Source organism: Varroa destructor, unplaced genomic scaffold, assembly GCF_002443255.2.
Source record: "Varroa destructor unplaced genomic scaffold, Vdes_3.0 BEIS01000003.1, whole genome shotgun sequence".
Classification (NCBI taxonomy): domain Eukaryota; kingdom Metazoa; phylum Arthropoda; class Arachnida; order Mesostigmata; family Varroidae; genus Varroa; species Varroa destructor.
In genome coordinates this window covers 20,925,013-21,047,445 of record NW_019211456.1, presented here as the reverse complement: position 1 = coordinate 21,047,445, position 122,433 = coordinate 20,925,013, and the positions used below count along the sequence as shown (strand labels likewise).

The following is a 122,433-nucleotide window of genomic DNA, read 5'->3' as shown; positions in this document are numbered from 1 at the left end:
AACTTCCCATGTATAGCACCTGCGACCGTCTCATTATTCAAATTTTTTCTTGTGTTTTCCGATCAATCAAGCGTGCCTTAAAATGTAATTGTGACTGTAATTGCTATTATTCTATACAGGCTCTATCTAATGAAAGCCTGTGTGCTGAATAGTTGAGAGCTACGTTCTACTTTTGACCGCAGTCACTGGTCGATGAAAGTGATAAATTGAGCCTACCAGCTGTTTTGTGATGTGTTTTAGGGCCGTCGTCAAGTGAAACCGTCATAGACAAATTAGGTTGTCTATGAATAAATGGGCAAGCTTTGATAATACCGAAAAGCGTTACGTAATAATTGTATAGCCCAATTCTTGTAAGGAATTCTTGATAAGGAAATTATTGGGATCGAGAGATTCATTTAAAGTTAATTTTCAGCTGAACTGTTGGGCATCGTCAATACTTCGTAAGAGTGTACTTGACCGATAAACTATGTTAGTTTGCCTGGCATACGTAATTGTTGCTGATTGCGCGAGTGATTGGCGTCAATCTTGACGTAACATAAATTGTTCACGGGTTGCTGTACGGTGTATATATCTTGCACGCAGTAGAGGTCGTCATCGTAGACTGCCGTCAGATAAAAAGGCGTCAACACACGTGCCCTTTGCGAAGTCGAAACGTACGCGGTATAGTCAAATATACGGTCTTTCGCCAACTGCATCCCTTTGCCAAACCGCACGCATGCGCCTTTCTCATGCTGCATGTTTCCCAAATGTACCTATAATGTGTGTGTTAAGCCAGTTAACGCGAAATTCTCACCCAGCCAACAGCGAACTTGAAGCTGTTTTTTCTAGCGACATTTTTTTGCCTGTTGTACTTCTGCATTCGTAAACGACTGATCAATAACGGGGTGTTAAAGGAGCCTATGTGTACTGACCTTGAAGACTCTTTTAAAACAATTTGTAAATTCAAACAATCATTCCACTGTCCTTCGTTCAGGATGGCTGGACATTAAGTCACTTTATGGAATCACCCCATAACATTTCCGGTTGTTCGATATTCATCTCCTCTAATTCTATATAGCGATATCTATTGCAACTGAGTAATTACATCTTTCGTTCGTTTGAACCCCACAGACATGTCACCCAATCTGGGTTGATTACAAGAAACGTTACGTGGACAACCAAAACTCACAGAACCTCTAGTACTTCTTTCAGTCAAAATCAGCGACGCCAGCGTGTAACTCGACAACGCCTTTTTGACCGGACTGTGAATATTAAGTTCCGTAATTAAGTAACTCTGTAACTTGGGACGAATGATGTTCAGTTAAGCGGGATTTCAATGGTTTTTATGATGATATTTCGGCATTGTGATACGTGAACCGTTGTAGAAACGTACTGTATTACTAAAATTCTATTTGTAGTTTGCAGCGTTGAGAATTGCGAACGTAAGCTGGATGTTAGGATGTAAGATGGACAGGCAATTGTGTGGTAATGCACTCGATATAGGATGAAGCCAATAGAGTCCTCGGCGCGTGCCACATGCGACATAGGACAATTGATGCAGCTGTAGCTTACGGTTGTGCATCAGTTTAAGGGACCCATTTTTTATTGTTCCCAAAAATTCAGCGCGACATTTGTTTTTTAGCATCGTATCAATTATATATGCCAATTGTTTCCGTTGGTCGAGAGCAATAATGCTGATTGCATAGCAAATACCGTATAGTCTTCAGTCGGTTCATTGATGAGAAACCACTTGTTACTTTTTTTTTTTTTGCTCCCGTCTAGTTTAGTCGTTTAAGTCATAAGGCTTCATAACAATCACGTTTAGCTCGTTTACTTCTCCCAAGCTAACTCGCAATTCTATTATCTATGCTCAGTCACTATAGAACAATGAGCATTTTTCAGCTGTTTGTTTACAGCGGTATGACTTCCTGTTTGACGTTCCCAATTATCATCAGCTAGGGATCTCGCGTGCCTTCGTAAACCCACCATAAGAAGTAAAACATTAGAATAGTGCAACCTTAACGATAGCTGATTGGCATAGCTCTAAATACGGATTTTCATTGAGTGACATTATTCATCACTTGTGTCAGTTTATTCAATAGTAAATTCCACGTTTTGATCATACACACTAACCGGGAACCCTAAAAAATCTAGGAATAGTATAGATGCTACTAAGGAGCGTTTCAGATCGAATGCCCAACGCTGGCATTAAATTAAATAATAGGATTTCGCAGAAGCGATAGACAGGAAGGCTGCATTGGAAGGACCACCTATGCTGGCACATGACTGAACTACCTTAGTGGCATATATACATCCATAAAACAACATAAACAGGATCATGAAAAAGACGTGATCTGCAAAAAGTGCTATCACAACTTTCGGGTTGGCCTACAAAAAGTTACCAACAAAATTTAGGCGGGATTATTAAGGGGGTTCAGCTGTTTTATTAATCGTCCCTTCCTGCGCACTTGCCTACCTTAAGTGAACAATATTCGTTATTAGGTAGAGACTGCTAGATAAAGTGTTCCTATTTGGGTATCTAGCAGTAAAGAGCGTTACGTTTAAAGCATTAAAAATTGCTGCGTATTTCGTATGCAATGCCCTCCAAAAGCCACATAAGACCTGTCCCATGATAGTGACTGAAATCTGATTTGGGTAGAATCTAGATAATCGTTCCGAATTTAGTTAGTATAGATTTTAATATTTTGCACCTAATTCGTAACCCGTGCTTCAGAAGAAGCCTAATGCTAGACGGTTCTAGACGGATCGTTTCACCGAACACCAATTTACGGTAATGCAAATCTCAAGCACCGTACGTTTCCATCTTTATGGTCAGTCCGCGGCAGACATCAACAGTTGCTGGCTGAACTGGCCCAGCATGAGATCGGCAAACATAACCCTTCTATATATAAACGCGATTCCTATTGCCTTGCAGTACAGAAGCATACATAAGTGGACCCTGTGTCGCCGGATAAATTTTGCTATTGTAAGATGGTGGTGTTCAGTTTTTTACCCCCTCCTTGGAGCCATTAGCCAAATGCACCGCTGAGATTTTTGCTCGCTCTGCATAAAAAATATCGCGTCAAACAAAGATTTTCACGCGTATCACCCCCCCGTCAACGGCGCTATCAAGTGTTCATCACACTGGCAGATCGTCGTGTACTAAGGCACGCACATGCACTTAGACAATGTCAGGGTACGACACGGAGATCATATCCGCGCGGAGTTTCCCACTTCTCATTTTGACACCGTCATCGAAGACGGCAACTCAGTCAATCGGTCAGGTCCACTCGTAATCGACGAGTGCCTCAGTCTGTTGGCTGATTCGCGCGTCTTGCGTGTGAATATGCGGTTTGCAATTAAAAATTCGTTTTCATCTTCTTCCACTTCCTCACCGCCTTCGCCTCTGCGTTCCCTTCGTTTTTTACAATCTCCCACTCGTGATCAAATTAAATTGCTAATTTCTCTCATCCTGGAGAGTCGATTGAATCTGAAAGGAGTTAGTTGTCCTCTGGTAAAGACATCACTCACAACAATACCAATAGCTGGTGATGGGCATCGGTTCGACCGGGGTCAGGCAGCTCGAACTGACCAAACATCTCGTCATGCAATAGGAGAAAAATTACATCGAGAGCGGTAAGGTGATTGAAGGAGAGAAAAAGACTAGATTCTCACACATCGAGTTCTTACTTCGTCGCGAACGGCTAGCTACTCTAGTCCAACCCTCGTTGCTGTGAATTTTTGGATCAGAAAGTGAAGAGTTGGCGTCTTATGCGCGTCTTCAGTCATTGAAGTCGACCTGAAGCTGGCTCGAGTATAATGTGGCTTCTCTTGGTATGAGCATTAATACGATGAAGAGGTCCGTCGTGGCGCCTTTCATGCTCACTTTGCTTTATCTACAATACGGTCGTGTCCTGCTAACCGGCCAGTGCCGTTCTCAATAAGGATCGAATTTGCATATTAAAAAAAGGACCACCGAGTTCACCACTTCAGCTGTACTGGTGAATTCAGTGCCGCAATACCAAAGGGGGTAGGATACTGCCTGACCTGAAGAAATCAACGGTAACAAGTCTGCACTGGACCCCAGCGAGTCGCGCTTTTACAACGAGTATTACCGGTCCAGTCTGACTTCGCGTGGTTGTTTGTGAGTCACCCCATCAGCGGCGTGATAGTACAGATGTTTAGTCTCTGAAATAGTATCGCCAGCGTACACAGGTCTCGTAGGGAACACGTTTATTTATTAATGGCTCGCGGCACCTTTTTGAAGGGGAAGCTGTTTGTGTTCCACTGTGAAATGTCAACTTATCTTTAATTTCAATGTTGAAAAAGGACATCTCAATCAGGTAAACACATAGGATATAATCAGTGAGACGAGTAATCGAATAATGCAAAGTTATATAACGATGCGTTTATTTTAGAGTAGTGAGAATTGCATAGAATACTAAAAAACGTTCTGCTGACTAGTCTTCGTCCTGGTAATTCCAGTCTTCATTACCAAGTTACAAATCGCAAATTGACCCCAGCGAAATCTTCATCTATTTCACATGTAAGGTGGACGGTGGCATTAAAGCACAAGTGCTGCCAACACAACCATAAACGTTCAACATAGAACCCTAAAGCGCTTTTGCAACCACACGTACCAGGAACTCCCTTCGAGTACCTCCATGAAGTGTAGAAAATGATTCGTAGCAGCAGCAGCGGCGGCGGCGGCGGCATTCGTCTTTGAACTCTGAAGTGCCCAAGCCGCCATTGACAACCGGCTAGCGATATGCGTGGCGTCGTGTTGTGATCGGTCCATACTTCTTATCTCGCATCACAGCTTTCTGTTCGATTTTTCTGTAGAGTTCACACTTCGTAGCACTGTCTTTGCTCTGTAAATAGGTAGACTACTTTTTGGTCGATTACGATGTCCTGTATAGGGCAGCATCTGATTGATATATATGTGTGGCACTGAGAGTGACACCCAACATTTGCTCTGTCACTAGACAGAGGTTTAGTACTATAGAATTCAACCAGACGACCCACGGCAAAGCTCGACTATCGCTATTGCGGGTTACGTCGCCTAGTGCGGTAAGCAGAGTTTCCTAAAAGGGAAAATTCATGCCCGCGCAAGTCTATTTGACTGACGTGGATCAGACACAGTGGTATGAATGCGCAATTGTGAACACCTTGAAGCTTGTGAATAGAACTGAAGCGTGAGGCCTGTGCTTCGTAAGCTATGCATAGGCTCACGGGAGCTCTTAGGCGTCGTTTTCGAGCCGCAGTCGAAGTGGAAGAGTCGCGTGCAAATACTTCTCGTTTGCTGCTATACTGCAGACGACTTTGTTGCTTCCTGCTTCGACGAGTACGGCCAGGGTCCAAAAGCAAAACGACTCTGAGCAACTAGATAGACATGCTTTGATGCTAACAAGGACCGGCACACCTTACTTATAATGGGAACTAAACATTCCGCAAAAATATTATAGTATATTGACGGTCGTCAAAATGATAAAGGGCTCAAACTTGGTCACAAATTAACTTTCGACAAAAATATTCACGAAATCGATCAACGAAACCTGAACGGCAAGCTGATAGACATTTTGAAAATGATGTATGGTAAGCTTCTAGATTTGACGCAGCCACGTAAAACAATACGTCGCTACAGCTATACGATTAGAGGACTCGAATGGGCAAAGCCCCTCAATGCCTAGCAGCATTACTTATAGGTAACGAAGATACTTCAAAAGCACCGAAGTTCTGCCACTATGTTCTCAAACTTGGGATGAAGAATAGGTTCCCGCAAAGTTTCCGCAATGATATCTGATGTTCTGTTCCGCTCGCCCTCGTCATAAACCCCCTGGCAGCGTACTTGTGAGGACGGTTTCCTAATTGAGTCGTCCTATGGTCGCTTTCAACTCCCTCCCTCCCCACTTCCTGGTGAGGGTGCATCGTTCAAGTGGATTGTTCTCACGGCGTATGGTTATTGTTCTAGGATGGAGGATGTCGGATCTACTGAGGCGGTTTGTGGTGATAGTTGACGCTTCGAATGATCTTACTGATGGTAACGGCGGACGAGGAGGCGCCGACACCTCCCATTTCAAATAACGAACAAAGAAGGCCGAACGTCGCACGGCACAAGCCTTATAATTGACAAAAGGATAATATATTACTATAGAATAGTGGGACAAGGGGCAACAAATGAGGGAGGAGAAGAAAATGAGAAAATAGAATAGAAAAACGAGCCAAGGAAAGTCAAAAAAGCGGGAGCCAAGGAGCGTAACATTGTGGAAACTTGAAAAGTATCGTGTATGCCGCCACTGATTATAATTACAGTAATAAGGGACATTTCCAAAGGTATTTTAAATAGAAGAAATGTATACGTATTACACATTAAATAATGTTGGGAATGAAAAGTGAAACCTTTGATTGATTGAATGTATTGTTAAGGTTAAGTATCGGTCGACTTGAGCAGGAGTCACAGCACAAGGATGTAAGAATCTAACATTACTGTCTATCACAAGTCTAACTCAGGTTTAAAAACAAAAATCGTCGGAAGAAAAAAAATGTTAGCGTACTCGCTCATATAGGAAGCAATATGTTTCAAGCCTTGGTTGTGGGTCGGAAGCAACTTGCACATATTCATTCATAAGCATGCTTTATATCCTTAAAAAAAGTTTGAAGCTGCAAAATAGCCAGCGTTCAATCTTACGTAGTTAAAATTCACCGTAGGGACTTCCGCTTGCAAATGAATTTAACACTTTCCCATCGACAATTGGCATTACTTTTCACATATTTGCTTCGTCGTTGCAGTTTAGTACGATCGGTGAGGCCACCCCTATAATGGCCTGGGTTCCATCTTGTCTGCGTATCTCCATAAGATCTTCATTTGTTTCTCACCCCCCTTGAATCCGATTATTATTTTAACTATTATTACTAATACAAACTGTATAGGCAACATTCGCATGAGTGCACAGCGTCGAGCGCGTGCTCTTCTAACGAAGCCAACAGGGTTCGTTCATGATGTGAACTTTGTTTGGGGTTAAAAGAGTAGGTTCAGCTACTAGTTCAACCAAATGAACTCAACAAACTTATTCAATGTGGGCTGGCATATACCTGGTCGCGGTGCCAGTGGACGTGCCACCTTTTGAAAGGTGTGAGTAAAGGGGATGCAGAATGCAAACTGGGCGCCGCATGAAGTAATTTGCTTTGGTCCATCGTCTATTCTCAACCCAGCGACCGCCCCTCGTATTGTTGGGTTTTCTGTCCGTACCACATTACTTTCGTCTGCAGCCAATAACTATTACATGTGCTCACGTTGTTGTTCACACCCTAGAAGTTAAACTAGAGGTAAGTAGTCGTCAAGGGGTATTGTGATAAACGGACCACTCTTCTACCTCCAATTGTGCTCCAGCATAGCACGTTGTGCTTGCTAAACAACGAGTGCACATCGACAGATCATGGTTGTACATGTGATCAACAGTAGCTAGATGCCCCAAGGTCACCACTTATCCTACATAAATACTTGGGTGGTTTAAAGAAACCACAGGTTGAGTCTTCGCGGCTGTTTAGCCCGGTGCAAAGACCATGTCAAACTGTGCACGGACTATATTTCCTGCGGAGCATTTAGGCGGTCGACGCGACCGTGGGAGAAGGATGAAAGCGGCGTTCCATTGACTAGTGAGTTAAGTTTTGTGGAGTTTCGTATTGAGAACGCGGAGGCGGGAAACCTTTTCAAATATTCTTGCGCTCTCATCCGCTTCGGACCAAGTGTGGTGCCAAATGGGCGTGACGGGAAATTCGAACGGAACTGTCTAGTAGTTATGAAACGCGTGACAACTCGCAATACTTTTGAAGCTGCTAGCCATACTGGCAAGCATCCGAGTGCTTACAACTCGTTGGTTAGCCATTTGATGACAGGGTTTTACGGTTAAGTGGAAACCACTACTGGCAAAACAATCAAAAAGAGGACATTTTCCTGTTATTGCATTTGCTAGCTCGACCACGTTTGACTTGAAAGTTAACCTAGTGTTGCTTATGTAGATAGTAGACAATGAGATACATACATGTAAAATCCTTGACCCCTAAGTAAAGATGTGTATGTACGATCAGTAAAGAAGCTACGACTGTGACGACGAAGGTTAGTCAGTAGAATAATATCCATCGGCACATTGACTCTAGCTCTTATTCAAACCTGCGTTGATAGATGTCAGCATATTGCAGCTTTTATTGGATGTGATCGACACCCACGTACCCCATGGAAAGCATCCATCTTGGATTTAACAATAACTTTACAGACAGTTTCCTAGTTAGATTGAATCTACAATGCAGCTTACATTCTGCAAACTATTGCGCATACACATTGAAATGGTTCTCATTACGCAACCCAACTATAAATCCTATGATAGTTTTATCTTTGTCCAGAAAATAAACTAAATCTATCTAGGCTGTACGCAAACTGTGGGCAAAATATTCTGTAGAAAATCAATTTTGTTAGAGGTACGGTGACAAGAGAGATGGCGTATTGCTCTAAAGTATAAATTACTTAATTAATAAATTCAATTCATGCCGTGCGTATCTAGTGAGCAGGATTTGTTCGGAGCACATGGTCATTCCGCTAGAACCTAATCTACCTCATTGAGGACCATGCCAACAAACGACAGCGATGCAAAAGACAGTCTGTGTATGGTATTGGCCATACCGTTTCTCTGGCTACTGACCATATGTGCAGGTTCGCAGCCTAGTTCGATGGGACGCTTCGAAGAACTGATCTCGTTTGGATTCGAGTCACAAATGTTTGAAAAAAACTAGGCCAGCGCCTGCTTTGACTAAACTGTCTATGGCAAGCTACCCTAACCCTTACTCCGATAGCAGCTTTTTCGTTACTTTGGTATTTTGTGACGACGAAATGTGGCCGTAGTACACTTCGTTGGATGACAAGAGGATATACCGACTGGCTTAATCAAGCAGAACACTAAGGAGGTTAGAGGACGCTCGCTAGTAGTCCAAGGTTGGACTCTAACCGAGTGTGAAATTTTCCCGTTCTCAATCTGAGAGTGATCAGCAACCACAGCGTCCTGTCTAAGGCTAGAGACTCTAATTGCACAGCCCAACGGGCTCGCTGTCGCTTGTCGGTTCTCGGGCACTCGCTGTTGCCAATGGCGGCGGCGAAGAAACCACGCAAGATTGCTACTAAGCGTTTCGCGGAAATTTCCCCAGCCCTGTAATCAGGGAAAACAGACAGTTTCGACAGAAGCCGTCCACTGTGCGCTTATCCTGCGAAAGCGGGCCAACCCAGAAGTGGGCCATCTTAACTGTGCCGTGAGGTGGGACTATGTTGCGACGAAGAACGCTACGACGTGGGCACATTTGAAAACCAGTGTTTTTTATGGCATTAGCTGAACGATCGAGCAGACGGTCGATTTTGTAGGGCTTAAAGAGAACAAGTTGTTGAACGAAAGTTATTGCTCGAAGTAATAGCCATTTTGCTTCTGGAGATCTAATGAAGCTGACGTGGCCTTTTAGACAGATCCAATGGTTATTTAGGGATATGAAGATGGTCGTCTAGTATATATTATGCAGTACAACAGAACGGTAAATCACTTGCAGAAGTTTTAATTATACGGTGAGTGGTGTAACCAACGATATCTTGTCTCAAATATTTTGTCGAAAAATACGCCTCCGCCATTGCCCTGAGAATAAATTTATGTATAATATATATTCATGAGGAGCTTTCTGAGAAAAAGCAATAGAAACATATTAAAACAATGTCGTAATCCAAAATTCAATATACGACACGTTAAAATTGAGTACGAAGACTGCACACGTGCAACAGGCCTTATTTAATGAGCTACTTCAGAAATTCATACCGACTACACTCGAACTACTTACGTTTCTTACCGCATTGAAACATCTTTTTTCGGGTCAATATAAAGCTTCGACCCGATCGGTAATTTTGTTATGACACTCTGATTACCTTGCATCTTGTCTCATGCATACTCCCCGACACTCGATGTCAGACATGTATTTTTGCATAGCGAAACGGGCTTCGAACTAGTTCAGCTTTATATAGATGCTCCAAATATCCATGACCTTCATGTCACGTTGACGATTACCCTTACAAGGTAGGATTAGGTTGTCAGCCTGTGCGGCAAGCGCTTTACACCGAAAGAGTTATTGAACTTTGTGCTACACTTCTCTACAGTAGGGCGTCGACTATCTAAGGCTTTTGTTTCTGTCCTGTGTTAAAGAACTATGAACAGTGGCTAGAAATAGTACGGCGGACCTGATAAAGGGTAGTCAAATTTGATTGCAGTAGCATGAACGTGAATTAATAAATTTTGTGTCCTTAAGACACGAGTCGGTCCGTTCTATAGAGACTAAATAGTTGCAACACCGATCTATTTATTTTTTATTAATTATTATTTCTGAGAAGCTAATTCTGATTATAAATGGTTTACTAGAACAAACTCACATTATCTGCCAAGCCAAGGTTACGTAATTTACTTGCAACTCACAATTACTTTTTGCTCTTAGCTGAGCTTTTAATATCCTAACCGTCACAATTTTCTTCAGCCTGACGCCTTCCTTTTTGTATGATTGTCTCCTGGATCTTCTGTTTGAGAAAGTTAGATAAACAGGTACTTTCAGAAGCCCCTAGAAGACCAGCATGTGCCATATTTGTTATATAGCTAATATAGATTGGCGATAAGGAATTAGTCATCCACAAATGTTTCAATTAATTATCTTGCCGTGATAGACAAACCACGATTTCATATAAAGGCCTATAAAACTTTTTTTTTCTCAGTTTAAGATGGTTTTATAAATCAAATTGTTATCTTGGTATATGCAAACTATATTTGAACGCATATTATTTTACTTCAAAATATCCCTCTTTGCAGACTCTCACTTTGCACCAATTTCAAACAAGTGCCCCTTAATCCTAGATACGCAAGTTCTACCTCACGGGCTTTGCTGTGACACGGCTGAATGTATAATACGTAACCTCATAGAAACAGTGTTCTGCTATTACACAACGCTTTCTAGAAGGCGACATTTACTTGCTACAAGGTCTGGATAAATCCAGCACTTTATAACCGGTAACAAACCTACATTCGTTTAGCGTGTCGGAGTCTGCAATACCTCCTCACAGTGAGCCAAATGACGCTTGATCTAACTTTGGGTTTAAGGGACGCGTCGTAGAGCTAAAAGTTTTGTCACCGTTCGATGTTAAGGCATCCGTCTAGTCGGGGGTGGTCTGTTGTTGTATCGTAAGTCTCCGATCTGATTTGTGTCGCGCTTGGTCGAGTGCTGTGGTGTGGGTGGAGTGAGAGATCAACTCAATTCGACCGACCGCATATTGGAGGAAGCCTTCAGGCCTTCCATTGAGACGAGTCCTATGTCCCAGTCGTCTACATGAATGACGGTGAGGTTGCGCTTTTTGAAAAGTATCAGCTAATGACAGACAGTCGGCTGATGTTCTGATCTCCTCGACTGTCACTGAAAATGGGTGAGCTTCCCGGTCATGGTTCAAGCGGTCGATGGAGCTCGTGCCTGTCTCTATCGTGTCTGCGGTTCGCTCTGCGGTGTCCATCCAACGCTTGATCTGAGAACCCTGATGTCAGCAGTTGAGATGTTGAATACGGCGTCAGCTCCTGCTGCGATGACAACCGGTCGGATCAAAGTCTAAAATGTAGGTTAAAATATAGAGCAAAGCTTGCACGCACGGAGACCAATGGCTCTTGTTTAAATCGGGAACATAATTAAACTTTCACTAAATATGCTACTTACACATTACCTAGGGAACCGTACACATAGTTTTATTTGGCTATGCCTTATAAGAGAACTTCCCCTAATCTTTAACACGCAACGTTAAATAGGTAGGATTGAATACTCTAAACGTTCGAAATATTGCCAATTGTACCTCTAGTAAGACGAATTTTCATTTTTCGTTAACACGGTACATTTTTCACTTGTACTAACTCTTCATGTACGACCCTTACATTCTCTGTGATAGATCTGTACCCACGAACGCGTTGTTCATGGCTTCGCGAACGCATGCACCGCTTCACCTGCTATAAAGTAGCCAAGAATTACTCCCGTCCCTTGGTCTTCGTAGCCTACCTTAAGGCCAACCTTTTCTACCTAGGAAATCGGTGCAATTAGAACATAAGTTAGCCTAGCAGAGTAGCTTCACGCACGGAGACAGCATCCTTACTTTTTCTACGCTCTTTAGTTATGTAAGGCGCTTCCATGTCTTCGCTGCTTTGCGTTTTCCCTTAGCAGCCGGCTCCCACTTAGCCTAACTTCACTCGTTTTCATCGCGATGCCAGAACGTCTGTAACTAGCTATCCCGTGGGACGCTTTAGATGTTCAAGCTTTTTTGTTAGCGGTACGGCAATTTTGCCTAACCCAGGCAGCATCTAATTGTTAGTGCGGTGTATAGCAGCTAAAAACAGGCACACGTTATAGGTGGGTATTCTTGCGTACAGGGCAAGCTTTTCTATTTAACTAACCCGAGTAAATTCTGTGAACGGGTTTATTGGACAAATGGCTGGCGGTCACGATAGCATCAGTTACTACATCTTAATTCGTTCGGGTAGCTTTTACCTCCTCAGTGCAGCCCTGTCTCCCGCTCTTTACCTATAGCAGACTCATTGCTCTCTCAACTTCTCTACCAGTAACAGAAGTGGCCTCAAATCTAGCAGCCACTAGTACAGCTTTCAGAGATTCCTGTGTTTTCTATGGTTTGGGGGCTTCCGTGAGAAAAGGATATCACTTTGCTGTCGTTTCAGTTTAGCTTTTTCCTCTCTGGGGTACTGCTTGTTATAGGGGATGTCAGCCAAAGAAAAAAATCGAGATAACCTCGTTTCACCCTATATGTGGCACTTTACGAATGGGAGAAAAATACAGCCGTACTCATTTGAGTTCCATTAAAGAGGCAGCGTAGTATGTCCGAGATTTATCTGGTGCAATAGCTGCTAAGCTCAAAAAAGTACGAGTTCAATTAAACATGCTGCACGCGCGTCACGCTGAACTGAAGGTACGCTAAGGCATTTCTGTTTATTCGTATGACATACTGCTGGTGTTCTATACAACACCGACTATTCCTCCCCTATATGCTCGTGCTTATCGTACACAGCTCACTCTCGGTAGCCATGCCTTTACTGGTGGCCGGTTGTGCCCCCGGATACTATCGGCTGTCAGCCGTTATTGCCGATGCTAGTACAATACTTTTTTTCGTGTGTTAATAATGAGTAAATTTAACTCCGATGACACCTGTAAGTTCTAGTTTCGGTTTGTTTAGATTAGCTAGGATCAATTATTCCTTCTCTAGAGTATTGTTTAAACTAAGCCTTATGTTTTAAGTTCACTGATAATTTCCAGTAAATTTATAGGCTTATTATAGGCTTTGTTGACTAAGTAGTTCATTCGACGTTTTGTAAATTACTGCTCCTTTCTGCGCGTTTGCTATTACGGTCTTCTTTTTGTTCTACTTGTGTTGAGGGGCGCACATACAGCAAGGCTCGCCATTAAATTGCAGTAATATTTAACAGCCTATGCTCAAAGTGACGTCGATACCAAAATAGAGCCAAAATCTCCGTCGACGTTTAAATGATTGTGAGTCCATTTCGCTGTGCAAAAAATCTGCATTTTCGGTGCTATTAGTGTTCAATGGGTCGACTAGCTTAATGCTGCCATTTTAGAGGATCAGCAGGAGCTGGAAAGGATTGCGGCGGGTAATTCAAATGTTCACTCAATTTGCTGTGAAAATTGGTCTGCCCTCAGATAAATTTCAGGCTACGAGTTTACTTAAGAATGTCAAGCCGGCACTAAGCCTATTGGCACAAAATTGATGATAATGCCAATGTCTCACTGACTGGATGGGCCAAGCAAGTAGAAAGAGGTGACTCTTTCTCCACGTATACGGTTTTCGCGCTCATGATTGTTTTAGTTTCCGTAGCAGTTATACAACGGACATTGTGTAGACAGAGGGCGCTAAAAATACAGTAATGTTACGTATCGTCTTTTTCCATTTCTGCTACACGAGGCCCGTTTCCTTGTGCAAACTATCGCAGGTAATACTTAGGCTTTTTTCGTCACTTATATCCATAGAACAGCCTCCATTGAAAGTGCACAGATGCCAATCGTAAGCGTCATTCGTCAAGCTGAAGATCCATAAATGTACATATGCGTTAGCCTGCTGTGCTCAACGCCATATCTAATGACTCGAACTGAAAAGCAAGGTCTTTATAAGAGTCACGCACAGACAGCTTCTGGCGAACGGTTTTCGAATAAGGTGAACTGGTCTAATGAACCACAAATATATAGCTGCATCATCAATGACTCCACTCCGTCCGTTACTGTCTACTGGGGACCAACATATCGGCTAGATGGGCTAATTATAATATAATTCCTAATGTGTATTTGTGCCCAGCTCAGTAATTGCTTCGAACCCCCTATTGCTGCTAAACTCCGTAATCACTTGGCAGATAGAGATCGCATTTTTAGTATTTTTCCTTTTGAGGAACATTGTTTTTGCTCTTAATAATTGAGGCTGTCGACCTGTAAATTATAAACGAGTCATGGATTTTATGTTGCAGTGGTTATTTACCAAGCAGTTTATTACAGTTCCATCGATTAAACTCAACTAGAAAATCCTGTTCGGACAAATTAAAACCGACAAAAATCCAGTCCGCTTAACAAAGTGCTTATCTAAATTTCCCACTAGGCCGAAAGTTCCCCCGTAAGATGTCACTACTTTAAACCAAATGCGAATTTGTTAAATTTTGCTTTTTCTTTCTATATAGAGAAGTTCTCTTGATTATCTGAATCAGTAATTCATATGGTCAATACTTAATTTATCAGTATTCATACATTATTTCTACAGATTCTTGCTGTGATTGTAATAATAGCCTCAAAGTATAATTACGGGCTGGTCCTGTTGGATTTTGCCTAAAAATAGGACTTTGCCTCGAAATCTGTTGCATTGCTTCCGCTCGTTCGGAAGTCACGCAAGGACAAAATTCAACAGGCGGCAGCAACAGCGATGATCGAAAGCAACAGTTCTGATCGCCCTTTGGGGCACTCTGTGACCGAACTGAAACTTATATTCATAAATAACGCTAGCTAGGGTTGATTGGCTTATAGCTGATTTGTATCAGATCAGATTTTCTTGTCTGCAAACGCACACGAAAGGCCGATTATGAAACCGGTCAACGGATACATTTTGGCGGTATAGATGATGATACCTGTAGCAACAATAGCGAAATCAGCGGTTTTTTCATCGTTTTCCGACACATAGTTTTGAAACCCATATTTCTACATCGACTTTGGTAATTAGCAATGATCAGACATAGGTCAATAAAAAAAAAAAAGACGCGAGTGTAACGGACACCATTCTAGCGTACGATATATCGAAACTAACGTAATTTTACTACATCTCGTGAATATACATTTGTTGCAAAATTAATCTGAAGCCCTTATCATGTACCAGTTATTACATATAGTCGATTACGAAGATATTTCCTTAGTAAATTTACAAATAGTTTCTTACATAGCGCATAGGTAAATGCGCATATAATTAACGCCACAGTGAACTTGTGTGTATGTATAATTCAAAATGCAGTTCCTCACTCTTGACTTATTTTTAAGTTACAAAACGCAATTTTCTAACACCTGTACACCTGATGATAACGGCATTCAGGTCAACTGATAGCATATGTTAGATTGCTATGATTTAATAGGCGTGTCAAAGAACGATGTTTTGTGTTGAAATATCAGCCACCTAAAAGATATAAGATTCTTACTGAAATGTATCTTCAAGTTATGAACGATTATATAAACTATGAGACACAAACTATAAATTTTTGTCAATGAATATGGCAGCACGACATAATCATTACTCCAGTGATAATATTTAGTGTAGAATGTCACAACTAGGTAGGTTGCAGTGGACTGTTATATTATAGACAGTTCAGTCAGACCAAACAAGTTGCCACAACAACTGGGCTCTGCCAGTAAAATGGGTCAGTAAAGTTACCCGCCACTCTTCGCCTGCACTGTTATTGTATTTAGTATCGCTCACACGCTTCTATCTGCTCGTCGTACCATGCTGCTCTATACTGTCGCCATTCTTTGTCGCGGTCAACAAGCTACTAGTCAGCAGCCCCTATCATCAGGGAACACATTAATACCCTCTCAGCCTTCTTGGCTGTTAAGGCGAGTCTCGTACTTAGCCACCCTGTACTCACCAGAGTCCCCCTATCGACTGCAGAGACTTGGGAAAGTTGTGAGTGGAAGCGGCGGGTTATTAGTAAACATATTTAGCATTCATTCATCTAAAAGTTTACATGGCTCGTATTCGACACGGTACAGAGTTTCGTTGAAGGTGCTAAGCAGATATTCTCCAGCCACCCTCGCTGGTCAGTAGGTTGATCTCTGCACGACGCGTGCCGCCTATGTACGTACTCGACATGCCCAGAGCCCCAACTACAGCCTACAATACCTTTATATTTTACACTGCTGGCTACGCCTATGAATGTTGTTGACGAGGTTGTATACAAAACTGGTACTAGTCCCTTTATTGAGTAGGTAGCCGTTACTACTAGTATACACGATAATGCTCATGATAGTTAGCGGTCGATATGATCCTGTTTAGGATCATCTCGATAGTCCTGCAACAACACAGCCCCATCGTTAAGAAGTCTGACATCAGAAGGAGCGGTAACACTGAGACTATTGGAAATGGAGCTAGGAGATCCGACTCAACGAACATATTCATACCGTTAGGAGAGAGGCGGGACACCGCCAAACACCTCATTGATTTTGCCAATTGATTCGGCGATGGATGGCACTATCGCGGAAGAGTCGTATCGGCTACGAGAGCGACTGACTTTGAGGAGCCCAAGAGGATAAAGAGAGCAAAGATAGGACAACAAGGAAAAGGCGGAAGACATTGCTAAGGGATACGGAGAGAAATGAAGAAAATCCTTAGAGGACGAAGGTCGACTCCCAGGATCTTGAGCGACTATGAATTGGGCTAGTGAACTCGATTGTGAACGAATGGCTGCACATTAAAGTTGGTCCAAAAGCGTGGGACCCGCATTGAACCGGAAGAGAGACAACGACGTTTGGACATCCATGTTGGCCACCATTCACTGATTGAGTGGTGTCACTATGAAACTGTACAATTGCAGCATGACAAACCGATATTGATACGGACATCAATGTAGTGGTCAACACAACGGGAAATTGGCACGTACCGATATAGTATGAACTGATTGCTTCTGAAGTTCTTCGCTACTGGCGACCTAATAATCGGCAGCCAGTCGTACCGCATGTGGTGATACGCGCATTATTCACGCCTCTCTAATCAGACTAATAAAAATGAAAAGAATCAATCATTGAATTTTCCTTTTGCCACAGTCTGAAAACGAAACCTGCAAGTACAGCGTATTTAGCGTCAGCAACGAGATATATATCCGCAACGTCATATATATCCGAGATTATAGTACTCGGATCGGCAGACAGTTTCATTTGTATATCTAAGTATATGTATTCATTGATAACTAAATCTGATCGTATTTACGATTGTGAAGTATAATTTACGTTCGGTATTCAACGCTGCTATTTAAACCATACAATGTCTGTCGTTAACCTAATACGACTCAGACATTTCCACTGAGAAACACATGAACTGTCACCTCCTATCTCTTAATTTCTAGATCTACATTTCACTTCTGATTTAAAATTAAGAGTCATACTAAACATTTGCCTTTTCGGGCTAGTATACGCCTGTCAAAACAAATTTGCCACATCACCACATTATGATAGTTGACAAATTTACCCTTTCATCCGTGACTTCTCTTGGGAGTTCTTCTCTAATCGGTATTTACCCAGCTTCTCCGCCGAACTCGTTGTCGTCAGTGCAGCATTTTCGCCATGTTGTGCGTCTCATCGGCTGAATTATAGTATGCTTGTTTCTCTAATGGGGCGATCATATGAAGGGGACCGAGAAACGGCTCGCAGGACAGCTTTTCCTATCTAAAACCTTTCCTTCTTGATCTTTTGCTCCGTATAGAGTGAGCAGTTGTGGCGCTATTCAGATCAGGTATTGAGTCGTCCGTCTGTTGATCTTCCCCGTTAACAGCTAAATTAATGATCTCACTTGAGGCCTTATCAGAAACATATGCCTTGCTCGTACTTAAATGAACACTGAAGCTCCAGCCGATTTTCCCTATTATACTAATAAAATATCACCAGCCTATTGCCCCGCTGCTTATCCTTGTCAGCAACCATGCTAGGCTGAATTGTTTGAAGACCATCTCTAACTTACATTAGTTTTATTAAAAATTCTACTACAATACAAACTTAAGCAGCCTGAACGAAAATCGGTTTCAGAGTTCGAATATCTATCATGAAGGGAGAGACTAAGTATAATAGCGTTGTCGCAATAAAAGCCAAGGCAGGCCACCATCGTAGCGAAAGTGAACGCAATAACCTATTGGTGAATTCTGGCAACCCACAGATACGTTCTACGAAAGGTCTACAAACCTTTCATCACACACGCATCTTCGCCTTCGCCACTGTGAGTCTAAGCTGGGGTTATTAGAGGGAAGTTTTCCTGCTGTGAGTTACCTTTGAACCTTGACGACTTAAAAGCCACAAGAAAGTTCTTATTACATAGATGAATCGTACTTCCTTTACACTCCTTCGGCGAGTTAAACGCCGTAAATGTACAGTCGACTCTTGTCAAGGACACAGTAAGTCACGATTAAGCTATAACCGATAGTCTGAATTTCAGTCCTATCTAATAAAACGCAGGATGCGTTCATCATTGTCATTTAATCAGAGTTAACACTAAAGATTACCGTAAGCAAGTACAAGCACTGTTATTGTTTAAAGATATAACGCTATTTCTAAGCTGCGTAATTCCTTAGATCGGATAAAACAGCTCTTTTCGAAACCGAGATGGAACCTGAGAATTAGTTCACGTGCTCACAGGATCTTTTCGAAACGTACGCGCGCTTAAACCCCCCGGCGAGTTAAGAAATCAGCTAACCTCACTTTTCTCAGGACGTGGCTACGTCGTACCAAAGCGCAGCACAAATTGTAGAAGACGACCTAATTGTTTATATGACTTATGCTTGGCCTAATATAGTAGCAAAATACACCGTAGGTTACAAGTCAACTTGGTAACGTTCCATGACTCACTGGATAGCGAAATATTACAGGTAAAAAAGTTTGCAATACTCGTTTGGTTGAGGTACTGGCATGGAACGAATATAGTGAAAATATTTGTTTGCCTCTCCCATATCAGCAAACCAGTGATGCTCATCAATGCGATGTCGAGACTGTATATTCGAACTAATCTTCAGGGACATTTGTGTCTGCACTAAAACTCTTGCTATTTATTAGTAATATGGCGAAGCAAGAGTAAAAAATCTTAATTTTTAAAAAGGTACCGAAAATGTTTAGCATCTCAACCGATCGCTTGAGCATGGTTTTTGAATAACCCATTCAGGAAAATGCCACTTTCACCAACTAAGCGATTACATTGGGACATCATTCTTTCATTGATAGCTAATTAATGCCGATCAATATAACTTATACCCCCTACGTACCTCAACAGAGAAGTGTTCAAGTAATCCCTGGTGAACACTGCCATATTGTAAAGCGTACTGGTGCCAACTATCGGGCCCAATTTGAAGCCATTATTTTTGGGAATAGAGTTAGCGTGCCTGGTTCCCTTCGCACTTCCGAGGAAACGTGTGCCTTGGTCAAGGGGATCTGTCTGGCAATACAGCTCAATATGAAAAAGTGCCATCTATGAAATCTAAGGATAGGTAGCAGCGTCTTAATGACGCTACAGAGTTCTATAGCAGACGCCCATGTAGTGACTACGTAATTTAGGGGTTTGTTTCCGCTAAATCCGGAACGAAGAGCTTATTCGGTTCGGTAAAAACGTTCCCTCCGTGTCTGCTGTACGCCGACCTCCTTATAGCCTCTGGACTACAAATATATCAGCCGTTGTCAATTATCGATGCTGCTCCATTCGTTCTTGCTGGTACATATTCAAACATCGAGCTACATTGAATATGCCCTTCAGATGTGTGTCCAATTGCGCATATCTCACCACTCAATGTTCATCGTTCACCCCCCTCGCTACTCGAGTTGCAGTGAGGCAACAAATATCTGGACCAAATAAACTCTTCGCCACTACAACAGAGTCGGATATCCCGCCAAGAACAAGACAAACTCACTATTCCAATGGGTCCTTCTACATACGACAGAGAAAGAAAGTCTCATCTAAATCGTCCTCTTTTTTTTGGCCTTTTTTACCATGCACCTACCGCACTCGCCTATTCCACTTTCATACGCTCGATTTTAAAGGGGGCCGCAAACTCAGGAAGTAGATGCGTCGATGACGAGAAGGTGAGAGCACGAGACCGAAGAATGCATTTGAAGTGTGTTTTTGGGGGGTTTGATGCAATTCGCGGGTTTTTTGCAAGCTATAGCTGGTGAAGTTCCATCTTGTAGGTGTTGTGTCATAAACATGCGGCTCATAATGGAGAAGCAGAAAAGAGGAGACGACGGGGTGGGACACATAACGAGGGGTTTACCATGGCGAATAAGGACAGCTTCATATGCGGATGAGGCATATTGTAAAGTGGTCGTATCTTTTGAAGGTTTACCCTATTTGGCTTGTTTATGTGTATTAGTTTAGTTCTGTATTGTTTGAAATCGAATATGTATTGCAGATGATATCAGCTGCCTTTCGAATGCTCTGCGAATTCGAGCGTGGGCAACTTGGTTAATTGTGGGACTTGTGCCTTACATTAAAAGGCTACGTAGCATTGTCGAAGATCATCAAGTATGATAAGAACTTCATCAGACTGAACTAGTCCCTGTCAACCCTGAAACTACGTCACTTTTAGCGCTGGGCCTTTTAAGATGCCGGAAAAATTTATTATCGAACTAACAGATATGTCAGTTGTATTATTTAGAGATGTTGCCTAACCCAATATTTATATACATAACATCCTATAAGGTCCGATCAGAGCGATGACAACGTGTCATCCAGTGGGATTGAGTACTCGGACCCCACACTTTGGGCAGCGTTGTCCAGAGCAACAGTTTGCTCGCGGGAGATTTTTGCATAATTTTCCTTGTTATCGTAGATTTCAGTAGCCCGTGTCTCACCTCGAACGGTGTCAGCCCATCTTTTGCCTTGAGATTTCTCATTACAATCACAAACCGGTTAGTGCATTTAGTCGTTCAATGCACAGAATCTCCAGAGCCGTGAATCAGATATCTCATTTGAGCTTCTCGCACAGCCGTGCTCAAATATACGCACCTGCAATAGACTACCATCCCATAACTCTTCAGGTTCGACTGCTGGGCCGTCTTACTATAACTTTCTGACGGGCTCACCCAGATAATATAGGGCTATTGGCCACTCGACTATAACCATATCTCGTAAAGTTGGCCAAAATCTCTAGTTACCCGCACTCTCTGCTGCACGCCCTGTCTGTTCCCCATTGGATGCGTTGTCCATTCTTCTTGGATGTCACCCTTACGAAGCTTTCCATTTAATGTCACCTAGTCGAAGCAGTAAATGATACTTAACCTGTTTGTGACAGAGAAGATTTTTATTTACGCCAGATGGACGTGCGTACAACATGTTTGCCTGATGCGTCAACCCTCCCACTAGTGTATGTATTTACTCTGCGTGAACCTCCAGTTTGACGATCCGTTCAGCTATCAAGTCCAGCGTCGTGGTTTGCGACCGGTGTACGAAAAAAAAGGCTCTTAGGAAACAATGTAGAAACCGTTAGGAAAAGCCTGCTACTGCAGCTTCGTGAAGCACAAAACTAGTGCGATTTGACAATCCAGGCAGTGGAAACCGATGGGTACCGGCTGTAACTATTGCAGCATGGAAACGGTAAAAGGCACATTGGACAACGGAAATACTAAGGACTTGTTCCGCCCGATAAGTGTCGTATGTAGTAGGGCTACGCAGAACGTTGGCTATAAGCGTTAAACAACTTGAAGTTGTGACATCCTAGTAAAGTTTCTGAGGTCCTTTATCCCTTAGGTAAAGGAAATCTATAGGGAGAAACAATACGCCTAAAGTGTCAGGGGGGGGGGGGGGCTGACAAGAAACCAGTGGCTTTGAATCGCTTAAAACACTTATGATGATGATGATGATGGTGCCTTTTAGATATTATTGTATTATGTGCATTACGAAACCTCCAGTCTGTGGATGCTGATATCGACCTCGCCAGCCTTGAGCAGTTTCAAACAGAATATTCGGCCCTTTTTTTATGTAGCACTACGCTGAAAACATTGCGCTTTGAGATTATACAGCCTAAAATTGCACTATCCGTTATTACAATGAATACATATATAGCAGCTTGACGTTGCTAAGTGTTACTTTAAACGGTTGGGCCCAGCATAGGACGACATCACATGTCTGTGATGTCGGTAGGCAAACACGTTACCACTGTAACATTAGCAGGAGATTCTACTCGAAATATGTGAAACACTTATTGTTGTCCTATACCTGAATTTTGCAGCGTCTAAACACCTCATAGCAAATACGTGAAAAGGTGAAGCGTTCAGACATATAAGCAATTTTCTCAAATCAGATTGGGGATTCAGCGAGGACTTAACATGTCCAGGATGTCGAGTGTCAAGGGCGATTGCAAATTGCTCTTGTCCAGCGTTTGCTGCTATCTACTAATTCTACTGTGTCTGTCCAATACATGATATCCCCTGTGGATTTTCCGACTGACCCATCACCTCATCATGACCCTATCCTAGCCACTTCTTGACAATCTCTAGCCAATCATACCAGGCACCCCTGTTCTTTCTTCAGAGAACAGTTTCCTCTGTGGTCACACTTGTCTACCAGACGGCTCCACACTTCTGGACTCAAAACACTCGAATCCGATTGAGACGAAATCGCTTGAGGTGGTGTCGCGCTATATCATTTTGCAAAGTTGCTTTGCCAATTTGGTTGTAAGCATCTATATTCCTGAAAACAAATCTAAAAATCAATGGATAAGCTGGTATTTTGGTTGGAAGATTACCCGTGTACTCGGAAAGCTTGCGGTGCTTGTTCAGAACTGAGAAGCGTATAGATTTCGCAAGAGATCTTTATTAGACTAGCATAATGAGGAATACTACAAGCGAGAAACTTGTCGCGTTTCAAAGGATTGGTGGTTTTCTCCAAGTCAGCGGCGAACGTTTACTCATTAATGACGTTCATAGCTGCGTAAATGCATATGCATTCAATATTTAGGGTAAGGTCGAAGAATCTAAGTAAGACGGTAACCCTGTTGCCACTTTATCAGTTGAAAATATCCTAGGTTTGTAGAGTTTGTGGCAGATCTTATCATCATGTCAGCTGTGCTTATAGGCTACGCATTACTTTCAGGCTGTGCCGTTACTAAACATCAGCGAAGCTTTTTCAGAGGCAAATCCTAATTCACGCGTATACAATTTACACAGATTCCTTAGGCCTAGATTTGGCTGGAGTAATCTTCACTGAATTGCCGAATCCGTTACAGCGTCGTGGTCATCTCGTGCTCCCTGATGATCCGCCTCGACTCTTATTTAAGGATCTTCCACCATTTCTGCCGCCAGTAGCGACAGGCCATCTGCAACCTATCACACATCTCCAGCAGATCCTCTCGTAAAGTACTACCCAACGTGTGCGTCCTTACAGAGCCTCAGATGGCGATCCTAGAGTCGCATCTTTATTTACTCGATTTGTTCAACCTTGATCGTCGTCAGTTCTTTGTGCGCTATTCGTAACAAATCTGGTAAATAACAACCACCTTACGCTGATAGGTATGCTATGGACGGTTTCTTATACCGAACGGACCTGGTAAACACATTCCACGAAGCTTGGTTCTATCTCTTCAATTTTCGCCGTGATCCCCAAATAGAAGCTCACTCCCGTCTAGCTGCTTCCTCAGCGGCACTTTTTCCCTCGGTGGACAATCAGATAGTGAACCTGTTGGTTACTTTATGTACATTACTATGACCGCCACCGCTGAAGGGTCGCAAGCGGGCTGTCTGTTTCAGTATTCGCTGACTTGGATCGAAAGTAGCGAGTGATGCTTACATTCAGCAGTCTCTATTTCTAATACAGGGTAAGCGAGAAATTAAATAGGCAACGTGTGTGCTATAAACAACTGGACCACGTACTAACTAAGTTCTTGGCGGGATCAAATGTTTGGTTAAATAGGAACTCTCTTAGCTGCCTCCTTGTCATTTCGGCTAAGGAAGGTACGTCAATGAAAAAAGAATATGCACAATAGAGCATTGGGTGTTTAGCATCAGAAGCATGCTTTGGTTGTCGGTAGTAAACTCTGTTGCTGTCCTTAATATGGAAATTAGATTAACGGGGGGGGGGGGGGTGTCGTCGAGAGGACATGGTATTCCAGTAGCTTGTTGGGCAATCGCTTGACGCTGGCTTAAGCCGTCAACTGGATGCTCTATAACAAAAGATATTGTTTTCTGAATTAAATACACGATCGGAGATCCTGTCAGGATTGACCGACTTCAGTGACATCTTTATATGCAAGAGTTAGAGGTCTTGTCAGCTTAAAAGTTCAAGGTTCGAGGTTGCATCGAAACATATATAGAATCAAGTATCATTGTTCAGACATAGTCTCAAAATAATCAGACACTTGGCTTAATTAACGGGCCGACAAGTAAGAGGTTCATAGACTGAATCGATTTTAACGCCGATTGACCTCTGCTCCCACAGTAGGCGGAAAACCTGTACAAGAGGGGATGAACCTCGTTGAATCTCTACGTTAGAGCTAAGCAACGCGTCGACAATTTAGACTTGTTTGAACAAAGGCAAAAATATACTAAAATGGTATCGGGATACTTTTCGGAGAAGAAATTCGTCACTTCTTTTAATTAATGAATCAGGTGATGCTTTCTATCTTGCTTTAACAGCACATAATTTCTGTGATGTATGTATGTATATATATATATATATATATATATATATATATATATATACATGGATTTGAAAATACACCAACAAATCGTACCGCACATGCAAACGCTTGTGACATGCCCGTTTTCTGAACAAGTAGTTCGCTATTACGGTTTCTTTTGACCACATCGCATCTGTGATTTTTTGTGTCCAGAGCAAAAAGTTGACTGATAGTTGGGCGTATGTCTTTGACTGTCGATAGCTGTGCTCTAGTCACCCTTTTGCCGTAACAATTACGACTCTCATAAATCCATCGCAGGTGGCTGGCTGTTCGTTTTAGCACTTTTTGCTCATTTCGCTTCTGATCATTCCTTTTCGCGCTAAGACAGTCGCCGTCGTTAAAAGGTGAGGGTGATTTCATAGCCTGAACATCCATCGTCTTACTATGTGCATGTAGTAATATTGACTGACGGTAAATCTAAACCTTTGTCGCGTTTCTGCCTGTTGAAAACAGTTAATGGCTAAACTTGATACTAGCTGCATTCTAAAATGATATCCGATAGGGAAGCAGGCTAGATGTATCTCCCTTCTCGTCAGCTTTCGTCAGGATTTAATTTTGATAAAACCATCGCCCCAAAGAGGCGACTCTGGCAGCAGCGGCTGCATGGTGTAGTAGTCCAAGAGCTCTATGCGTACCTTAGGCCGACCCGGCGCTCAAAAAAGCAATCCTGGGGATAGAGACTGTATGCGCATACGGCATTGATATCCAGGCTGACGCTTAACAGACTTTGGCCGATGCGTTTCTGCTTCTACTTTTACGAGCCTCGTTAAGCCTTTTCTCTGCCGTGCTCTACTGATGCCGTGTTCTTGAAACCCATCGGTACCAATACCATTGCAAACTTTGACGTGCACAACATTCTCCATTAAGCCTATACCTTGCACGCGCATAACTTCATTATTCTCGTAGTGTAGATATAATAAAGATACCTTATTATAAGTCCTTGCGACTACTATTCGAGCTTTTAAACAGAATCGAAAGTTGTGCTAGTCTACATGCGGAGTCCACGAATAATCGACTTCATGTTAATTGACGTTCAACATGTGTGTACAAATACTTTCCTTGTGCGCGGTTTCCTTCAACGTATTCAGAGGTAGAGGCAAAACCTTCTTTTACTATGGGAATGGAAACAAGGACTAGATGGTTTCTCAATTCCCTCTGTTATTGGGGTGCACACGTTGTTCAAGAACGCGTGGAAGGCGTCCGAATGGCAATAAAAGTAAGCGCGAAAATTCTAATTGAACAGCGGCAGACGAATCGCAGTAGTCAGCCACACCGGTGACGCATAAAATTTTGATAACCTTCTTGGCCGTGGTAGTTCTTGTCTTTTCTTGGTTCGCCGTGCTCCAGAGTTCTCGTCGTCTTCCTTTTTTTCGCCCGATCCGTACGCCCGTTTTGTTGCACCCCATCCGATTTTGAATATTGGCCTGAAGATCGTCTGCGCAGTGCAGTCCAGCGACGGCGTAAAGTCGTTTTATTCGCTTATAGAAATCCGTCTCGAAGAAGTAATGTGTAACTGGTACTTTATATGTGCAACATAAAATGCCCTACGAACATTTCACTTGATGACGCTGACCCAGGCACGTCACAACACGTCGTGGGTTCGCCGGTTACAAACACGAGTCCGAGAACTGCTTTGCCATATAGCCTCGCGTATAAGTTTCCCTGTTAATATCTAGACTATGCACTACCGTCCTAAGCTTCTTGCTGTCAGTCCCTGAGTCCGAATACAGTAAAGAGCAACTCATGTTGAGGGTAAAGGGAAAATTAAGGTTGGCATTTACCCTGACAAGCTTTTATGCAACGTCACCAACCCGTTAAGGTTGGCTTCTAGTGTGGGTTCTTCGTGGGCAGGAGCAGCTTCTCACGCATCGATTACATAAACCAACGCCTTTCACGCGCTGCAGGTTCGTCTGAACGTGATATTGCGATACTTGCGCTGGAGAACTTAGGCGTGTATTTACCCAGTTAACATTTTATAGTCGAATTGTCCTTTAATATTATTTCTGATTAAGATCGCTTGTTTACATTAAGCAGACGACGTCCGCACTATGTTCGGTGATCTGTGCGTTCAGCGGCCACCAGCTTCATCCCTTGAGAGCTTGCCTTGATACGTGCTGAAGTTTCCGATATCTCGCCGATATATCTGCCGATAATCGAGATATCGGTTAGTTATTCGCTTTGTGTGCGTTACTCTTAACGTGGATTCGAATTTTAGATAAATCATTATCATTTAATATGCCTCACAATGAGGTTTACAAGACCATGTTTGTAGGTGTTTTAGCTGGTCGTGTGTCCGTTTCCCGACAATCCGCAGCTCGCTTTATCCAACTATCGTTACACTATACACATGCGATATTATTGCAAATGGGTGTTAATAGCATTCACCAGAGCGTTCCTATACGACATCTAAACAAGAAAACTGCCTAAATTACACATACGGCTTAATAGAATCGCACTCAAGCTTGAAAAGTTGCTCCCACTGTGCCACATACTAATAACATGTCTCTCCTGTCTAGTTTGCATCTTCGAGACGAACTTCGCTTCGTTGAGTCTTTTTTGTGCTTTCGTTGGTGGGAGTGATCAGAAGACACGTGTCACAGCACGCCGCACACGGCCAGTCCAAAGAAGCCCATGCCCGAACATGGTTGGCTTAAGGAGCAAGCAGGCCGATAAGGCCAAAAAGCTGCCCTCAGCTTGAGTAGTGACAGTCGATTCAAGAGACTAGTATAGGTTTAGGCCACATAACAGGACCGACGCTCTGGCACGAATAGCTATATAACCTACTTGATAGGGTCGGAATTTACTTACAAAGGAGCGTTTAGAAAGTGTCTAAACAAAATAACATCCATGAACATTTGTGTCCATACGAATGCCATTGAGTAGATGCTTGAATGCGGCGGGTTAACGCGGCATAGACCGCCGTCATACTATTGCCTTCCTAGTTGTGGCCGAGGTCGACCAGTCAAGCTGCATTTGAGCACCGAAAAGGCATACACAGTGCGATAATAAAAACCGATGCGTTCATCCACATTTCGGCTGAAATCAGCAGAGATTGAGGTTTGATGAGTTTTTTGACACCCACCTAATGTGAAACTTACATTTCGAATGTGCAAAAGCCTAGTCAACGAAACAGCGACGTCAAGAAAAATTTGCACTAAGCCAGAGGAGAAATTATGTGACACAAATGCCCATTGGTACTGACTACGTTTTTTTACTCGTTCTTTCTGCACGTTTATTTGTTTTACCTATAAATAAAACCTAAGACTTTTCGCGCTTGGGGGGCACAGGGACGGGTTTTGCTAAGAAATCTTCTCTGCCTTTAGATCATTCTTTTTCAACAAGAAGTCAGTAACGCTTGCAACTTCGAAAGTGGCACTATTAAAAGAATAAGGATTTTCTCTCTGGGAAACTCGAATATATCTGAGCGTTGCAATTAACAGAATTCTATATACGAAAGCCAGGCAAGATCCGGGGTTATGGTTAGTGGCTGGCCTCTACAGGTCCAGTATTTCCTGTTGAAAAAATGGCCCAATTTTACTATTTGGGGCGAACTTTTCAAAAAAGTCGATCTTATTTTTATCAGGAGTCTGTTTGACAGCCTCCTTTACTCTTGACCCTATACGATATCTCTCTTCGATTAACAATGTTAGGCCTTTGCAATGCCATCGAACGTTTTTTCCGTAAAATAAATATATGTTTAGAAATGTGTGTTGTCTATAGCATTAGGAATCTGAGCGTTTCCTTCAACCATCGACAGTAGAAAATGTATTGCTTTGTATCATTATGAAATTTACTTCGTCTCACATCATTCTTAGTATAAATTCGTACACTGCTATATAGGCGGTTAGACAATTAGGATATAAGTATCTGCATTGATAATAAACAAGTAATAAGACGTTTGGTAAAATATACGTCTCTAGATATTATCTTGACCTTTGAACACGTTCACTCAATGCTGCTGACTAAAGGAGGTGTGTCTGGCGAAGCGGAGCGCCTTCCTGTTTCCAAAACGAGTGATGCCAGCAGTAACGATCGACATGCTAACTGCACGGTTTGTCTTCTGCCAAATACGAAAATATAATAGGTGAGAGCACTATGAGATGGAAACCCCTCAAGGAGAACCATTCTGTTAGTGACATTCAAGAAACAGTAAAAGTTGCCGGACAACTTCCTGCTGAATAACTAATTAGTTGGCCCGATTGAAATTGTTCCTTTCGTAATACTGAAAGAGAAGTGAAATTATATAGCAGTGGCCCGAAGGAAATATGTATTCCTTTATTTAAAATTATCTAAACGTATATCCGCTTCGTGGCAACACTATTGTGATAATAAAGCTCCAGTGGACCCTATGAACACTCAGCTGAAACATCAGCTTGTAAACACACGTAAGGGCTCAGTGCGGAGGAACTTGCGTTGGTCCAAAAGGACGCTGTCCGGCTATGAACCTTTTCTATGTCCTAGTGATCCTATTCATACATGAATTAGCGTCATGACCATGTTCGATTGAATCGTTTATAGCGACCAAGCAGCTTATACTCAACTTCGCGTTGGCGTCTAGCGTTTTGTAGATGTATGCTGACAGAGGAATGCTCAAACCAAAATCTATTTCGACCCCGCTGGCGATTTTCTTTAGATATGTCGACAGTACCTGACGCGCAAATTATCTCACATAAAGTAATGTTATGTTCTGTGTAATCGATGTTGTTGAAAACTTTTCCTTGGGCTGCATTGTCGCTTCGAAACAACACAGGAAATATGGTGAGTATTCACCAAAAAACTAGTTTTTATAAATTAATGAAAATTTTCCTTGACCCTGGAAATTTTCGGTCCTTTCAGCAGAAAAGCAAATGTCCATAGATCCGTTTATCTTAAGATTCTATTGATCGGTACTTATATTATTACATTTACTTTTAAAACTGCGCTAGCAGTAACGAGTGGAACCAATTGATCTTAATTCTGCCAAGTTGGGTAAAAAAAAAAACGAAAAAAAAAAACGACCAGGACTCACGATTCGTTATGGAACAGATGTCACTACAAGCACATTACAAACTGAATATCCTCAGAGCTTTAGAAATAATATCATCCTCTCGTAGCTACTTCTATGACATCCGGTAAATCTGTGCTTCGCGATACATATAAAGCCGAATATCGTTTTAATCCTCTGCTCTCGGAATTGTACAATATAAGTGGTGAAAACGGTAATGATTTTACTATGTAATCGTTTGTTTGAATACATCTCTGCGTGCCTGACGATGCATCGCGTTTGTGTTGAAAACTCTATCTGTTACTTTGGCTTGGTGTGATGTCGAAAGCTGCCGGTTTGTGGCCGTCCTAGTAAGCGCGATGTGTTTCCGAGATGTATCTTACCTAGAGGGTACCCGAGTAGGTTTGTTGCAAAGCTAAGTAAGGCGGGTTTAACTTTGTCCGGAATGTGCAGTCGCTAGTTTCTAGCGAACAAGTTGTAAGTTGTAACTTGGCTGTAGGTGTCACTCTCGGTTGAAAACGGTTCAGTGCTCTTTCCAGGTTGCCGACAGACAAGACGAGGTGCGTGTAACTAGGAGCTCTTTGAGTGACTTCTCGTATAAGATCAGTACAACGCAAGAGTACGTAAATTCAGTCACGTAATGTAACGTTTGCCCGGTCATTCGAAATCATTCCGACTGAATACAACGCTGACGTTTCGTCACATTGCTTGTCTGGGTATTCATTTGGGACTTGGTATCCTAAGAAGAAGGGTTGGTAAAGTGGTAAAGATATTGTTACTGTGTTATTACGCGTTTCCGCTCTCTGCCATTCTTCTCCGCAGCACAAAGCAAAATCGACTGAGCTTCTCACTTCTACGTTCATAACGATTGTAACAGATTTGTGGACTATATTGAAATAATGAAATTACGCGCTTGCCTCAGCTAAAACGACTTGGCTTGTCTCTATACCTAAAGCTACACGTATTCTAAATTTTCGGCAACCCCAAAGACGACCCGGGTCGAGTAGTGCCTCGACATATCAATGAGCTCAGTTCTAGTGAACGCAATCATCCGCATTAAATTGCCCCGAGACCACTTTAGGCTACAGATCACGTCTGTCCGTAAATCTATTGCATTTGGCAATTTTGCGCAACTATACAACGCTGCCCGGCTGTACTGCCAACGACACGACGCTTTTCTACGACCATTCGACTTAATCAATCTGCAGCCTTAAATAACGAATCTTAGTAAAAACTTAGTCCATAGCTATTCAGCTAACTAACTGAACATCATTGCCGTTAATGAACGCTCGACATTCATGGCTTCTACCCCGTGCAGTTCGTGCGAGCTACCACCGAAAGGGCATCTTCGATGAGCACTAAAAACTTGGGGGAAAAAGTGAGTGAATATATAAATGTTTTAGGCCGATGTCAGGCTTTGTACCGGTTAATCGCCCCGACTGGATTGTGCTCCATCCGGAACTTGCAGGAGCCAACTTAACCAGATTCAGCGTCAGTTTGGCCACACGCTGAGGCCACGAATGGCATTCCTTGTAGCAGACAGATGTCACTGCGGCCTAGTTGGGCCTATATAGTCGAGCTGGTGACACGATCTATTTAATGGGCATAAAATTTTCCGGTGCACTAATTTAGTTGTATGATCGGTAACTAGTGTGGACGTTCATCGACGCGACGTGGCTCTACTAGGGTGAGTGGAGATCATCACAAGCATAGCGACGCGAATGTGGCCCGAACGTCTGCGAAGCCCAAAGCATTGCTACGCGATGCATTTGTCTGTGGATCGCTTATGCACCAAGCAATCAGGTTAGAAAAGTTCGGGGGTAGTGGTGGGGGTGCGCTGAATGTTCCACAGACAGTTGGCATGATGGAAATTTTTGAGGAAATGCACACGAAGAACTATCCAGGATCATGCAAAGACGGAGTGCAACCAAAAGTATAAAGAAGCCACTTGCCCCGTTCCCGTCTCGTATTTTCTTGTAGCAGCATTTCGGCCTTTCTGAAGCTACTTGCATTTTAGAAAAGTAAATGACTGTTTGTCTAGCGCTGTATCATCCATTTTGTTTGGATTCGTAAATTGTATGAATAAGAATCGGTAGAGGACAGATTTGAGTGCTGCTGGAATTGTAGCTGTTTGCGGCTGGTGAAGGCAAATGAAGGACGCATACATCACCTCGACAGGGATACGTGACGCCGACATATCGCTATCAAATAAGTGAACGCTATTGTTGCACGGAGTTGAGGTGTTTGCTCCGCAGCTAGCTAGACCCCAGTGGCGCTACTGCATAGAATATGGAAACGGAACAAGCGAAACTGCTTGTCCTTCGAAACCGTCGTCTTCGCGCACCACTAAGGAACAAAGTGATTCACAATTTGGTAGTACAGCAGACGACTGATTGTACATTGTTTAAAATGAATACAGTGGTAAAACCATCTCGTACGTAACATAAGTTTTCTCGGAGTTTATATATAATAGAGAGATTATTAACTTCTGCTGTTCAAGATGAACTTCAAGCAAAACAAGTATTATGTCTGCAAAAACACGTAACTGAAAATTAAATCAGTAATTACTATGAGTAGATAGAATCTAGCATATATAAATACTAGTAATATATTAGAAGTGGTAGTGTACAGTATGCTTAAGCTAAAATACGATGATCTTTATTAATATCCTCATATTATTATTATTACATTTAAAATTAATGACGGTTTAATTAGTCATTGTTAATTTAAACATTATGTGAATGCATGCTATTATAATAACTTAAGAAATTTACGCTGAGGTTACTGCTCAATGGCGACGGTCAGAGTAACAAAGTAATGAGAACCACCATGATAATGGCAATGAAAACTCCTCATCCAGTGGTGACATCTCAGACACCTAGCCCCACACACACACACACCCCAGATAGTCGTACAATGTTTAAAAATCGCATCGCATCAATAATATGGCCGTGAAGGCATTTCCGTTCCGGCCTTTTGAGATCCCCATTTGGATACCCTCAAACCTAACCTCGAGCCAAGTTGAGATTTCCAGCTCAACAGCTCCTCCTACAGCCCTCTCTCAGGTTGATCGTTGCCCTCTCTCACGACCACCCCACCCGACGATAAAATGTTGAAGTTACTCTTCAGGAGATAGTTGTTGGCATGGTCCAGTAGAAACACGGGGTGTACCCTTCTCATCAGCACATGGATACTAACGATAGGTGCGATGGTAAAGCAGTGCTGTGCATAGAGGACACCAGGATTCTACTGAGGAGTCGTTCAACAATAGCCGAAAGGGCTGCAACTGGGCCTCCTCGAACAATTGTTTCATGTCTGGAGGTCAGAATGGACTTGGCTGAAGATAGTAAGTTTTTTTTCTCTAAGTTAAATTTTTAGATAAGTGTCACTTAGATGGCTCATCAATCTCTTGTTGTTTTGTTTTTATCACTTCGACATACTACGGCAGGTTATGAATTCTCTTCCCTGCCACGATATTTTGTACATTTGTGACGTAGAACTTTCGAAGAAACTTTGGAAGTTTCGCCTAACAAGAACCAGATTTTTCATCATAGATGATACACTAAGAAAGTAATTTTGTTCGAGTAGTTATTTTTTTACTTAAGCTTAAAAAATGTTTTGTCAGGCGATTTTTAATTGTTCTTTAAGTAATGATGCTTTATCAGTGTTTCAAAGCTCCCGTATCATCAGTGTTTTTGATTTGCCTGACTAGCGAGTAAAATTTTTGTTTGTATCAAAGTACAATATTTCTTAGCATCTGGCCTAAGGGTCGATCTCTTATATTCAAGGTTGGTTCGAGTGCCGTCATGCATTGGCTATCTGCCTATGAGTTACAGATGAGACAGTTTTTTTCCTATTTATATAGTTTGTTTATGCCTGTACTAGCTTATGATTTTTACGTATCGTTTGAGCATTCCTATAGTCCTTGGACTTTATGCTATTGTTCTCTAATGTGAACACTGATGTATGTGCCAAGCGAGCCTTAGATATCGAATGTAGGGAGTAATATTAATTGAATTAAGGCACACAGTGATTAAGTATGGTCTTATACACGTTCCAGATACGCATAAGATGTCATCACTTCTCCCAGACGTTGTCCCATCAAGCGATCTAGCACATGAGCGACTGATTCGACAACGGGAGGCATTACACGCGATTGGAAGACAGCTTCGTGCTGTGGCAGACTCTTTCTCTGTTTCTCGTAAAAGCCTGACCCATCGGAACCTTAAGACTTCGCAAACTTCTCACAATCATATCATAGTTCAATCCGCGACGTATGTGTACTCTCACAGCGTCCTCTGGAGAGAGATTGCAAGGGCAACTTTGACGGTTTCAGGCTTGTTATCTCAACTTTGGGACGTATGGGAAATGTGCTGGTGATAGGCTGGCGAGAAACAGTTACGTCATGTACACAGGATGTGTAAACATGTACATTGTAACAAGGTATATTCGTATATCAATTAGGGTGATCAACCGCTCAGTGTGTGCTACTTGAATGGTTCACATCTGAAGTTCCTCGAAAACGCAAGGCGATAGCTACTGGACATGGAGTACACGATTTAAACTGGTTTGTCCTTTAACAGGACCATTTTGCTAGTCATCGATCGCAATGGAAGCATTTGTTCTGTGCCTTTCTGACAGCATTTCTGGCGTTGTGTGCATTTCTGTTGTGAACTTTGTGTCAAATGTGTAGCTGATTTTACGTTTCAACTGTTTTTTGTGTCATCTGCGATAGAGGAGGGCCAGTCGCAGTAATTCATTCGATTCACCCTCTCCTACACTGCACTTACTACTAGCGGTAAACTGAAAGGCCGTAAGGGCGTAAGGCCGTCCCATTACAAAGCACTACCTTAACGTATGAGCCTTAGTTCGAAATACATTGCGAAATGCGAAAGATTTATACGAGTTGCTTCTTGTGTTTACAAGCTGATTTTTGAGGTTGAATTATTCTGGGCGACTATAATTAGAGTATATATAGGACGTTTAACGAGACGTTCTGGCATGGCAGACGAATCAGGTGCCACACATTTACAAAAGCTTTAGTTTCTTTTTGTCATCGGGGGTATTGTGTTCGTGATTGTCGCATCTATTTCAAAAATGAAAATCTATCTATAAGGCTAATCGTAGATGCGAGATTTCCATTTTAGTATTTATATATCTATTTGTATTTATTTCTCCATACCCAGTCTTTCATTTTCGGTGAATAAATAGCAAAAATGGCACATTTTATTTGGATTGTATGAATTTAACACGCTGCACATATATATATATATATGTTATCAAAAAGGAGTACTTTATATACAGCAATTGTAATATACATGTAAATAATAAAGTTTTACATAATTTCGTACAGATAAAACCGGACGAGTCCTTACTCTATATAGTAGGTAGTCGGTGAACGGGGCTACAGCAGATAGGAACAACGATATCTTTCTGCGTGTTTGCCTGCAACTTGTAGGTTATTTGCCAAACACACTTCGCTTAGTCCTGTTGACCATCTATCCAAAGCAATGCTTAATGGACGTTAACGGATAGGCAAAGCCTTGGCTGGGTAATTAACAAAAAAGCAATTAGTCTCAGGCTGGTCTAACCATAGTATGATCGCGTTCGAAGTACATTAGGTACGATACGGGTTCGTTTGTGAGATTTGTATTTTTTTGCCAGCTGGTCTGGAGAAGCTATACGTAGTGTTTGTATTGTTTGATTGCCCATGTTGGGCATAATACGGCTAATTAATTACTCGGCTGTATTTCGTTTCGGTACGATCTTAGATCCATACATTTTACTGAGAACTATATATACTCGAACCTAGTTAGCTCGCATACCTATGAAGGTATGAGATGTGCCCAACGGGAATAAAATGAGACTTGGGTCAGAGATAACAACAAAAGCCTTGTAGCAACAGCAGCCTGAATATTCTAATCTTTTCTTCGCTGAATCTCAGCACAGTATGTCTAGAACTGGAATATCAATGTTCTCGCAGTTTTAGTATTTGTGTAACAAACTCAGAAAATAAGGTTCCTAGACAGTTCAGTATACGTAAAGCAAACGTGTTGACATTTATACAACATGTTTCAACACGGAAAAGCTATGTACATCGTAATTATTCTACTATAGTGACTGGTAATAATTCACTTTGACCTAGCGTTCTCTCAAACGTGTTTGCTTAATAAATTTATAGACATTTGGTAACTTAGGTAACTACGAATCCAGGTTTAGATAAACCCGATAGTTTAAATACGTGGTGATGATGATGTAACTTTTCAAATGACTCTAGTCTCGTTTAAAATAACAAACAAAGGTTTGGTTCTTTTTTTTTTTTTGAGATCTATCCTGAAGTGTTTGTATTGTACATGTGTTAACTAGAATCACAGTTCCTGGATAGCACTTAGGTATCTTTAGTATTCTATCCCGTACGTAGTATAGGAAGCTATAATACCAGAACTAGCAGCGTTCATCGCGAACCATCCAAATCAAGTAGTATTAAACTTGCTATCAACAAGAACTTACTTGTACATATAGAACTTAGTGTGACTAGCGCTTTTACCAAAGCTCATGGACGAAAATTAATCATAGTTTCTACTGAAACTTGCTTTGCTGAGAAGAGCACGGCTCTATTTATTTATTCAATTTACGCTTGCGTGGAGAGTCGTTGGTTTTACCCTTCCATCTAGATCGAATGCTGTTCTCACACGCCAACAAATGGCCGCTTTTCTCGACCTAAGAGATCGCCTGATCAGCGAGGTCATCGCTAGCAGCGAAATAGCACACGAAAGTAGTCTACAAAGCAAAGATAGGGACAGCGGAAACAGCACCGGTACCAGAAGGAAATCAGGTATATTAGCAGATAAGCGAGCCTTGAGGGGAGAAAGAGGCAAAGTGCCCTGATTGGGTTACCTTACAACGGAAGGCCCGAGATCTGGATCATGTCTTGAAGAGCGCAAAGCTGTTTGATGGCCCAGCGGGAACGCTGCATCAGCCTTATCTCAACATCTTCAGGAGTTCGCTGCGAAATCTTCAAGAAGTCTCCTATTAAAACAAACTTAGAAAGAAGAGATGACTCATTTAAGATGCATTTGTAATCGCCATTCCAAACCAACCTGAAAGTATGGCAACCGTGAAGATGATGCTACCATTGTGTGACTGTGCGTGTTTATTGAGACTTTGTACGCATTCAGCTCGTGTTTTATCTAAGTATTATTTTAAAGCGATCTCTTCTCCTATGATATATAGTGGCATTAAGAAGCAGCAATAGGAAGCAGCGGTAAGAACTACGTTTTCCCGAGAGGTACTTACCCAGATAAATTTACGTACGGCAAACATTATGTTTCACTCTCGTCGTCCATCCTGTATAACATTTCGGTTTGGCCAAAACAATCCCAAGAATACCAACTCGTGCGGTGATCTGAGTTAGGGACTTAATCTATAAATGAGTTAAAAAAATATCGATCATAGACACATATCTGAGGGACCACGTGTGTATGATTTTTGAATTTTCTAATTCGGCCCCTTGAGTCAACACGGTGCTTACCAATATGTATAAAATAGTGTGAATCTGTTCAGTTTCGTAGTGGCTAATGTTTCGTTTTCTCTCAATCTTGTCGATGATTAGGATCGTCTTATCTCCTGTCTATCTCGGACACAACATGCCTTCCCGTGGGTGGGAACTTCGAAGCGTGTGGGTGGAGTCCCAAGGGAAAACCCCGTTGAGTACTGTTCATATGACTGGGCGTTTGCTGGCTGTTGATGCTTATATGGGAATCAAGTCCCTATTGGCAAGACAGCGGGCATCAGGGGGCGAAAACGAAACCCAGAAAAGCTCAGAAGAAGATGCAAAGACACATTCGCTCGATAGATGATTAGCCTCTTCAGTGACGAATTCGGAGATATCATATCTAACTGAGCCTGGGAGTTTAGTTCGACCCGCGGTCGTCGCCGCGCCTGAAAGCGGTGAGGGGGAATCCAAGGAGTAGTTAGTGGTTAATGCTAAAGAACATAAAAGCATTAGGAATTGCTCTTTGGAAAGATATTTTCGTGTTGTCTGAACAAACGGGCATCACTTTCATCATATCGCAGTCTTCTATCTATTGCACACTTAGTAAACTCTAATTGATTACGGTATACTTTTGTTTGTACTAACCAAAATGCAAGTTTAGGCCTGTTAAAAAGAAAATGCGACGCTATCCTTCATGTCATGCTTATATCATATGGTCAAATAGCATGAGACAGTATTTCTTCTCGTCGCGCCGACTTTGTGCTCGTTGCGATTACGAAATAATTTTTTTTCTTTATCAAAGTACATTTTTCCTCAAATCGTTACGTTTCTATTTGAATTTATCTTCTTTTCTAACCGATTTTCTATTTTCATGTCGTTGCAGTTGCCTGTTTTCTAGAATTGTATTATCTCCAAACGTTGTCAACTTACAAGAAACACGATAAGCCAATCAAATATCGATATTTCGGCTCTATTAGCTAACTTATTCGATAGATTTCACCAAAGCATATAAAGGAAAAATGTCCATTGTAACTTCAGTTTATCACAATCCCATTAAAGACTATTTTAGTCTCCGTTTGCCGTATCGCCTCCCGTCACTTCCCCTCTACCGATACCCCACTATAACTGATGCTCTCGCGATTAAACACTTCCAGTATACGATGATACTAGCTTGGAATCTAAGCTATGCTGTTGCCTGAAGTGTAGGCCACACTTTGTAATCATTCTATATGTCCTCCTGATCTTTTTTCCTCTACATTGTTTGTATCGCGCCTTTCATACTTGACCCCCCGCCCCATCTATCTGCCTAGTGTCACTCTACCACTAATATTCAAGCCCCTTCCTGTCGCCCCGAACTATTTAACATTTTCTCACGTGCTTCTCCTGCGCTGGCATCTCTGTAGGGTTTACCGCCGTTTCTTTCTTCCTCTCTCCTCCGCCCCTTCTTGCAAACATAACCGCTACCACTGTTGCATCCCACGCATTTATATTCCACTACCGTCCTATCTGCATGTGTGCGCACATATGGGCGCGCCCGAATCTAGCAGATTGCCTGTAGTGACTCCTCTGAGATCTCGTTTTCTTGCCTTCTCATTCTCTCTCTGCTTTTCTCTCGTTAGGTTTTCCTCTGACATTGCGGGGCAGCTGAAAACAGCACCCCGCTGACCTCCCCCTCTTGCCATTACTATGGGTAAATCAAAATGTACGCAAGAGCCGCGCTAAGCGGAATCGTCGATGAGCTAAGCATCTTTTCTAGATGATTTGGCCTTCCTTCTATTTTGACTAGAATAGATCGTGTACCAGCACACGCATGAAAAGTATGTGGTATGCCCGCTGCAAAAGTGCACAGTTGTTAACTCTAGGCCAACGGGATGGGAGTGTTGGTGTTGCTTGTATTAGGTATTTGTGTGCATGATGTGTATTAAGGGAACGAGTCAACAACAGTTGCGGTTGTTGTTGTTATTCAAATAGATAGCAAAGGGAAGAACACATCCCTTCGTCGCGGAAGGGAGAGAGAGAGAGAGAGAGAGTGCAAAACCCCCATAATGAGTTTCGTATGAGGAGGATGAAGAAGATGCGGTAATTCGCAATCCTACGAAGAGAGAGAAGACTTGGACCTTTCTAAATATTCGGCTTGTTTCTTCCCACAAGAATCTACGTGAGTGGATAGGCCACATCATAAAGCTGATTGCTTCACTTGTGTCGCACTGCGGTGTTCGCCTACATTGCTGGTTAGAAAAGTCGAGGCTATGAAATTGCTGCTGGCATGAGATTGCTGTGACTGGGGTACGTTCTCTTCAGTTTTGTTCTAAACAGCCGCCACTCCTCTCAGGGTCATACAAAAGCGCTATGCACTCTAAGGGAAAACAGTATCGGCATAGATCAGGGATCTCCGTTGAATTCTCAGGACTTTCGAGCCCTTGATTAGATACTACATGAATACGGAAGAAATACATCCGACGCCTGTTTAGCTATAATATACCGATTTGTGTGATAAACCTAATATTTTTTAAATATTACGCTACTGTATCTTTACATTTGACATGACTTGACTAGATTTAATCTGACTATAAGTTGACAAGCAAACAAAGGCAGGCTCGACCGAGTGAAGTACATACAATTACGTACATTAATCCGTTCTATGCGTATTGGGAACAATGTGAAAATTATGTACGAATAGCCGACGTGAAAAGTTATACAGATTGTTATTGTGCGAATGTATTTAATCACCTCTTTTAAATTTATCATTTTTTTTTTTTATAAAATTTAAATTTCGTTTTAATTGAGAGATTATGATTAAATATAGGATGATTATGGCGTAGGAGAATTTACCGCTCTCAAGCTAAGCCCGAGATTGCTAGAGCAGGCAGAGCACTCCTGCCGTTGCAATAACATATTGACACGAATAACTCGCCAGGTTTATCGTTAATTAACGTCACTCTAAGCATCGTAACGTTTGCTGATAGGTAAAAATCACTGACTTTGGATGGAAGCTTATTCAAATGACAGCAGCCATTACGAAAACCAGATACTCCACAGTCAGAGCCACCATCCCACGTCAAGACAAAGCCCAACTGATTATAGGACATTACAATGGAAGAGTTGGCTTTTGTCATTGATCTGATTACTCACATTCTACCATATACAGCTAGCTACAGATTTAGCGTTTTCTAGTATGATTGTTACCAAAAGGTAGTAAGTAGGGGTTGATGATTGTAGCGCAAAGCTTTCCTGACCAGTTTCCGTTTCGATAAACTTGTGCCGTAACGCTAGCTAACATGATGCATCGGCGATCTTCTTCAAAATAATCTACGATATATTCTGCTGTCTCTATGGTTAGTTTCGCAATGTACGTCTGACATATTTATAAGAGTAAAAAAACAGTCTATATACATACTCTTCAGGAACCCATTTTGAATAACATATTCAGAGAGTCACCTATAGCTGTATGTACTAAGACATTCTTACGTAACACAGACTTCTTTCCAATACATGGATAGTAATATCAACTTTACTTCGTGTGCGATTCTACCTAAACGCTATAGGGAGAGAGTCCACATTAATGGTGCATCGTTATCTTATCTAAAAGTTAATTTCACCGTCACCAGCGACTATGGTCGGCATCTCTGGTCCTGAGCGCAAAACGTCTTTCAAAAACAAATATACATAACTCAGCATCAACGGTGTTGATCCGTGCGTCCATAAAGAAAACGCTACTCGATGCATCCACAAAGCAAGAAACGGGCTAACAACTACGGCAAAGAGCCTCTAAGGACAATAGTACGGATCTAGAGTAGAAGCAGTCAGCTAGTCCTTTAGCTACAGATGTATTTGTCGGGTGTAGATATTTAGGAGAATCCTATCCCGCTTCTCCTAGCTTCTTGGATTAGGTATGTAATGGTTTTATGGGGGTTTAGTGGGAACGATGGACCGCCTCCGAGAGCGATCGGATTTAAGGGTTAAAATTACGCTACAGATAAAGGGAACTGCGAAGACGAGGCGATAAAGATCCAGCGCCCCGTTTCTTCGGCGAGTTTCTTTTTACATCCTCGTGAGAACTAGCGTTCAAGGCACTGGCTTTTGAATGGCTACGCTAAGTCAGACGATGTTTTACTACTACTATGCTAAAAAAACGATAGCATGACCGTCATGACAATAGAAGTCCATCGCAATATCAGACTTGTCTGTCCTTGCTCGGAGAGGTGTTTATTTAATTATTAAAATGTACGTGAATCCGAAACGGTAAACTTTCGTTCAAGTATTTGCTATAAGGGTGGGTTACTTTTTTTGGGGCATTTGCAAAGGGGTTTGTCGACCTATCGGGGCTCAACAAAGGGAATGATAACAGCTTTCGCATAAAAAAAATTGCAACAAAATAAAAAATAACTATGCAGTTTCTCGCTTGGTCTACTGACTTTATTTTGAGGCTACACGGCCATCACTGAAATACATTGTATGTTTTTGGTAAACGCACTGTATAGTATTTCAGTGGGGGCACCTAGAGAGCATACAATTCGTGTCGCAATGAATACTTATTTATGTAAAAGTGCTCGATGAACATTTACATGATTATTCCGGGTTCACGCTCACTATATTGCAGACGGTGTTACACTAGCTTTTACGTGACATCCTTTAGTTTATCTTAAAATGTTTTGGCTTTTACGACAGTGTTTCAAACATAGAGCACTTTTTAAGGGGAAATGTACGTTTTGAGAAACTACAGACTCCTGGGCGTAAAAGTTCTTCAACTGCTTGCTTACTAATCCCGGAAGTCGCGGAAAGAGTTCTGCCTTGGTACGGGAGTTAACAAATAAGAAAGCAGCCATTGCAAATAGAAAAAAATTTCCGATTCAGACAGTCCAGAAAACAATCCCCAGCTGATTTTGGGTGAAAATCATTGGAGCTTTCGGAAATTTAAGGAAGCCTATATCACGTTTTAACACTGGCAACTGAAGTCACTGCCAATCACTCCATTCCTCTAGATGATGCCGAAATTGTATTGGAATCATTTTCGATATAAATGTGTACCTACCGATTGTTTTTACGTAGGCCATTTTTATGGACTTTTTTTTTGCTGAGAGTTCATGTTGAATCGGTGCGACCACTAGAAGGATATCTACCATTTTCTAAAGAGAAGCTGAAACTATTTTCTTCAAGGTCTCTCGGTTCCGAGCGTAATACAAACGATCTACTTCTGCCATGCCTGCTGACGACTTAACATAAAGTTCTTCGCAATGCGTACGACTAACGCTTGTGAGCCGTGGTCATGCCATTGATAGGGTACACGGAGGCGGCTTCAGATGTTAAATATGTAAAAACGCTCTCATAGTACCTCTGGTGCCCCCGAGACTTCGATGTTTTCGTTATGGGATCACGCCAGACTGTATTCAGCCGCATTGTCCGAAAATGGCGACATGGTTTGTGGTATAAAAACGGACGACTCATATTGTGGGTACCTCGTAGAAAAACAAAAACGTTTTTTCGTAAGTCACCACACCTCTTGAAGAGTGATATGTACATTATCGCCCAGTTGCACTATATATAGTTCGATCCTGTAGGAAGGATCGTTTTGCCATTATGAGTACTAAAAATTCAGCTTGAGCTTTATGCTTCCCGCTGTAAGTCGTTATACGCCCTCGTCGATGCTGATCTCTTTAAACGTAAGTTTGATAATCCTACGAGAACGACACCAACAGGTGATTGATTATGGGTGGTCTAAATTTCCTGGCAGAAATCTGTAGTGACTTCGAAAATGTAGATACTACTTTTCAGTAGATTTAGTACTTCGGGGTAAAGTGGTTTCGTTGACAATAACAACAAGCAATCGTTAGAATTAACATTGGCTTGAATTTCGAAAAGCGAAGGCTTTTTCGTCAATACAATTTAGCGGTCGATACCCGATCCAGCCGAAATAGTCTATGTCCATGTGCGACGTTTCTGAAGTCGATCGTCACAGTCTTTGCTGTTTCTCGTTCTCTGTTTATCGCTAGCGTCGATATCATTATCAGGCAAGCGGGAGACGCCCCTTCCGGTACAGTCACCCAACTGGAACCAAGACTACTAAGCGGGACTAGCCAGCGCGCGTCCTTCACCAAAGCCGCTACCGTACGGTCGTAATTTACGAATTCGTTGATCTGACTATTCAACTCAGTTGTATGTTTCACTGGCCACTTAACAGAGCACCATTTCTACGAACCACTTCAAAAAGTGCCACTTCCATTAGCAGGTTTAACCGGGTTTTTTGACTCAAATTTGGGCCGCTAATGAATTCTACCGAAGGTTTAAAATATTGGTACGAGCCAAAAGTCGGCTTATCGAACGTATGCAGACGGAATACCAAAATACTACATGTATCCTGTTATCAATTGATTGTTTAGTCTGCACAGTATCACTATGAATAGTACTACTAATGTTAGTGCTGACATACGAAGTCCAATACCTGCACTGTTACCTTTTTTCTGTGAATGAGCCTTGCGTGGTTCTCCAAGAAAGGTTGATGCTAATAGGACGGCTAAAAATTCGTTGATCTGTCTGTTTCATAGCTGAGCAAATTGGCGGAGCGTGATTTGTCAAAAAGCAATAGATAACAATTTCGACGAGTTAGAAATATTCGAAGACTTGCCAGTACATCAGGTCGTCAATTGTATATAGATCGGTCGTGCGCGGTTCGGTACAAGAAAAATAGGTACGGATCGCGGGTAACAACGAGCGAAGGAGGGCACGTCCTAATGGTACAACCATATGCTAAATAGTTAACACTTGCCAGAAGTCGGCTTCCCCCAGGCGCTCAATTCTGCCATGCGATGCTTAACGTGCTATTGTAGTTAGCTAGTACTATTGCGGTGTGCTTCTCATAATCAATGAAGTCTTATTGAAAAGATTTAGTTTTCTCTTCGTAAGCATAAAAACAGGATACGCTTTTTCGCTATACGGTCCTTATATTTAATTTTAACTTTACATTGCACTCCCTATAGTAGAATCCAGTGCGCGAGTAAAATGTTCATTTTAAAAAACATTACACCATGTCGACGCATATACATAGTTAAGTTCTTACTGAACATTTGTGCTTATTCGAAATTCTTATCCTTCTATAAAACACCACCATTTGCTCGAGAGAACATCGTTATAAAAAGTAAATACTAAGTGCATCAGTAACATTTTTCTGCTCCTATCTAACATATCGGCACACATAAAAACATACACATTTGCCTCTAGACACGAACCGAAATATGACAGCAACAAACGCTGATCGACGCTAGTATCCAATCATATGCCAGAAATGACATTCTGGTTTGAAATTAATTCTTTCTATATGCCTGCCTGCCCCTTCCTGTCTCTTTGCGTGTCCATACGCCTCTGTTCTCACTAGGAACTTGACGTTTACCGGCGAGAATGGATGGGCGAGCAGATGTTCCGAGGAAGATTCGTTACCGCCTCCTGAGTGCAGAGCCTATATTAACACATACAACACTGATCCAATTGCTTCAGAAGTGTACAAATAGATAGTGCGCTTGTTATCGTCGTCCCCACCTTTGTCTCAGTTGTTGTTGTGGATAGTGATCTGTCATTTTGATAGCGACCCACGACGATTCTTTAGGCAAACCAATAACCACCTCTAATGTCGATACGGTGATACTGGTTGGTATACAGTCAAATGAAGTGAACGGGGGCACGGGGTGAGTGGGGAGGCTCAGAACATCCTCAGCTGCTGCTCGTGTCGGGACTGAGTTTCCGCTCCGGATCATTTTATTGTTGTCGACTTTTCGATGCTCCGCCTGATTTTTGGGTTTTCAAGTTTAGGAGTTTGCCGATACGGAACGAGAGTGCGTCTAATAGGCATTTAGAGCTTGACGTAATAATTTTGAGGGTAGAACTGAAGGGCGATGGGGGTGGTCGAATTTTCGATTTCGGATAGTGTTGAAATCACATTGAGATATTCTGTCTCGGCGGACTAGAGGAATTAATACTAGAGGCTAATCGTTAATGCATACAGCGCAAAGAACCAACATGAATAAAATACAACACTTATTTAGATATATTACATAGTTTTATAATATTGAATCTCTTGTGGATTATTATTTATGTTCTTAATCTGTAGTACATCTCGGTGGATAACTAGAACATTTTAGCAACAGTTAGTCTATTCTCGATACGAAACTCTTATGGATAGTTACAAGACTCTATGGATTTTTATGGCCCTTAAGAACAGCTAATAAACAATAATAGTAATCATTTTGTGTTTTTTTTTTATTCAACCACAGAAACTACTAGAATGCATGGAGCACCTATTTCCACGCACAGCCTTCTTATTTCCCAACAGAAGGAATCAGGTCATGCCTATTTTAAAGATCAACGCTTGTACGTTTCTGTTCTTGCAACCTCACGGTGCACAAAAGCCAGCTTTGTTTACGAAGGCTCTGTGTGCCTCTCAGTGTTTGCCGTTCATCGGAGCAACATCACTTCGCCCGGGGCGGAGCGTGACATTTTGACTCCTCTCCTAAAATAAAAAGCTCAGAAAAGGTTAGTAAGGACCAAGGGAATATGGCTTGAGCATTCGTACAGAGGATGCCAGCCATGGGTTCCACTTTTTAATGAGCGCACAAATACTATAATAGGGCAGGAGCCGTTGCTTACGAAACGAGAACACCAACGAGTTTTCTGCAGATTTTTGTCCCAAAATGTCCTCTTCGCTAAGTGGAACAATTTGGGCTTCCTGTGAACCTGTAGATGCTGCCTTATTTATACTTGTACGTGTTTATACTGCTACGTGTTTCATTGGGACGCTATGAGAACATATAGGTTAGATTCAGAAACAGCGTGCGAGCAAGAAAAAATCCAACACTTCTGTTAAAATCATTCGTGCACAACAAGCGTATGCAATGCCACCATTGTTATTATTATTCGTGGCAGTTGAACGATGGCGAAATGGGTGGCGTAGTCCTGTTAAAATATGAGAGACCGCTCGATCCCACAAAGTGCAAAAATAATTTTTCTTTTTTTGTTGCACAGCGCGCCATCCCCTGCGTCGACAGTCGATTAGGACACCCGCCCCTTCCTTTAGTAGAAACAGGTACAGAATATCAGCGGTGATAAACTTCATACCGATGTTTTTAGAAAAAAAATTTAACAACTTAATGGTAATGTATCTATTTAAGGCACATGTGAGATGCGTGTGAGTGTGCCTAGGGCCAACAATTGTACACGAAGTCAGACAGGGTTCAGGGCGCTCAACTCAAAGTATCTAATATGAGCTAAACAATAGTAAATATTGACGCGAGTATTCACATTTGGATGCACGGTTAACTTTCTAACTATTATTTTGTGACACTGAACTTGGATGGCTTCGGAAGTGCATTTCCAAAACAGATCACGCGAATATTATAGAATCCAAATGGTAAAGAATAGGTGCGTGGTAACTTCGCAGGAACGACGGAAGTGTAAACGGACGAATAGCTCGTATAGAAAATCGTATAGATGTGACAATATGTTAAGCCCTGTGATAAGTCTCGATAATATACGATAACGAAGAAGGCCACTGCTGATAATGATGTCTGCCATCGTAGGGAAGCTGGAGAAGGCTTCTACTTCGATATTAGGTTCGAATGGGGAGATACATGTGGTCGTAAAATATTCCGAGTAAAGATTGGCTGCGAGGGGCGTGATGGCTTTGAGATCTTAGCAGTATCATAAAATATATTTTTCACCGTTAGCTGCTGAGCACTTAGCTTCTGCGTGCATGCAAATGGGCTAGAACATCTAAACTTGGGCACTGACCCTATCTGGACAACAATTCATCTAACCGCTACCAAGAAGAATAGGAATTATAACATATCTGCATTCGGAAATGCGCTTTTGAATACGTGCAAACAAATTAAGCTGAGCGGTATCCATGAAAATTGTTGTACGTTATTCCGTTTAAAGGCATAGTTATTTTAACGAAGCTGACTTAAATAGGTTTGCAGTGTTTTTTCGACTTGAACGTTTCGTACTTATTCTCTCTATGTCTTAGACAAAGATTAACTGTGATTTAGAACCTTGAAAAATAGTATGCGATAAACTATAATAGCAGTAGCAACCGTTCTCGCCTTCCTGTTGGCATGTCATTAAGGTGCCCTTCCATTCTCTAATTTTAACGCCAATTTTCGAAAGAGGCCCTATTTCATTAAGGCCTCTAAAGAAGTCGCCCAATCCAAATCAAACAGACCACTCGATGAGCTCTTCTATAGCCGTGAAGGCAACGCCGTTTCCTTTGAAATATCTTCCAGCTCTTTTCAATGGAAACACTCCATTGCATTTTTGCTTTATTTGTTTAGATATGCGACAGGTTAAACGTCCTTAACAATTCTCGAATCTGCCGAAGTGATCCCCAGGGGTCAATTTGTACATACTCAGATAATACGAAGATTTCCTTTGCGACTAATGAGCTGATTTAGCGAACAAATTTAAGTAGCACATTGCTATTCGTCTAGAGCTCCTTTTCTCATGTTAAATTGTAGAGGGGCGTTTGGGGACTGGGTCTGCACGAAGACCCTCTAAAAGGCAGCTTTGAATCAAGTCGTTCAAGTGTTCAGGGAGGATAATGACCGCAGACGAATATCGTTGATCCATAGCGATAATCTAACGATCAAGTTAAAGTTGAATAGAGATGGGATTAAACGACACTTGCTGCATTTTGCTTGATTTTCACGAGACATAAAAGTAAGCTGATTGAATAGATCGGAAGCAGGCGTGATTTGTAACACGTATATCACCAAAGCACAACACCGAGAGTACGCTTGGACTTCGGCAAAATTATTTAATGACAATCATTGGGTACAACTAATCGATGGTAGAGTCTTAATCGGGAATCGGGATTTTGGCCATGTACTATACATATATATAAATATGCAATACACGTAGTGGGCAGTCTTTTAAATCATTAGAGATTATAGAGACAGATAGCGTCAATGTAATAATAATACGTTTTAACGGAAATGGTTAGACAAATCCGGTCATGACAAAACCATACTAGTATTCCAGCTACAAGAATGAATTGTGTTCATTTATTTTTCAAACAGTTCGAGTGTTTATATGAAAATGGTTGCATAAATACTGATGGTAACTGTGTGAGTTGAGTGGCCAAAATACACTTTTTATATGGGAGAAAATAGAGTCTTTAGTCACTAGATGTATATGTAGCAGTATGATTTTATTAAAGTATTTTTATCACTGCGATTCACCCTTCATTTTCTCTTTAATTTGCAGAAATACAAATAATAAATATGATCTGACTCTAATAGACAATAAATGGATGAAGAAAAGCTATAAAGCAATAAATGGAAAATTCGGTAAAAATTTTCAATTAATTTACCATTTCAAAAAGATGCATTAAGAAGACGTTACACAAACTGTAGTGTTAAGTAAATAGAGAGAAAATCAGTTGACTAATCAGAAGAAAGCAACAACGCGTAAACGCGAAGTGAAAATAAATCTGGGTACAAGCACAGTCTGAATACAAAAAGTAATCTTGATAACAAGCTAGCGTTATTGTGGTAGTTATAAAAAAGTAGAAAAAATAATTTCAATGAGGACTAAATAGTACGGTATTATATTCTATTATTAAGAACAACGTGCGCAAGGGTATCAAGCAGTCTGTTAGAGTTAAAACTATAATACACCCCCCGGGGGTCGTTAAGCAGAACAGGTTACCTAGGAGCGATAATTTTTCTACAAGATGAGGTAAAACATGAATAGATAGCGCCATGAATTTCATTGCTGTGAAGACGACTTTTTTTTTTGTAGGGTTTTTTCCTATAAAGTGTCAATGCTTGTGCAGAAATTCGACATCAATTCGTAACTGAAGGTAATGAAGTCATATTGTCAACAACGGCAGGCCTACCACTATACGTGCTTATTCGATTAATTTGTCAAGCTTTGTTTGTATTTGTCAAGCTCATTCTAGATCACCTAACTAACCGAAAGCATTTTTCCTTGAAGAATTTTTCGTTTTTGGTAACACGCACAAGAAAACGAGTTTTATCGGCAAGAGCAGTTGGCAACCACGTTACTTCTGCGGCAGTTCAAAGCACGAGGGTTTTAAAATTCAACTTCTTATCTTTCAAATAATACTAGTCTAGAAGCCTTCCTATTGGGGCCGCTGAACCTAACTGGGTTGTGCACTCCTTTGTAGGACTTCATTGGCTTACATTGTGCTGATATTTTGAGCTTACTTCTGGTGCTACTTGTGTAACAGTAAAGTGCCGCTCGGTATTGAAAACACACTCATTGGTCGCATATGCCTTATATCAAATCGATACTCATTTTTAAAGACACTTTCCTTGTTAGATACTGTTTTCAATAAACTTATTAGATATTAAATGAACTGTAGAAGTAGAAGACCAGCAGAAACATTTGAAAATGATTATAAAGCCAGTTCACAATGGTGTTTTTAAATGCTTCTTGCTAATCATACAGATCTCAGTACAATATCAACAGGGTTTAATAGATCTACTTACATATTCGTGTTAACAGAATGAAGAATGACCAGTCATTATAGATATTAGCATTCGGATGGTATTACACGAAACAAACAGGGATAAGTGCAGATTTCCATATATATGTATTAAGCCATGTATCCAAATCGTGAAGAATTTTGGCGGGCTCTTTGTCGTAGGAGGTATGAATTCAGCCACCTTGTTTGGTACTAGACGAAAACCACTTTGTTCTAGAACAGAACAGTTTGAGAAAAGATAAATTATTGTCCAGTCTTTCCGTGCGAAAGAAACTTCTACCAAGATTAGAAATTTCCTTATTTGCCGGAAATCGACTGTTTACGTTATTGCCAGTTTCCATGCGGCTCTTGAGAAATCTGAAGAAAACATTAAGGAAAAAATCTGAGGATTTTCGATCGGGTTTGGATTTAAAAAGCTAGAAAATTCATTCAATAGGCTCAAAAAATTTAAAAAATGCTATACTTTATTTTTTGACTCAGAAATTAACCGCCGTTGGACAGAACGTCAAGTGGTAATTAGGTCGTTTAAATAAGCTACAATGCCAGGCCTTTCTGTTTTTTTACACTTTCGTCACTTCTGAATGTTTTGGCTATTTGGAGCCATGGCATTTTTGGGACCTTTAGTGTGCTATCGGCCTAAAAATCAATTACGTGGAAATTTTTTTCTGTAGCACACTTGAGCGACACTTTGATGAGTTTATATTTGCCAATGTCGCCTTATGCGCAAAAACTACTGAAAAGTTGTTTGCAGATTAAGGAACGGTTATTTTCGAAACGACCACAGATTTAGGTCCTGACTTCACCTAAATGGCTAAATGGTGGTTATGGTGAATAGACATATGTATTTCGGTCGATGATAGATATATAACGGCGCCATGCGAATGGACTCTACACTTGCGGTCCATTACATCCAGGGTTAATCTCACCACCAGCTCCTGCAGGTGGCTTTAGCGTTGCTTCCAGGGTCTGCTAGGGCATAACTTAGAGGCGTCATGAATCAAGGAGCGTTCGGAACGACCCCGGCTATGCTGATAGCGAAGTTGTTTAAGAGATCGCTCCTATTCATTAGAGTACTACGCATCTAGCGGGTGTCACAGAGCAAGTTTTGATACCTTTATCCTGGAGAAACGCTTTTTGATGGGGGCTATCATTCCAGGTCTTCCTAAGAGGTGTCAAAGATGCGTACTAGAGTGACAATCGTGTCAACTACTCCACTGGGGCTGCACCACCAAAATTAGAGAGCTTTGCGCGACTTTCCCCTGGGTGCCGGAGCTCAGAAACCTCAAACTGCAGCAAATTGGTGAATGGCAGTAAGCGAAGAGGCCCGATGAACGTCTAGTAGTCGGCTGCGAAGAGCAGGGTCATTTGAACAATCGATACCCGATGTTTTGCTTCCTTTGGATTGTAAACCGTATGAGCGGGACCATCGATGACTCATGCACACTTGTCAAACTTCTCGACAGAAAGGTTGTCGTTATACTTGATGCTGGAGAGGGCGTAAATATAATATTTACACGGTTGATGTATACGTTATGCGCGCATCATAAGGCTTTCGGTGCCCATATACTGGGGGGATGCCCGACGCGCCCCGCTAACAGTCTTGGCGGTGGTTAATGCTGCGATCGACAACTGATCGCAGAAGGCGTTTTTCATCGTTAACGACCATGCAAAGGATCTCATTCTAGGCAAGCCATTTGTGATGAGGGGGTTTCAATTTATAAAGACAATTACTCGCTTTTTGATTACTACTGTGGCCCATGGGGGAATTTGTTATACCATTGAGGCAACCCGTGTGGTTTGTAGTATAATGGTAGCTGGATGGAGCCCTATACTGTTCCTTGGGGGTTCCTATGCGTTCTTGTTCTTCGTTGTTGGATTCGTAGGATATTGTATGAACTGAGTCCGAAGAAATCGTGTTCCCTCAATGACAACGGATCTCTCAGGTTAGACACACGGTTTAGTACAGTAAAGCAGCGCAGTTAGGTCATAAAGGTCATTCTTTAAATACTATATGATGGACATTCTCGGCTTTTCGGCTATCACCAAATCGGCGGATTTGGTACAGAATGTGAACAGACGGTTTCGGAATTGGTAATGGCTTATGAACGCTCGGTTTGAAAACCGAAAATCTGTCTCCCAGATGTTCGAGCATCATACATACTACAGGTGAAGGTTGAATAAACAACGCTGAGGCTCTCCAAGAAATTGCAGGGGCCATTTATTATCGTGACCCGGGTGTCCTATATATATATATATATATACAAACAACAACTTAGCTTTTATTTGCGCTTTACTGCGATATAGCTTCTTATATACAGATCCAGGCAGTATTTATCTAGGGGTTATATTAATAATATCTGCCGTGCAGACCTTTGCATTTTTTTTATCAGGGTTCCTCAACATATTGCCGTACATTTTTCAGGTTCACAGTCAGCTACCAGCCTCGGCAATCCGATCGCTCTGTGGGGCAACTCGACACAGAACAATGGAGATTGCAATTTCTTGAATAGCCCCTCTATCTCCCATTCCACCTGTACCAGATAATCCGTGCCTACCTTACTTTATTTCGGGGCGAAATTTCTCTGGCCGGGCCGTGCTTTCATCTACCGTTGTGAATTCCGGGGCTGTCGTTGCGCATTTCGACGCAGTTCTCGAAGAGTTCTCTGGGCATGATAACCCGATAACCAAAAGACAGCTTCAGTGGTGTCTTTCACAGGCTCTAGCTAGTAAACATATCGAGCAAAAACATCAGTGGCAGTTTCTGGAGGAAACTACAACCTTCGGCGGCCAGGAAGCCTTGCTCATCTGTGACAATATGAAGTGTGCGTTTAACCGGACCATTGCGTGGGCAAATCATGCGCCGCTGGCACGAAGTGTTATGGATAACAAAGCTGTTACGCGCCTTTTGTGTGTTTTTCGTGTGATAACTTTTGCGCCCGGCACCGCTGTTAACTATTTTCTCCGATCGGTCTACGGCGATGTAGATAAATGGGTTGAATTTTAAGCCCAATACTGTTGTTTAGCATTGCTTGACTGGGATCAATTCAGTTTCTAGTAGTAGTATAGTATCTGTTGAGCGTGTATATATATACAGAGATAAAGGGTTTATTGGCCATTGGAGGGCTTCCATTTGACATTTTTTAAAGCAGTAAGGAATGTGCAAATTTTCAATTTGCGTATTTCCGTGAAATGTTTGTACAGTTGCGTTGCTTTAGTGGTTCTATTGACCACTAGCTTATAGTGAATCGAGAATCTTGTATTAAAAAATATATAGAACGCACTGCGCAATTCAAGGCGCTTTGTTTTGCGTACGTATTTCTTGCTGCATTAACAGACGTGAGCTGAAGACTGTTCCGTTGTGTAGATACTATCCGAAGGCTTATACCCCATAATTGCATATCTATATATATATATATATATATATATATATCCAGTTATGAGGCAATGTACTCACAGATATTGATCTCTTAAATGATAACAGCTCTTGGCATATTTTTTACGTCACTAGAATGACGCTCATTGTATAGCCACTTTTCAATTGTCCTGCAAAACGTAAAAGCTACAGCCGTTTATTTGTTGCCTGCAAAAGCACAAGGTGTTTCACTGGCAATGTTCCGTGTATTGAATCGTTTACCCTGCAAATACAAGAAATCATTGACCGCTCAATTTTAAAAAACGGTCAAGTGATTGGTAATGCGTATTAGAAACCGGTTCTATTTCACCGGTTAGGGCTTTTTTGTTTTAACAAAACCTAGTCTTAACCGCTGGCTAAAACTAAATGATTAAGCTGAGGCGGTCAGGTTTAACCTAGAGCAAATAACTAACATTGAATACTAACTTTAACTTTTATAAGCATTGATTGGTGACTTTACGAAAGATTGCAAGCTGTGTGTAAAGTCTACCGGCATAATTTCGAAATTCGAAAGGTAAACGAACAGTTTTTCGCTTATTTAATAACCGGTGCTTGTTGCTATGTGATAATTAAATTGGCTGTATATAAACGCGTCCACCTATGATCTATTTGGCAAATTAATTGCTGGCCATATCGTCACCTAATTCCTATACACATAGCACCTGTCTAGAATTTGGCTCATTTCGCTTTTGCTTGCCTCTGCAACACCTTAACCAGAGGCCATTAATATTAGGTCACACTGGGAGCTGCAGAAACTGATGGAAGGCTAAACGACTTATGGCCTACACAAAATGAAAAAGATCATATGTTTAGACGACAATTGTATACTTTTGACCGTAAAGAGACAGTATTTTCGCACTTGCGTAGTATTACTTTCTGCTTTTCAAATATGTCGGCTTCGATTGAAAGTAGAAGAAAAAAATGAATGAAAATAGGTTAGAGCACCTAAAAAACTACGTAAATATCGTATCAGATATATACTAGGTATAGGATAGGCACATGAGACCATTAAGGCTGTCACATTGGTCAGGAGTTGTTATTGTTGAAAAATGGATGAGCGACATGATTACATTATTGGCGGTTTGTTTGACTAAGAAGCATAGGTATTGCATAGTTGTTTTAACTTATAGAGTAGTCCTTATTTTTAATGGGTTTCGAGTAAACCAATAGGTCAAAATAATAACCTCTAGTGTTACGTTGCGTTCGCCGAAAACGCCGGAACAAGGCCGCTTTCCACACAATAGTTCATTGAGTTATTGCACCTAGAGCTTATGATACGACCACATTTTTTTATTAAATAAGAACATATTTCTATATGGCTATGTAGAGAAAAAAAAAGCAAATCGTTTTTACTTCTAAGAATAATGTATGGTTCATTCATGCGTTTGTTTTTTGTCGTTGGCAAATGATTCCACAATTCTCCATATTCCATAAATAAAAAAGTTCATATTAATCAAGAACACAGTCTCAGTCAACATATCGAATTCGTGCGCCATAAATGCTACAACTTATTTTTGCTTCATCGACGGGGAGAAACGTTGCAGGCTCTTGTTACCAGAACGAAAACTAATTCGGTGACGGGATTCACCTTTCAAAAGCTGATAGATAAAATGGGAAAAGGTATCTTTTTCGAGTGCTATATACGATCTTGGAAGCGCTGCATGCATCCTCAGCAGTGGTGGCGATGCCACATCTGCAGTGTAGAGCTACTGGGTAAGCGTCCTTTTATTTGAGAAGGCGCATCAAATAAGACAATTTACAACTGTTGGAGTAAAGTGAGTAAACTACAGTTTCGTTCTTGTCCACCTTCTCTACCACAACTATGCGTGTTTCTCAGATGATTTGCGATTTGGCCGATGTGGCAGCTCACGATGACTGAAAGTACGTATGAAATCTCTATATGAAAAACGCCGTCAAGACACCACTTTCTCTTTTTTCTTCTTTATCTCATCTTATCCGGACTGGCAGTCGAACATTCCTGCCAGTAAGTACTACATAACAATGATGGGGCGACGAGAAGAACGCCACACGCGCGCGTCAACTTAGAACGGAGGGATACAGCACCCTTGGACAGATGTCGAGCAATAAACATTAGCCATTGAGTAGCCCACTGTGACTGCTGTCTACTGCGTGCCAATTATCGTCCGTTTAATGCCCAGTCGCCATCTGCTGGTTATCGCCTACCGTGAAGATCTTTCGCACGATAGATAGTTGCTATTGCTAAACGACTATACAGCCAGCGACAAACAGTCCATTTTTGCTTGGTAAATGTTGCGCTGAGAAAACGTTGCCACCGCTAGTTGTCAAAGACCTTTTTAGAACCAGAAACGAAGGAAAACTAGCGGCAAGCTGGAATAACTGGTGCTCGTGCTCGCAACAGGCTCCCTTCGGTCTCATCTATTGATCGCTGTTGTTCTTAACGTTAACGGTAACTAGTTCTATCGTGAATAATCGAGCTTTGCTGATGAATCGCATTGGAAACGATATCAATTTAGCGTCTAATCTGTACAATGCATCAGCGCGTTGACAGGCCACGACCGCTGAAGAAAATGAGGAGATTTATTGAGGTGTCGACGTTTTTGCTAGTGGTGACAATAGAATTAGGCTCATGCATAGAGGATACTGCGAAAGCTGGAAGCGGGCCAACGCTACAATCTGGTAAGCTTAACCCATGCTAAGCATGCATCAAGGACTTCTATACGCTGATGTTTATTCTGCTCTGTTGAAAGCTGTTACCAATGAACCCAAGCCACTGTAAGAGATTGTCAATGCATTAACTGACGTCTAATTAATTTAATGGATCGTTTAATTTAGCTATTATCGAATTCACAAGGTCTATAAGTAGCTCGCAGGATTGGCAAATGTTTGGTAACGATTTGCCGAGCAACGACCCGGAAACGTCAGCTTTAATATGTCCCTGTATTAACTATAATTTGAGGTAAAAGGTCGCTTTAAAGAATGATAAAAAAATACTGTTGTATGACCCTCTAGTGTGTGTCACTTTTAATACGTCTGATCTCTTCACTAAAACCACTACATAATATATACTAGCTTTGTCATGGATATTTAGGGATTAGTTTGGCATCTGCTTCCTTTTGCAGGATAGTTGCATTATCGCAATACATGGTACACCACAAATCCCAACGTTTGCTTACCGTTTGGAGTTGGCTATAAATCGTAACGTAGTTCAAGGAGAGAAATTTTAAGCTTCGAGACTCTAGCCTAGGTTAAAGATCTAACGAAACGGAACTAATGTTTAGGTCTAAGGGTGCACATTTATAACCACACAAAAATTTATCAACGTTCATTTGTAATTTTTGCGTTTGTGTGTCCTCCCAGTTGTTGGCTATTCAGTGGGATAAGGTTATCAACGACGGTACCCAATAATAAAGCCTCATGCCTTCTATAACAATGGAAGTGTCCGTAACTATAGTGTTTATAGTGAGTGTATAATTAGTAAAGCAGATGGCTACCAAGTCGGACTGAAATAGTTAGGCGAAAAATCCACGTCAGCATATCAAGCATCGGCTTCTGCCGCCCTTCAGGGCTGGTACTTTAGATAGTGCGCTAACTATCCTATCGTTACCGTTTCGGAAACTGTGCGTGTCTTCACGGCCTCCAGTATGTTCCGCAGCAAAATGTTTTAACGTAGTACGAAAAAAAGATCGAGGTGGTTCTGTGAATATTATTAAGGATTTTTATATTAAAAATCCTTTACCTTTAGCTTTATATAAAAACGAAAATGATCAGTCAATCCAGTGCCTTAAAAACGAAACACTTCTGAAGCATTTTCTACAGGCTGTTGGGTATACAGTTTAATGCAGGCACCTATATAATGCATTTAACGGCGTAGGTACCGGACGTAAAACTCGAAACGACCTAATAGCTTTTTACATATGGTTCTCTTTCAGGGGGTCGTCGCCGTAAGGATCCAACAGCTGATTTGCCTGACTTTTCACGCGATGAGCTTTTAGCAATCCTTGACCTCATTGAAAAGTCTGGAGATCCTTCTGGAAAATCGCCTGTTAACTCGCCAACCAAACGTCCGGATTCTGTGCATTTCCCACCACATCACCCCATAGAGACGCCAACAATCGAACCTCGCATGCCTTCAGATCTTGTTACTCCTGACCCATCGAAGCCCTTTGCACCTGAGCTTCCTTTTAGACCGCATCCTGCGCCGACTGCAGACCCCGCCTTTTATCCAACACCAGCTGTACCAACTCCAACCGTGCCACAGTATCCGCTGCAACCAACTCCACCAAATTATCCTGCACCGCCGCCACCGACAACGCCCAAACCTAAGAAGAGTTTTCTGGATAAGTTAATTCGCGGCTTCATGAAAATTATCAGTCCCCAGGCAGGAGTAAATAGCCGATCAGCCGTTTCAAGTAGTCAGGGACCTCCGAACTTCTTTGCCAGTTTCCTTCAACAGCTGCAGCAGACTTATCAGAATTCACAGCAACTGGGGGCCCAACAGGGAACGTTTGCGGCTTCGACCCAGGCAGCAATCCTCGATAACTTAGTAAAACGCCTTCAAGACCAAGATAACGAGGGAAGCCAGTTCGTAGTCAATCTCGTGCAGACGCTGAAATCTAATAAAAATCCGGTAAATTCTGATACAGCTAGTGGTCCCGTCAACGCGCGTACCGGCGGCCAAGCCGAACAATTACTTGGTGCGCTTCTCAGAGGAATTGGCAGCCAGCAAAGTCAAGATACCCAGAACGGTCAGGGAGGCGGGAAAAATTTTCTTCAAACATTCCAAAGGGAGCTGTTTCGTTCGTACAATCCTTCGGCTGGACCGACAGCGCAAAAGTCTGCGACTGATGTCCTACTTGACAGCTTTAAACAATTTCTTCAAAATGCATAACGTGTTGGATCTACCTAACCTTTTGGTTCACAAACTGGGCAATCCGACGAATGGCAGTACTTGATGTTTGGATTACCTCCTAAAGGGTTTAAAGCTTGCCTAAGTTGCTATGTTTAGACTACTTTAGTGCAATGCTATTTATGCAGATTTAGTTTTGAATGGCTTAAAGAGTGAAGTGTACATTTGTGCACGAGAAATAAACCTTTGAGTTCTGAGACAATGTTTACTCTGGAGGAAAGCGCAGTATAAATACCGTGTCTGATAAGTTGATCATAGCTCTAACGTATCCGCGTGACCGGTTCAGTTTTGCGAAAAACTTTTTTTTTTAAAAAACTAAAACCTTTTTGACGTGTCCCTCGCACTTTGCACGTGTTTTTAGGGGTACAGGTAATAATTAAAAAAATAACGGGTCGTTGAAGAAGTATTGATCGTTTTTAAGCTAACATAGTAAGTATTATTTTCAACCATAGAAATAGAAGCTTTTGTGGTTTAAAATAATACTACTAAATTCTATACAACCTATGATATCCTAACATTCGTGACAACCTAATTTTTTTTTATTAAGGATTAATTTTTATGAGCTAGCCGAAAAATTGCGACATATATATTTACATTCCTCTGTTGAAATTATGTTAACACCATCAAAGAAGTTCAGCAGAGGCTGGACCACATAATATTCTCGTACTGCAAGACCCAGGCTATACAGCAGATATATTCAAATTTCCCATGCAAGTTCTATCATTTTTTTTGCCGCGGAGCGCCTTGTTTGGCGTCAGTCTGAGCTTTGCCACGAGGCACGCTTTTTTTTTTCTTGCACACGATTCTTGTGATCCACTTTTCATAACCCGTGATTAACTGCGTCAGAAATGGCCTGGCTTTCGCAATTCGATCTATGATTAGGTAAGTTCTTTTGCGTTAACATTCAGACATCGAATTTTCTCTTGTAGCCAACTTTAAATGATATGATCAGAAACGATTTCGTATTGGAAATTTTGTCTTTTAGCTGCTCTCAGCTGTCGCAAGTTTCTGTAACTAGTCGATTATTATGAGAAACATTTTTCATATGGAAATTTTCAGAACAAGAGCACTGATATTATCTCTGAGTTCAATAACGCTTCGTAATCATGAACAGCACAAATGCTTCATTTAGTATTCTAAATACGCTCCGTGTGTATATTCATTTTCGAAATGGTATGGTTTGCAATTTACTGATTTCGTATTTTCTGAAGTTAAAATTAAATATATTTTGACAAAGGCTGTAGTATTATAAGTTACTTTATTGGTAGTTTGTGTTTCAATTAGTTTCTTATTGAGTCACCCTTTCAGGGATCTAGGCGTGATCTTTTTAGATCTATCCGGCATGCTTAGCTGGGTTTTAATTTATCGCTGTCTCTGATAGTAATCGGTGTACTGGGTGATCACGATCGTAGATTACTGAAGTTTGTTTCAATTTCCAAGGAAATTTATAAACAAATTAACTATTGTTTTCTGTGAGACTAGACGACACTGCGGTGAAACCGGTGGGTAAATTGTTGCATTACTTTAGGTACAAGGTATGACCGTTTGGAGACTTTAAACCAGTACAAGTTTGACGTTAGTATATAAGGTCGCGTGACTAGTATATAAAGTCCGCCAATTTTACGTATTACAGAAACGTAATTCTGGTCTGAATGTTTGCTTATTTATTTGTGCAGGCGGAGTCTTATCGCGGGCTGTGTAGTGGGTTTGATTTTTGATATTAGGCTGTCTATATCCTTAGTTTAGACCCGGGCATAGATAGATAGACAGACAGACAGACAGACTCCGCTTTGAAATGGCTGGAAACCAAATGGCTGATGTAATGCGCAACGTCGATACCGGACGTAAAGCTCGAAATATAGAACCTGTCTGGGATTATATAGAACAGAAATACAGACCTGAAAATTGCGCATCGAGGTTTTTTATTAACCGATATCTACGACGGAATATTTTAATGGTTCATGACAGACGCAATCGGCGAGCAATACGATTTTCCCTAAGACTTACTACATTAATGATGTATGTCTATACGAATCTGTCTGCGTATGAGGTGCGTGGCCTTCTTTACCGTCATTGTTGAAATTTTAGTGCCATCTGTATCTAGATAGAGAAACGACAGATGGACCCATGCTCAGAGCTGGAGTGTAAGGAGAATTTGATGACGCATTAGATGAACGTCGGTTTCTGGGGCAAGCTAGAAATATCAGCACGGGCCAATAAATGCTTCTATCGGACAACTAGCAATTGATTGATCGTGGTGTTCAAAACCAAGCAAGATAATATGCATATGACATAACCTGTATTTCAACGGAGAATAGGATGAGAACACCGAAAGGCAAGGACCGAATAGTAGGACAGATGTATTACCGAATTCAGTTGATACAGTCATTAAACCTGTTCCTATATGTTTTCAAAGCAGTTCCGATCTTTATATAATTCAAGAATTCATTTGGGAAATTATTAGACCTAGGGGCCTATCATGTTGAGCAATCAAAATTACACTATTGGTGGAATAACACTTCTGCCAACCACCGTTAGGACGCCTACATTGCGTTTGCTTTATTAAGCAGAAAGTTACCATATTTCTTTATTTTAATTGGCATAATTTTGAATTTATGTTCGGTTTGCTTAATGTTAAAAAAACAGTGGTCAACACTTAAAGAGAAGAGTTAGATAAAAAAAAATCAATCTTTCTTCCTGTTGTTAGATATTAGTGAACGTTCCCAATGAAAATTTAGACAAAAAGGATCCGCTAAAAACAACGTTGAACTAATATCTCTCTTTCGTCACCTAGTGCACTGTTACTTGTCCTTCCGGCTTTTGTGCATTGCAGACACTTTGTTTCGGAAAAATAAAATATTATTAGAGTGTAAATTAGCAAGACAAACGAACGCTTTATGTTCCCATTTCCCCTTACAGGCTTCGTCAGTGTACAGCATTACATTTACGGTGATAGATTATTGAAAACAAGAAAATGGCTTTTTTCCCTTACAGTGATACTGATATGATTTTATCTCGAGTTTTCAAAATGGTGGCAACAGAAGCGGGCTCAAATCTGTGGCAGTCGTTCCAAAGACGATGCCGGTGGCGACTACAGCCGCGTATAAAACGAGGGCCCAGGTCGCCGATGGCAGGCGCCCTTTCCGCTAGTCAACCCGGTTACACGCGGCGAATACGAGCCGTCGTGTGAACAGCGAAGAATCAGAGAGAAACAACGAACACACGAACACATCCTACGGCAGCAGCAGCAGCAGCAGCAGCGACGGCGTTGGCGTCGCCGATGCCAGACTCATCCAGTATCTTTTATAGAGGCACATAGACAGACAGCCGAAGAACAAGTTGCAGCGAAAACGAAGCCATTAACGGCTGCGGCGCCGCTACGCCAAAACGTAGATATCAGAAGTGTTTACATTTGTCGTTGAACGCCTTCGCTGTCGCTCAGCTGGTGGTTAGTACGGCCACTACCGTCACTGTTGCCATTGCAATTCAGTTGGTACTATTTGATCCTGTTTTACTGTTAGAAGTCTGTCGTCAAAAAAGAAACTCGTTGTCGGTACTGTTATGTACCGGGCGTCGCTAGGAAGAGCCAACACTGTCCCAGAATCGATGTTCCTGCGGTAGCTACGCCGGTGAATAGAGCGGTCTATTGCGAAGCCGTGGCAGGTCGCTACCGCCGAAGAGTGGTGCGAGTACACGTTGAATCATGGCAAAGCACAGTTCTACATCGTGGACCATGGGCAGATGCTAAATAGCCATCGGTGGGTAGAAGTCAAAATCATCTTCATTGCGTTAGCACTCTACGGTTGTCGGACGAAACGGGACTGAAGTGACCGGGTATCTAATTATAGAAGTAAGCCAACAAACTCCGCGCGTCGTCATTGATTATTGCACGCATCTATAGAGAAGAGGGTGCCTACCAGGGATCGGGTTAACAAGAATCAGGATGGGAACGCGATTCATACTGCTGTGTACTCTCATATACATAGTGGATTCTGCATCGACGAAGACATCCTTAGCTGTTAGAGGTAAGTTTCCAAAGCCGTGTCTTGGCATAGTGTTTTTTTTTTGCTCCTAGGCAAATCTTAAGGAAATCAATACATAATTTCCGAGCTGGTGGCTAACGGTAAGTGACGCGTGTTTTCCACCTCGAAGGTTCCTTAGAAAGCTTGCTAGGTAGTCGTCATATGACATAAAACGGAATCATTTGGAAACTATATGAAGTAAATCACTGTATTTTTTAGTTAGTGCACAGATATTGATAACAGCGTAATTAGGAAAACTAGTCTAATAGATGTTATCCGTTTAAAAAGTCTACCCAGGTTCATAAACTGTGTACGCGTATTGTTTAGCATTTTTTTTTTTATTGCGTTGACTATATTAGCTTTCTATGGAAGCAATTCATTATATGACAACTGCTCGTCGTAGCGGTGGGAATTTTCTAATAAAACGGTCTTACTACCAGTTCATTTTTTTTAAATAATTTTATAGGCGAATTTTATAGGCTAATGATATTAAACTAACAGTTTTTGTATCTGGCATGATTGTTTACTAACGGCCGAGTCGTATGTATGACGAATGCATAGATCTGTCATTGCCATCATAAAATTTAATCTCTGTTTCAAGCGTATATGCTATCTATGTCGAGTGGCCCAAAATGGTATCCTTTACCTTATTGTAGGTTTTTCTAAGCTCACAATGCAGAAGACAACAGCTCTTTTGCGAATGATCAGGCATTATAGCTAATCGACATAGGCTTACTTAGTAATGATGTTCTCCGTATTACTTACTTGGCCCCCAATTTTTGGGGAGCTTGGGTTTGATTGGCATATATCATGTCGACACAAGGTTGTTTCGGCAGTTCAACGAGAAACGACGCCGCAGACGCCCTTTTTCCATCAGATATACCTATTATTAGAGCCCGAAATAAAGGTTTTATGATGTAAACAAAACAATGGAAGCAGTCGAGAGATTGAATGGCAAATTATGGGTCCATTAAAGTAATGTTAAAAATAAGGCTTATAGTCTTGTCTTTACAAACATGGTGTGAATTCTTATTATCTTCAAATTTATCGGTGTATTTTTCTTTCTCTGGCTGCCTCAATTTTACTTTTGGCTATCGGTGACTTGGAATATCCACGGATATTCCAAATATTCGTGAGTGCTCAAGACGTCCAATATGCAGACGTCTATTTCCACAAACAGATTATAAAACGAATAATAAAATTAAACTAATAGAAATGATCTTTCTTTTTTCGCACCTTCCAGAGATAGTTGAAGATGTCACCGGCACGCCTTCCCCATTGGATCTTCTTTACCAGGCTGTCGATGATGACCTTAACGCGATTTCTTTCGATAAACATCCATCTCTCCAAGGAGATTCTCAAAATGGTTACGACAAAAACCCTGCTCAGTCAGACGGTAATGCGGAACATGTCCTGCGGAAAGTTCAATAAATAGCCTACTATTGTGGCGATCCTAGTAAACAGGACATCGTTTTAGCTGTACCTAACGCGAAGCAAAGCTTTTATATCTATTGCATACTAGGAAAACATCAAAAATCTTAAATCGAGGACCTCATTGGACCACTTGTCGAGGAGTATCGAAATTGATGACAAAATATATGCGATGGACTAATTATTTATGAGCATTGTCTTCGATGAGCAAACACAATTCAAAGTGATTCGTTTTTTTGCTATTTTTATATTATGACGTTTAGCTAAAAACGTTTAGCATAAAACCTATTGATACTGCAGTGTATTGCAATTATTTCAGAAGCTTAGAGTATATACACCCTAATAGTACACATTTTTATATATAATATACTGTTGATAGGGGTGAAGCGGTTCTTTTTCGCTGCAAATAAGCGGCCATGTTTGGCCTTAAGCATGAAAAATTGCCTTGAGAACATAAATTCGAAACCGATGTAAGCAATAAATTCTCGAAAATTCTATTTTATATGGGGTTTACAGCATTAAGAAAATAAATATCATTTCTCATCACTATCCAACAGAATCAAGCACTACAGCAGTAGAAACCACGCGCTCTATGGACTCACTCGGAGTGACCCCTAAAAGTGCTTCGACAGCCACTGAATCTTCTTCGATAGTCGCTACCTTGACAACAACATCGATACCTCAAGAGTCTTCGCACTCTCGCTCAACTACAGCCTCACGCTTAACATCAACTGAGCGACTGGGCACCATGTCGACGATCTCTAAAAATGGGGTCTTTCTTAGCACTAAACACTCGACTCGTCAACCGCAAGACCACGCCCATCAAGATGATGATAGTTCTGAAGTCGAAACGACCTCAATTGTGGACATCAAAAAAAAGCCGGCAAATTCAAAAAAAAAGAAACCCTTGAGACCGTCGGTATGGGATACCGAAGACGAAACAATCGAAAAAGACATTATTACGGTAACTATTTAATTCATCGACAATTAATAGATTTGACAAAAACCAATAACAAATGTACTAATTGTCACTTCACACCGAATATTTCACGGTATTCATGACTAAGTTATAAAACTTAGTCATGAATTAAAATGTATGACCCCTTAGCGGAGCCTTTTTGCTTGTGTTGCATTCTTCCTGTTTCGTTAGATACATTACTAAGTACTTTTATATGTAAAAGAGACTGATTATGTTAACCGTTGTTCACGTTTAGAAAATAGTCCACGGGGCCCTGCGAAACCATGAACGCATGCGGAACCGAAATTTGCGTCGTCTTCTGAGAAGGTTTCAGGTGCTGGCTTTTCGCGCAGATCTATCAGCTGACGAGTTCCATAGGTTCATGAGACTGGTATCTGAGTATACACCTTCAAGGTAAACTTTTTCACAGCTTTAAACTTCAGGGTCTAGCTAGAACTCTAACAATGAACGGCGCTTAGAATCGATTAGAAAAAGTATAGAAAAGCTCACTTAGCGAAAAAAATCAAAGACGGTATTGTAAACATCATGGCAAAAAAGTTTGGAGGGGCTATTAAATAAACGAACACGCGAAGATTTTCTCGTATATGACCTCATTTTTATATAATAGAAAAAAAAAAACACTACTTTTATCAGATTTATATCAGTCGTGTCACTGCGTTAGCGTTAAAATGATGTAAGTTCATCGTCCCGTCACGTATTACCACTAAGTTTTAAAATATCTTTCCATAACTTTTTTACTATTTATTTACTAGAAAACAGTTAATGATAGTTCATCTTTTTTTTGTATTGGTCGAAACATTAGGATTCCCACATTCCTGCTTCGTAAGAGTGAACGGCGTCAATTCCAAGAAGCCAACCGCGTTCGCTGGCAGCATATTCGAGACCAAATGCTCGGTCAGGCTAAGGAGAACGCGCGAGCGGAAGTTGTTGAAATGTTCCTTAAAATGGTTGAAAGAGATGGAGCGCTTCGGAATCGCTTTGGAAAACCCCGTCGAACGCACATGTGAGTGGAGCGACAACCTTATTTTGTTTACACATCTACAATCTATTTTTTTTGTGTAATTCTGCTTTAGGTTTTGCCATCAGTACAAGGCATCCCAAAAATAGCCCTAATCAATTGTGTGACGTTCACTCAGCGAACGGGTATATCGATATATTCAATTGCGTTTATGGGCGTTTTTGCGCTTTTTGAAGGACTACTCATTAGCTGAATCGATGTTATTAGGCGACATCTATTCCCATCACGGTTTTATTTAAACAGGAATCTTGAGGAGTTTCTGCGTCGCCAAGCTCCCCTGATGCGTAGACTTCTGGTACCATCTCATATCGATTACCATCCACTTATGTAAGTGTTCCTAGTTGCTAAATTGATCCCTTATCCTACCTGACTGTTAGCAATAATTATAGATTAATAACTAATCAGAACCAATTTATTGGCAAAACAACAGCTTTGCAGCATAACGAACAACGATTACGTCTGCGATCTATATTAGTTAGTACTTATTTTATTTAATAAAGGCATCGTATGCGATATCAGAGACTATAGCTACTATACAGATACTATACACTTCAGTGCGTCATTCAAGCATGATCATTTTCCCCGAATTTTGGTTTACTATGTCTCATCCGTCTATTTGGAAATACCTCTCAGCTTTTCGTACTCAACAGTTCTCGTTTGCTGTCTTCACGGAACACAATCGGGGAGGGGGGGGGGGGGAAGCAAATACAACTTACATTTAAGACCAGCTAACTTTGTTTAGGATACAGAACTGAGGTGCAAAACACGAGACCTTTCCACGTGAATTGCGCGTTAATTATACGACGCAAAATAGTAAACATGTGTCTTTCTGTTTCAGTCGCGAAATTTTAGGAGGAAAAATACCGCCATCACCTTTCTTTACGCGATGCTGTGATTTCTGATCTGCTGCGAGGTATATTTGGATATCCAGTGCAAAATATTTATTTACATATAGATTAATCAATAAAAGAAGAGTTTATTTATTAACGTGTGTAAATTAAGTGGCTCTTCAGTTAGCGTTCACAAATCAAAAAGCAGTTCTTAACGAGGTGATTTATGACCATCTTTTGTGCATCTTAGCGGAAAAATGCCAATTTTAGCTTGCGTCAGGGTTTCGCCATTCGATTCCAATATAGTTTCAAAAATTATAGAAAAAGTAAGACATATATATCTCGGACCCAGTTGGCTGTTAGCCCAGTTAGCAAATTTTGATAGACCTACACATATAGTATAAATATCTTTTACATCTGAATGGTCCTTTTTCGTGATTTATCTAGTGTTCAGTAATTCATTATGTCGACATACGAATCTTCTTCGCCATAATGCCATTTATGTGTGCTTCCTTGTTTTGCTAAGTTATCTTTTTCTCGTTTTTACTGTCCTCATCGCGGTAATTTAAACGATGTGATTATTTGGTATGGGGGGCTTGACAAGGCTCTATCTGTAGTCGTCTCCAACGAGCATAGATAGCGATTGATCATGCAATTGTCTTCTATACTGACGCCCCGAAGTGATCAACGGTACCCAACTGTTAGACCTGAATTCTCTAGTTTGATTTTAAATTGATATTCAGAAACTGTTTAGAAGCAGATTAGAGCAGGCTGAGCATAGAAATTCAATATTCTCAAAGTTAAGTACGCCGCGCATTTTACTGAACTCTATTATATTTGGAGTGTTTTTGTACAAACCATTATATATACAAGATAAATAACATATATATATATATATATGCTATGTTCAATCACTGTCGAAAGTTCCAAATAGTTTCAATTGAAATTTTACACCTTTTATAGATACTTTTTTATACTTGTATAGGCAATGACATTTCGGCAGCTGACTATCAGCATTATACTATCAGATAATTAGGGCGAATAAACTAAAGGTGAGCACCACCTCGCTGGGCAGTTCATGTTTTTTTTCCCCTGGTATGAATGGATCAGAGTAGGCTTTGTTTATGGGATGTCAACAGGGTTACAACGTACGTTTTTCAAATGTTCAAGTTTCATGTAATAACTTCACAATCGATTCTATGATACGATAAATATACGACGCAACTAGCTGACGACTCGCAGGATCGAGTAATTTCTATTACTATTATTAACTGTTGTACATGTATGGGGTATATAGCCAATAGGATCTCACCATTTTCAGTGCTGTATGTTTCTTCAACGGCAGCTCAACCGGCAGAAAACTATTAGAAGAATAAGAGGAGGAGCAGCTTTTTGATGTTTATTCTTAGGCCAAAACATGAGATGAAAAGTTTCAACTTGAACGTAACATGCAGTTATTAAAACACTGCAAATGAGGCTCGCCACTGCGACGAAACACGTAATGCCGGGCTCAGCTATACGAAAAATACACGGAATTGAACGGAAAAAGACCAACCTTCTGTACATACTACCCAATCCTCCCCTTCCCTCCTTGCCAATTGGGAAGTATGTTTTCAATACTATTTCTAATAGCATTGAATCTGCTCTAAATAATAATTATTAGTTAAATGGACATGACATCGCACAGAAGTGCGAATGGATAGGTATAGATAACGTAGTTGGTGCTTGTTGTTTTTTGTATTTTGCGGAGATCGATTAGGGGCATACCAGTCGTTATCGGTTGCGCAAATACTCATACGTATGTGCTTAATTTGGTCAAAAAGTCAGAGACGATGACTCAGATAATTGTGGCTAACTTCACCCGACAAGAAAAGGTTCGATTGCATTTCCGCCACGATTTCCGAGTAAAAAACGATAAGTTTAAAGACATGCAATTGCAAAAATAGAACTAGCAGTTGTCTTGTAAATCTGCACCTTACTAGAGCCGTGTCGTTGCTACCGACCGGTTTGGGTAGTGCTCAAAAGGATCGTCAAGATGCTGGTAAGTCTATGACGTTGCACAGGTTCCCTTGCCTAAGTTGGAGTATTGTCAATGAACGATGGAAGCAAATAAAGAGAGAGAGTAATCTTCGATATTACAGAGAGAGATTTTGCGAACAGCTCTTGTCCTGTTGTTGTTGTTGTTGTTATTGTTGTCGTTGCTACTGCTGCTGCTGCTGCTATCGCTGTGACCGCTGGGTCAATAGAAAACCCGAAGAACAAGGTCGACGAAACCTAAAAGAATGGAGCACTGGATCCCACTATTGCATGGCAGGGGAACAGTGGCCGATCCATAACATATCAAACGGAAATGTCGACTAAGATGGTTATGTTATGCCTAGCAGCACAGGCTGTACTGAATCTAGCGATATAGTGTAGCTCGTTTGTCGAGCTTACTGGTTAATAGTTCGTATTTCGGAAAACAACGTTTAAAAGGAAAACGTGTTCTAAGTTGTTAAAGATTTCGTCCTAAAGTAATCGAGTTCGCCGTAAAATCTTTGTACATGTTAATCCTACCACCCAGAAAGGCGATATAAGCTACCTTAGCAAGAATGACCCTTCACACATCTATGGGTGTGTGTGACCTACCACAGTTTACGGTTGACGACCTAAGTACGCTGCTAAAATAAAATTCATGGAGGAAATGACCCCTTGTTACGCCCTAATGACCTATATTAACGATGTCTTGTGGTATTCTCGGGAAGTAGCTCAGTTATACTCAAAAGATATAAAACGCCCAACTTCGGATCCGGTGCAATACATATGACTCACCCGTTACAGTATATTTCTATAAAGTTAATCCCTATCTAAAAGAAGCATCGATAAACCTCTTACATCAGAAATCTAGTAATGCACAATAGGTAGTCTTAAGGTTCCGAAATTCAAGGTAGACGAAATTAGCTAATTGTTTAGGCCCCCCCCTTCTATCCTTTTTCGGTTGATTATATACAAGGATTGGTAACAGTTTATATTATATAGAAGGAGCCTATTCATTGTTGTGTTACGGCTGCAAAGGGTCATTCTAGTACGTCGAATTAACTTTTCATATGAATCAGACGAATTTTTCATCGTAGAAATTTCTTACGGAAAGCTAGTTTCATGAAAATGTCGAAAAACGGCAGGCGTATACCAGCTAGAAAAGCGTTGTAGTATGAATACAAAATTAGATGCAGCTAAAGGAAATCGTTTGTTCATAAATTGGTAACGTATTGATTAGGCAATTCTTTGCTTTAAGATGGCAGAAATTCTATAAATTATTGGCTGGAGTTAAACGGTCACGAGTGATATACTAGAAATGAGATGTAAAAACAAGTTGCGCATATATTCAATATTATGAAGGATTCTTGCGTCTAAGCACATCCATAGATCGATTCAGAGATAAGCGAAGTTTAAAATGCATGCATTAATCATTTTAGCATTGTCTATATACTTAAAACGACAACAGCTTTAAATCGGTTTAAATACGTTTGACTATTTCTAAAATCAAGCTTGAACAAGTGCCTTATCTATGATAATTTTATTTACCTTAAAAGACTAGAGACTTATTAGGCAACGTCGGTCTAGTACAAGAGCGCAACGACTTCTGCAGAATTTTTTCGTGGCTCTTTCCGAGACTTCCGAGTTTGGTAAGAACGCTAGTTCTAGTCATGAATTAGAAAAAAGTCGACTGGACTAAATTTGAAGACGAAAAGCAACAAAAGCCCTTAAGGTCTGTTACAAATAAGTCTTTAGTTAGAGAAACCTGATTGCATGCTTCCGTAGGCTTAGGGTTGAATAAGCACAGATGAGGTCCTACATTTGTAACGACCACCATAAAAAAAAAAAAAACTGCCTCTGAAGTCTGCTGGCCTGAAAGAAAGTGAACGATTTATGACGGCGTTTGAAGAACGTCCACATGAAGGAGCTCATCGCGATTCGAGTATAAGCAGCGCGATCCAAGCAGAGAGTCAACTGCAACTTGTCAAGCACTGGGTGTTTGGCCAAGACCGAAGCTATTGCAAGCTTCAATGAAGACGAAATTGAAACAATTTGTCGTCTTCTTTTTTTTTTTTCGCAGCTGTAGAAGACAACTACTTTTAGGTAACTATAGTTCGAGACTTCTTAAATAGCAATCCATTAATAACAGCCACCATTGTAAAACATTGCAACTACGACTTAGGATTCAGACTTATCTATAAATGTGCCATTTTAAGGTTGTGGTTAATCAACAGATCAGGCTTGACTAGCGCCGGACTAGCAACCTGTGAAACAAAGTGAAATAAAAATTTACGGATTTCTGCCGGATAAATCACAGATTATTATATATTAGGTCATAGGAATATTATATATCGACGGCACACTGTTTTTCCTAGAGCTATTTAAATAACATTTATCTATTTAATACACGTCTTCTCTAAATAATGTATATATTTGATGAGGACTTTTGGGTAATTCGGCGCCATGTGGTCAATCGCTGGGGCAGATTTATTTGGTTGTTTGCATCACGGAAGCTTACGACGCGTTAGGTTTTTCAATAGTCATTCCCTTTTTTTTTGACAAATAAGATTAAAATTTGACAAGCATTTACCAATCTACAGATCAAAAGACAGATTCTGTTACAAGTTCGTATGGTTACTTCACATCATCAAATCCCACGTTAAATGACGCGGAAACTTCATGCGGAAAATAAGCCGGGTCCAAAAAAGGCTCAGAAAAGGAATGGTTTTAACGTATCCGGGCGAGAAGGACAAAGATCCCGACAAGCAGGACTGAGTAAAATCACATTCATCACGGGATATGCTTTTGGTAAGCTCGAGCAACATATACACTTTTACAGGAAGGGGTAAAAGACGCGACATACAATTAGTTTCGTTAAAGAAACACAATAGGATGAATTTGACGGCTATGATATCATTTCTTCTTCGTCCTTGAAAAATCCAGACCTATTGAAATGTACTAGAAAGCGGGGATGAAGGACTTTAGAAGAAGCTCACTGCTACTAATAGCGCATCGATGAGGTCGCCAAAGGTGGATTCCAAAGAACTGGTGGCCAGAAACGGAATATAAAATTTGGCCACTTCTTCCGGTGTGTTTAGGCCGTTTTAAAAGGTAAATAACTACTGTTTGTGCTGGGCAGCAGTAGAATAGGATATTGGTCAATTCAGTCGGCAAAATCAGCTCAACGTGCCGGAAATCACCGAATCCGGTATAGGTTTCCATGCAAGAGCAGCCCAAAACAAACTGGCAGGCAACCTAGGTTGGCATTTTGACTGGTGAAACCGAGAAGGACAAGAAAAGGTTAAATGACTTCTTCAAGAATATGAAAGCCGAGTATGAATGCTGCAAACTTTATGGCTAAGCAGAACCCAATATTTTGTAAGAAACCCCCTATTTATTGTAATTTACCATCTTTTTCAATTCTGCGAGTTACGTTGAGACGTGCCATACGAGATTGTTTGAGGTATTTTTAAATTTTTCAGTGCTGATGTCGATCCGGAATCCTCGATCCCGTTGTAGAGATTACTACGATGCCAATCAACCTTTCCTGTAAAAACGATTGACACACAAACGGCACTTGACGAGGAAAGATGATTAAGTCGCGCGTAATGACGACTAAAGTTGCTCAAGCCCTATTATAGCCGACCCATGTTCGAATTAAACATCGCATGCTAACACATCAATGTTTCTCAGATACAAAAATCTTGTATCTGTTCTCTTCGACCGCAAGGGCTCTCGTAATCCGTTGGATTTGGCCAGAAATTGCACCGATAGAGCGGTTATCTTAGGCTATATCAGCGTCATCATCGTTGTATTTTAACACTTAGCACACCTACGAGCGGCTTGGGCGGTATAAGGAAAAAGCGCGTTTACGTTCCTCGGACCAGCGCAATGGGTTAGTTGATTTCGTTCTCGTATGCATTATACATACGACTTTGAACATATAACCAACAGATAGAGATCAACATTATCATTATCAATACTTCGAAGTCACAGATTTTAGCTCCGACTTCGGCTCGCAGACGCCCCATATTGGACGCAAATCGAATTTCGAGAAGAAGGCCAGCGTATTCAAAACCATAAGGCCTAGGTAGAGCTAGATACAAGCATATCTTAAATAATGATGCAGCTCAATGGTGTAAAGGCGCTAAGCACATGATCTAAACGGAAAGCTTCACATAAGAAAATGTAGCCATGGTAAGCAACTATAAACGTTTAGACATTAATGTCCGTTTCATAATCCTCTCAACGAAATCGTTAACTTTATGCTCCCTAATCCCTTTAACGCAGCTGTCCCTAACAGAGCTGATTATGTTGTTAAGAAAAGACTGACTCAAGTGACCTTCTAAGGCCTTACTCGGTTGATATCATGTTATAAAAGACAATATACCACAGATTAATGCACATTAAATAAAAATAGATTATTTGCAATTATTGCAAATCTAAGCGGTATGGCCTTTATGTAGAACGTTGTTTGCCATAGAGATCAAAACAGTGTGGTAGGGATCACGGGCTATGTTCTGCTATGAAAGCTCAACAAAGCTGGGCATTTTCGTGCAGGGAATACGCCACGGAAGACAAGCTGCAAATGATAATGACGATGAGGAGGCTTATGACGATTATTGGCTGTCTTATCGTCACCGCCCGAGCAACATAGATGTGCTGAACTTCGGCTGAACGCGGTCGTTCGCTGTGTCCTGCACGTGCACGACACGGGACACAGAAACACCAAAACATTAACAGGCCTGAGCATGATTAAAGCTACAGAAAATTTGGCGGTACTCTCGAGCTCGCATTGGCTATTCAAGAGCAGAATAACAAGAAATTGTTGTCGCCTATGAGGACACTCGCACAGCAAGGTTTCCCTTACGATTGGGTTATTAGATAATGTAATCTATACATAACGGTGTTTTACGATTGATACGTTAAAATGCGTTAGCTGAAGTATAATTATTCCATAATCAGTTACAGTCGTTCAAGTATATGGGAGCGGCGGCAGGCAAAACTGTCTTTATACGGGAAAAATAGGGGCTAGCCATGTTTCTAGAACATGTCCATAGTATTTAGCTCTAATGTACATATCTAAACACAGTACAGCATTCTGTAAATATGTTTTTCATTCAATAATTATGTAGAAGTTGGAAGATGTTGATTCAGCCCGTGTTAATCAGCAAATGCTGTTCTTAAAAAAGGTGCTTCTTTGGCAACGCCAACTAGATAATAGGGATGATACAACAAGACCTGGACTTCTCACAAAATGTTCACGAGCAATTTTCTCGGCATATATTGAACCGTTTCCTTATGCACTGATATAGAAAACTCTTGAATGCACATTCTACATTTTCATTAGTTCAAATATCAGTTCAAGTTCTACCTTCACCAAAAACAAGCAAAAATAATAATAGTAGCTTTTTAATGGATACACTTTGAAGACTAACATAAAAAAATGTTGGGAACATCTGCGATTTTATTTTTACAAACATTTCAGTCAATCACTCAAATTGTTGCCGAAGCGTCTGTAGTCGATTCGAGTCGCCACGATCGCTGTGGTTCATTCATTGTCTTCTTCTTTAATTGAAACTTTCTAATTGTGCACCATCTATTTTGCACCTTCCGATTTCGACAACTTCCTATCATTGGGTACGAATTTCTTCCCCAAGAGCTTGCCCGGTGGCAACTGGTTGGGTGACATGGACATTGCCTCAGTACTACGGGCAATTAACGAATTAAATGAATAATTACGTTTGAAATACTTTTCAAAGTCCTCCCTTGAGTACGAAGTGTTTTTTCTAAGCGCCGCGTCTATTTTCTTTGTATACAGCTTGTCAACAGTCACATGTTGTGGCTCCGCGTAGAGACTGTAGATACGCAACGCAGTATAAATCGAGCAGACTATCATGAAGTAGGTAAATATTATCCAAAACATTTTGCTTCCTATATCCTCCCAGGGAATTTTTCCGAGCGTACTCCGAATGAACTTCATATAGGCCGGAACGACGGCAATTTGATGGGCAACCAACGTGAATTCTTTCGCCAGTTCCTCAATGTATACACGGCACTCCCACAAGCCAGGAGCAGCGGCTTGTACGACGGGAGCTCCCCCTAGACGTCGCTGTAGACGGTTGTTTATGAACCAGTTGATGCCAAACGATACGTTCATAGGAATGATAGTTGTCACGGGACATGTCAGCTCATAGGATTTGCCTGTTCCAAGAATTGTTTGCGGTGGGGATTTCAGCTGGACTGCAATTGCGTACAGTAAGGTGCGCTGCATAGTTTTGGTTATGGCCCAGAAAGAATAAAAGCCAGTGTCATTTATGTTTAGGTGGCTCAAGGTTAGATTCTTCTGGTCTGTTGTGAGGTTCAACCGTTGCGCGTTATGCGACCAGAACGTGTCAATAAATCGTGACTCAACTAAAGACAACGCTGCGAGAGTTTCTGGAGGAAGTGTAAGAACGACTCGTCGGCCTTTGCTTCGAATGAGGTTTTGTGCAGAAACGTCATGTTCCTTGACGGAATCATAAAACGCTTTTTGCAATTCCTGATATCCGTTTGGATGACATAAACGGCTTCTACAATCTGGGAAGTTATTTTTTACGAAGTACAGGTTTCCCGAACATACTCGATCCGTTTGTTGGTCCTCCATGCATCCCCTGACTAGCAGTGCCTTGCCGCACTTATTAATGCAGTGTTGTAAGCGCCATTCTGACCATAATTTCCCCACAGCGTTAGTCACAAATACGAGTAAGATCAGCACGAGCATATTGTGTTATCCGAATGAAACTATATCAGACGAAGTCCTCCGATTTCGAGATCACTGTAACAGTGCGGTGGGTCTTAGCGAATTCGGTATTCGGCAGTATATAATGCGCTGGGCATCTCATCGAACGATTAGACAAACTATAAGTCAACGACATCAAGGTTTGTTTCCGGCCAGCCGAGATTCCCAGTACCAATAATATAGCATCCGCAATCTGTTTCGCGGCATTGAACAATTATTTGTTTTCGTTATTATCTAACGAGCTGGAACCAGCTTTGCTCGGACTGTGACGAGACCTTACGGCGTAAAGCTTAGCATGTCTCTGGGATCGTATGATTATGTTCTACTTTTATTTCGATAAATTAGTGCATTCGACCTCGGTTTATAAGCGGCTGTAAGGAAGACATGTGAGAACACTGGCCGGGCCTGTAGGCTACAAAGGTTAGAAGCGAACACATACTGTTCACTGCTCCCTCCAGCGTTAATTGCTCAAGGTGCCATCTTGTTGATGGGGTTTTTCGTGGCTCTACGAAACAGACTTGACGTCACTAACTAACTTCAGAAGCTGGCATGAGCATGCGGATGAAGTCCCTTACAACTAAAAAAAGGGGGTGCGACAAAATTGAAATCGAATAACGGTTTCACTACATTTCCAAGTGAGGCCGGCTTCGTACTATTGTCGTTATTTGAATTTGCCGATGCGGCCCATCTTTTTACAGTTTTAGTTTGCTAAATACGAAAAACGAGACCAAAAGATACGATAGCGAAACTGCTTAAAAAGAACATACGAACGTGACGCACCATCTCCACCATCCATGATCGAGATGATTTGTGCTTTTAAGTATTGTCTCAATGCTACTTGAAAATTTCATCCTGGGCTCTAATTATAGAAATTATAATGTTCTTTCAATTTTTTGCTGATTAATTGCTTTTTGCTAGTGGCACCTCATTTCTGAGATGAGGAAATCCGCTGGACTTCAGAACGCCACTTTTAATGTTGAAGTTTATGTTGACAATACGTATTGCTCCATACTCTACAATTAATTATTGAAAATACTATTCTACATGCGATTATTCTGTAGTTTATATGGCCGTTGTTACATGCGACACTCTGCTTTACGAAAATGTGCGGAAATGAAAAATGTGCTACATAGCTGAATGTACAACTGAATTATTGATTATTGAACTGTAAATTTAGATCTAATAATGTGCAAATTAATTCTGTACGTTATTGGTTATGTCCAAAATTTACGTTCTAATGTAGCTTGAAAATGTTTTTTCCTCAAAAAGTTACATTAGACAAAATAAAGTTGATTCCAACCTCTGAACGGAATACAACACTGGGCGATCGGCCAATGAAAAGAACTGAATTTTTGCCCGAACCTACTATAATTCGATGCCCTATTTATATATTATAGCTGGAACAAGCGACTCGTTACATACCTATGCTAAGGTCGAAATGCTAGGTTGAATGAAAATCAAAACTATATAGTTACCTACTATATAGATAGTATTTTAACTTTGAGTAGGCATCATTGAAGGTAACGTTTGGTCCTACTTCGAAGTTATCGCATGCTATCCGTCGCGCACAATCTAGACTTTCTCACATACATGTATGTATTGCGTTCGGAAATGTACATACTAATTTTTACGCTCGCCACTCAGACAGCTACACAGTGGACAACAAGCATCGCTTGTCTGGGTCGTAGAAAGCCTTCTCGGTATTATCGTTGAGCCTTGACTTCAAGTTACCTATGCAAACGATGCTTTTGAGCCCCCGAATTCATTCAAGCCTCCATCTTTCCTACGCGTCGCAACTATGCGACCCAAGTTGTAGCCATTACTGTATGAAAAGGAAGCCATATCACGCAAATGTTTGTTTTAACGGTTCGAAACATGCACATACAGCCAATGCGTTATTTGACAAGAAAGGATAAGACCATAATTTTAAAGGGGCAGGCAACTCAAATAGATCTCCATTGTAATATCAGAATGTACGACAACATAATTTATGAAGGAAAAACCGAGAGATATGTTTAAATGAGCTGAACGCTTCGTTGACGAGGTTCATACCAATAGTATATCTCTGTATATTACGCTTCTCTAAAAATGCACGATATGTATCACCAATTTGGTCAAATATTACTTTGACAGAGAAACTGAATGTGTTAAAAAAAGAGAGTTTTTACCCTAGTTCGTCAATGTACTAACCGAAGACGTTGCCTTTCTGCAGATTCGGTGGAAGTGGCTGCGGTAGAAAAGCTTTTCAGTCACCTGTAGTGCTGGTAACTCTCTCGAAGCCGGTGAGCTTAATTCAAATAAAGCCAGACCCTCAATGTTTCTCGTTGGTTATACACGGGAACTTCCATTTGACAGATATATATACTGTAGACATAGACATCTATTGTCTACACGTAGAATAAAGATTCTCGTAATCCTGGGCTACTCCCGCATTTCAAAGTTCTCGTTCCTACTATTAAGAAGAGGATATATAAGAGGCATAAGAATATTACGTTTTATAACTATATTCATACCCATTATATTTCATCTTTGTTTACTATCAAAAGCTAGAAGCCAATTGAATTGCTTCACTCGTGCCTGCTGTTTCGGGAATGAAGACAAAATAATCCAGTTATATTTCCCAAGCCTGCTACAGGCATACACGGATAGAGTAGGATTTTTTTATTTATTTATATGACGGTTTATTTATATGTAAATAACGGTCTGCACTTCGGCGAATTATTGGCATTCTCTGTTCAGCCCAAGGCTTGTCTTGCCTCTTTTGTAGGGCGTTAGACGGTCCATTTTGATCACCTGTTCAATCGGCGTGAAAACAAAGGTGATATGTTCTAGTTAGAACGAGACCATTTCAGTGTCAAAAAAACACCGTTTTTACCGGCGTTTGTACTTAGGAAATTTGCCGACAAGTATATCCCGTTTGACCTTATCAGTGACTTGTCTAGTATATACATATTAATAGCTTTCAAATAAAAAATCGTCCAAAAGATTGACACGAAGAAGTGGGATTTTATCAGCATTAGCGCTAAACTCCAATCAAACTAAACAATACAGTAATTTTTATAACGGGTAACACTACCAAGTGTTGACGTCTTTGTTAAATGCAGAATTATTAATCACAATATGTAATGCTATTTATTTCAACAGAATTTGATTTTTTTTTTTCGACAAAATTAGTTACTAACTTCTCTAACTACGTACTTGAGATTAAACTGCAAGCTTTTGATTCGTACTGTTAGACAAAACAATTTTTTTTTATCTATGTATCGTCTAGCCGGCTCCGGTTAGACCCCTAGTGGGGCATGTCTTTGATCTTCTACTTGAAGAGGTGATTCGAAGGACTGGTTTACATAAAGCGAATACCTTAAAATTTTACATGTATTTATTTGTCTGGACGGGGCCTAAAGTAGGTACAGGTGTAATTTTTATAAGAAATAGGAGAATAACAAGTGCAATATATAAGTCGTCAGCGAGCAAGGCGCTCGATACAAAATTCGAGACAATCTAAAATTGATAGTCGTGTTCAATTCGAACGGACGTAACGGGAAAACCCAGCGCCTAATTCGGATCGGTTAGAAAACGGAACGCGTATGCAGCGACGTATAGAAATGTTTGGCGCGTTTAACAGAGCGCGGATAGATAGTAAGGCATCTGCAGAAAGCTTGGTTCCAGCGACATTTTCTCTGATCGAGCATAGAGATATGTTATGGCCCAGGAAAGCAAGTCGAATCTGCGTGTTGGTTGCTCTGTGCCGGAGCAGTCGGTTTAGTGCTTAGTACTATAGTTCTACGAAAAATAAGACATCAAATTTGGTGACAACGTTGAAGTTCGGGCACTTGATTGATTTTACATTTTTTCTTTCACTGAAAAGAACAACGCAAGAACTGTGAAAAACTAAGGACTGGGCTTACCAAAGGCCTACTGGCCGTTAGAGAAAATCATGACGTTTAACGCGTTGCAGCAGCTAGAATCTTCTCTATTAAAAAAACAGCTTCAAATAGGCAAGTGTTGCTTGTTGAGGTTTCGCTACCTAGAAAATATTTACACGACCAAAAATATCTCATCTATATGCCTAAATAAAGATGTTATTAGGTAACATATATGGCTACAGGGAACGAAGCTGAAAATCCAGTGAATGGGCCAAAATTTTTTATACGTGTATAAGTAACCCTAGCGCTAACTCACTTGGCATTTGTGTATCAGCAGCGGTAGTCTTTTCGACGGTTTGTTCCTGTGCTAGAAACGTGAAAGTACTACAGTTTTTTCTGTAAATGAAATATAAACATACAAATATTTAGGATTTATGCTGTATCAATCTACTGCCGATTTAAAAATGCGGAAGTTATGAAGACTATTGGAAACCGAATAATGTCAAAATTTTTTCATCTAGTTGACTATTAATAAAATTCGTGATGTAGTGCAGTGAGCTTTTTCAAAAAAAGAACAATTTTTTGAAATGTTACTGGCCTGGGTCATACTTACTTCTGTATTTTTATATCCATTATCTCTAACTCTTCAATGATAATTTTCTAGATTTAGCATTTCGGAGCTACTGTTCAGAACTCAGTTATTTAAGAACATTATGAAATTATATACAAAAGCGGGCTATCAGATAAGATACTGAAGAAGCGAATATGTGTCTTCAGATATTCATAATATTTTCAGAAAGTTCCCTAATGTTATCAACAGAACTTCGAGATTCGTCTTCCCTCCTCAAGTGCTCAAGGATTTACTCAAGTGCTTCTATAGGGGAGGTGTGAACTGTTGAGCAGATGTAGAGGCTATAATAATATTAGGAAAATTATATTCATTTGCGCTAAATCAATAATAAGAATTCTATTTAACAAAAGTACCGTATCAGTATTACATGGTTTTTTGTTGGGAAAAATTAGAAAAAAACAAGAGAATTGATCTAGAGAATTGAACAACCATCCCTTTCCTTGTCGTAAATAAGCTCGGAACAGGAGCTGATTAAATACGTTCATTCTCATTCTATATGCGCACATACATTTTTTCAGTGACTCACTGTGTTGTGAAGTCCGGCGAAGAAGTTCCTACTTTTGCTTCAGTACCAGATGGCTTCGTGTTCTCGTTTGGCTATAGACAGACGAATAAGATACTATTTACTTGTTGTTTAAGGTAACAATCTAAGCAAACGTATCTATTTACCTTGTTACGTTACATAGGAAAGGGAAAATATCTGTCAGAGGCGCGGAGAGCATATGCAGATATTAGTGGCGTATTTTAAAATGGCTTGACTTTGGCTTGATATACGTTCCTTGTAATCTTGAACAGTTTTTTAAACTAAGCCCTAACCTTCTTCTGAAATGAGGTAGAATAGTTTTTACTATATACGAAAGTAAGTTTACAGTACGGACGTTAGGGGGACATAAGTTGCCAGTTTGGAAATGAGCTTTGTCTACAGTTAAATGCATATCTGGCTGTGACGCGATTTTTCAGTAAACTTGAAATAATTTACACAATAAAGCTTTTACATAAAATGCAGTCATTGATCATTCAAGAGGTATCAAGGAAGGAAACTTGAAAACACTGGAACCTATATTATGAAAGCTAATGATTCTTAGGACAATTGGCGAGTCGGTGAATTTTAGAATATCTGTAAATGAACATTACGTTGGACGTAGGTATAGCCGTAGAACCACACGATTCACTAAGACCTTCGATATAGTTGGGATCTCTCTGGCCCTCTGCTATTAATTTCCTCAGAAGTTCGCGCGTCACCTCAGAGCAGAGCCTCATCGCGGGGTCACTATAATTTCAGTAGACACGAGAGAAAAGTTAAATTAATTTGTAGACAACCCCCGGGGTCACCTACAGATTTCATTCTTTAAACGTGTTTGCTGTGCAAAAAAGCTTTTGCATAGTTTCCAAGGCTGAGTAAACGGCGCAGTTAGAAAATCAAGTACTTTATGGAATTACTAATGAGGTATACTCTAATTGCATGTAAAATTTTGACAAGTGAGTGATATCGATGTTTTACTCGCTGTACGAACTTCAATACACTGACGTAAAACTATAACTTCTTGCCTTTTTGCTGCAAAACAGATACAAGAAAGGAAGATACCACTCAAAGTTTTACCCATTCTACTTCATACTACCCATCCTTCCAGCCAAATAATGTAAGAAATTCGCACGGAGCTTATTGAATTTTGCTTTTCAGCACGTTAAGGGTTTCCTATCCTGAAAAATCAAGGTAGCGTACCTGCTTAGTTTCAAATTATAGCAGATTACATAATTTTAGATATTATGCGATTGATTATATTGCTAAATATATTAACTGTCTTAACTAAAAAGAAGGTCTTTTCTTCGGGTTACGTTAGCAAGCTTGGATATGTATCGTAGCATATCTGTAGAATAGCAAAGCTATGCGAACCACACTATATTCGATGGACACCTTTTTGTACTCCGTTTAGGAAGCAGTACGGTATGTATTATCGGCATTGGCTCACTTCTGTTAGTGACCCTACGATTGACACCATCAATAGATGGTCGCAGAAGACGCCGGAGAATATCAACCCTATTATCTGGATCAAATCTGAAGATATCCATAAATGAATATACCTTGTCGTATCTAACAAGGATCCTTTCGGAAACTTGTTTCCACTTGTATGTTTAAAAAATAATTCCTATTTCTAACGATATGATACGCGACACATTGGGACGTCAGAAGATACGACTGAGCTCGTCTTAATTCAACTAAATTTTTGTTTCTGTGAATTAGAATTCATATTTGTACATATATGTTCGTTATAACCCAGTTTTCCTATATGGCACAAAAACTATCCCCTCCATATGCAATTCTTGCTACCAAACACGGCAGTCAGGTTCGTACTTTTCTAAACTATCAAATGACCAATGCGCTTGAAAATTTATTAATAGTTAATTAAACACTTGCAAAAGAATAGTGTTATACCTTCTTGGCGAGGTTTTTCCGTACATTCCTATACAAACGACGCCTAGCACGGGTACAGCTTACCGAAGTTCAAATAGCCGAGCATATTTATGAGCCTTCTTTTACTACAAATCTACACAAGAATATAGTGTCCTTTTTTTTGAAAACATCACTACGTTCCCCTATCCCGAACCTATCAATTAAGTTCCTGTCCCTTTCCTGAGAAATCTGGAAACGTTTTTACGGCAGCATCCTTAATTAAAGAAGATAACGTAGTTACTAAAATAAGCTTTGCGTTTAGAAACCACAGGCTCGTTCTACATTAATCGAAATTGCGTAAACTACTACTACTAATATATATATAAATAGGTATAAAATGAAAAGACACGACGCTTTCAGTTGTCGATCCTCGCCGAAGGACACGAAGATGATCGATGGTTCAGTGAACAGAGAAGATGACAATTCACAAAGTCTCCCGTTCGTATTCAGGGAGAGTAGTATTGACGATGTTTGTCGTGCATGACCTAGCGTTTCCATGGGACAGGGTAAGCTGACCTTATTTGATGGAGCTTTGCATAATTTAATTGACTCGATGTAACGAAATTAAACGCGTCGATCAATTGCCTAGGTCGTAAAAACCGATTTCTAGTAAATCAGGTGTTCGCAATTCGCACCAAACAGAAAACTTAAGTTTTTTGTTGGATCTGCAGGTCTGGTTATTGTACGCCGGCTTCTTTCCTTGAGCAACCCATTCGGAACTCTAACTCATGTTAATGTAGAGATACTACTTCTCGTCACTGGTACTAATTCTATGCAAAAAAAAAACGGTCATTATGGCCGTGTAACGGACAATACCAAACCGAATGCTGGGACGTAGCGTTAAGGCGTAATTTTCCTTCAGAGAGTTCACGACGTATCCAATTTTCAACTTTCCGTGTAAACACAAAAAAATTTAGGTGGTTAACGACGATCGCGGGTTTTAGCCCATTTTTTTTTGCCATTACCCGTTTTCGGACCTGGCCCAAGCCATTTTTGGAAAGGTCTTTTCAGCGAAACTGTCGTTCCGCACACAGGATAAATTTTGCGGGCTGTTCCAAGAGCGTTTTAATTTCGACGAAATATATAGTGTGTTGAAATGATATGTTGAAAATATACTCTTTCCGCCTAGAGCATCTATATTTAAAAAGTTAGTCTGAGGTTAAATGGCCCTTACAACGCAGTACCGTTACAACATGTCCATACAACACGAAAAACGCCTTCTAACGGTACATAAGAGTAAACAACAAATAAAGGAAGTGAGAATAAGAAGTTGTTGCCCTGGGTGCGCGAAACTTTTTCTAATAAAAATATTTAAGCTGAAGTAGAATTTTTTTTTTTTTAATATTTTTAGACAGAACAACAAAGCTACATACGTGCTATTCTGATCAATGACCTTTTGCCATCTTTCTGGTAACACCATAAACCCATCAGTGTAGAGCTGCGATGGTTTCTAGATAAAACACTATAACAGACGTTTTTTTTGTGTCGTTTCATTGAAACGAAATTGAAATAATTCAAAAAGTCCTGCTTCTTCTGTTCACTGATCTTAAGTAACAGCTATTAATAATACAAATAAAGCATTTTCCCTGGCGGCAGCGGTCGCAGCAGCACCACGGTTCCGTTCCGACCCCACTAAACGGATAGCATCACTTTGGCATCAACCATCCCAGGCTTTGTCACGGATCGAAGAACATTTCCTCGCTTTGATCATAATCTTTTTTCGCATTTTACTGTTACACGTAATCCACTTTCTATCGTCCGTGACCAACCGTTTTTGTAGAGCTGCGCAGATGAAAGTGGAATTGTGCCAATTTGTATGACGTCCAAACATCGAAATTCTCGTACCCAGCTTGTTTCAGATAACTTGAATCTGTTAGGTGGAAGAAGTTCAATTATTTGACTATGTTCTTGGCTGCCCACGTGTCGATCTCGCTCAATTTCGCAATAATTTTATCAGTCTCTTTTGTCACCGGTCGACCACTACGAGGAGCGTCATTTACCGCGGAATTTTCAGAAAGTTATATCACTAATTTTTAAAACGCCCTATCTGAAGTCTGAAGCATTCCAACAATTTTAGCACATGTATCAATGTTAAATCTCAGCTTCTTTTACAAGGCGAATTATATTACCTGAAGTATGCGACTTTAAAGGCAACTAACTAAAAAATCATCAGTACCTTTTCGGTCATCCAATATATATAATCAAAGGTTAATGGGCCAGTCCGTTCGCCCTGAGCAAAAAATATTAGTTTAAACAGAAAAAAAGCACTTCTAAGACACATCATGATATAAAAATGTGGTAGGATCCGTGTTATCCTTGCAGACAGATTCCCAAAGGTTTTTCTGCCACAGTTTCACCTTTCATGAGGTTACATTTGCCAAGTTAGACAAGAAGTACGTTTGATAAAGCTTAATAGATTGAGATATCTTACATAATCAATTCAGAGCGTTTTGGACATAATATCGGACGGGACTGTTAGTTTATAAGAGGTACTGAAAGGATACACCTATCCCAGAGGACATAATTGAATGCTTTTTTGACCACAAGGTGGAGGTGTCCTAAGCGAACACAGTAATTAAGTTTTTCTCCTGGTTGTTCAGCTCTGCCACATCCTGCTGATTGTGGTATTTTTCTTTAAGTAAAGTAGAATCGATACGTTTACCCTCTTCGGTTGGCGCATACCACATTTGCAAATACGCCAAATAACCTTGACTGAAAGTTACGATACCAATTACATTATAACCTATCATTCATCATAGTTCCTGTGTTGAAAAAGCCCACGATCTAGTAAAGAGGATAATAGCCACCTATGCCACTGCAGCGAAATTTCCGTTCAGACTCTAGTTACATAGGAGACCCAGTATAGGTTTGAAAAAAAAAATAAATGAGTAAGGATTCTAACTGCTTGTTTCATTAATAGAAGTTTATTGAGAAGAGGAAATGGCGGAAGCCTTTGCCACGTTGCACTGAATCGTACAGGAGCTGTTTAGCCTATGGTACGTTCATTTAATTAGAAAGCCGTGCCTAGCCAAACACGTTTACCCATTATCTATACTAATATCCCATTTAGCGCAAATATTACTCTACAGTTGAGGCTTATTGCACTCAGAAAATCAGACCGCTTGTGCTATATGTCACAGTTGATAACGGTGAAAAAGCTGAGGGGTTGCTGGTTAAATTATCATACGGGCAAGCATTGCTTTTAGAAAACCTGTTATAATGTCTTTTAAGGTTATTTCTAGGATCTCCACGGATAGTTGGAAACTGGATGAAAAATTGGACAGTTATCTCCGTGCGTTTAGCCAGAGGTCACTTCTAAGCATATCACTTATACAAAGGTGATCTTCAACACAGAGTTCGTTTAAGATTTCAACAACTACTAGTGATTAGCGTCTTAAGGTCTGCCTTCAAGCTTTAACAGCGGAAATCTAAAGCTCCTTGGAACTTAGAATTGTATTAGATAATAAGTGATTTCAACTTAATAGCAGAAACAGGCCAATAGAACAACGAACCTATCGATGTTGCTCATGATGACCACATGGTCGCCAGCACGGTCCTTCGACTGCAGTGATCCCGGATTGGTGGCTAGAAAAGTGGTGTAGTTAAATAGCTCCAAACCGTTGATTAAAGCAGGTACCACTATAATAATACAAAGACCACACCACACTGCGCACCATGGAGTCATCCTTGCCTCTTTTGCGGATCTGATACAACTCAGCGATCAAAGTATTGAGCTGTATACCTTTCTAAGCATATATATATATATGTACATAGGGAAGTCTATCCACATGGATGCGTACACACACACTCACACGTCTGCTAATATATCAGGTTTAGCGCGAGCTAAACTTGCAGCAGCTGGCGTTAGCAGTCCAGTATTTGTATGCTAGATAAAATTCCCTTACTTGTCAAAGTGGAGCTGGAGGAACGAATTACAATTGACAAATGTTTAGAAATGTCTGCTCAAGACTTATTACAGCAGATAGTCAAAATATTTTTAAGTTGGCGAGGAAACTAGTGTTCTCTTAGTTGGCAAAGACGGAGCAATAGCTGGACAACGAGGATGGTCAGCCTACGAAATGCCTACAGGATATGTTAATAGAATTTATCTCACATACGATGAAACGTTCAGTAACTGCGGTTGTCTGGGCTGCAACTGATGGTCAAAAAACGAAAATAAAAAATGTCTTTTCCTAGAAAAAGAAAACTTATTCCATAAATAAAACCATGCAGCCTGTCAATTAAACACGCCAAAGGTGCATCTTGGCGTTGTGCTAAATATATTTGTGCATAGTTGGTCTCAGGCGTTGTCTGCAAGTTCTACTTTTTGAGACGCCAACTTATATTCAAAAATAGCTCAAACAATGACAGCTTTCGAAGAAGAATGACAGAATGCGGCTGGTTCCATGCTACATATTCATAAAGAAAACCAGAGTGGGTGTCGAAATCTTGGAAACGTTGATAACTAAATTTTGCCAAATCTCATCATTTAAGAGATAAATTAAAAAAATTTGCTGATTAATCATTCTGTATTCAAATACTACCCAGAGAGATTTCACTTGGACGTTTCGAAATTTAAATCTCACTATTAATATTGCATTGGACTGTTTTTTATTGCAGTCCGTCGATATTCAGTCGTCGACTTCTATACTTCACATAGAAGACAGATTGCTCATCTTTGGATCTCTTTGTTTTCGAGGTCACCGTTGTCTGGGCGATATCCCTCTGCCTCTGAATGGCGTTCTGGCATAATTTGTTGGACTGTACTTCCTGTTTCAGCTGTTACTTCTCTGCTTCGTGACGTAGAGTCTTGACTAGGCACTCAGCGGCCTTTAGTTCCGTTTAGGAAGATAAAAAGAAATCGAAGAAAAAAACAAGTAATTTGCGAATCTACCAGCTCATATTGCTAGCAACAGCCAAGGTATGTCGCTTTAAATGCGCTAGAAATGTCATTTCTGATGGTCATGCATTGTTACCATTGTTCATCACATTTCATTTATGGACCGTTCCACGTAAAAAAAATTCAATACAGTCAAATTCTCGACTGATCGCAGGCCAAAAGTCCCAAATAAGCTAGGAATTAAGGCCGTCAAAAGGTGTAGAAAGTCGCAGAAGATCTCAAAGTGATCAACCGTCGCGGCTTACCTGAACGATTCATCTATCAATGGATAATCTTCTCTCTAATCTCGAAGATGGCAGCCTATTTCTGCGTCAAAGATCTACGACCATAGAGGAAAAATGGCTTTTGTATTAATCTGCCTCGTTAGTCTAAGGCCTATTGAGGACCTTCTGCGTTGTCTCATGAATTTCAGGCGCCACATGCAAACCGCTCGCAACGCGGACCGTTGATTTTGGGCACAACAAGCCAATATTTAATATTAGTGCGCTTAACGCGGGAGCATTCAACTGATCCTCGCTCGTTATGGTTACGTCATTTTTTTGCTCTTATTCGATGCGAATAGATGCTTACTGCGAGGAACAGCTTAAAAATCTTGTGTCGTTTCATGTACTGTACATTGAAATGTATAGTCCTTCATCTCATATCTGATTATTAGAGTAGCAGAAGATGCGCAATTTTTGCAGTAAGGGTGGATGAAGCCGTATACTCTAATAGCATCCTTATAGTACTATGTTATAAGCAGTGACAGGTGCCATATATATATATATATATATAAGTCCTAAAAAATTATGTGAAGGGCCACATTGGCGCAGCTGTTTGCACCTATACTAACGCTATTGCATCATAATATAGTATTCGGGTAATCTCTAGATTATATCGTTGATTGCAATAATTTGCGTATCCTCTATTACTTTAACAGACGTAGATAAAGATTTTCGCAATATATATATATATATATATGCGGAAAGGCAAGGGGTACACCTGTTAACTTTTTTTCACTATGACCAAAAAAAAACATTGGTCTTTGTTAATTTCCGACAGCTCGTCCGCCATCAAGCCTAAACCTAAAAACTGGTATTCATCTTGCGTATCCACCAACTAGAGGTCATAAACTTTTGTAGTCTGATCATATCTGACAATTTCGCTACATTGCATACTTGCGTTGATTAATTGCGTCTGCAGTGCACTCTTCTGACATCCGAAATGACCCTCTTCATATACTTGTAAATATTCACCCTTGCCGATTGGCCAACGTAAGGGCCGCTCAATTTTTAGTGACCTCCATAACAAATACTAAAAATTGTTTTCTGAAAAAAATGTATCTATCAGATTATCTATTCAGAAAGAAAATGATATCGAAAGAGAGTCGTCAAATTCCTGCAACAGCAGGAAGCGAATTGCTCACTACTTAGAAAACTAGGCAAAAAGCCTAGGTAATTTACGAAAAAAAAAACGCACGTCAGCAGTTGATGTTCCTAACTCATTCTCTGAGAAGTAGCCCAAGCACTAATTTTCCAATTTAAACCATGCCTTTTTTATTTTTAGTTGTTTATAAATAGGCAATATTTCTTCTCTAATAACGGTGCATCTCAGAGTTCCAGAGATCCTGGAACTGTTACCATCAAACGTCGCAGTGGCAATAACACAGTGCTTGGTACAATAAAAAAAAACTCCAGAAGCTTGTATTGGCAATTTAGCTCGGCTCCACTATAGCGTGTCTTCTGACTATTGTTTGAAAAATGAATATCCTTGTCGGTTGGAGTGTGATCATGGATCGATGTAAGTGCCAGAATTTCTCAAGACACAACTGGCTATACGGGCCGTATTTATATGAGGGACGAAGGCTAATATATTTAACAAACGATATAAGGAAGAACACCACAAAAAAGAAAACGTCAATGTCCCTTTCTATATACCTATATATAGTTAAGCACGATTACTGAAAAGCTGGATATAACTGGAAATACCCTTAGGTATTTACTGCAGAAAGATAAAATCTAATATTTACTTATCAAAAAATACGGGTTGCTAAGAAAAAACGACTGCCCCATCTGCTGGATAGATTTTATCGTATTAACGAATTGGAATGCTCACAGTTCTGCGATTTCGTTATCTGTCGATGTATCAGCCCGCACATGAGATAGCTTTTTTAGTGTCTGAATCAGTTACACGAAAATGTATGTTCCTAGCTCAGAATGTACCGGATGCCGCTTTTTCATTCTAAGAATAATATTTATATTAGATTTGTTGTAAACGTCTGCACGGCCGGGTATGTGTGAAAAAACCTGAAATTTTCCTTCTAAAATTCAACATTTTTAAGGACTCATGTGAAACCTCTTATCGGCCATGTCACACGTCCGTTACTGTTTATCAATTCAGTATCGCTTTTTACAAATAAAAGGAGATTTACTTTTCTTTTTTTTTTCTTTTTTTAAAAGATTACTCCCAACGTACAAAGAGTATTTAGGAACAGTCCGTTCATTTAGCGTTTCAGTACTATACGTATTATCACAGAGAAAGAAACGTATTTGTTGTTAAGACAATTTTTATTAGAGTTTTTTTTTATTAGATGCAAGATTTCTGCTACATTTCCTTAGATGTAAGATACTAGCAATGATTAAAATCAGTATAGAACTACTTCGCCGTTTCAGTCTACCTAAATATTGGTGATATTCAATGATATTTTTTCTAAATGATACGCTCACTTACTTACTAAATAAAAATGCTTTTTTTTTTAATGTGAACTCTTAAGAAACGTATGTGGCATCCGTCCTTTTTTTTTTGTAGAATCTTTCTTACTTTCTGCCCTTATGCATATATTACCCGTATTAGGCAGTAGTGAAAACTTTAGGTACGGTAGTTTTTATAAGCACTACTACGTCAACACAGCCAACGATCATTCACTTCAATTTTCTTTCGACTATTTGCTGGCCGTAAGCTGAATATAATCAGATAGATGACGCTCGTACTGGTCGCGGTCTTCTCGGCTGACGTCCCTGCGATGCCATAACCTCTTGGATACATTGTTTCCCCTGAAAAAGAGCGCGTTGGCATATAAATTAACACAACTCAATGCGATAACATAAAACTTCCACCTGAAGGCAGAGTGGGTTCGCCTTCAAGTGATGAATGCACAACGAATATTCATTTCACTCCCGTTCATTAGTAAAACGTCGTAGCTTGCCATTGGTCGGTTAGGGTTTTAGCAGCAAAGATCGGTAGCCGCTAATCCAAGCACTGTGACGCGATGTATATCTCTGTGGTAAAAACTTTTTTTTTGTGCACTAATTTTTTCAAACATTAGAGAATAGTCAGATTGCCAAGAGCATAACTGAGGTCTTGAGGCGTTACACAAGGGCCGTATACGAAGATTCCGGTCTGCAGTTCCTAACTTTATGGCCGTATAGTAGGCGATGCTGATATAGAAAGGTACGCCTGCCTATCATCCCACAACAACTTAATTAAAGTAGTATTTTTTGTTTGACGGTAAGTGATCGAGCTTGTACAATGGCCACCGATACCTTTGCTGAGCACTGCATTGGACAGTTGACGCTGATTGGCAGCCAGGCGCTCATTCAGTGCCAATTCGATATCAAGATAAATTAGGTTTTGAAGGTTTGTAGGTAGGTGACTTTACAGTCGAAGTGTCACAGGGATTTACCTTATAAAATAACTTCGATGCGACGTTTATCGCTCACGACGTTCTATGCCTGTTTATGTTGAGAAAGAGCACCGTTTCTGTGCCAAGTTGCTACAACGGGTTATACAGTGTTAGCACGGAGAGGAAGTATCATACCGGCTTCTACAGCAGCTTGATCCAATCCCTCAGCGTTTCAAATTCCGACAAAATTAGAGTCGAAGTTCTCCGATTTAGTTAATGTTATCACAATCTAACGTTAAGGTAAGAAATAGAAAAACTGACCAGAACTAAATGTTTCTTGTGGAAATGACAAATCTTATTAGCAGGATACTGCCTAAGCTATTTGATAGAATCATCACTATGATTTATAACGCATCCAAGACTACCTTGCCGGAAAAAAATCCAAATTAAACCAAGCTAAAAATACTTGTATAGAACCAAGGTTAAGAGGCTCACATATTTATGTTATCTAAGTGTATTCTAAATAACTTGCAATATAATTATAATAATAATAAGATAAAATTAACAATTTAACTTACCCTTTCCCCCTGGAGAAATAGATAATCGAACGAACAGGCGAGCCATGCTTTCGGTTTATGTATTTACCATCCTGTATCGCGTTATCCAAAAACTCGCCATCTTGTAACCCGCTCGCGGTGTTTGATCCCACTCCATTGTAAAGACGTAGCCAATGAACGTCGGGAAGGTCGTAGTCATCTAATTTCGAGTAGCCATCAATAACCGTAATGACACTGAATTCAGACAATATTAATAGCCATAAATGCATATTTGGAGCGTGAATGCTCTCAGTGGATCTCTAGTGTTGTACCCGGCTGGGGCATCTACGATCTACCATATATATATATGTGTATATATATATACCCTGGAAGCGTGTACATGCCCGGATCTCTAGGCAATGCGCAGTAAGACGCGATTGGAGTGACAGGTCGATAGTTTGTGAAATCTGCCCATGTGTATGATTGAGTCTGTATATTCTTTAAAAAATCTCTATTTTCGTGTGTCTAGCGATGAATTTATCCAACATTCCAATGAAATTAACGGTAGCTTATTTAGTAGGCCGATTCAAGACATCTGTATAGGGCAAATTAAAACATAGGACACACCTAAAGCACTCCTATCGACATCAAAAACAGCGAGCTACATAGACAAAAAGTTGTGAGTTACGAGCATATAGAAGGGCAGTCCATTGTAAAGTGTTTATGCCAAAACCGTCGAAAAAATAGGAGAAATCTATTCTTATAAATAGCATATTCAATGAGGGACAATTCTGTCCCCAAATATCAATCCCCTTTAAAGTATTCGAATCTTTTACACCATAGCGAACTATTCATAGGATAGCAGGGCATGGTGAAATCATTTTTAAATAAGGCCATGGAGTGTTAAATGACGAAGTTGAGTTGACGGTTCCATGACTTTACCTAAGTGAATAGGGAATTGTATGAAGGCTGCTGTTCCGATCGATGCGCGTGGGGACCCTGCCATTACATTTAGAACGCGTTTCGAGCAAATTTATTTAACATAAATTAAAAAAAATAAAAACTAGAATTTTCAGACTGTTTCATTTGAACTTTGAAATAAAGAAATCAATAACGACAGCTGGGCTTTTGTTAATATCTGGGGCAAACTAACGATCCGTTGCTTCCTTTCGTACCATCTAAAGTTTTATAGGGATTCCAAAGTGTCTAAACCAGTTACAGTTCCTATCCATGAGAACGTAGTATTCTTTAGAGGCTTTTTTTTTTTACAAGACCTGAGAACTGGGCCTACCCAATGATATCAACCTCTCGAAACGGTGAACAGGTAAGGTCTGTTGTCTTGTTATACCAGATATTCTCAAGTGTACTCTGGTTTTCATTTGAAAATGCTTGTTAATTAGGGCGGGGCTTAAGCCTTGAGCCAAACGAGTCGGTACATTTCGACTCTGAACTCTATGCACATATTTGATCACAATATTCTGGATTTGTCGTTTGGTTTTGCCTAGGAGACGCGTTGCTTGATCGCTGGAATTGCCCGACCTTAACAAATCAAGATATAAAAAAACTTAGTTTCACAAGTCCTTTTAACTCTTGTGAAGGGTCGAACGCCCGCTCTCCTTAGCATTTTGAATCCACTGCAAATAGCCGATACTGTTAAAGCATATCCAATTTGTCATCAAAAGAAATCGTTTTCACCTACCGATAAATGATAGTCGATTTTATTGGGAGAAAAGTACGCTGCAACATTTTACATTGAATTTATTTCTGCATTTTGCTAAATTCATTGGCATTTGGATAGCCGAACGGAAAAGTAAAGGCCCAGTTACTACGAGGTTTCCGGGCAATAATGTCAAATTTTTGTATAAAAAAAAATGCATACCGCAAGCAGAAAAATCAAACGCGACAGATCTCGAGTCTATCTTATATCTTACAGATATATAAAGTACAGATGACAACGGAGAAAGGATGCGCGCATATCCCCATTCTCTCCATAGAAGTTGTACAAAGTCAGCATTTTTACATACATACATACGTACATAGGGTGTAACCTATGTCGAGGAAAAGGCCTAAATCAGTGATCATTGACTCCTTGAGCAATAAGCAGGAACACGAGTTAGTTTTAAAATGATATTCTTCTTTTTTCCAAATTTCTTTGCTACTTATTTATTGTGCTCACCTAGCTCTTGCATGTTTTTGCAAGCACTGATAAAAAAACCTCTACCGGTCTGTGGACACGTTTGTGTACAATCCGTCCTTATGCCCACCGATGCCAATAACTAGTATTAGAAGAAAAGATTTTAATTAGTTTAAAATATTGTACGAGCTAATTTGTAGTTGGAACTAAGTTCGAACACAGCTAAACCAATTCAAAGGCTACTTATGATAAATAGGACAACTGAATTGGAAAGATATTGGTAGAGTCCAGATCGGTAACTACTCGCTCGATGGGTCGTAAATCTCGATGTCCATTTAACTTCAGAAACAGGGGCTTTTATAGTACCTGCCCGATTTATTCTCAACAAAGAAGCTAAGTTAGGGGTGCGTGTTTTTGAATTAAATCTATTGTGAGAGCTTTTTAGAAGTCTTTGTTCCAAGGAAGGATCCTGAACGCTTGTCTACTAAGTGCGCCACCAATACCTCGTTATATACGGGCGTCTTCGCCTGCCGTTTGTCTCACGGCGTCTTTGTGAACAACGACAGTACTTATGACGGATTTCTGCGCTCAAACCTATTTCTAGCCTTTCTCTACCTTGTTGCTTATTAGGTGTTTGTGTAGGAAAGAAGCACATTTAACCCGTACTATAGTAATCCCGCTATAACAACTAGTATTTTACACTTTTAGGTGACTTTACATTAAAAATAACATATGTAAACGTATATATTTAAGTTGAAACCTGCCACTCAGCGCATATTCATTAAGCCTATTTTCCTCCATATTTGTCCTATTTGTTTCTCATTATTTTTACGTGTTCCCAATGCGCCAAATACATCGTCGAGTACGCTACAAGTCTCATCTAAGCCGTTGGCTGTGGGTCTCAAAATGAATGAATTAAGTTCAACTTCTGAACACTTCTCCCGTTGTAACCGCTATAACAATTGTTCTTACTAAGCCTCATAGCTAATGGTGCCGCGTGTACTTACATCTGTGCGACTCCAAGCTTTGTTCTACCATTTTGCGATATTATGACGTCTTTGTGAACACCGCGAAAAGAAGATTTATTGGCATAGATACAAATCTATGAGAATATTTTTAAATTAGGGGGAAAAACGTAAAATAATTTAGTTCTTATTGCTATTATTAACCAATTGCTTAAACATTACGTACGATACTTATTAGTAGCAAACCCGTTTTTACAAGTACTTCGGAAAATACATGATACACTTGCCCAGCTCGTATTCTTCTATTACTTGGCACTTTTATAACTGGGGAAAATGCTAGTGCTACTACTAATACTAATGCTAGTGATAGGGTCTGTTTCACTTATTTGCAGAAAAACAAGATTGTATTAATATAAAAAAAGGGCGGCTTTGTGCCAAAAAGTGCATCAACGATCCATATTTCGCCCTATCGAGTCGACTATATTTTCTAACGAAGATAATTGACGAAATTAGTACAACTTAAAGTATAAAAAATGCCTTTAACGCAGTTAAGCTTGGGGGGGGGGGGAGCGGCGACGTTAACGCAACGCAGAATAATGTAGGGGGGAGATCCGTTGCATCATATAGTATTTGTTTGGTTCGAACATGAGCAATCGTTACGGATGATTCGAAGCTAAAAAAAAATAGAATTTAAAAAATCGCACCGCAGCCTATTTAATAATATCTCATTGATGATGAATATCATATAGAACGCACGCTCCCTTGTATTAAATACATATAGTCACTAAAAAGTGTACGATGAAGAAACGTTACGTTGTCACAACGTTGTTTTTTCATCGTTTTTAGAGTGAATCGTTTCCACCGGAGTTTTTAGAACGGGAATTGTACTAAGGTGACGATTTGTATCCATTCTAAAGCACAAACTGTGTTTGTAGAGAAATCGAATAAATTCGGTATAAAAAATTGTGCGAATAGAGACACTCTCTTCTCGCTAGCCATGTTTGTTAACAGGGAAAACGTTTTTCTTTGTTATTATTTCATTTCCTTTTACAGGTATTTTATAAATAATCATTTCGAGCGAACTAGGTTGCAAGCTGTCAGTTGTGGTCCTGCTATGGTAGGTCTGTCTCATGCTTAGAAGTAAGGATGTCAACTGTTTATTGAATTTTTGGTGGGTTTTTAGGGGGTCCGAGTACCCAAAAATCGGACTACGATTCCATTAAATTAGCTAAATTACATGCCTAAAAGCCAGCTTTGGCCAATGAAAAAGATTATGATATGGCACATATCAGAACGCGACAAAGTTAGACACACTGACTGTTTATTAATATCCTATCAATAAGTCATACTATAATATATAACAATACTAGGACAAGTCAATTGTATGACTTCGTATGGGTACAAGACAAACACAGCACACGTATTGTGTTTGATGATCTAGAAGAAACTGAAACACAAATAAAAAGAGGCCGTATCTTGTTCGTTTCCGTAGAAATTTACACCCGATAAAGCTCCTGAAGCCATTGGGGTAACGTGTATGAACATAATTCGTTAACATACGGTCTTATGCTGTTTCTCATTGCAAGACTGCACCCAGACCCGCAGTGCAGGGCCTTGGGATGTAGGTAACAACATACAAAAATTTTCACTTTCTAGATACTAATCAAAATTGTAAGTCGGATTACGACCTCCGAACTATACTCTGAAGTTTTCCCGATAGTTTGCATGCAGAAAACATAGGTTTGTTTTTTTCATTTTCAGGTAGAACAACATTTTTTTTAATCGATTCGCTTTCGTGCCGCAACGGTTCTTTACCACCTGCAGGCTGGGTAATGACGAGAAATTATTCGTACGTTTTGAACCTATAGGCACATTCAGAATCCGTTGTACCCTACGGCTTTTTAGTAACTAAACATCTTTCAACATCATATTGTACAATGGAGGCATGCATGCGCGTGCTTGAAAGAAGGGATAAATACACGCATACAGTTTCTTATAATACATACAATGATGATAGGTAAGCTGTTCTATGACGTTATTAGACAAGTGCTGTTTTAAACCAGCGTAGTTGCCATGTGCTACTCACGTATGCTGATCGGTTAGTAGGAAGCTTCATAGCGAGGGAAAAAAATCGGAACTTTCTATCGTGGTAATGTTTCTAGCTTAATAACTGCAGCTTGCACCCTTGCCGCTTTACATACTCTAGGATTATTGGTTTTAAACATAATCCTCATTCTATTGTTCCTGCTTGAGACTACCTAAAGGTAAATTTCTATATAAAAACATTTTCCATATGATTATAGATTTTGTCTGTTCCTGTAAGGCCGCCAAAGATCGAAAGCATATATAAAGACATGCAATTTTATAGAATCTATTCCTATATTCTAGCTCTAGGAAATCGCTATACGTATAGATCGAATGAAGTGCTAAATTGACTACCAAATTGAAGAATGGAGTACGTTGGCTATGATCTCTCTCATACTTTTTTGAATTTTCTGACCGCGTATAATGTATTAATAGACAGACGGAAATCGTTTGGTCTCCTATATTCGATAGAAGTTCGAATATGGCCATTATATATCCTTTCACTCAGATAAATGCCAAACTCGTTATACAGATGCCATAATTTGGACGAAACCAATAAATTGAAAAAGTATCATTGCGGTATCAACAATGAACGTGTCATCAGACAACAGTAGTGAATAAACGGCACTTGCAATAAGGATATATATGTTCTGATCCTATCTACCATCTGAGCTCCTCACGTTTTTGCTGCTGGAATCGAAAATGTTGTTTCCCGTTTGAGTTGCAATTTATTGTTGGAAAATAATAGTTCGTACTACTTCTGCTAACGCAGAATAAAAATAATTAAAAAGATTTTTCAGACGATCCTAGCCTTTTGTATGAACTATCCTATGGCAAACAAGGTATAACAAGGAATAGCAGTTTGTTATAAACGGCTCATCAATTACAAAATCAAATTTTCATTTATCGACTTATGGCATTCGTAGTTTTGTCAAAATAGAGTTATTCCATTTAAGTTTAGTCCAGGAGGTGTGCATGTGTGGACCACATGTATCTACCATATATATAGGAAACATGCCATATATATATATATACACATATATGCCATATATATCGAAAGCTATTTCCAGTCATAGACAGATAGTCGCTACTGCAGCTGACGTTGTCAATGGCACATCGCATTAAGAGCCGGATATGAGTAGAGTCAAATCAGATAACTTCGGGGGCTTGAATCACAGCTCTGGTACAGGTTTTATGTTGTGTGAGATTTTTTTTGTCTTTTTTTGCAGGCTCCTTAGTAAGAGTTATTGGGTAAGATTTGCAATGAAATCACTTATTAGCTCTTTAAGTTTTATCACAATATCAGAGTTAAAATGAAAACAGTAGTAAACGTTTCTTTTTGGCTCAGTTGCTAATGCTATGTCTGCAATGCGTTCATAGCCGTATGTGCGTAATAGCAAAACAAGTTCAGATAGTTTATTTTAATCCAACTTCATTCGACATCCATGACACAAATTAAACTAGGCTTTATTTGCTTTTAGCCCTTGTTTAGGAGCTCACCTGCTATTTTCACGTAATAGCACGGCACCTCAGTTGCACATTGGTATTTTTCTTCGTCCTCGAGCAGCGACTTCAGCAGTTTCCTGCATAACCTGGGTCTTTACCTCTGCAAATAACACATCTTAGCAAAATTGCCCAACCCCGACCTGTTCTGAAGTGTGTTCATATTCTGCGCCTGAACCCAGAAAGCATATGAGGAGGAGCGGATATGAAACCTCGAAAACGACCCACAGCTCGGTACGTTCCACTATCTGTAGTTTTATGAAAATGGTCGAGAAACAACCGCGTACATATTATTTCCCTTTACTCCGTTAGATCTCATCCGTTACAAGATTAAGACGGCCCATGCGGTTTCTGCGCTTTACGCATCCTTCGAGACGACGCATTGGTACGACGTAATCTGTTGATCCGGAGGTATACTATGTATTTAAGATGGTCTGGTAAACTTAAAAAGCAACTGTATGAGCACTCTACGATATGACGAAGTACACCATCGTCGAAATGGAAATTGGCAGAGCAACATTATCGAAAGCGTGTCGACACTACAAAACGTACCATAGAACTCAGCTATAAAGAATTACAGCAGTATGCAACATGGGTGACGTGAGCCTACCAGACGCTTCGTTCAAATGCTCTGGGAAACGCTGCAACGCGTTCTTGTTTATATTTCTTTATCTCGCCTGTACGAAGCTGCATAAAAACAAAGTATATGTTCATAACGCAAAAGGCAGGCTCCCAGCTGTCGGATAAGAGAGCTGTCGGTCCGACGTGAACCTCCCCGAGTAAAAAAAATCACGAATCGCATGGACGCTCAATTTAAACAACGCCTTATCAAAAACGGGATTACGAAGCTTTGTGCGAAACCAAATGCTATTGTCTACGGTCCGACAACGATGTTAACACTTTTTTTGCGGTCAGTTGTCCTAAGAGCCACCTGGTGACGTTTACTAACATGAAAATTAATTCTAGCTAGTTTCGCAAGCAATCTTCGAGCTACTGCATAGTCTATAAAGAGACATCAAAACGGCAGTGGCTTAGTATGCGTACCGCTGTTTACATGTTTCCACATTTCACCCTTTAAATTTGGACTGTTTCTGTAACTCCATAAAGTTTACATGGATAAGTTTTTTTCTTTTTTGGCATACAGGTGCTCCTGTACTTACGTTGTATCTAGCAACCTGTGTTTATAGTAGCTGATGAAAACGCACGTCTGTTTGTATCAGGCATCTATTTGGCAAAAAGAGTAATTCTTCGCGACTACTATAACCAGGCCTATTGGTAATAATGACACGCTAAAGGCGTTCGGCTGTACACTTGATTGATTTCAATAGTTTACAATCGCGAACTCGTACTGTAACAAGCCGTGACCTACGATGTTCCCGCTGTGTTCCCTACCTACTGGCGATGACAATTCAAAGCTCGTTTGCCAAAAACGCTGTCTTATTTTCCCGTCTATATCGATAATCGTTCTATTAGTAGGCGGTGTTGCTTGCTTTAAGATCGGTGCAAAATGAAACGTTTCCGTAGCACAACAATGCCCTCGTCACTAGCTGGGGCCACGGCTAACATACTGAAGGTTTTTATATTTCTAGTGACAATCCGTCGAAGGTGTACTCCCTTTTTGACACGATTATACATCTATTTAAAGGAACGAACAAGTGATCCGGAATTAGACAGTTTGTTGCGACATGTTGTTAGGACGGGCACGACCCTTCCAGGAAAAAAATCCCGATTGATGACCAGGTAATAGTTGCAATTTAGTTCTGCCTATTGGGTAGAAGGAATGGTTTTTTCTGCAAAAACAAAAATTTGTTCGAATCCCCTCGTCTATTGGCGTCAATCCAGGTATCATCTTGTAGAGTTACCATCTGGTTCCGATGACCATAAAATCAAACGGGGACGCTCATGTTCTTTTGTATATCGTTCGATATTATTATACTGTGGCAAAAATTGAATCTTAAACATGAAATGTGTACATTCAAATATTTTTCCGAGCTAAAGAAACATCAATAAGTTAAATAATACTTAGCTTGTTATTAGTGTTCAAAGCGTGTTGAGACAAGGTTATGTTTCAGAGCATGTTTTGGCGCGCTAGAAAGGAAGTTATCTTTAACGGAAACAAATAATCGGCCACGCACTACCGTTTTTTTCATTTCGACTATTGCAGTTCCTCACCGTAGACCGAATATGCTTGTGCCTTGAAGAACACGCAGTCAGTGTTTAGATCGAGTCGTCGTTACAACTTGGTCTTTGTATATTGATTCGCTTTCGAGCTGCGAACGATAAAACCTGTTTGATGCAGTGAGAAAGTGTAGTGGAAAATTGGACTAAGTATATGATTTAAGTTTACTTACTTATTTTACCTGGCATGTAGTAATAAAAGACGCTATATATCAAAATCTGGTTTCCATAATAATAATAATAATAATGACCCGCATAAAATCCTATTATTACGACCAGATGAAACATTTTGACCTCTTGACGATGTATGGAGCCAATACGCTCCATAGACTCTAGTTCTCTAGACGAGGGACCTTACTCATACGTAAACATACTTGGTAACCAACATGGATTATGTCGTTAGCTCCTAAAAGGTATACGTTACGTAAATATGCTAAATATACCTATTGTTTTCATAAGCACTAATTTTCTCCCCTATTTGGATACTATAAAAACTAGGTGATTAATAAGCACTGAAACAAATCGATCGGAGTCATCATGTTTTACATATATTTACTAAGCAGCTTATTAAGGTGAGTTGCAGGCCGACTGAATGTTTATACTGCTAATCGGATTCGGCCAAAGGAAAGAAAGAAGAGCCTATAGTTGTATACCTAAATCAGCAGAAATGTTGTAGAAGCCCTGAATATATATATATACGTGCTAACTGTTGATATCATGCCCCATCGTCAAGCTATGACGTGACTGCTGGACACGTTGTCTCTAGAAGCACCTACTGAAACTCTTTTGGAGACTCTAGGGATTATATGGTTACACGGAAGATATCAGTGAAGTAGTAAAGAAACGAAGCGTCGCATCCCGATGGTATATTTTGACATTTCTGTTCCCATTTGCACAAAGCGTACGAAGCCGTTAACTACGTACGCTGATAACAAACACGGTAAACGGTTACACGAACAGTCCAGATTTAAAATAATTATGAAACGATTATTGTGATCGATTGTGTATTTTTTATTTAAATAAATGTATTTTTTATATTTGTCTTAGTTGTTCGAATCATAATGTTGAGTAGTTCGATGGAAAAGCTGTCTTTTAGCACGCGCCTGCTTTCGTGTTTGACAAGTTGTAGTTGAATAGCAGCCCCAAAAGACAGAACTTTGTTCTGGGACCCATTAGATGACTCCGAAAAGATACTTTAATCGAAATTGTCATAAAAACAAAAAAAAATAAGAACTTTAATAATATAACCAGCTGGCATATAGACACCCGTCATAATGTATTTGTGACGTATAGTGAAATTATGTGTAGAATCTAAAAGTCAACTACACGTTTTTGTCTAAATCGCGAAAGTGGCCAGTCTATATGAAGAACATACCCGAGCTCCACTTAGTTGAACCCGAGGTAAATTTAGCTAAATTTTTGTCGAATCTGTGCCAAAAAGCCAAGTCGATCTACATTTAGGCCTTCCAGTCGAAGGTGTATCAAAGGTATTGTCCACTCAACATTTCGTTACTTTTAAACAACAATAGTGAATATTGACAATAAACAATTTAGAAATAGGGGTAACTTTTGAGCTATATACGTATTTCTCTAATCTCCTTAGGCGTCTTGACTAAAAGAATTGTAACATTAGAATTCCACAAGCTAGAAAATGTCGTTTTCGTATAAAATAGCCTACGCTCATATGAACATCTTGTACGAAAACTAGTCCCAGTCTTGAGTCTGATTCAACCCTTGAGGAGATTATAGCGCGAATTCTGTCGAGATGACTTAAGTGATTGTCAAGGGAATTAAACAGTCCAGGAACTATATAACTCCACAATGGAAAAAGACTTGAGCTTATCGAAAGCAGAAATTCGAGCACAGAAAGTGGCAAAATCATAAATTGTTCAATGGATATAATAATAATAATAATAACCTCGATAGTTTAATTAACAGAAAATGCATAAACGTCTAACGTGCAGATCGGGTTAAGCCCCCCTGGACAAAACAGGTCTGGTCTCTAATTACTGCCGTCATTGAATTAATTGGATTAGGTGAAAATAGGCTAGAGAACTGTGGAAATCATCCCTAGTCGCGATAGAATAAAACTTAAGTGAGAATGCTTTACGGCGTCCCATCATTATTGAGCCTGGTCAATTTAGAAGAACCATTCAAAGACCCCCTTCAGGTAAAAAAAATAGAGTAGAAATAGGAAGAACTAGGGTAGCAATAAACGAATCAGGACACATGTCGCTCCTTGAAAAGGTAGAGAAGGCGCAAAAACTGAGGCAAACGTTGCCGTAAAGAGGCACACTGTTAACTCAGTAGGTTTTGTTAGGGTTATGTGACAGGCGAATTCTCTCTTTGAGCTAGCAATTTAAATATAAAGACTCGTATAGAGTCGGTGGTATATAAGTAAAATGGTAAAGCTGACGAAACATGACCGTTTAACACGCCTTTGTTTGCTGTCACTTAATAAAGATGGAAGGCTTGGCAAAACAGTCGTGTTACAAAAGTACCATGATGTCACTGCGTATGTATATGCATCGACAAGCGCAACAAAGACAAAGGCAAGCATATTTGATTTCTAAACAGACGCTGGTAAATAGGAAATACAAAGCAGATCTAGAATTTGTGAAATTCTTTAATCTTTCCGTTTGGATTTTGCTCCTCTAACTTAACACCATTATACAATTCTAGCCATTTTACTCATAGTGAATTTAAGATTAGATATAGTGCAATTCGTTAAGTTAAGAAAGATTAATAGGTTAATTTTCGATATTTCTATTTGTTTTTTTTTTTTTTTTATTTATATTCTTGATTCCAGCTCAAACTGTTAGTAATGACACACACCCATTGATTGAAAATGCTCGAATATGCATGCCCGTGTATGTGTCTTATAGTCTTTGGTGCACGCAAATTATGATAAGGGACGCAAAAAGGATGAGAACAATTAAAAATTATATTAGTTTTTTCTAGTAGAACCTTACGGAAATGTACATCAGGACGATAGACACAATCAACGATGATGGAGCACATCAATATGTACTGTTACAAGTTCGACATGCTACAGAGGGCTTCAGTAGAAATTATTCGAAGTGGATGAAGGTGGCCTGTATAGACACGCTTGAACTCGAAGACTTCATTACGACTTGCAAACTGTTAATTTTGCCTTACATTCATTATCATAACAAACAGTAACGCGACCTGGTCGGCGTAAAAAATATTAAGAGATATTTCAATCTGTATCTACTGGTGGTAAGGCTTTTTCAAATATCAACGGAGTAAATATTTTGCTTTCGTACGGGAATGATATCATCTCGAAGGGGAAATCGCTTAAGATGTAACTTAAATAAAATTTTAGCCTTTACGTGGTAAATTATTTGTGTTGAAAAGCTGTCGACGACACAGCATAAAAACTAATCGATAGCATTTTTATTTTTAATTTATAGGTCTAAAATGAGATAGCCAAACGACTCAATAGATAACCTCTACTCCTCTGGCTTTCGCATTCGATTATGTTTCTCGCTATTAGTGATCTCAAATCTCCGTCTTAACGAGATCCTATATATCAGTCAGCATGTCCTACATAACCTGTCCCTCATTCCAAGCTCATATATATAACAATTTTATTGCTTACTCTAGATACGTGTTTGCCCATGTAAAGAGATCGTTTTTAAAGACTGCAGTTACGAGCAGGTATAAGACGTGCATAAGTAACGTTCAAAATTACAGTATACCAATATATTATTACGTGCTATGTTTTTATACGGGCGGTTTGATGTATATTAGATAGGCTGAATTTGTGGCACGCTTCATAAACATGTTCTTGACTGACTGAATTTTATGGGACAAGTAAGTTTCCGTGTAGTATACAGTGGGCCATAGATGTGATGCAGTGTAAAGTAAAAGGTTTCTTAACTTTTATTTTTCTTAAGTGCGAGCAACGGTCTTGCCTGACGCCACAGCTGCTAAGATCAAGCTTCTGGTAGAGAATGCATTATCATCTGTTCCCCTTGCACTCTGGCTTTCTCTGGATAACCTGTTTTCCGTTAGTGACGCTAGTGGCAGTATATAATAGTGGTGCTACGGCCGTCGCCGCACCTTATTTTGGGTCGTTCCGTTCATAGCCCAGGTCATAAGCAACTGGTGAGGTAGGTCGTGAATACCAATGAAGCTAGACCCTTGTTTCGGCTATGTTTCCGTGTTGCTTTCCCAGAACGGTGTATAATTCTTTCCTAGTTCGCAGTCCGGGTTGAAACCGACAACGTTCCAAAGGCCATGCTGGCAGAACAGAAGGATGCCAAGCATATCGAAGCATCCACTTTCCAACTGGGTCAAACCAAATGCCACTATCCTGCATTTGTTGTCTACAGGTTCGCCATGAATCATAGAAGTCGTAAAAGAAGCTTGTATGAACGGTCGAGGTTTTACTGTCGTATGTTATTATATATCCAGTTTATAAAGAAACTGATCTGGTAACCATTTTTAGAAGTATATCACAACAATAAAATATAATACCCCGGATACAGCCTATCTGATCCATTACTACCTAATGACTTTGGCAAGTCATTAGGTAGTAATGGATTGTTTGGAATTGTTTGTGTTGGAATTGGATGGTAGTAATTCTAACAAAAACGCGGTCAAGGCATCTGTGGTCAAATCTCCCACAAAGGCAAACCTCTTGATACTTCGATTGACTAACTGATGATTTTATTCTATGGAAAAAATATTGGATTAGTTGGTGGGTATATAAAAACGATGCCGATTTGTATGGCTTGCTAAAGTACAGTTCTTGCCCCGCACTCCATAAACCTTATCAATTCAGGAATTCTCAGTACGGTCTTTTGCGTCGAAATTTTCATTAAAAATGACAACAGACGCCTTCATATCACTTGCATCAAGTGGACCCCAACTGAATGATCGAATGGACGATTCAGTAACACTAAAAGCAATTAGCATTGATTTTATACGAAAAAGTCGCTTTGAGGGCGCAGTATTAAATAAATCAGTGGCTTCCTTCTATCAAATTACCCTTGCTCTTTCGCTGTATCGTAAAAAAATGGCGGACACCAGAACACAGCCATGTTGAATCATACATATCTATTCCGAAGTACTTTGTGGTGCGGTATAGCAGGTTTTGTTTCAGCTGATCTGCCATTCTAAGATATTTCTATTTACTTGAGAAATAGGATTCACTTGTAGCCTAAGGTTGATCCTAAATGTTGTCCCCTTACTCTTTCTCGTACATTTAAGACAGCTTCAAACTGCTAAACTTTTACAATTAAATTTTATTATCATGGTGATTTATTACTATTCCCATCTTCGTGATTTGTTCGAAGTCGCCGTCTGTGATATCAAAGTGTGGTGTCATCAGGTCCTATTCTCAGTGAAATCTGTATATAATGATGACGTAGACTGGGTGAAGCAATGGCAGATTTATGCGCAGTCATAAACCGCTATGTACGGGTAGCGTCCTTAACTATACGACGGAGTCCAATCTCGCTTGCACGTAGGCAGATATTCAGGTCACCAAAATTTCATCAGTGGCCACGCACACCCTGGATTGTTAAACATTGAATGTTACAGTATAGCTGTCTATTGTAGCTAACCGGTAAGCAAGGAACAAGAAAAGCAAGCATGGAGTGATAGGCTAGCTAGGCCCTGTTTGCCCCTTTATCCTTGCTTACACCTCTAATTTATTTCGTTTAATTGCCCTAAAGTGACTTTTTCTTTTAGACCAAAATGTAATTCACTTTAATTAACCTGATTAGAAATGTTTTCGTTAGAGTAGTTTGTCATTGCGTAAATTATTCACCGCGTACTAACGATGTTTACTCGAGGTCGTAGGCCCCAATTTAGTAAACGTGTTTTTTCGTCTACATTTATTGAGAAAACTTATTAATGATGCATCAGAGACAAGCCACATGCTGGACTAAAATGGCCTATTTGAACGTGCGTGTTTCTCGTTACGTTACAATACAGCGTCGCACAGATTGGCGAACGTCGATTTATGCTGTTTTGGTAAGCACTAAGCCTACTCAACTGAGACTGCCCGCTGCGCTATCGCGGAGATAAGGCTCCCAGTAGCCAATAGGTTGCGCTCTTTGCCGATGTTGGACAAAAAACCTGTATGCCCCTAACCAAACGCCGAATGGTCTTCGAAAATGTGTTTTATGTATTTATAGGACGAGCTTCACACGTGCATGTGGTTAGAGCATGAACAGGCGGTCCTTTCTTGTCGTTATGTACGTTTTTAAATGTTCTTGACTACTCCGCCTTATCGTTAGCGAAGTCAGAACTACAGACCGCGCCTGCCACATCGCCAAAAATGGTAAAACCTTCGGTGACCAAGTCACCATCAAAGACTACTGAATTTTATGTATTTAGCAATACACCGTGCGGAAGCTGTCGATATTGCCAGTAAATATAGACCGTTAAGAGCCGCAAGGAGTTAGCACCAGTGCAAAGGAGCTAGGTTGAACGAACGCAGTACAAGGTCGAAGCCGCGAAGTCGACAGAGGCGAAGAAGTTGAACTAGAATGCCGCATAGTCAGTGGAAAGATGTTTCGCTGAGGATGCACGAAATTTTTTTACACTTTCAATAGACAACTTTACCTGTCGTTCATCTTAAATATAGATATAATTATAAGATGGAATTCACCTCACACGCTTTTAGATGATGTCCTTTCGTTAGTGTTTGCTACCTCAAATGATGCATTCTTTCCTTACGGCCTGTTTCGAGAGTGTGCTATTAAATAGCTTATCCCTTGCGAGGATATAAGTTCGCGGCAAAGGTTTGTACGGGAAACACTTAGATCTGCTAGTGAGTGTTATACCCGAAACACCGCTAACCAGGTCGGTAATCCTGCGTCGATACTGTAATGCGCGTTTCATCGATGGCCGATCGAATCGGTGCCTTATTCTTTTGGGACTACTCTGTTTTCCTGTTAGAAGGTGACGAGTATCGTGATATAATAACATTATGCTAGATTTTCACGTGAACCTTATTAGCTTGCCGTCACCAGTTAATCTTACCTTAGCTGTCTAGCGTTTTAGTAGTATCTTAAGGTATACTTGAGAAAATTTCATTCATATGGCTGTTTTTATGAAACGACGGTGAAAGATGCTATGTCTATATGCAATGTGATATTTACAATACAACTTGCCTGCTGTTATTACAAACGTGCCCTGATATATATATGTGTATATTGCCTTGTAAATAAACATTGCTTGCACAAACACTAGCAGACAACTATAGTTCATTAAGTTTCTTCCCGCGGCATTACCAGCCGTTTTTCAGACATATGTGGACTTCACAAGACTGTTGTTGTTTTACACACATTCTATTCTCAAATAATAACAATAGTACAAGTAATAATTTCCTAACAAGATCGATAAAAAACGATCGGGAAAAACACAGGGCCATGGACAGGTATGATCTACACCAGAATGATTCTGTCTAGCTAAATCAACTGAATAAAATTAGAGATAATTTCACTGGTTTTTCTTTGTCTTGTTACTTTTTCTGGTTTTACTGCTTTTACGGTGTCGACACAAACTTTTATACCAATTATTTCCGGTTTTGCACGGTCACGTAAGGCCGAGGAAACGCGATTGTAGTGTCGAGGTCTAATTTGTCACAATCTGCTTTGCGCTCGCGATTTACGCTTCCTCTTCCATAGCACGAAAAATTAAAAACGCATCGTAGACTCAAGCAGGCTAGACCTTCTACGTACGAAAAAAGCTGTACAGACAGTTCCACGTGTCCACCGCTGAAGATTGGTTAAGTAAGGTCAACACCGCACCCAGCTCAATCGTGAAGCCAATAATTTCTCTCATCAGCAATTAAATGCTAATTACCGTGTCTACGTATTGCCAATTCTATTATAATTGTTACTCGGCATCCTTTCGTTTTGACTGCGAAACATTATCTGTTCCTACCAAAATGGAAGCAACCAGCATAGAGCGAGATCCAGTGGAATTATACCAGCTGCTGTTCACTGTGGACAACTGGAATACACCAGCAGCACCCAGCGACATCAGAAAAGACTCCAAACGGTCGTCATTTCACCACTATATGACTAGAAAAAATGATACTTCAATTTTTCCATTCAAATTTAACCAGAATCACGCATCTCATACAATGACCCTACACTACGTCTGCTTTTCCTAGTTGTGTTGAATACGTCATGCTTAGATATCATGCCGTGCGGACACAGCAACACGAATTTGTAAATTACGGTTTTCGGCTTTCGTCCTTTAGTATTATATTTTATTATTATTTTTATAATTATTTTCATATTTAACGCATTTGCTCTGCATGTCTATAGGTAACAAGCCTTCAAAATAACCTCTTTTAGGTATAGCATCAAGGATTTGCTCCCATTAGGACTCTAACTGGGGTGAGCCTTGCTGGATTTCTTTAGCGTTCCACCTATGCAACGCCATGGCAACTATTAACTCGCTATTTTCGATAAATACCATATTTTTTTCTTTATAATCAATCCCTGGTAATGAATGACATTTGGGCACCTCAAGTGAAACGCGTACCATTTAGTTGACATATAGGCATGACAATTAAAAATGTGTAGTAAAAAGCATTGACGAAATGACAGAAGGTGACGACATTGATGATGCGCAGCATAGATTCTTCTGGCCTAATTTTTTTGGTATTAATGAATGGCGCTATGAATGAAGAGCGATATCTTCAAAAAGTTAATAATTGTTTTATGGAAAGTTTCTAAAGATATTAAAAAAATATTTGAACTCGTTTTTTTTTTAATGAAGACACCCAAGGCGCAATTTTTCTATTGGTGATTGTTATTTTAATAGATAATTGGCTATATATCAGCAAGTTAGAAGTAAGTGACCACGATGACATATACGCAGTTTGCATTTTGTCTTAGATCTTCAATACTTTTAAGAAAAGCTACAATAATGCCACGACTAACATGACGCCAGCGCAATTTCACCATGTTGAAAAACGGACGGATATATCATGAGTAAAGGAAATATATTGTTATCTATTTTCTGTCTTGCTGATTTGCATCGAACCGCAAAGGTACTAGTTTTTTTAGCAGTATTGCGCACTAATAGAATGCCAATAATGAGACTGTTCGAAGTAGTATATATAGGATTTAGATCTTCATGCTTTGTTAAACTTAACTATTATATTATTATCGAACCCAAAATCGCTGGACATATAACGAGATAGTGATACTTAGGACTGCGACTCAATACCAAACGGCAGCACCCTTATTATCCGGTACAATATATTATAATAAATTACCACCTGAAAACGCACCTAATTATGATCTACATCTATATATTATATCTATTCTGTAAGCAGAAGTTTCTATATTACCACTGTCCAATATGAGATATGTATAAATATGACGCGTAAAACTGTTAAATGAAGATCGGTTTGTTCACAGTGAACCATAGAAAAGTAATTGAGAGTTAGCGATAGATAAGGGCTTCGGCGGAAATAAAGTCAACTCCTGCTGAGCCCTACACTTGGCCTAGATGAAGCTGACTTTAGCCTGTGATGCTTGTAAATAAACGTATTTATTTAAATAGTGTTGAAAAAATCATACATACATATATATACAAATTACACAAGCCGTGTCAAATAGACGTACACTATTTAAAGGCTGATTTGTAAGGCTAGATTTATGATACAATGTCTACATTGTATTCGTGTTTGACATGGCCTGCCACTCCTTGTATGTACCTAAAGAGACGTTCGTTTTCTGCATGGAACTTTGTTCATAATGTTCATGTCTGCACTGTATGATTTATTCAGTTAAACTTGTTTCATCACCAAACTGTTTTTCCCCCGACCTGCAAGCTTATGTACGCACTACCGTTCTTGATTTTAACAGATGGTCGTTCCTGTTCCTGCTCCTGATGTATAGTTCCTGTTTGCCGTTCTTATTGGTGGCTTGATGTACATAGTACTACTACACTCTGACCGCCATCGCCAGACGGATTCTAGATAACAGTAACTACTTTTTCGGCTTTCCTTTAGTAGTTCTATTATCGAGTGCTTAAACTTGGCTCAGTTTCCCCCACGGATGAATAGAGCAAGCTAAGAGTTGATGCCTTCGTTTCCGACTCAAACAATTCTATCCGTGTTCGTTTTTTTTTTTTTTTGCAAACGCAGCTTTTGATGGTAGGGAAAGTTAATTACTGTGTCTCAAAGTTAGTCATAATGGTTGGGCTCAATTTTTTGCACACGTTGCCACAGCGATGTCTTACTTCTATCGATGCATCTAAGCATTTTACAAGGTGGCAAAAGACCCTCGGCCATCCTGGTCCTGGCCCCCAAAAATTTCTTGTTATACTTAGAACATTATTAAATAATCAAGTGATTTTTAATCGTGCTAGCAGAATCGATAATGATCTTCAAAAGTTCACAATTTGTACTTCTATTTCGTCGGCGCTCTCGTGTACGCGCATACAATTACGAAAGCAGTGGCAGCAACGCGTAAATCTTGACGCATTGCGCATACCCGATTATATTTCATCTGTTTTGGCACGAAGATGAACGATATCTCTCTCTCAGTGGCCAAAATGCAACAAAAATGATTACCTTTGTTTAGCTGATCTGCCTTTATAGCCAACAGCTGATGGGCACCCCATCGATGTATTCCTGGAAGTTCTCACCATAGATTTACTAAGTTGTATTTAAATACGTCAACATGATTGAAGTGAATATGTAGTAAACGTTTTTTTGATCCTGTTTTCGTACCCACAACATTACGTAACGTTGTCAACAGCTGATTAGGCGGTGCTGATGTTGGTTTTTGAAATAGTTGTATCAAATGTTTGTTAATACGGCATTTCTAATACTCTTGCTGCATATCGACAAAATGATTAGGTTACATTCAATAGATTTGAACTTAAATGCTGAAACCTGATGGCTTATTTGTGTAGGACAGACCCAGCTGACCATACCAAATTGTCATAACTTAGCATACTGAATTTTTACCCTATATAAATTAATCGTGTTTTTATTAAAAAGCTTCGAATGGGACGATGCTGTCTGTTAACATACACAGCAACCTAAATGAGAAGCCTGCCCTCATCAAACAACCGTCCGTCGAATAAATATTTGGCCACATTTCCGGGTTTCGCCGTAGAATGTTTTTTTAATCAGCTTCCTGCAGTACCTGGACGTTTGATTGCTACCAAAAGTGCTGCGCTCGTCACCACCTGCAGAAAGTTCGCGTTCGCTACTGATCAGCTGGAGACATTAGGGTACTAGAACAGGCACTTGCCCATAGTTTCTATTGCAGTAAGGGCGCGGTATACAATGCGCCCCATATTATATATGTGTATATACATACAGATATGCTTTTTCCATTTCTAGTTATACATTTATTGAATGCCATCGATACGCTCGGCAGTTTGACAAAACGGCTCCCCGATCCTATCAAATAGTTTCAGCGGTGTTTCCAGTGGCTTAGGCTTCTTAGTAAATTAGCTTCCGTCATATGTCGTATTTATTCTATCAGTAAATGGTTATTAGGAGCTTTTTCATGCGCGTGCAATGATGTTTACCATTTTACCAAAAAACCCGCACAGATTTTTTTACCTTTGATTACCACTGCAACAATGCAATCATTAGCCCGAACAACCACTCGTATTTTTTAGTCATCACCAACAACAGCAGAGCAAGGAACTAGACCTTCAGCCTGAGATTGCGTCGCAGCAGTCTTCCGCAGGGCTGTACACGCCCCACCAGGTCGATGTTAGACTATTTACATTTGCCCACGGTACGATAGATGAGGCAAAAGCAGACTGAGTTGCATTCTACTGAACATTTTGAATGCTTTCTGGATCCACGACATCCCACATCGAGTATGAAATATATGTTGCACTGGTTGTGTTTGTATCACTGAGTCGTACCCTTCATTTTTTCTTTAGTCACATGTTCAACCTCTATCGTACGATAAAGAAGTTCGTTCGTTTCGCACAGTTTTGCTTGAACGAACTATATATATATTCATATATACAATATTACATTGAGGCACATGATCAGCCGTGGAGTCATATAGGTGGCCATATTTCGAGTATATATGAAAGCGATGCATCACACGTCGTTGTTGAAAACCAAGTATAACATATGGTGGCTTTTGAGAACAACGTTTTTACTGCTCCATAACGCTTTGTTTAGACAAAACCGTACGATCGATAGATGACTTATATTCTAAATAATCATGGTCACAGATCATCATACCTGAATCGTGCATTAGCACGATGTTATACGGGTTTCAGTCTGGCAAACGGCATTCAGTGGATGTGTCAATATGGAGGCTATGGCACCTGTAATAGATGAATCTTCGACCCGTCTACTTCGCATCAAACGATTTGTCTAGCCATAATCATAGCCCGTTCTATTCCCCGTTCAGCACTATTAGGTGCAAAATTATTACAAAATCATTACTGCTCCATCTAGTTGTCTATTCGGGTTTCTATTTTCCCAGTTTATTTACTTTCCATATAGAATTTTCTGTGTAGTTATATATTAGGACGTCGCGGACGACAAGTTTATTAATACGCGGTGTCTTTAGCATAGCATGCAATTTCCATGCTCCAGTAGTACTCAACTTCTATAGTATTGGCTTATCGATGCTTGTGTAAAATTCTTACCTACAATGCGTGCTTTAAAGACGGATTTGGTTTGTCTTACGAAACAAACCTTTAGAAGTGGCGTATGATTGCTGCGTTATAAATGAAGTCATTCGGGTTCTAGTAAGCCCGCGGGCTTTGATGATTTAACTCTCTGTGCCCTAGTGCGAATATAGACTTACACAATTATGTGTGGTTAAAATGCGTTCCTTACGGTTGGAAAGCTCTATTCCTGTTTAAAACATAGTTGCGACAGCAAAATCATCTGGGTTTATCTGGGCCCTAATACATTTTGGTATTGGGAGCACAGTTGGCTATGTGATGGGAGAAGGGGCGGCTTCTGCGTGTGCTACGTTTAGCTTGTTGACTGTTTCAGATGCTGTGCAGTGAAGCTCGACCTTTTCCAATCAGTTTAACCTGCTTGCTTTCATCCCTGTTTCCGATACACCCTGAAGATTTGATTTCAAAGTGGCGGCACTGATGCTGGAGAAAAATGGGAGCCTCCCCTGAGGGTATACCTCTTGGAAACCTATATACATAGCTCTCAGACAGAACGTTGCGAGTGACAGGATGGTTAAGGATGCGTCAATGTACTTCTTGTCGGACCCCAACTTTTCTGAGTGGCTAGAATTAGGAATCTTTGTGCTGACCGGTTCATCCGCGCCCTGCGGTTATCAGGAATTGACAGATATTTTTTTCCTAATAAGTTTGTACTGGTTCGGTTACCATCGTCCATTATGTCTGTAATAATGTGTCCTATTTATATATATAATTAAATTATTTAATCACAAATTCACTCTAGTCATCAATAAAGCTAAAGATGGTTTCGATTACTGTGCCAGCGGTGTAGCCTCGTCTTCTGATAGTTTTTAGATATATATTTATATTACGATGGAGATATACACGATAAAACTATTGCCTACGCATGATACACAGATTTTGCAACAAAACAATGACAATATTATATATTGCTGTTTCAATGCTTCCGACATTTCATGGCTCATAACAGCCGCAGATGCTGCTTTTTCTTTAACCTTCGTATTGTTGGTATTTTTACTGAATAAGTGCTTTTGTCGAACGTCCTTGGCCGCTACGACCAGACGGATCTATGTAATAATAAATTTTCGTATGCTGCTGGTACTTTCTTTGCGGTTTTCCCAGCTACCCCGAATCACTTCTGCAGTCCTGCCAGGGGCTCTAGCGGTTTCTTTCAGCTCAGCTTTGCTGCTCAGCATCTGAAAAATACGCTAGTCTAAGCCTTCTGATCCACTGGCGATACTAGCGCTTGTGGTCACCTGGTGCTAACGTTGCCGCTTCCCAGATCACGCTCTCATCTGTCGCAGTTAAGTCTGGGCAGGGAAGAAGGACCTAATGGTGGCCGAGGGCATTCTTCTAACTTGCCAGAAAAACAAACTCATATACGAAGCTGGAGAAGGGGAAGGGGGGGAGGGGTACGCGGCTTTCTAGTTGGCTGAGAACTCTATGCCCCGTGGGTGACATTCACTTGGGTTGCCTTCAAAGACGAGGCCAGCCATCGTGCTTATTATAAAACGTTACGCAATCCCTCGCAACAGCAGCGGCAGTAAGAATAACGAAAAGGATGTAGAAAAAAAGCTCATAGCAGTGGTGATGCATTGTCTGTATATGTTTCAGAAGCTTCCACATATGCAAATATTCGATCGGCATGGAAATTAAATTAAGTAACAGACTGGATCGAGATATGCGGAATATCGTGACGTCGTCAAGCCTTTCAAATTCCAAGTCGTACAAACAAGGTTAAGATAAATAGATAGCTCGGTTATGGTCCAGGGAATAACGAAGCCAGTAACTACAGTCGACGCCTTAGGAATTGCCTTCATTTTAGATGCCTATTAGTCTCGAGAAAGAGAGAGCAGTGTATAATGTGAACTTATTGATACACTTCATTTTATATTCCATTCGAGTTATAGTTGCATGAGGTGTTGTGTGACCTTGTTTGCTGTTTATGGTAGTGTTCAGTGGCTTAACACTGTGTATTTGTCAACCTCTTTCTTGATACATAGTTTTGTATCATACGCGTCATTTTCGCACATTCTGCGTTGCGGATATAGCAGACTTAGATTGTTCGCTATGGATGTTTTTCTATCAACTAAACGTTGTATATTGATTCAAATGTATGCAAATGCCACTTTAATAGATATTAATACACTTTTCTCAAATAAGTGTTCGAAATGGTATAGCCACGGATTTTTGAATCTGGTGCATAGGCATCGAATCCTGAAAAAAAAAAACTTCAAACGGTGATACAGGTGACGCTGGCCAACTTCGAAATTTTCGGGGCAATGACCATTCATCTACAAACCTAGCTAACAGAAGCTGCTTTTTATTGTTATCACCATTTTCCAGTTATTATATTATCAGTACCATACAGCTTTTCGTATTTTGTAAAATATATGTGCATACATTCTACGCAGGTTTACACTTCCATTGTGACACATAGTCGACTGCAGATCCAATCATTAAAGAATAAAATCTTAAGGCGATATAAACTTTTACAAGGTTGAGTCAACTCCACCTCATCCTTCTGAACACTCATTGTAAGCATATTTTAATCTGTTTCACCAATATTTTTGTTGCTCTGGCTATTTTTGGCAACAGCCTAATAATTTATTACGTGCACGTAAGTAGCGCTAGTGCCAGACAATGCTTGTTACTTAGGCATGAAAATTTACAGAATATGGTCAAGCATAGAATGAAGAACGATAGTGCAACGATAAAAACAATTTATCAAACAAATATAATATTACCTTGCGTTAGTCATATAAATTATTTACGCCTTTATCAATTAAATGTATGTCCGTGTAATCAAACTGAATATCGTAAAATATTGCATAAATGGTTATTCTAATGAACCATTTGCATGTTTACGACGCAAGGCTCAAGGTATAGACCCGGAGAAGTTTTAAACATCGCACTGGCATAAATGCAATGATCGTCTCTTTTTATATTGCTCGATAGTTGAAGTTGTGGGCGGAATAAGTTCGCGTCTCAAGGCATGGTTTAAGAGATTTTCTAGTTAATGGGTCGCAGCGATGCTTAAGTCGTCGCAAATCGGTCAAATAATTGTGCGATTGGAAAAGTAGTCAGATTTGGGCAGAAGCGCTGGGCCGATCGAGAGTAATTGGGTTTCGCTAAACGATCAAAAAGTTATGTTATATTCAATGTTCTCATCGGTTTTCATTCAGTTCATAATCTCCTGGTAATAAAAACCACGTCCTAGTAGGACAGGACTTTGAAGGTCTAATAATTTGAATATCAAACGATATTATCGTTTTACAGGTGAGGGGTAACGCTTTAACTACATATTTAAAACGGTAGTACGAAAACGTTTATTAGTGTTAATGTTGTAACATTTATTTCCGTTGCTGTTTTCTACTCGAAACGATCGACCTCCTCAGACGGGCTAAAGCTTACGGATAATCAAAAACCGTCAGCTGACGATAGTATATGTTATATATATTATATATGTTATATATATTTTCTGACGTCTTTGCTTTCAAATCCGATTAGCTATCGAAAGTGACAACAGTCGTCCCGTATATAGGCTCCGTTGTACCCTAATGCGGAAAATGGCGCGCTCAACTCCGTACTGTTATTTACTAGCGCTCACAATTCAGGTACTCGGAGTAAGTTTTTCGCAATATGACTTGTTCATTGCTACGTTTTTTCGTCGAGCCCTACCAACCCATCAAAAACAAGCCGAATTATCTGACGCGGATCTATTACAAGCTATACACTGACTCGTGAGCGGATAGTATAGCTGAATATAAGGTCTCGATCTGAAGGACTGAACGAAAAACTGTTCGAGAGGAAAAAAATGCGTTGTTTTTTTCCGTTCGATACGTTTTTGTCCCATTTGAGACTCGCGTCCTATCTTTGTTGACCCCGCAAAATAACAGTTATCTGTTGGAAGACATATTGTCGATAGCTGTGGCTGTGTAGTCCTTAGAATCAGTTGTTTCGGAGAAGACTGCAACTATGTTCTTCTGTGTGCTAGCCGGGTGTCCTCAGATGTATGTAACGCATACCGTGATATTTAAACAGTCCACTCGATAACTTCGAAAGCTGTTTAGGAGCGGCTTCTTTTAACCGCCTCGTAAATATACTTTAATCCGCCGCGCGTAACAGCACGTTATGACTTTGACGTGGCATTCGATCATGGACCAAGCAGTAACAAAGTAATTTCCTACCTCGTTTCCATAAGTAGTTCAGAGGCGGCAGAGTAACGAGACTGTATTAACTGTATTAATTATACAATAATATATATATATATATAATAATTAACCGAATCGATACAGATTTAACAGCAAAGTTGGCTGATATCATCGTAGTTGTCATAAATGAAATAAACATTGACTGTTTATAATTGACGGGGTATAGTAAAATCAAAGAACTCATAAAGAAAGCATAGTCATTATTCTATTTACAGATATATATCTATCTATACATTTCGTATCATTGCCGGGTCACCAGGTTGGCTAAGTGTCAAATTGACATATTCGTCATAACAAATTTTAATATTATTCCTCATATCTCAGGACCATGTACATGTAATATGTGCAGGAGCATCAGACACGGGAAAAGCATTGCAGATAGTTGGCAGCGCGGACAAATAGAGCTGTCAAAAGTTTGCTACCTGCTTTCAATCGTCTGGATATCGAGTCCAATCATTTTGAGGTCTGCAATTTTTTTTTCGTTCCTAGTTATCTCCTACCTCTGCGTTCGTCTAAATCTCCAATGTCAGCAAGCTAAATGACGGCTGACAATTACTTCTAGAATAGTCGTAGCAAATAATCAAACGTAACAAGCTATATAATTGTAGAAAAGGGTTCGTGTACAAATTTTCATTGAACTCATCGTTGGGCACATGAGTCACACGCTCCTATTGTTCTCGTAGTTATCCTGAGTGTGCTTTAGTCAGCAGTCTACCTGGATGCGTCAATGCGCAAATCAGAACATCGTAACCATATGATCCTTGTAACTGCGTTTGGGGGAAAAACGGTCTAGTAAACAGCCAAATGAAGTTCGCTTTGAGGGGTTGAGACTATGATAAATATAAACGACACGGTGGCAACTATGTAACAAGGAACTCTCCTAGACTGTTGTGAGTGGCCTTCGTAATAATAACAACTTTACAAAATAGGTGACCTTCGCTACTGAGCTACGATTCTACGAAGACCAATTGTTCGATGCCATCCTGTTCTTTTGGGGGTGACTTCGAAACAGCTGTAATGCCGGCAGAAGTACATTTCAGAAGAACAACAACGGCTGCTTCGAGCGTTTGATTGATTGTCGACCGAATTTGTTACACACGTTTTTTCAAAAAACTTTTTGGTAAATTTAGAAAAGATGTACCGGCAGCCATAAGTAATGTGGCTTCACTACGCCTAGACTCGTTTGAATTTAGTTCAAGTACGCCCCACGTGGCCCAGTGGTTTCGAATTTGTGCAACACCATAAATCAGGATATCTAAAAAGACGATTTGTCCAAAACGTTGAAAATGTACCGCTGATACGTACCTGATAGATGATGATAATGAGAGTTCTGTCTTCAAACTAGTAAATAAATTGCAGGAGGATTTCGGAATTAAGGGAAGGTGCTATTATTCAACCCTTCTGATGGATTTTCCAATATACCCAGCCCATTCCCTAAAGTATGCGGTCTACGCTGGAGTAATCATAATCTATAATCGCCAGCAATAAGGTATATCGTCAGTTTAGAGTAAAAATTGAAAAAAAAAAGTTTATATATTTGTGTTTGACACATCCGACATAAGAATTTTTAGCAACTAATTTGAGGCTTTATCGAAAACCTGACCTTTCTAGTTTGGCGATGTTGTGATTAGGACGGATAGAACACGTCTCCTTTATTTCATTCACGTAATAGCTAAAGTAACAGCCGGGAGCAAGTGAGTTCTACCTTTAAAGCCCTGTAACTTCTTTTCAGGGGCTTATTGTACGTATCGTACCACTTTTACAGCGTCGAAATTTGCCTCTACACTCCATGAAACGGGGAACAATTTAAGTTTTAGTTTGAGAACTGTAATGTGAAGTTGGCCGCTAAATGTGAGGTGCAATCGCTCCAGGGAGCCTTATATTTAAAGACCGAAACTTTACAAAATTATCGTCATGAACGCTTGTATATTCCGAAGTGGAAATGCAACAATTATTATTCTACCTGTTGCAAAGAAAAACAATTCGAATAGCCGAAGCAAGTCAGATGGGCAGCCACGAATCGTTGGGGCAACGTTTAAAAGAGCAAGGGCTTTTAAAATCTACGCAGGTTCATACATTTCGCAGTGATTCTTATTATCTGAACAGGTTAAATAACCGTTAAACATGTATCTATACGGTAGTATGCTTTGATTTGTTCGCAGTTCAATAGTGTTGTTGCGGTCAACAAAACCGCTTGTTGCCATCTCATCTGTGTGTGGCAGATTCAACATAAATGTGCCTAATATACCAACAGCAGTAGCAATAATCTACGACATTGGGCACATAATGACTGGTATAGGTACGCTACGGATAATCTATAACGATAAATAGTATCAATCTAAAAATTGAAATTATTACCATCTAGCTGGCTGATTTTCGAGAAGAAATTAGATGGGACACGATACGAAAGATACATCAACAAAACGAAGCAACTGAATTTATTGTATAGTATACATCAACAGGGCTGGTCGCATTCGTTACTTATTGATTAAATTGTTTGTAGTACATATTCCTTCCTGCCTTACCCAATTCCTTTATTTAATTTTTTTTGTCAAACGGTCGAGTAAGGGGTATATATATATATATATATAGAGCAGCAGCTATTCATAAGGTTGTCTAGCAGATTTTCTGAGAAAGATCGCTATGGAGAAACAATGGGTCTTTGATAGGAGACCAGTGCAAGATACTGACGTATCTCAGGCATGACAAAGATTGTGCCAACGTGTTGGCACGTGATCAGGATCAACAATACAAAGAGGAAACGGTGAACGAAGGGAAACAGTATTTCTGCTATTAGTTGAGGTAAGCGTTTTGCGTGGGAACTCCTAAGACATAGTAAGAGGCAGCCGATTATCTAACACGCTGTTATAACCAGCAGGTCGTATTCTTGGACACGAATCTACCGGCAGAGCTCCGTTTTGTGAATTGGCAATCATGTTTAACATTACATTCCATTAAAGTAGATACTCTATACAACTATAGCGGCGCAATTTGTCGAATCGAAGAAGACATGTCAAACTTTCGGTATATTTCAGCTAAACAGAGTGTAGAAAACAAAGCGGATGTAGAACAATCCCTATATACCAGTATCCTTGTCACTTGTATAACTCTGCAAATTGAAGTAAGTTACATCGCAGATTTGCATACGAGGGTACGCCAAGAGAAACACAGTACAGCTGATTTCGTTACTTCATAAGGCTGTACAAATGGCCGAACCGACTTTTTCTGATAATGGACATCAAAAAAATGCTCAGTGTAATCGAAGATATCACACTGTGTTATTAAGCTGACGAAAAATCGCAAGAATTAAAATTTGAATCGAACAAAAGCAACAGCCGTAAGGGGAATGGTCTAAATACAAAGCTCTGCCCAAGAGCTTACAATCCACGACCTGTTAACGTGCAGATTTTAGGCTGTGTTACTCCGTACCATTGCGTTCTGCGAAACATGTACAAAACAGCTTTTGGGTGATAAAACAGACAAAAGCGTCATTTGAGTTGGACCGGATGATAGAGATGAATAGTTTCGGTTCTGTCTTCAGCAATTTCGTAATGTAGAAAAAACTCATAAATCCTAGAAAAATAATAATTGAGTAAGTGTTTTCATCTTGACCTCTGTGTAAAAATACAAAATTGAAAACCTAACGATGAAGCGGTATTCTGATAAGCTGGGCCAATTTAATACAACACCGTTTTCAAACGCAAAAAATGGGGTAGAAGTTGCTGCCGTAAGTTCACGATTCATTCACATTACGATTAATTTAGAGCCCTCTGGGGGGCAAGAGCATTTGCTTAACTGAATGTATATCTCGCATAGCTCTTTACAGGATAAAGCTTTAGCCATTTACGAAAAATCCATTTAATCTGGCCATTCTAAGGGGTTTGGTACCGGATAAACTCGCGGGTTTCTACTTTAGCAGTACAGTAGAACAGCTATATGTAAGGAACTGAACGTTTTGTTAAAAAGTAAACAGCTGGTGATCCAAGGCTTGCTAGTGACATGTCGTACATGGCGTTAAATAAGCAACATAACATAAAAACCCGCAAACAGGTTTGTCAAGAGTTTCTCGCATCAGCGTAAAATATGGAAATTTTATTGCAGAGAAGGCATATAGAGATACCAACTCGCCAGATGATCATAAAATAAGAAATGACCAAACAAAACGATCTATCACTACTCTTAACGCATTCGATCATCATTGAGCAGAGAGAACCATGAAGCACAATTCGGAGCGCTATCTCCATATTGAGTTGCATACCATAAACTAAACATCCTCTTCATCTGTTTACATCTGGAACTGCCGTTCAATAGTCCATTAGACGGCACAGTCTACGACAACGTTTTGCGCCTTGACCGTCGTATCATCGTTCCCGGGAATAGATAGCATTAGATTATGAAACAATGGGACAGAGCCTTAAGAATGGTCAGAATAACATGTATCGCTCACACTTCGGTCTATCAGCCTGGTTTTTGGTGCAGACACAGCTTGTTATTGAAAACCGCAAAAAATACCTCAAAGGCTGCAATTTGATTATTGAAGGTGCCATGGCCGAGACTAACTTTTTCACTCGAAATCGAACGGACCTACTAAAAGGTTTTCATTGCCTTACATTCGAGGAGTTATAAACCGAGTGTTAAAAACCTCGCGTTCTATTACCAATGAGGGCATCAGCCATACCACATATATATTTCAGGGTTTCGTTGAGTGTTTAGTATGGTAGAAAAGAAGAACCCTAATTATCGAAACTAACGCAAAGATACTGGGAAGCAGTCGAGCGGTAGTTGAGAAAAATGGCATTTGTTTATCCCAGATGAACAAGTCGTGTGAGAAAGTAGACACGCCCAATGTACGGAAGGGATTAATTATCAATTATTTGGGAAAGGTTGTATATGAATTTCTTGAATTCAAATTGTTATTGTGAAAGAGGTATTGAAGTCAACTACGGCCAGAGAAAACCAGCCAATTGTCACATTTAATTAAGATAAACAGTTAGTTCCATATGGTATTATATATGTATATATAAAAACACACATCTATTGTTTTCACTATTCCGTATACGATTATGGACCGTTTGCCCGACTGAGGTCAGCCACTAGACAAAAGTACCGAGTCGAACGTACGCAACATACAAAATAAAGGGCAGCGATTACCGTTTTCATATATATATATATATATATTGGAGAAACATGTGACTGCTAAATTGATTGCTTGCTTGATCTCTGGAATAATGAATTTGATATACGAGGTAATATATTTTTATGTAGACTTGATGCGCTCAAAATTCAATGACTATCCAATACAGATAAAACCAGTCCTTCGTTATATTTATAATGAAACGAAGTTCATTAGCAAAAATCTAATAGTTTTGTTGAACCAAGTGT

At 40.1% G+C, this 122,433-nt stretch overlaps 4 protein-coding genes and 3 long non-coding RNA genes across 8 annotated transcripts; 4 read left to right on the top strand and 3 right to left on the bottom strand.

Annotated features, from left to right (window-relative positions):
• The first annotated feature begins 29,511 nt into the window (after positions 1–29,511).
• LOC147756664 (uncharacterized) lies at positions 29,512–35,323 on the top strand. The gene is made up of 2 exons (XR_015323724.1): positions 29,512–33,310; positions 34,025–35,323. It is a non-coding gene; the product is annotated as an uncharacterized LOC147756664 (long non-coding RNA).
• A 1,870-nt stretch (positions 35,324–37,193) lies between these two features.
• On the bottom strand, positions 37,194–63,156 carry LOC147756663 (uncharacterized). Its single transcript, XR_015323723.1, has 2 exons — positions 63,037–63,156; positions 37,194–37,905 (listed from the first exon to the last, which is right to left on the bottom strand). It is a non-coding gene; the product is annotated as an uncharacterized LOC147756663 (long non-coding RNA).
• LOC111247501 (uncharacterized) lies at positions 55,157–59,505 on the top strand. The gene is made up of 2 exons (XM_022798474.2): positions 55,157–56,019; positions 57,273–59,505. Exons 1-2 carry the CDS (start codon positions 55,872–55,874, stop codon positions 58,229–58,231), a joined length of 1,107 nt encoding a protein of 368 aa, XP_022654209.1. The 5' UTR covers positions 55,157–55,871; the 3' UTR covers positions 58,232–59,505.
• Positions 61,280–66,696, top strand: LOC111247500 (uncharacterized). The gene is made up of 7 exons (XM_022798470.2): positions 61,280–62,274; positions 63,515–63,667; positions 64,260–64,666; positions 64,917–65,074; positions 65,484–65,684; positions 65,943–66,026; positions 66,538–66,696. Exons 1-7 carry the CDS (start codon positions 62,193–62,195, stop codon positions 66,599–66,601), a joined length of 1,149 nt encoding a protein of 382 aa, XP_022654205.1. The 5' UTR covers positions 61,280–62,192; the 3' UTR covers positions 66,602–66,696.
• A 5,321-nt stretch (positions 66,697–72,017) lies between these two features.
• LOC111247203 (uncharacterized) lies at positions 72,018–77,692 on the top strand. The gene is made up of 3 exons (XR_002672000.2): positions 72,018–72,742; positions 73,106–73,404; positions 77,539–77,692. It is a non-coding gene; the product is annotated as an uncharacterized LOC111247203 (long non-coding RNA).
• A 240-nt stretch (positions 77,693–77,932) lies between these two features.
• Positions 77,933–86,086, bottom strand: LOC111247568 (uncharacterized). 2 transcript variants are annotated; one of them, XM_022798661.2, is made up of 5 exons: positions 85,788–86,084; positions 80,958–81,093; positions 80,350–80,420; positions 79,509–79,588; positions 77,933–78,119 (listed from the first exon to the last, which is right to left on the bottom strand). In XM_022798661.2, the coding sequence occupies exons 1-5, from the start codon at positions 85,958–85,960 to the stop codon at positions 77,992–77,994; spliced, it is 588 nt and encodes a 195-aa protein (XP_022654396.1). In that variant the 5' UTR covers positions 85,961–86,084; the 3' UTR covers positions 77,933–77,991. The 2 variants fall into 2 exon arrangements, with proteins under 2 accessions (XP_022654396.1, XP_086839679.1); XM_086983553.1 differs by lacking the exon at positions 77,933–78,119 and adding an exon at positions 78,562–79,186 and having other exon boundaries at positions 85,788–86,086.
• A 3,641-nt stretch (positions 86,087–89,727) lies between these two features.
• Positions 89,728–91,670, bottom strand: LOC147756662 (uncharacterized). Its single transcript, XM_086984026.1, has 2 exons — positions 91,355–91,670; positions 89,728–90,207 (listed from the first exon to the last, which is right to left on the bottom strand). The coding sequence occupies exons 1-2, from the start codon at positions 91,600–91,602 to the stop codon at positions 90,096–90,098; spliced, it is 360 nt and encodes a 119-aa protein (XP_086840152.1). The 5' UTR covers positions 91,603–91,670; the 3' UTR covers positions 89,728–90,095.
• Positions 91,671–122,433: the final 30,763 nt, after the last annotated feature.

Coding starts and splice junctions, on each gene's coding strand:
- LOC147756662 (XM_086984026.1), bottom strand. CDS start 91,602: ATGCATTTATGGCTATTAATATTGTCTGAATTCAGTGTCATTACGGTT. Junction 90,208..91,354: donor TATTTCTCCAGGGGGAAAGG/GTAAGTTAAATT, acceptor GCTCTTTTTCAG/GGGAAACAATGTATCCAAGA.
- LOC111247568 (XM_022798661.2), bottom strand. CDS start 85,960: ATGACTCCATGGTGCGCAGTGTGGTGTGGTCTTTGTATTATTATAGTG. Junction 81,094..85,787: donor ATCATGAGCAACATCGATAG/GTTCGTTGTTCT, acceptor CTGAAATTATAG/TGACCCCGCGATGAGGCTCT. Junction 78,120..79,508: donor TGCTGATACACAAATGCCAA/GTGAGTTAGCGC, acceptor CCGATTGAACAG/GTGATCAAAATGGACCGTCT.
- LOC111247501 (XM_022798474.2), top strand. CDS start 55,872: ATGCATCAGCGCGTTGACAGGCCACGACCGCTGAAGAAAATGAGGAGA. Junction 56,020..57,272: donor CGGGCCAACGCTACAATCTG/GTAAGCTTAACC, acceptor GTTCTCTTTCAG/GGGGTCGTCGCCGTAAGGAT.
- LOC111247500 (XM_022798470.2), top strand. CDS start 62,193: ATGGGAACGCGATTCATACTGCTGTGTACTCTCATATACATAGTGGAT. Junction 65,075..65,483: donor TCTGAGTATACACCTTCAAG/GTAAACTTTTTC, acceptor TCGAAACATTAG/GATTCCCACATTCCTGCTTC. Junction 66,027..66,537: donor ATCGATTACCATCCACTTAT/GTAAGTGTTCCT, acceptor TTTCTGTTTCAG/TCGCGAAATTTTAGGAGGAA.